Source organism: Aphelocoma coerulescens, chromosome 23 (assembly GCF_041296385.1).
Source record: "Aphelocoma coerulescens isolate FSJ_1873_10779 chromosome 23, UR_Acoe_1.0, whole genome shotgun sequence".
Classification (NCBI taxonomy): Eukaryota; Metazoa; Chordata; class Aves; order Passeriformes; family Corvidae; genus Aphelocoma; species Aphelocoma coerulescens.
Genome location: NC_091036.1, coordinates 5,997,328 through 6,111,164, shown reverse-complemented (window position 1 = coordinate 6,111,164; position 113,837 = coordinate 5,997,328). Strand labels below are relative to the sequence as shown.

General features: G+C 52.2%; 3 protein-coding genes and 1 long non-coding RNA gene across 7 annotated transcripts; 2 read left to right on the top strand and 2 right to left on the bottom strand.

Annotated features, from left to right (window-relative positions):
• Positions 1–4,393: 4,393 nt before the first annotated feature.
• Positions 4,394–18,682, bottom strand: TMEM39B (transmembrane protein 39B). 2 transcript variants are annotated; one of them, XM_069035842.1, is made up of 9 exons: positions 18,635–18,682; positions 11,104–11,291; positions 8,220–8,439; positions 7,859–7,942; positions 7,110–7,264; positions 6,041–6,377; positions 5,470–5,657; positions 5,016–5,136; positions 4,394–4,782 (listed from the first exon to the last, which is right to left on the bottom strand). In XM_069035842.1, exons 2-9 carry the CDS (start codon positions 11,229–11,231, stop codon positions 4,546–4,548), a joined length of 1,470 nt encoding a protein of 489 aa, XP_068891943.1. In that variant the 5' UTR covers positions 11,232–11,291; positions 18,635–18,682; the 3' UTR covers positions 4,394–4,545. The 2 variants fall into 2 exon arrangements, with proteins under 2 accessions (XP_068891943.1, XP_068891944.1); XM_069035843.1 differs by lacking the exon at positions 18,635–18,682 and adding an exon at positions 12,912–12,964.
• Positions 14,744–44,136, bottom strand: KHDRBS1 (KH RNA binding domain containing, signal transduction associated 1). Of its 2 annotated transcripts, none has more exons than XM_069035847.1 (11): positions 43,728–44,136; positions 36,569–36,696; positions 35,262–35,378; positions 34,181–34,327; positions 31,380–31,516; positions 29,979–30,201; positions 27,721–27,788; positions 27,471–27,529; positions 21,848–22,044; positions 18,635–18,698; positions 14,744–15,731 (listed from the first exon to the last, which is right to left on the bottom strand). In XM_069035847.1, the coding sequence occupies exons 1-9, from the start codon at positions 44,029–44,031 to the stop codon at positions 21,947–21,949; spliced, it is 1,281 nt and encodes a 426-aa protein (XP_068891948.1). In that variant the 5' UTR covers positions 44,032–44,136; the 3' UTR covers positions 14,744–15,731; positions 18,635–18,698; positions 21,848–21,946. The 2 variants fall into 2 exon arrangements, with proteins under 2 accessions (XP_068891948.1, XP_068891945.1); XM_069035844.1 differs by having other exon boundaries at positions 14,744–15,181.
• Positions 44,137–48,451: 4,315 nt separating this feature from the next.
• Positions 48,452–68,427, top strand: PTP4A2 (protein tyrosine phosphatase 4A2). 2 transcript variants are annotated; one of them, XM_069035767.1, is made up of 7 exons: positions 48,452–48,594; positions 56,114–56,616; positions 56,721–56,803; positions 58,498–58,590; positions 62,839–62,969; positions 65,842–65,916; positions 67,932–68,427. In XM_069035767.1, the coding sequence occupies exons 2-7, from the start codon at positions 56,589–56,591 to the stop codon at positions 68,038–68,040; spliced, it is 519 nt and encodes a 172-aa protein (XP_068891868.1). In that variant the 5' UTR covers positions 48,452–48,594; positions 56,114–56,588; the 3' UTR covers positions 68,041–68,427. The 2 variants fall into 2 exon arrangements, with proteins under 2 accessions (XP_068891868.1, XP_068891869.1); XM_069035768.1 differs by having other exon boundaries at positions 48,455–48,594; positions 56,114–56,803.
• Positions 68,428–71,168: 2,741 nt separating this feature from the next.
• LOC138122022 (uncharacterized) lies at positions 71,169–87,988 on the top strand. Its single transcript, XR_011156320.1, has 3 exons — positions 71,169–71,464; positions 72,523–72,628; positions 87,671–87,988. It is a non-coding gene; the product is annotated as an uncharacterized lncRNA (long non-coding RNA).
• Positions 87,989–113,837: the final 25,849 nt, after the last annotated feature.

Below are 113,837 nucleotides of genomic sequence, written 5' to 3'. Positions count from 1 at the left end.
GGATGGGACACGGCCGTGCCCCGCCGTGGGACCGAAACTCGCCCGTTCCCGGCAGAGCCTCCGGCTGCAAACGCCCCTCGTGGGGCTGCAGGTCCTGGCGTGTCCCGGATCAGCCACACCTCGGGACTCGCAGCCTCGTGGGAGATCCCAAAAGCGGCGAACGGGACCCCTGGGACACCCCTTTGGTGGCCGAGGAGGAGGCGCTGCCACTCAGGGGGTGCCTGGCTGGGGTCTGACCAAGGATCCAGAACCTCCAGCGGTGTAGGGTGGGTTTGGGGTTTCTTATGTTCCCTTGGGCTTCCATGAGGAGCTCGGCCTTGGATAGGGCCACCACAGACACCCACCTGGGGGGCGGGCGACCTTCCCGACACTGCCCCCCTCTTCTCCACAACTTTTTGGGAAACATCCCAACGCTCTCCAGAGCCTCCATTCGCCACCTTTCAGTCCTCAGGCACCTCCAGCCCAGATCACGGGGAATATTCAGCTGTGGGAGCCGTGTCCGCCATGCCGGGGGTGGCACCTCGATGTCCCCCAGCCCGGAGCGAAGGGACTGGAGCGCCGGGAGCCGCCGTCCCTCCTCCTGCCGGCTGGGGAACGGAGGTTTCAATATTTATAGCGGCTGCCGGGGGAAAATAGCAGCGGAAGCGGAGGGGGGACCACGGGCGGGAGGGTCCATCTGGCCCCCGCGCTCGGTGTCACCATCTGGTCCCCACGGGAGCCGCTGCCGGGGGGGCCCGGGGTGCTGCAGGCACTGTCCCCGCTCCCGTGCACCGGGGCCACGAGTTTGGTGGCCTCAGGTGACGGGAGAGGCTGCGGGGGTGGCTCGGGGGTCTGCCCGATCCTTGCTCCAGCTCCTGGTCCCCATCGTGGACTTGTTTGGACGAGGAAATGAGGACGTGCGTGTAATTGCTAATGAGGATGCGCGTATGCTAATTGAGGGCTCGTAATTACGGCAGGACGGGGCCTCGTGGGCCGTGGCCTGCCCCGGTTTTGGCCGGGTGAGCCCTGGGCAAGGTCAGGGTTGTTGTGGCCAGCACGGCTCAGTTCAGCATCTCCAGAATTTGGGTGTCCCAAGGGGACCCCGCGGCTCTGGGGCTGGGGGAGAGCAGGGCCCGGGTGCTGCTCAGGGGTCCCTCAGCCCGGGGGATGCTGACAGGATCAGCACTGGGATGTTTTTGCCCCTGATCTCACCCCAAACCGGCTGCAGTGTGAGGTGACAGCGAGCAAACGAGTCCTTAATTAACCACTTTGGGGATTTGGCTTCATTAATGTAAAAAAATATTTATTAGGGAGGAATTACAGCTGCCAGGTACAGGGTGGCACAGCCCAGGTGGGATCACCTTTGGTTTTGGGGGATGCTCCTGTCCCTTCCCACCTTCTTGCCCCACATCAGGAGCTGCTGGATGTTGGATTTGGCAGTGAACAAGCCAGGGATGGGCTGGGGGTTTGGGATGGATGAGGAGGAGCTGGGAGGTGTCCGACAGGTCCTCATGAGGGGGTTGAGCTGCAGGATCATCCAGAAATCCGGGATCCAACAGTCCTTCATCTGTGCCAAACTGGGCTGGGAGCAATCAGGAATTGGCTGCTTGGAGGTCCCAGGAACTGGGATAAGGGTGGGAGCCGTGGCCTCCCAGGAATGTTGGGACGGGCTTTTAAGGGAAATCAGCCACTTTCCCATCAGCTGCATCTGCTGGGAAGCGTGAGGGGATTCCCGGCGGGCAGCAGGAGGATGAAGCTTTTCCCAATTTTGGGTGTGCACAAGGAGGGCTCAGCCCGAGCGATGCTGAGCCCATGGAGGGAATTTCTGCCGGGAATTTTGCTCCAGCGTGGCCGCTATTCTGGGGTGCTGTGCTTGGGGACACGCCAGGATGTGTCTTGGCAGATGTGAGCTCCCTGTCCCCCCTGCCCTCCTGCCCGGGGGACCCCAGGCTCGGGTGGGATCGGCCATAATTCCTGCACTTTGATGTCCGTCACCTCCTCCCGAGGGATCCTCGTTACCTGCAGCAAACCTGCCCCTGGCATCTGGCTGCTAATCCCGGGATTAGCGGGCGTGGGGAGCACGGCAGATGGAGCCCAGCCAGCCCGGGACCCCCGGCGTGCAGCTCGTGGCTTTGGGTTGCCCGGGACCCCCGGGGTCACCAACCTGAGTTCCCAGCGGAGCCACCTCCGTGGTGCTCCCAGGGGAATTCCCACCGGGATCTCCCCTGGGACATCATCCCTGCCCGGAGGCCCTGGGAAAGCCCCGGTTCAAGGGAAATGAAACGTGTCACTGCTGCCGGTGACAGCTCTTCCCAGCTGCGGGAACAGCATTTCTGGGAAGCCAAGAATCCCCGGGTCCACCCCGAAATATCCGCGGCGCTCTCGCGGTGGGAAAGAGGGAAGGAGAAGAGGAAATGGCTGCACTTCTCCATCCTGTGCCCCCGCCAAATCCATCTCCCTCATTCCCGGGATCCCGGCCAGGCAGGAGGGGAATAAAGGACATGCCCCCAGGGCTGCGTGCCGCGGGGTCTCTGCCCCCCAATTCCGAGCCAGGCCCCCCGCCCTGTGGCCGAGTGCCCCACAGGGCCCCACAGGGTGCGTGCTAACCCCAGGGTCCCCGCTCAATGGGAGGAAGGAAATCCTCATCCTCGGGAAAGGCTGGACACGGCCGTTTCCTCCCGCCGCGCTGGGGAGGGGGCCGGGGCCCCCAAATCACCCCCCGCCCCATCCCGGCTGGAATCCCCGGCCGGAGGCTGGATTTGGTCCTGGTGGGGTCACACGGGAAACAGGGACAGGCTGGGGGGGCCTCTCTGTGCCCCCCCAAACCCGCAGGACCCTCCGGGGGGGGGGGGGGCTCGGGGGGTTCCCGCAGCCGCTCCAAGCAGCGGAGCCCCTCGGTGATCCCGGGAGTGGAGCGATCCCAGCTCCGTGCCTGTCCCGGTCCCGGTCCGGGTGTGGGGTGGGGGCGCGGGGGGAACACAATCCCGCGGGCTCGGCCGCGTCTGGCTCCCCTCCAGCCCTCGCTATTCCCGCTGCTCCTTCCTCTTCCTCGGTCTTCGCCCCGCTGACGGCAGCGCTGAGGAGCGGCGGCGGCTTCGCTCCCGGTGGCCTTTGGTTCCGCCGTGTCCCCGCCATGTCCCCGCCGTCCCTCGGGGCTCTGCCGGGCACCGACGCCCCTTTTTCCCTCCCCAGTGCCACGGGCGATGCTGCCGCTGGTGCCGGTCTCTGTCCTGGTCCCGATTCCGATCCCACTCCCGGTCCCGGTTCTCCCGGACCCTCTCCGGTGCTTGATCTCCGCTTTCAGTGGCGATAACTGCCCGGTGCGGCCGGGGCTGAATCGGGAGCGGTGTCGGAACCGCGACCGGGACCGGGATCTGCACGGGGACCTGGACCGGGATCAGAAAAGGGATCAGAATCGGGATGGGAATCGGGACCGAGACCGGGATCAGAATCGGGATTGGGATCGAGATTGGGATCGAGACTGGGATCGGGATCGGGATTGGGATCGAGACTGGGATCGAGACTGGGATCGGGACTGGGATCGGGATCGGGATCGGGACCGGGAGCGCGCGCGCCGGGCGCCCCCTGGCGGCCGCGTGGCCCTGCCGGAACAAAGGCCGGACCCGGGACCCCCCCGAACCCCTCGGGACCCCATTTAGGACCCCCGGAACCCCTTTTGGGACCCCCTCGGGACTCTCCCGCGGGTAGGGGGAGCCTGAAGCCCCCGGAGCGGCCGCACGGGCGCTGCTCCCGGCAGCGGGGACGGTCCCGCTGCCCCCGGGCCGGGGCACTCGGGGGATGCGCCGTGTCCCTTCCTCCTCCTCCTCCTTCTCTCCTCCTCCTCCTCCTCCTTCTCCTTCTCCTTCTCCTCCTTCTCCTCCTTCTCTTTCTCCTTCTCCTTCTCCTTCTCCTTCTCCTTCTCCTTCTCCTTCTCCTTCTCCTTCTCCTTCTCCTTCTCCTTCTCCTTCTCCTTCTCCTTCTCCTTCTCCTTCTCCCTTCTCCTTCTCCTTCTCCCTTCTCCTTCTCCTCCTCCTCCTCCTCCTCCTTCTCCTCCTCCCCCCGTGTCCCCCATCCCCAGGGGACCCCTCGAACCAGGGCTCTGCAAGCCGGGGGCTGCAGCAGCTGGAGCTCAGCAATTTAAAAATAAAACATTTTAGAGAAATAACATCACCTTTCCCTCCACAGAGCACGGAGAGGGGGCACAGGACCCCCAGAAGGATGGGAGGAGGGTTCAGCTCCTCCTAAAGGAACCCAGCTGGGAGCTTTAGCTCACCTTTAACTCTCACCTTCCTCCTCCCACTCCATCCCTGCCAAACCTCAGCACCATTAACAAATCCCTCCCCACACCCAAACAGCAGCAAACTTTTTGTGGAGGTGGATTCAAACAACAAACACACGAACAACTTGTTGGGAGTAAAAAAATAGTTTTTTTTTTCCTTTTAATTACATCAGTTATCAAAGAAAACGACAACAAAAAAAAAAGCAGTGGTAACAAAAATACAAAGCTCTGAGGGTTTCTCGTTTTTGTTTGTTCTGTAATAAGCTGAGAGCATCAGTGCAATTGTTTTAATTTAACTTCTGCTCTGAGTCCCTGCTGGCAGCATAGGAGTAGGCTTTGCCCAGCACCAGCCGGTCCCGCAGCAGCTTGAAGAAGGCGTAGTAATTGCTGAAGAGGATCAGAGCCAGGGAGATCGTCTGGTGCCACTTCTCTGAGGAAATCAGCGAGTAGAGCTGGTAGAAGATGACTGCTCCCTCCAGCAGGATCAAGATGTTGAGGATTCGCAGTGGTTTGCTGAAAAAGAACTGTGGGAGAGCACGGTGAGGCACTGGGAAAGGGGTGAAACCTTTGAGTGAGGCAGAGGACTGGGAGGATTCCTCTGGGGATGCATTGACTGGCTCTGGATGCAGTCACCCTTGAGACCCCAGGATTCCCCCAGCCTGGGCACTGATCCCCATCTCCATCAGCCTGAGGTGCTGAGGACACGATCCTGCTGTGTTATTTATCCCTGCTCCCCGGGAAGGAGAGGGGAGCTTACGTGGAATCGGAAGTGGGAGACGTCCGAGGGCACGGCCACGTTGTAGTGCCCCACGGCCTTGTAGACATTCTTGCTGTGCTTCACCAGGACCCCCTGAGGCCACATGCACTCCTCAGTCCACCTGCAGGGAACAAGAGAATCCTTAATCCCACCTGCACGGGGCACTGGGCTCTGCTGCCTCCCCACCAGCAGCGAGGAGGAGCACGGGGATTCTGCTCCCAGTTTGGAATTGTCACCACGGCAGTGACAAACTGCAGGTAGCTGTGGCCAGGAGCAGCTGGCACCTTGCCAAAAACCAGCTCTGCTTGGCAGGGGACAGTGCCAGGAGTGTTTGTGCTGTTGGATGTGTCAGCCAACAACTCCGCTCTCACTTTTCCCTGTTTTATTTTACGGCTGAGCTCCCCACCCAGCCAAGGGAAAACTCCAGCCCTAAGCCCAGCAGAGAATTCCTTACTGATGCTGCAGCACGTTGGAGCAGAGGGCTGGATCCACCTTCTGCCAGCAGCCCAGGTGTGCTGCAGCTTTGTGGAGCAGGTCACAGTAGCGGGCAGGGAGCAGGTACTGCATGAGGATCACCGAGGTGCTGATGGAAACCAGCAGGAAGAGCTCGCAGGACCAGCGTTTGTCGTAGTACTGAGTGTTCTGGGGGGGGGACAGCAAGGGGTGACAGGGTTTGGACACTGTGGGACATGTCTGGACAGCCTCACCTGCCCAAGGCATCACAGCACAAAGCACTGGGGCAGGGAGGTAAAACGAGGGCTCTGCACGGAGCTGTTGATGCTGCTTGGAAAGGGGAGAGCCCGTGTGAGATGGGGGATGGAGAATTCCTGCAAAATATTTGGGCCATCATCACCAAAACCGGGGAGACGGCTCCTGATGCTCCCCATGCTCAGCTGATGGAGCAGGGGACAGGGACAGGCTCACCCCTCACCCCCAGACATTCAGAATTCCATTACCACAAGTAAGAACTGTCCTCCCCCAAGGTGCCCCCACAGGCCCAGCGTCGCCTCCCAGCCAGGCCTCACCTTGACAAACCACACAGGCACGAAGGCCACGTAGTAGGCACTGAGCATGGAGCTCACCAGCACCTCCTTCATGCGCCAGTTGAAGTCCATCTTCAGGAACTCCACCTCGTTGCGGATGAGGTCCGGGGACAGGCAGCAGGCGTGGCTGGGCATGGCCTCCATGCCGTACATCTGCCTCGTGTGCTGCTTCCAGGTCTCCTTGAGCACCGTCAGGTAGTCCCTGCCCCGGGTTGTCACCTCCCCCGTGTCCCTGGGGCCGATGTTGGCCACCTGGGCAAAGAGCCCCGCCTTCCGAAAGTCACAGTTCAGCTGCAGGAAGGGGATGTACATCCCGAACCTGGGAAAGCACAAGGCACGGCTGTTGGACCTTAGGAGCTGCATCCCATCCCAACGGGATCACATTCCCATCCCAAATTTCCCTGGAGCCTTGTGGGGCTCTGAGCTGCAGGAGTTCAAGGCTTGCAGCAACCTTGTCTAATAGAAGGTGTCCCTGTCCCGACTGGATGAGCTTTACGGTCCTCCCCCCACCCAAACCAGTCTGGGATTCCATGATTCCAAAGGGAAACTCCCCAAAAGAGCTCTGAGCTCAAACACAACCAGCAAATCTCTGTGGATGTTTCCTCCTGCATCTACCAGGGAGGAGGGAGCTATTTCCACTCCAAATATTTCCTTTTGATAGTTAACAAAAAGCAGGAGCTGTTTGAATCCCTCTCCACCTGGCAGAGGAGCCCAGGAACAAAGGGAAAACAAAGCCCTGAGTTCTGTGAGCGCCATGGGAAAAGCACACAACCCTTTTCAGAAGAAATGAGCAGCAATAATGAGTAATAATTAATGCTCACATCAAGCTGAAAGAAGGGTCAGTGTTATGGATGTGTGCTGCCACTAAGGAATGTGACAAAGGAGGAGGGAGAGGTGCAGGGAAAACTCTGTCACCACGGGCAGGGACACTTTCCACAAGCCCAGGGTGCTCCAAGACTTGGGGAATTCCAGCTCAGAACCCCACGGGGCTGCAGGGAGCCTCCCCCTGGATTTAGGGTGGATCCCCCAGCCCTGAGCCAGGGATACTCACGGGTAGCACAGGAAGAGGAGGTTGAGGAAGGAGTAGGTTCTGAAGAGGTGGATGATGGAGCGACACAAACTCCAGCCCGTGCCTGTGAGGACGGCGAAGCGAGTGACCACCAGGAAGATGGAGCGTGGCAGGGAGACTTTGCCACTCTGGGAAGCCTGTGGGACACAGGAGAGAGCTGGGCAGAGCTGGGCATTCCCTCTTCTTCAAGGAGAAATCTCAATGTGTACATTCATAAGTAGGAAGGAAGTGCCAGTGACAAGTTGACATGAGGACACGGAGGCTTTCTGTGGAATCTGGGCTCTCCAAAATCTCTGGAATCATTCCTCAAGCTGGAGTGAGGAGAGTTTCTAGTTAAGGTCTGGTAGTCACCAGTGCCCAGCCCACTCTCCTGGCACTGCTCACTATGGGATGCTTCCACAGTGAGCAGACACCCACCTGCCCTGGCTCTTCCCTGGGGAAAGCTGGAGTGATGGAGAGAGCAGGGAAAGAGCCAGATGGGAGGAGAGAAGCCCAATCACTACAGTTTAGCTGAGACAGGAATTCAGGGAGAGTCACAGAGGGACACAGAGCCAGCGGGAGCAGCGGTTTGGGGCGCTCGGTTCTGTTCTCTGCTCCTCCCACTGGAAACCACGCCTGGAATTCTGACTTGGGAGTATCACAGAGGTTTTCAGGGAAGGATGGAGGAGTTTGGAATGGCAGAAGGGACACAGAGCTTTACAAATCTCCTGGAAGGACAGCTCTGACTTTACCTCCTTGACGATAGCACCGATGAGCCGCCGTGCCAGGACGATGGTCGTCACCGTCAGCACGTTGAAGTCAATGAGGTGAAAGTTCTGTGGGGACAAAACCAAAATGATTCCATTTCCCTGAAGCACCAGGAACCCACAATCAACACAGAAACTCCCAAATTATTCTCTTCTCCTCGGACTCTTTTCCAAGAGAATGCCAAGCAGGCAGCCAGAGCCCAAAACATGGAAAACAAGGAGCTGCAGAAGCAGCACTGAAGGGATGTAGAGTCAGCTGTAATTTTTAATCAAACCTATCTCGAAAAGTTTATGATCAGTGATCCAAGAGACAGCCTGGGAGTGCCAGCTGCCCTTTGGTGCTTACCAGGGACGTGTGAGAAGGAGGATGGGAGGGTGGGTACCACCACACCGTCTTGTAGATGTTGATGTAGTGGACGAAGAGGGCGACGAGGTGGCAGAAGAAGAGCTGCAGCTCGAACAGGACGCTCCTCTCCACGGGCAGCTCGGGGATCTTGCAGTGCCGCAGGGGGACGACTGTCTGAGCTGCCAGAGGGGGGCTGGACAGGCCTGTCCCTGAGCCACTCCTGCCAGGGGAAGCCAACAGCCAGGGGTGAACAGGGGAAACGTTCTCCAGCTCCCCCCCACAGGTCTAAGATTGATTAGGGAACTCCAGCCATCAAGAGCTGGCACAAATCACCGATATCAGCACGCCAGGGTGACTCTTCAGGCAGATGTGAGCAGGGATTTGCTCACACACAGCAATATTTGGGCCCAGGCCAGCCACCAGCACCAGGACATTTGATATTAAATCCCCTGCGTTGATCAGGTTCAAACCCAGGGTTGTGTTGTGCTGCTCGAGGGACAAGCAGTGGCTCTCTTAATTAATTGGAAGCTTTCAGACCTCAAGTTGATATTTACATATTTAAGAGTGCTTGAACATGAAAGGCAGAGCAATTACACACAAGCCCTTGTTCATTCTTCACCTTCTGTTCACCTGAGGAGGAAAAACGAGTTTAGCCAGAGGTGCCCATTCCTGTGTGAGCACATCCCAGACTGATCCTCTGAATCAAAGGGAATTAATATCTCCCAGATTTATCTGCAATCTCTAAATAACAACAGGCAAAGGAATCTGGGTGTGGGCCTCAAAGGAACTGCAGAGCATGAACTGCTACTGTAAATCCCCAAATGAGATCCCAGACTTGGCTGCAGAAGTGCTGATCCAGGGGGATGCAGGAGGATGGGGCCGTGGTTTAAAACACGAGGTGGAGAACCTAAAATAAGGCCGTGAGTGAGGGGAAAACCTGAGCTCTCTGAAACTCCCAGATTCCCAAATTCATGGTGATTCAACTCCTCAGGATTGATAAATCATGGGATCACAGAATGGTTTGGGCTGCAAGGGACATTAAGGATCATCCAGGGCATGGGCAGGGACACCTTCCCTTATCCCAGGCTGCTCCAAGCCCTGTCTAACCCAGCCTTGGACACTTCCAGGGATCCAGGGGCAGCCACAGCTTCTCTGGGAATTCCATTCCAGCCCCTCCCCACCCTCCCAGGGAAGGATTTCTCCCTAAAATCCTACCTAACCCTGCCCTCTGGCAGTGGGAAGCCATTCCCTGTGTCCTGTCACTTCATACCCTTGCAAAAAAGCACGGCTCTGGCTCACTCGGAGGTGAGCTGGGGTGTGATCTGTGCATTCCCTGCCTTGGGATAAGGCCCTGGGAGGGTGCTTTCCCAGGAAAGGTGGATTGCTCCACCTTCTGTGCCCTTGCAATGACTTGTCTGGATAACTGTATCCCTACAAATTCCCTGGCTCAGGGCCCTCAGCAGGGAGTGTGCTGAGACAGACCCAACATTTTCTTTGCAGAGTAAATAAAGCACCTCCTGTTTATGCTGCTGCTGCTCCCTCCTCCTCTGCCTCAGTGACAGAATCCAGCTGGATTTGATCCTAAAAAAACCCCACAGAGCCACATCACCTGAGCTAAACTCTGCCTGACACCAAGTTCAGGGCGCAGGAGATGCAACAACCCGAGCTGGGCTTTGGATATAAAATTGTCTCTATTTTTATTTCTCATTCCATGGTCACTGAAGGGTTTGAACTCTCCTGGGAGCCCATCCTGAAGGGTCTCAGGGACACCCATCCTAATTACAAGGGACAAAGAAGGATGTGGGAAAAGGAAGCTGGGAGTTAACAACCTGCTGAGCCACAGGAAAGCGAGCTGGGAATGGTTTTAATCTGCCAGAGGGCTGGGTTAGACGGGATTTGGGGAAGAAACCCCTCCCTGTGAGGAGCTGGAATGGATTTCCCAGAGAAGCTGTGGCTGCTCCATCCTTGGAAGCGTCCCAGGATGGGCTGGAACAACCTGGGATAGGGGAAGGTGGTGGGGAATGGGATGAGCTCTAAGGTCAGGGAATGGGATGAGCTTTAAGGTCAGGGAATGGGATGAGCTGTAAGGTCGGGGAATGGGATGAGCTTTAAGATCAAGGAATGGGATGAGCTTTAAGATCAAGGAACAGGATGAGCTCTAAGGCCAAGGAACGGGATGAGCTCTAAGGTCAAGGAATGGGATGAGCTTTAAGATCAAGGAATGGGATGAGCTCTAAGGTTGGGGAATGGGATGAGCTTTAAGGTTGGGGAATGGGATAAGCTCTAAGATCAAGGAATGGGATGAGCTTTAAGATCAAGGAACAGGATGAGCTCTAAGGCCAAGGAACGGGATGAGCTTTAAGGTCGGGGAATGGGATGAGCTTTAAGGTTGGGGAATGGGATGAGCTTTAAGGCCAAGGAACGGGATGAGCTTTAAGGCCAAGGAATAGGATGAGCTTTAAGGTCGGGGAATGGGATGAGCTTTAAGGCCAAGGAATGGGATGAGCTTTAAGGCTGGGGAATGGGATGAGCTCTAAGATCAAGGAACGGGATGAGCTCTAAGGTCAGGGAATGGGATGAGCTCTAAGGTCAGGGAATGGGATGAGCTCTAAGATCAAGGAATGGGATGAGCTCTAAGATCAAGGAACGGGATGAGCTCTAAGGCCAAGGAATGGGATGAGCTCTAAGCTTGGGGAACGGGATGAGCTCTAAGGCCAAGGAATGGGATGAGCTCTAAGGCCAAGGAACGGGATGAGCTCTAAGGCCAAGGAACGGGATGAGCTCTAAGGCCAAGGAACAGGATGAGCTCTAGGGTCCTCCCCACCCAAGCCATTCCACGCCAGAGGTGTCCCCAGCTGTCCCTGGAGCCGGGATCAGCCCGTACCTGGTCCGGGAGCGCACGCCGGTGACGGAGGAGCCCGAGGAGTGTCCGGAGGCCCCGGCGGCCCCGGGCTCGCACAGGGGGTTCCGGCAGTAGGAGGTTCTGTTGGGACCCCGGCGTCCCCCGGCCATTCCCAGGAGCTTGGGGGGGATTCCTGGCTGCTCACTGCGGGCTGGGCTCAGCCCTCACCACTGCAGGGAGACATTGAGTGTTTATTAATTAGCATTTATTCATGAATTAGCATTTACTCAATCATTTGTTGATCATTCCAGGCCTCTCCATCACCGCCCCGACCCGTTGCTCCAGGATAATCCAATTTTCTCCACCTTTTTTTTTCCCCAGGGAGCTCCAAGCTTGCTGAGGTGCTGGGAATTCATCACTTTATACAAGGAACTCCATCTGCATCCCTGTGGTGTCATCCCTGTTTTCCAGGCAGGGACACTCAAGAGATGCTCAAAAACCGGTCCCAAGGACTCGGGAATTTGGGATGTTTTGGTGCATTTTACCCAGTTTTGCGTTGGAATTGAAGGTTACAGCTCTTTAGAATTAATATTTATTGTTGGCTCTTTAAGATGGGATAAAACACCACGTTTTTAGGGTATTTGTTGTTTTGTGTTTTGATGGCACTGAGGTCAATGGGGTGTCAGCTCAAATTTAGCTTTTCCAGTGCTTGCTTGCCACACATAGAACTCATCCCAAGGTGTTCCCAACTTTCCCTGGGTCCTGTTTAACCACAGGAGAACCCACACAACACGAAATGATAAAAACCCCCCATTTCCAAGTGAAATCTTGAGCTGTGAGGGAAACTCAGGGCAGACCAATGACTGAACATTCCTTTTCCTGGTGGGTCATTTCCAGCTTGCACCGCTTTGGAATTTGCATCTGGAGCAACAAAATATGTGCTGAAGGTTTAGAGACTGATCTTAAAGGAGTTTTAAAGCTGATGCTGAGCTCGGGAGTTCTCCAAAAACCCCATCCTAGAGCTGGATCTTGAGGGACACCTGGGAGCTGCTGGTTTGGGGGATGGTTTTTGGGAACTGCTGGAGCTCTGGGAGCTCCGAGGAAGCTCTGAAGGAGCAGTGGAAGCTGTGAAGGCACAGACCTGGCGGATTTGGGGTCCACAGAGGTGCGGGAAGGAGCCACAAAAGCTCCAGGTGGAAAATGGGAAATGTGGGGGTACAGTAGGGGCTGTAAAGGGAAATCTGGGGGTACAAATGGGGGCCAAAGGGGCTCTGGGGGAGCAGCCGGGGCTGTAAAAGGGAAATGTGGGAGCACAAGTCGGGGCTGCAGGAGAACACTGGGGGCCACAGGGGCTCTGGGGGAGCTGTGAGAGGGCAATTTGGGGGCACAAGTGAGGGCTGAGGGGGCCCCGTGGGCTCTGAGGGTGCCCCGTGGGCTCTGAGGGTCCGGCCAGGGCTGCAGCGAGACCCCCGAGGGCTTTGAAGACCCCACCGAGGTACTCGGGACTCGCAGGGGAGAGCCACGGAGGGCTCCGGGGGGGGGCTCCGTGAGCACTCCCCGAGGCCGCGGCGGGACGCGGGGCTCTGAGGGGCTCAGGGGCTCTGAGGGGCTCTGAGGGGCTCAGGGGCTCTGAGGGGCTCTGAGGGGCTCTGAGGGGCTCAGGGGCTCCGGGCGAGGCCGCGGCGCGGGAGCCGCCCCCCTCACCGCGGCGGGGCGGGGCGAGCCGCGGGGCTCTCCCGCGCTCCGCCCGCCGCCCGGGCCGCTCCCCCCGGCTGCCGGGCGGGCTCCCCCCCGCCCGTTCCGCCCGTTCCCCCCTCCGGCCGCGCTGCCCCCGGCCCGGCCCCCCTCACCCATCGCCGGCCGCCGCTCCGCCTGCGCCGGGCACAATATGGCGGGCGGGGCGCGACGGCGGCCGGCGCGGGACAAAGCTCCTGAGGGGCGCGAACGCGCTCCGGGCCACGCCCCCCTCAGCCGGGCCACGCCCACCCCGGGGGGCACCGCGGGGTCCCGGTGCCACCTCCCGGTGTCACCTCCCGGTGCCACCCCCCCGAGCCCGTGGAAACGGGAGGAAGCACGGCCGCCAGCCAACAGCACTGCTCGGCAGCCCGTTGTCGCAGGGAATGAGTAATTCCTGGCGCCATCTGCGCGGCGCTCCCCGCTGGAGGAGCTGGCCGGGCTGTGATTCACCTGGATGGGTTTGGGGCGTCTCCACGGAGCGCCCTCGGTGGGTTTTTATTGCAGTTGTTTGCTCGAGTTTGTGGGGGTTGATGCTTCAGCACAGATGGAGTGTTACACGAGGCTGAGAGCCAGGCCTGCCTGGGCTGCAGGGAAAGGCGGCTCTCAAGTGAATGGACTTGCACAGAGGCAAACTTTCCTTCTTTTCTGGTCTTTTTTGGCTGCCCAGGGAGGTTTGGAGTCCCTGTCCCTGGAGGTGTGACTGGTGGGGATGGGTCGCAAGTCTTGGAGGGCTTTTCCAACCTGAATTGATTCTGGGACTGTGCAGAGCCATCAAAAAATCAGGAGTGTCCCGACAGCTGATGTTTGAGAGAATCCTCCAGGAACAACTCTGAAGGTACCAGGACATCCCTAAAAACACGGCCAGGCTCAAATAATGTCAGGTTTGCATCTGGAACGTGATGGATGAACCTTTTTTGGTGGCGAAATGAACACCACAATCCGGAAACAGTTTGTATTTCAGTATTCCAACAGGGATCCAAGGGAGCTCCTGGGATCCAAGGGAGCCTCTGGTGTTCTCCAGCACTACCCCAAACCTGGCAGATTCCCATTTTCCAGTCATAGCAAACAGTGTCTTAACTGTGCTCCTCAACCAGCTCTGGAATCGACTCCTGGGAGATTCATCCCTCTTGGCAAAAGGAGCAAAAGGAGCGTGGAAAAACATTCCCAGAAAAACATATGGCACCCATGGAAGGCTCAACTGAGCAGCCACAGCGAAGCTTGCTGTTCTGTGCTCACTCAAGGGAGCTTCCCGAGGAGGAAAATGAGGAATAACATCTCCATCCCAGATGGGAGCCCCCCATGGACACTGCCCAACCTGCAGGAATTCCTCCCCCTCGCAGCCCACGTCTCATGCAGGATGTTCCAGGTTGATCCATGGCAGGAGAAGCTCCCTGAGCCCTGTTTTCCTCCCCAAAAGCTCCATCTGGATGCATTCCCTGTTCTCCTCTGCCTCTCCCAGCAGGCACAGCACAGCTGCTGCCTCCTCCTCCTCCTCCAGGGCCACTCCAGGGTCTCTCCAGGCTGCAGGAATCACCCTGAGCCCAAGTTTCCTTCAGGAGAGCAGCAGGAGGGGTTAAGGAAGGGAAAAATGCACATTCAAGCTGTTTTTCTTGGCTCTGCTCGTGGCAGATGCTCTCATCCAGATTTCAAATTCATTCTGAATAAAAACCAATCATCTGCTGCGAGAGCTGGGCAGGGAATCCAGCTGTGTCCAAGATGGAATTTTGGAGGGATGCATTAAGGGAAAGCCTCAAACCACTGTGCTTTCAGGGAGGCTGAGGGAGACATAAAATATCCCGGAGAAGCTGTGAAATTCCCAGCCCTGGAATGTTCCTGGAGTGTTGGAGCAACCTGGGGTAGTGGAAGGTGGCCCTGCCATGGAACTGGAGGAGCTTTAAGGTCCCTCCCACCCCCCAGCATTCCCTGAATCCATGATTCCATAGAATAAAGCTTGGAGCCACTTGCTTTATTGAAGTAATCCAAACAGCAACTTGAAACCAGGGGTAAGGAAGGGGCAGGGGATGAGTCTCCTTCCAGGAAAAGCTGCTGGGGAAACCTCTGGCAAGTCCAGCTGGAGTGTTTTCCTTGGATTCACTCCCCCATGGCTGTCCCAAGATCTCACTAAGGACAAAATCCAGGTTTGTGCCAGCTCCAAGCAAGGCCAGGCTGAGGTTTTACAACCCTGGAGGCTGGAAAAGCTGTTCCCACTCAGGGAAAAGGCCTGGGAAGATGGGAATGCTGAGGCACAGAGCAGGAGGATGTTCCCAGAGCCAAGTTTCTCCTGACAAGAACAGTTTTGTTGGGAAACACTTCCAGAGAGGAGACGTGCACAGAGCCAAGAACATCGGGGGCCTTTCTCTGGGTTGGGGTCTTTCCCAAAATCCTACAAATAACAAGATGTGGATGAGGCCTTTGGGAAAGCAGGGAGAGGAAAAGATCCCTGGCACTTGTGAGCAGAATTGCACCTCCAGCAGGAAAGGGAAGGTTATCCAGGTTATTGAGGTGACTCAGACTCCAAAGAATCTCGATCCCTCCCAAATCCCTGCATCACCCCCGGAATGTCTGGCTAATTAGAGCATCTCTGAGAGGCACATCCGATGCTGAGGGGTTATTTTGGGATCTCAAATGAGCTCTGGCAGGCTCCAGGGCTAAAATCTGCCTGGAGAGGGAGGGAGGGAGCTATCTGATCCAGGGCATGTTGGCAAAATACACCCAGCACATCCCCGTTATATTTCGATATATTCCCATTTCCATCCTGCCACAACATTGAAGCGTTTCCCATCACCAGCCCACAAAATGCAAGGCACGAGCTGGGTTATTCCAAAGGCAGCATCACAAGATCCACTTGGGGGAAAAAAAAAAAACAACCAACCCAACTGCATGCTAAGAGATGATCTCTATCAAATCTTTTCCACTTGATATAAAAGCTGTACCTATTAGGAGAGAAATGGGAAAGATTGGTGCATTGCCATAGAAATCGATGTTCCAATTACCCCCTAAATGAAGATGGATTTGATAACCAGGCCACAAATCCAGGCCTGTTATCATTTCCCTTCCAGCAGGATCCGATTTTCAAGTGCAGGAATTCAGGGTAATCTCCCTGCTGCAGCATTCCCACACATTCCTAATGGGCCTGAGATAAGAGGGGCTCGTTTGGGAGCTTCACAATTCCCTATAAAATTCGATTTTTGTTCTTTTATGTGCCCACGTTGGCTTTGGGCTTTTTCAGCATTTCAAGGGTGGATTCCTTTGTAATTTTTATTTATGGAGCTCAGACTTCAGGGATCTCAGACTTTCAGGGATCTCAGACTTCAGGGATTGCTGTTCCCAAAGGAATCCCTCAGGGGGGAATTGTGTCCTTGCTGATGTGATCATCCCCCCCTATCACTCCCATCCATTTATCCAAGTGATTTTTTAGGGAAGCATCTCCTTTGTTCCATCCCTGGAAGTGTTCCAGGCCAGATTGGAGCAATCTGGGCTAGGGAAAGGTGTCCTTGCCCATGGGAATGGGATGAGATTTAAGGTTCCCTCCCAAACCGAAATCATCCTGGGATTCTGAAATGCATCCCAAGATCACTGAGGGAATCCCTCAGGCAGGATTCCATAAAAACTGACCCCAGCAGCCCCATCCCATTCCAGAATCCATCAGTGAGGGATGGAAGGGGTGGAACTGGTGAGGCTGCGGGTTTAAGATGCGAAGCCTGGAATTTTCATGGATTTTAATTCCCACTGAGCCATTCCCAGAGCCTGCTCTGCTCCTGCAGCATCAGGTAACAAATCCCAAGGGTTGGGAAGCACAGAACCTTTCAGACCCCTCCCAAACCTGGAATTTTCATGGATTTTAATTCCCACTGAGCCATTCCCAGAGCCTGCTCTGCTCCTGCAGCATCAGGTACCAAATCCCAAGGGTTGGGAAGCACAGAACCTTTCAGACCCCTCCCAAACCTGGAATTTTCATGGATTTTAATTCCCACTGAGCCATTCCCAGAGCCTGCTCTGCTCCTGCAGCATCAGGTACCAAATCCCAAGGGTTGGGAAGCACAGAACCTTTCAGACCCCTCCCAAACCTGGAATTTTCATGGATTTTAATTCCCACTGAGCCATTCCCAGAGCCTGCTCTGCTCCTGCAGCATCAGGTACCAAATCCCAAGGGTTGGGAAGCACAGAACCTTTCAGACCCCTCCCAAACCTGGAATTTTCATGGATTTTAATTCCCACTGAGCCATTCCCAGAGCCTGCTCTGCTCCTGCAGCATCAGGTACCAAATCCCAAGGGTTGGGAAGCACAGAACCTTTCAGACCCCTCCCAAACCTGGAATTTTCATGGATTTTAATTCCCACTGAGCCATTCCCAGAGCCTGCTCTGCTCCTGCAGCATCAGGTACCAAATCCCAAGGGTTGGGAAGCACAGAACCTTTCAGACCCCTCCCAAACCTGGAATTTTCATGGATTTTAATTCCCACTGAGCCATTCCCAGAGCCTGCTCTGCTCCTGCAGCATCAGGTACCAAATCCCAAGGGTTGGGAAGCACAGAACCTTTCAGACCCCTCCCAAACCTGGAATTTTCATGGATTTTAATTCCCACTGAGCCATTCCCAGAGCCTGCTCTGCTCCTGCAGCATCAGGTACCAAATCCCAAGGGTTGGGAAGCACAGAACCTTTCAGACCCCTCCCAAACCTGGAATTTTCATGGATTTTAATTCCCACTGAGCCATTTCCAGAGCCTGCTCTGCTCCTGCAGCATCGGGTAACAAATCCCAAGGGTTGGGAAGCACAGAACCTTTCAGACCCCTCCCAAACCTGGAATTTTCATGGATTTTAATTCCCCCTGAGCCATTCCCAGAGCCTGCTCTGCTCCTGCAGCATCAGGTACCAAATCCCAAGGGTTGGGAAGCACAGAACCTTTCAGACCCCTCCCAAACCTGGAATTTTCATGGATTTTAATTCCCACTGAGCCATTCCCAGAGCCTGCTCTGCTCCTGCAGCATCAGGTACCAAATCCCAAGGGTTGGGAAGCACAGAACCTTTCAGACCCCTCCCAAACCTGGAATTTTCATGGATTTTAATTCCCACTGAGCCATTTCCAGAGCCTGCTCTGCTCCTGCAGCATCGGGTAACAAATCCCAAGGGTTGGGAAGCACAGAACCTTTCAGACCCCTCCCAAACCTGGAATTTTCATGGATTTTAATTCCCACTGAGCCATTCCCAGAGCCTGCTCTGCTCCTGCAGCATCAGGTACCAAATCCCAAGGGTTGGGAAGCACAGAACCTTTCAGACCCCTCCCAAACCTGGAATTTTCATGGATTTTAATTCCCACTGAGCCATTCCCAGAGCCTGCTCTGCTCCTGCAGCATCGGGTAACAAATCCCAAGGGTTGGGAAGCACAGAACCTTTCAGACCCCTCCCAAACCTGGAATTTTCATGGATTTTAATTCCCACTGAGCCATTCCCAGAGCCTGCTCTGCTCCTGCAGCATCAGGTAACAAATCCCAAGGGTTGGGAAGCACAGAACCTTTCAGGCCCCTCCCAAGCCGAGCCGTAATTCCATGAAATCCAACACCCCCCTGCAGCCTGGAGCACTCCCAAATCCCTGCATCCCAGCTCCAAAGGCACGGATCTCATCCCAAATCCCTTCAAATCCCCTAAAACCTCAGCTCAGGAGCCTCCTCCACGCTGTGACCTCTGCCAGAGCAGCAGGCAGAGAAGCAGCTTCCCTTTTTTTTTTTTTTTTAAATTTTGGGCGTGCAGATCCAAGGAAGAGTTGGAATTTAGCAGCTCAGATGGTGCCACCCCCACGTTGGGGAACTCAAGAAGGGTAAAAATGCCCCAAAACTCACCCAGGTGGCGCTGCCCCTGCTCCTCCTCCTCCTCCTCACCCCGCTGAGTCACGGCCCCAAACTCCTGCGAATTAAAAGGAAATTTGTGAGGCTCCTCGACGGAAGCAGAGATGCCAAAAAAGAAAAGAAAAGAAGAAGAAGAAGAAGAAAAAATAAGGAGAAAGAAAGAAAAAGAGAAGATTCCTGCATGCAATTACACATGAAGGAAAAACATGCAACTTCAGCTGAGCTATGGACATTTCACAGGAAACAGCAATACTGGGGGGGCTAAAAAGTTGATTTTTTTAAACAACTGAGCAGAATTTGGGGTTTTTTTTGGGGGGGGGTGGGGCAGTAGCAAGACTAGCTTGGATTCATGTCGGTTTTCCATCCTTTATCCTTTAAAAATACAGGATATTTAAAGGTTCCTTCTGGCCCACATTCCATCACAGTGCATTTGCCAAGGGCACGTTATTAAAAGTTATTGCTAATTTATGCTGGAGCCATGTGGGTTGTTTTTAAATGTTTATATTTTAAACATTTTTTTTGTTGTTGGTTTTTTGGGGAGGGGGGGTGTTTTTGTCAGGTTTGTTTTGTGGGTTTTTTTGTGGTGTTTTTTTTTTGCTGGTTTTTTTTTTCCTTTCCCCTTTTACATTAAATTAACATCTGAAGGGTTGGCTGGGTAAAAGTTTACGTCACGAGTTTATGGAAAAGAGAAATGTGCTATATTAAAATCAGACATTTAGGTTACCTTTTTGGGCTTTGCGATGCCTGTTAGCTTTACACATCCTGATTTCTCCTGCTGATAATTTTCCTTTAAAAGGGGGGCATAGGCTGATCTTTTCATCACATTATGCCCTGAAAGCTGACTCCAAACCAGTGTTGAAAATTCAGTTATTTGCACTTTAATAACAGATCTACAAATACAACTTTTGTGTGGTTTTATTTTTTAAATATTCCCCTCATGCGCTGCCACAAGCAGTTGTTTGGTTTTTTTTTTTTGTTTTTCCCTAAAATTCGATTTTTCACCCCCGAGCAGTTTAATCCTCTCCCCCTAAAAATTCCAAATTCTTCTGCTGGATGGGAAATACAAACCAGGAAGCATTAACTTTTAAATAGAAATCTTAACTAGAAATAGAAATCTTAAATATCTACACATCCACACCCCTCTCAGAAAGGATTTGAGGAGCAGCTGCAGCACCGGCCACCAAGAAAAATCCATTTTTAAAGTGGTTTTTTTCCAAGTAAAAGCTGCCTGGAAGCAGGAAGGGCATCATCTTAGCCAAGGGAAGGGGTTACAGAAAGCAACTTCCTTGGAATTCTCAGCATTCCTACTTCAACCAGCCCTGCCAGCCTCTGGAATATCCTCTGAGGCCACCTGAAATCGGAATCATCAAGCAAAGAACCAGCAAACACTTTCCAAATTCAGATTTCTGCCACAGTCCAGGCTCAAAACTGCTTTCAGCAACTTCCAGGGGGTGAAAAACAATTTGTTCTTTGTCTTTTTCATATAAATATATATTTAAAAATAAATTTAAGCTCAAGGAGCTCGAAAAATTTCCTTTTTTTTTTTTTTTTTTTTGGCATGAGAATGACCAAAAAACCACCATTTTTAGAAATGCCTCCACAGTTTAAAAATAGTAATAATAATAATAATATTAGTAATAATAATAGTGATAATAATAGTGATAATAATAGTGATAATAATAGTGATAATAATAGTGATAATAATAGTGATAATAATAGTGATAATAATAGTGATAATTAATAATAGAGATAATAATAGTGATAATAAGTTATAATAATAGTGATAATTATAATAGTAATAATTATAATAATAATGATAATAATGATAATATTAATAATAATAATAATAATAATAATAATAATAAAGACAAATTAGCTTTAGCCTTAAAGTTATTGGAAAAAAAAAACAAAACCAAAAACCTCCAAAAAACAAATGACAATTCATCACATTTACTTGGATTAAAAAAGGACTAAACTTTATTGACAAATTCCACAGACATTGTGACACGTTTTTAGCTACCTAGTTAGGCAGGCTTTACACATGTAGCATTTTTTCTCTTCCAGAACAGAGTGGGAGGACAGTGCACAAATCCAATTAGGACTTTCTCTTATGTACAAAGTGAAATTTTGGATCATTTTTTAGCTTTTTTTTAAAATTTGTTTTATTCGTTTTACAGCTGCAGTGTCCCTCTTTATGCAAAGCTCGTGCTGAGATACACTTGAACAAGTCGCTGGGACTGCTGAAAATTCAGATTTTGTCTCTTTTTTTGGGTGGGTTTGGAATTTGTCTCGGATTTTCTGCCCCCAAGCACTACAAAAAATGAGAATTTGACAGGCCTACCCATGGAATATTCTTTCTACTATCAAACACTGGGCAATTAGAGCCATGCTTTGTATTTTTTCCCCTTAAAAGTTGTTCATTTAGAACCAAACTAAGAACCCCTTTCCACTGGAAAAATCTTCCCAAGCATATCTCAACACTGCACGGGGGGGGCTAGATTTCAAAATCCACATAAGAAAAGTCAATTTTTTTACCAACCTAATTTTTGTTTTAAGTCAATTCTCTTTAGAAAATGCTATTTAATTTGTTTTGAGGATGCTTTGGGTTAAAATTTAAACTTCAAGATTCACCAGCAATCTCCTTTTAAAGGTTTGGCATCTGAAGTTATATATATATTTTTTTTTTAAAATGGTGGCAGCCACTACTGTTACATTATGATTTTAATTCTTAGAAATAACCCTGAATTTTGAAATGTAGCCTACTTGGGGATTCTGCAACTACAACCTTTATGGGATCCTTTAAAACAAACTTTAAAAGTTTTAACAAAACCTTAATTTCATAACTGCTAAGCAAAGCATTTCACTTTGGAAACTAACATATTTTTAGCTTTTTTTTTTTTGTGTTTTTTTTTTTGTTTTTTTCTTTGTTTTTTTCCTTAAAAAAGGTACAGTTGTGGTTTTTTTTTTTACCTAAAACGACAAAGAAAGAAAAGGCCACCTACACAGTGAAGAAGAAGAAAAAAAAAAAAAAAAAAGAAAAAAACCCCCCCAAAAAATAAGAATAATAAAAATTAAAAACTTCTCCTCTAAATCTATTTAAACTCATCTCCAAAAAGTTCCTACGTACAGAAGCCAAAAATGCAAGGTGAGGATGGAGCGGGGAGGGGAAAAAAAAGGGGCCAGGAAGAAAAACAGGGAGACAATTACTTGTGTGGTGTGGGTAAAGCAACGGGAATCCTGGGAGATACAAGAACCAGTAACAACTGTTTGCTCCTAAATTGGGATTTTTTCCCTCATTTTTGTGTTTTAGTAGCGTCCATAGGGGTGCTCTCTGTAGCCCCCCTTCACTGGCCTGGCCGGAGGGGCCTTCAGGGAGGGCCGGGTTCCATTCCAGTCATCTTGGCCTGTGGGGAAAAGGAGGAGAAAAGTCAGGGGTGGGGGAGGAGTTGTGGGGGGTCAGCCTTAAAAATGGGGTGGGGAAAAGGGGGGTGGGGTGGTCCTGAAAAAAAGCGGCGTCCAAAGAGATTGTGATCCCACAAAAGGAGATTGTGATCCCACAGAAAAGCTTGTGATCCCCCAGAAAGAGCTTGTGATTCCCCAAAGGAGATTGTGATCCCACAAAAGGAGATTGTGATCCCACAAAGGAGATTGTGATCCCACAGAAAAGCTTGTGATCCCACAAAAGGAGATTGTGATCCCACAAAAGGAGATTGTGATCCCACAGAAAAGCTTGTGATCCCACAAAAGGAGATTGTGATCCCACAGAAAAGCTTGTGATTCCCCAAAGGAGATTGAGATCCCACAAAAGGAGATTGTGATCCCACAAAAGGAGATTGTGATCCCCCAAAGGAGATTGTGATCCCCCAAAAGGAGATTGAGATCCCACAAAAGGAGATTGTGATCCCACAAAAGGAGATTGTGATCCCACAAAGGAGATTGTGATCCCCCAAAAGGAGATTGTGATCCCACAGAAAAGCTTGTGATCCCACAAAGGAGATTGTGATCCCACAAAGGAGACTGTGATCCCACAAAAGGAGATTGTGATCCCACAGAAAGAGATTGTGATCCCACAAAAGGAGATTGTGATCCCACAAAGGAGCTTGTGATCCCCCAAAGGAGATTGTGATCCCACAAAAGGAGATTGTGATCCCACAGAAAAGCTTGTGATCCCCCAGAAAGAGCTTGTGATTCCCCAAAGGAGATTGTGATCCCACAAAGGAGATTGTGATCCCCCAAAGGAGATTGTGATCCCACAAAGGAGACTGTGATCCCACAAAAGGAGATTGTGATCCCACAAAGGAGATTGTGATCCCACAAAAGGAGATTGTGATCCCACAAAGGAGACTGTGATCCCCCAAAGGAGATTGTGATCCCACAAAGGAGACTGTGATCCCACAAAAGGAGATTGTGATCCCACAAAAGGAGATTGTGATCCCACAAAAGGAGATTGTGATCCCACAGAAAAGCTTGTGATCCCCCAAAGGAGATTGTGATCCCACAAAAGGAGATTGTGATCCCACAAAGGAGATTGTGATCCCACAAAAGGAGATTGTGATCCCACAAAAGGAGATTGTGATCCCCCAAAAGGAGATTGTGATCCCACAAAGGAGATTGTGATCCCACAAAGGAGATTGTGATCCCACAAAGGAGATTGTGATCCCACAAAAGGAGATTGTGATCCCCCAAAGGAGATTGTGATCCCACAAAGGGAGATTGTGATCCCACAAAAGGAGATTGTGATCCCACAAAAGAGATTGTGATCCCACAAAAGGAGATTGTGATCCCACAAAAGGAGATTGTGATCCCCCAAAAGGAGATTGTGATCCCACAAAGGAGATTGTGATCCCACAAAGGAGATTGTGATCCCACAAAGGAGATTGTGATCCCACAAAAGGAGATTGTGATCCCCCAAAGGAGATTGTGATCCCACAAAGGGAGATTGTGATCCCACAAAAGGAGATTGTGATCCCACAAAGGAGACTGTGATCCCCCAAAGGAGATTGTGATCCCACAAAAGGAGATTGTGATCCCACAGAAAAGTTGTGATCCCACAAAGGAGATTGTGATCCTCCAAAGGAGACTGTGATCCCACAAAAGGAGACTGTGATCCCACAAAGGAGATTGTGATCCCACAAAGGAGATTGTGATCCCACAAAAGGAGATTGTGATCCCACAAAAGGAGATTGTGATCCCACAAAAGAGATTGTGATCCCACAAAAGGAGATTGTGATCCCACAAAAGAGATTGTGATCCCACAAAAGGAGATTGTGATCCCACAAAGGAGACTGTGATCCCACAAAGGAGATTGTGATCCCACAAAGGAGATTGTGATCCCACAAAGGAGATTGTGATCCCACAAAGGAGACTGTGATCCCACAAAGGAGATTGTGATCCCCCAAAGGAGATTGTGATCCCCCAAAAGAGATTGTGATGCCAGAGAAAGAGCTTGTGATCCCCCAAAAGAGCTCGTGATGCTTCAAAGCAGCTCATAATGCCCCAAAATCCAGCTTGTGATCCCCCAAAATCCAGCTCGTGATCTCCTCAAACAGCTCAAGATCCCCCAAAACAGCTCATAATGCCCCAAAATCCAGCTCATGATCCCCCAAAACAGCTCCTGATCTCCTGAAACAGCTTGAGATCCCCCAAAACAGCTCGAGATCCCCCAAAAGAGCTCATGATCCTTCAAAGCAGCTTGTGATCCCTCAAAACCAGCTCATGATCCACCAAAAGTGATCCCCAAAACAGCTCCACCAAAACAGTTCCACCAAACAGCTCATAATGCCCCAAAATCCAGCTCCTGATCCCCCAAAATCCAGCTCCTGATCCCCCAAAACAGCTCATAATCCCCCAAAATCCAGCTCCTGATCCCCCACAACAGCTCCTGATCCCCCAAAACACGTCGTGATCCCCCAAAAGAGCTCGTGATGCTTCAAAACAGCTCATCATCCCCCAAAACAGCTCCCCAAAATAGCTCAAAATCCCCCAAAACAGCTCCACCAAAACAGCTCATAATGCCCCAAAATCCAGCTCGTGATCCCCCAAAACAGCTCCTGATCTCCCAAAACAGCTTGAGATCCCCCAAAACAGCTCATAATGCCCCAAAACAGCTCGAGATCCCTCAAAAGAGCTCATGATCCTTCAAAGCAGCTTGTGATCCCTCAAAACCAGCTCATGATCCACCAAAAGTGATCCCCCAAAGCAGCTCCACCAAAACAGCTCATGATCCCCCAAAATCCAGCTCGTGATCCCCCAAAATCCAGCTCGTGATCCCCCAAAATCCAGCTCAAGATCCCCCAAAATCCACCTCGTGATCTCCCAAAACAGCTTGAGGTCCCCCAAAAGAGCTCGTGATGCTTCAAAGCAGCTCATAATGCCCCAAAAGAGCTTGTGATCCCCCAAAATCCAGCTTGTGATGCACCAAAAGTGATCCCCAAAACAGCTCGAGATCCCCCAAAAGAGCTCATAATCCCCCAAAACAGCTCAAGAACCCCCAAAAGAGCTCATGATCCTTCAAAGCAGCTTGTGATCCCTCAAAACCAGCTCATGATCCACCAAAAGTGATCCCCAAAACAGCTCAAGATCCCCCAAAATCCAGCTCATGATCCCCCAAAATCCAGCTCATGATCCCCCAAAATCCAGCTCAAGATCCCCCAAAATCCAGCTCGTGACCCCCCAAAACCCACCTCGTGATCTCCCAAACACCTTGAGATCCCCCAAAAGAGCTCGTGATGCTTCAAAGCAGCTCATAATGCCCCAAACCAGCTTGTGATCCCCCAAAATCCAGCTTGTGATGCACCAAAAGTGATCCCCAAAACAGCTCCACCAAAACAGCTCGAGATCCCCCAAAAGAGCTCATAATCCCCCAAAATCCAGCTCGTGATCCTCCCAAACAGCTCCAAGAACAACTCCTGATCCCCCACAACAGCTCGTGATCCACCAAAAGAGCTCCCCCAAACCATTTGCTGCTCCATCCCTTTGAAAACACAGGAGAATTCACATTTTTTGGGAGCAGACAAGACACACCTGCCAGTGCTGCACCAGCAACAGGACAGGGCACCCCCCAGCACATCCCAAACCCTCCTGGCCACGCAATCCTGGCACAGTGGAAGGTGTCCCATGGCAGGGGATGATCTTGAAGGTCCCTTTTGCTCCAAACCATTCCAGAATTCCACGAAAAAAGCAAACAGAGTTTCCTTGCAACATCCATCCCTGATTGCTGCGTCCTCAAATCCAACGTCCCAAAACACCAAACCCCTTCCTCCCACCACATTCCTGCTTTCTCCCAACTATCTCTGGCCCAGCTCTGTGATTTTTTTTTTCCCCCTAATTCTGTTTTCAGGGAAGCAGAGAGCCAAGGAAATCGTTGTGGATAAACAGAGGAGCTGGGGCAGCTCCGTCCCAGGAGCGTTGTGGCCTCCCAGTCCCGGCCAGCTCGGAGCAAGCAGGAGGGACAAAGGGCTCTTTGTCCTCTGGGAGTGAACACAGGCAAACCCTGGGAAGAGCCAAGAGTTCTTGGGAGCAGCTGTGCTGGAAAACATCCCTGCTCACGCACCTGGGTTTGGATTTAAACCCAGAGCAGGGAACATCCTGAGGCTCCTGGATTGGAACTCCGGCCTCGGAGCAGGGTGAGCAGGAGACAACAACGCTGCTTCCCTAATTCTGCCATTGCCAGCAGAATAATCCTGAATTCCCAGCTCCCAGGGGTCCCAGGAAGCCCCTCCAGCTGGTTGTGAATGTCACTCCCTGCCCTCACTCAGATGTGACAGGGACTGGTTCCAACCACATGGAATTCCAAGCCTTTAAGCAGCTCGCTGGAGAGCTTTGGGAATTTGGGATGTTATGTGGTCTGGAAAATTCCTTGGGGTCCCCTCCCAATTTCCCTGTGTGAGGAGCAGGAAAGGCCTTGGTTGTGTCTAAGCCCTGCCCAACAAGAAGAAAACTCCTCTGGATCATCAGCACAAATCCAGACTGGATCCCAGAGGAAAACGGGAGGAAAATGAACTCTGGCTCAGCCCAGAGCAGCCCAGGCTTGTGTGGGGACAGAGGACAATGATTCCTTCTCATTGCCACATCCAGATGCCATTCCAAGCCTGGCTTCAAAAATAAATGGGAAGCAGGAGGCAGAGGGGACCTTTGGAGTGATGGTGTTTGTTAATTCCTTGTTTTACTTTGCTTTTCCCACTGAATTTTATCCCAGCCCATTAATTCCCTCTCTTCCACCCTTCCCATTCTCTCCCCATTCCATGAGTGAGGAGTGAATGAGTGAGCAGGGTTTTGGTTGCCCTTTGGGGTTAAATCACTAAATTTTGGTTCAGCCCAGCCTAAGTTGGGAGTTCTACATAATTCAGATTAGCTAAGCTTTGCCTACTGAGTCACACTGAGCCCAAGTGGCTCCACACAGCCAAGGAGAGGCCTCCTGATGATATTTAAATCCCATTTTTGAGCAGATCTACAGCCCAGAGTCAGGATCAGGGCTTTTGAGGATAGAGGAAGCAGATGGAACCACATCAAATCCAGCCCAGGAGAACCAGACTGCAGCACAAGTGCTGTGGGTGGAAATCCAGACCTCCTGAAATATTCTAAAGCTACAAGGAAATGAAGACATTTCCAGAGTTAAAAAATGGGATTTTTTTTTAAAGCCTCACCTTTGAGACAATCAAATTTGATAAGAATCTAAACCCCCAGCAACCTTGTTCAGACCTAGATAAAATCACCACAAAAACCACTCGAGCTTCTCCTCAGATTTTTTTTTGTCCACACATTGGAAAACCTGAAAATTGACCACAAGCAATTCCCAACCTTTTCCCTATCCCAAAATTCCCAGACATACCATAAGCTTCATAGGTTTCCTGTGGCTCCCCATGTCCATAATCATAATATTCTGTGTCCCTGGAAAAGCAACGAGGTGGTTACACCCAGGGAAATCCCATTCCCACCCCTTCCCCAAAAATCGGTGTCATTCCCTGGATTCCAGCAGAACTCCACAGCTCAGGAATGTTTCCATTGGCTTAAAATGGGATTTAAAAAACCAGGGAAAAAGGTCATGCAGCATTCCTTTGGGAAAAGGGAAGCCAACTCACCCTTGGCCCTGGCTGTAGTAGCCCTCGTACCCCTCGTAGCTCTGGTCTGCGTACGTGTCATCGTAGCCCTGGGGAGGGTGGGGACAAAAATGTCACAAAAAAAAGGACAAAAGAGGAGTGGAAGAACCAAATCCAACCTACAGCAGCTTCCAGAGGAGCCTGGAAATCCTGCCCTGCCACAGGGAAAGGGCTCAGGCCCAGCGTGGAGGCAGCAGAGCCCTGCTGTGCTCCGTGGCTCGGCAGGGATAAATCATATTTGTATTTATTTAGAAATCATTCCATCTCCAAGGCTCCATAAATCCGTGTGCCAGGAGAGCTGGAACTGTGTTACCACGGAAAGGTTCTTCCCCCAGAGGGTGCTGGGCACTGGAAAGGCTCCCCAGGGAATGGGCAGAGCTCCAGGATAATGCTCCCAGGGATGCATAGGGTGGGATTTTGGGGTGTCTGTGCAAGGCCAGGAGCTGGGCTGGAGGATCCCTGGGGATCCCTCCCTAATTCCATAATTTTGTGTCATCTAAACCCCACATTTACAACCCCCAAACTTTGAACTTTTCAGTGAAAAAACCCACAACATTTTGCTGAGAAGAAAAACCCAATTTTCAGGTGTCTCAGGATTTGTGATCATTCCCAAAAAATGCTCTTGTGCATCCAAACCAGTTTCCCATTTTCCCTTTGGAACACCAACAGCACAAATGCCAAAATTAGCTTGGCAGAAGGGTGCTGCCGAGTTATAGGGCTTGAAACACCCCCCTGTTCATTCCAATATTGACTTTTTAGGGCATTTTTGATGCTTCCTGAAGAATTCCCTTGCAGAAAGAGAGCGTGAAATGCGAATTCCATCCATTTTTGGATGTCATTTTTTACACCGTGCCCTGACAGCCACAGAAAACTTCTTTTATAAAAACCAACCCTTACTCTGGATTTAGGACACCTGGAGTTCCCTGCTCTGAGGGCTAAAGAGGCCGAGGAGGTCACCCAGCACCATCCCAGGGGTCCTTGGTGATCCCAGAACCATCCCAGTGGTCCCTGGTGATCCCAATACCATCCCAGGGGTCCCTGGTGATCCCAGCACCATCCCAGTGCTCCCTGGTGATCCCAGAACCATTCCAGTGGTCCTTGGTGATCCCAGCACCATCCCAGTGCTCCCTGGTGATCCCAGAACCATCCCAGGGGTCCCTGGTGATCCCAGAACCATCCCAGGGGTCCCTGGTGATCCCAGCACCATCCCAGTGCTCCCTGGTGATCCCAGAACCATTCCAGTGGTCCTTGGTGATCCCAGCACCATCCCAGTGCTCCCTGGTGATCCCAGAACCATCCCAGGGGTCCCTGGTGATCCCAGAACCATTCCAGTGGTCCCTGGTGATCCCAGAACCATCCCAGTGCTTCCTGGTGATCCCAGAACCACCCCAGGGGTCCCTGGTGGTCCCAGAACCATTCCAGGGGTCCCTGATGATCCCAACACCATCCCAGCGATCCCTGGTGATCCCAGCACCATCCCAACATCATCTGAAGGGTCCCTTTTGATCCCACAACCATCCCAGGGGTCCCTGATGATCCCAACTCCATTCCCAACAGTCCCTGGTGATCCCAATGATCCCTGGTGACCCCAACACCATTCCCAAGGGTCCCTGGAGATCCCCATGATCCCTGGTGACCCCAACTCCATTCCCGGTGACCCCTGGTGATCCCCATGATCCCTGGTGACCCCCAACTCCATTCCCAATGACCCCTGGTGATCCCAATGATCCCTGGTGACCCCAACTCCATTCCCAATGATGCCTGGCGATCCCAACACCATTCCCAGCAGCCCCTGGCGATCCCAATGATCCCTGGTGACCCCAACTCCATTCCCAATGATGCCTGGCGATCCCAACACCATTCCCAGCAGCCCCAGGTGATCCAAATGATCCCTGGTGATCCCAACCCCATTCCCAACGATCCCTGGCGATCCCAATGATCCCTGGTGATCCCAACCCCATTCCCAATGATCCCTGGTGATCCCAGTGATCCCTGGTGACCCCAACTCCATTCCCAACAATCCCTGGCGATCCCAACCTCATTCCCAATGATCCCTGGCGATCCCAATGATCCCTGGCGACCCCAACTCCATTCCCAACAATCCCTGGCGATCCCAATGATCCCTGGCGACCCCAACTCCATTCCCAATGATCCCCAGTGATCCCTATCCCACCACAACCTCCCACCACCCACCCTGACCACCCCACACCCCTTCCCCCGGTAAATCCCCCATTCCTTACGTATTCCTCGTAGGTCTCAGGTGCGGGGGGAGGGGGCAGGGGTATCCTCTGGATGCCAGCTGCCCGTGCCCGGGGGGCCGGAGCGCCCCGCACCGCCGGGGGAGGGGGCACCCCCCGGGCCAGCGTGGCCCCCCGGGCGATGCCCCCGCGCACGGGGGCTCCTCGAACCAGAGCCCCCCGTGGGGGAGGAGGAGGAGGAGGGGGAGGACCAACCCCACGGCCCCTGGAAAGGAAAGAAAAAGGGGTTGTGAAGAGCTGCAGCTCACTGAGGATGGGGATTTTCTGGTTTTGTTGTCAGGAGTGAAACAGAGGTGCCAAGAACGGAGCCTGGAATTCTGTAGCAGCACGAAAACGAACGTTGTTGTGCTGGAGGAGGCACAAAACCCTCCTGGGGGTGGGAATTCTGCTGGTACAGGTGTAGGAAGACAAGAAATGCAGCCATAGCTGAGGGGAGGAGCAGGAGGCACGGGGGAACCTCTGGAGTGTGTTCCCAAGGAAGCAGGGAATGAATTCCTTGTTTTACTTTGCTTTTCCCATTGAATTTTATCCCAGCCCATTAATTCCCTCACTTCCACCCTTCCCATTCTCTCCCCATCCCATGAGTGGGGAGTGAATGAGTGAGCGGGCCTTGGTTGCCCTTTGGGGTTAAATCACTAAATTTTGGTTCAGCCCAGCCTAAGTTGGGACTTCTACATAATTCAGATTAGCTAAGCTTTGCCTACTGAGTCACACTGAGCCCAAGTGGCTCCACACAGCCAAGGAGAGGCCTCCTGATGACATTTAAATCCCATTTTTGAGCAGATCTACAGCCCAGAGTCAGGATCAGGACTTTTGGGGATAGAGGAAGCTGTAGACAGACAAAGAAATAAATCTGATACAGAACTTTGGGCAGCGAATTTCACTTTAAAGGAGCCTCTCCCACTTATTTGGGATCACTCCCAGCCCTCCAGATCCCTCAGGATCACTGAGGACATGGGCAGGGACACTGCAGGCAGAAGGAAAAGCACCACCCCACAGATCAGGGAGTGAGGCCAGGACTGAGGGAACAGTTTTATTGCCAATTTACCCCCGAGCATCGACAGCCAGGACAGAACGATGCCACCCCAGAGCTCTGCAAGGATGGGCAGCTCCAATTGAGAATGCTGAGGGCTGCAGCACATCCAGCAACAGCCAGGCCCCTTTCTGAGAGGCTCCTTTAGGAAATTATTGATTCCAGCCATCCCAAACCACCCTGTGTTGGATTACATCCCAAACACTGCGCTCCAAACCAGCTGGAAAACCTTGGCCGGATTCCAAGGTCAGGCCCAGCAGCTGATGTGCAAAAAGAAGCTGCTTAACCTCCCCTGACAGCACAACTGTGAGCAAAATCCAGCATTCCCAGGGCTGGGATTTTGGGAATACCTTGGAACGGGTGGAGGGGGAGGTGGGGCTGCTCCCCGGCCCCGTCCGGGGACGCCTCGGCCGCGGTTGGGCTCCGGGACCCCGTTGAGATAGGAGAGCTCCAGGAACTGCTCCTGGCAGATATCATCCATCATATCCTAAAAAAAAACCAGGAGAGAGTCAGCTCCAGAGAACAGCTCCAGGATATCACAGGATGCTGTGCTGGGATGGATCTCGGTTCAGGTCTGGGTGGTTTTACTGGGATTTGCTGCAGCTTTTCCCAAGAAGGTTCCAGCAGCAGGTCCTGATGTTCCCAGCATCCCAGGGATGTCAGGAGGGTTTATGTGGGGAGAGCCCAGGCAAGTCTCACCCCACAGCCCCCATTTAAAGGGGCAATGAGCCCCCACAAGGTAACTCCACAGCCTTCCCATTCCCAAAGGAAAGGGTTGGGATGCAGAGCAAACCCAAATCCAAATCCAAGCTGGCTTTTCACATCCTGAGGGATGCAGTGTGTTGCTGGCAGATCCCTTCTTTGGGGACTAAAGGGGCAGAGAAGGTCACCCAGAACCATTCCAGTGGTCCCAGCACCATCCCAGTGCTTCCTGGTGATCCCAGCACCATCCCAGTGCTCTCTGGTGACTGCAGAACCATCCCAGGGGTCCCTGGTGATTCCAGGACCATCCTGGTGGCTCCTGGTGATCCAAACACCATTCCAGTAGTCCCTGGTGATCCCAGCACCATCCCAGTAGTCCCTGGTGATCCCAGCACTATCCCAGTGCTCCCTTGGTGATCCCAGCACCATCCCAGTGCTCCCTGGTGATCCCAGCACCATCCCAGTGCTCCCTGGTGATCCCAGCATCATCCCAGTGCTCCCTGGTGATCCCAGCACCATCCCAGTGCTCCCTGGTGATCCCAGCACTATCCCAGTGCTCCCTGGTGATCCCAGCACCATCCCAGTGCTCCCTGGTGATCCCAGCACTATCCCAGTGCTCCCTGGTGATCCCAGCACTATCCCAGTAGTCCCTGGTGATCCCAGCACTATCCCAGTGCTCCCTGGTGATCCCAGCACCATCCCAGTGCTCCCTGGTGATTCCAGCACCATCCCAGTGCTCCCCTGGTGATCCCAGAACCATCCCAGTGTCCCTTGGTGATCCCAGCACTATCCAGTAGTCCCTGGTGATCCCAGCACCATCCCAGTGCTTCCTGGTGATCCCAGCACCATCTCAGTGCTCTCTGGTGATCCCAGAACCATCCCAGTGCCCCCTTGGTGATCCCAGCACCATTCCAGTAGTCCCTGGTGACTGCAGAACCATCCCAGTGCTCCCTGGTGATTCCAGCACCATCCCAGTGCTCCCCTGGTGATCCCAGCACCATCCCAGTGCTCCCTTGGTGATTCCAGCACCATCCCAGTGCCCCCTTGGTGATCCCAGCACCATCCCAGTGCCCACTTGGTGATCCCAGCACCATTCCAGTAGTCCCTGGTGACTGTAGAACCATCCCAGTGCTCCCTGGTGATCCAGCACCATCCCAGTGCTCCCTGGTGATCCCAGAACCATCCCAGTGGTTCCTGGTGATCCAAACACCATTCCAGTGTCCCTTGGTGATCCCAGCACCATCCTGGTGCTCCCTGGTGATCCCAGCACCATCCCAGTGCCCCCTTGGTGATCCCAGCACCATTCCAGTAGTCCCTGGTGACTGCAGAACCATCGCAGTAGTCCTTGGTGATTCCAGCACCATCCTGGTGCTCCCTGGTGATCCCAGCACCATCCCAGTGCTCCCTGGTGACTGCAGAACCATCCCAGGGGTCCCTGGTGATTCCAGGACCATCCTGGTGGCTCCTGGTGATCCAAACACCATTCCAGTGTCCCTTGGTGATCCCAGCACCATCCCAGTGCTCCCTATCCCACTGCAATCTTATTTCAGTCACGCTGAATATCTCACACACGTTCAGCCTGAATTAATAATCCAGAGATATCCATAATTCCTTACATATCCCTCGTGGGTTTCTGGCACAGGAGGGGGAAGATCTGAGAGGATCCAGGACACTCCACCCTGAGCCTCCCAGCCAGGGCCTCCCCAGTGCCACAGCAACACCACAGAGCGAGGAATCTCCCACCAGAGGTGGGAACTTCCCCATTTTTTTCCCCTCATTTAATAACCAATTTGAATTTTAAAAGCATGGGAGAGACTCCTCCAAGTTCTGCCACCCTCGGAGGCAAAATTCCAGCACAATCCTGTCACCCACTGGCACAAAATGACAGGAATTTGGCCATGAAGGCATTAAAAAGGTTCAGCAGGAAAACACATCCCCGAGCCAGTGACAAGAGGCAGGAAAGGTAGGAAAACCTGCTTTGCAAAAAGAGCTTTTTTTCACACTTAAAGCTGTATAAATATCAATTTAACTCAGAAAAAAGCCACAAAACTCAACAACTGAGCTGCCTGGGCAGTCACCCTCTTCATCCTCACCCCCTTCAACACCTCTGTGTTTAATCCCTGACCTGACAATGAAGTTTTCCAGCTGGATTTTTAGTTCCAAGTCAGGGGGAAGCCATCCAAGAAATCTCTCCCACGACAAAACTCATTTTCCCACTCAACCTGGCACCCACAGCTCATCCTGGGAGAGAAATCCCCGCTCCAAGTGTTTCCTCTGGGAATTTTGCCTTTTTAATCACGATTAGGGGAATAAAAACCACCCTCCTGAAGGATTCTACAAAGCTGCCACACTCCAGCTCAAATCAGCTACAAGCAGGAGGAGCAAATCTCATCCATCCTGAGCCAGATCCACCCTTCAGAAAGAAAAAAAAGAGGAGCAGGACACTCACTGGGACGAGGAATTTCTTGACTTCCTCCATGGCATGGGCCATGAGGGCATAGGCCTCACAGGGGGGCCCAAAAACCTCGATGAAGACGTGCAAATCCATGTTGAGATGGGCGTATTTGGGATCTCCCCCTTTGCGGAGCTCCTCCTCCTGGAACAAAGCACAGCACAGGGGCTTAAAAATCTGTTTAAGAGGTAGAAAAACCTCTTTTTTGGATCTCTTTTTACCTCTTTTCTGAGCCTTGATAGGGTGTGTAAGGGTATTTTGGATATAGAGTTTGAGGAGGAAAAAATCTTTCATCTTTTTGTTGCTGCCTCTTCATGGGGGTTTTTTTTTGGGGGGGGGGGTTGGGAAGGTATTTTGGGCACAGAGCATGGATGGGAGGAGTTTTGTAAGAAAAAACCTTCCACCTTTTTATTGCTGGTTTTTTTTTTTTACTAAATCACCCTTTTTAATTGGTGCCAGCCAAGTTTTGACCTCAGAATATTGAAATAGCCTCTTCTACACCACTTTGTAGAGCTCCATGCCTCAAACAGCTCCTCTACCTCTGCTCTAAGATCTCTTTAAGATATCTCTGGTTTTTGGACTGTTTTTCAGTTATTTAAGAAGTTACAAACAACCTGGAAGTGTTAAAAAGCTTTTTGTGCTGCTAAAGTCAAAGCAGAATTAATTTACAGCTCTGCCTATTCTTAAACTCAGTTTTGAAAACAAGCAGGAAGAAATAAAAACCATCTTTTCCCCAGATTTTCATGGGTTTTTTTGCTGTTAAAAAACCCCTCCTGGCACTCTGTGATTCACCAAAGATTATCAGGAATGTGCTGCTCCAACATCTCCAGAAGAATGCAAAGATTTCAGAGGGAGCAGCTAAAAAAGGGGATTTTTTTATCTTTTGATGGAGGGGGGAAAAGATTCCTTTAGTGCATGGCTCTTCAGGGAGGAGCTGGGATTAATTCTTATTTTATCACCTTGGTGGTTCATCTTTTAGAGAAGCTTTTTCTGGGTTAGTTTTTTAAGAAAATGCTGGGAGAGCCACTAATTCTCCCACCATAAAAAAGGAATTTTGTGGGTGGGTGTTTTCCCTTACCTTGGCTTTATCTCTCATGGAACCCTTCCCCAGTACAGAGATTTTAGCACCAGTTTCTTCCTGAAGTCTTTTAATGGTGTTGCCTTGAGGTCCCAAAATCTTCCCAACGAAGTTGAACTGGAAATGAAGGAAAAAAACCAAACAAAAATCAGCTCCAGAGCTCAAAAGCTTCAACAAAATTCTTTTCTGAATGTTCTGTTGGCTGACAAAAAAAAAAAAAAACAAACAACCAAACAAACCACTCTCCATTTTCTCCTCGCCTCACCCAAAAAATGCACAGGAAAATTTGAGTTTCAAAAGGAAAATTTCAGTTTCAAAGGGAAAATTTCAGTTTCAAAGGGAAAATTTCAGTTTCAAAAGGAAAATTTGAGTTTCAAAAGGAAAATTTGAGTTTCAAAAGGAAAATTTGAGCTTCAAAGGGAAAAATTAAGCTTCAAAGGGAAAATTTCAGTTTCAAATGGAAAATTTGAGCTTCAAAAGGAAAATTTAAGCTTCAAAAGGAAAATTTCAGTTTCAAAGGGAAAATTTAAGCTTCAAAGGGAAAATTTAAGCTTCAAAGGGAAAATTTCAGCTTCAAATGGAAAATTTAAGTTTCAAAAGGAAAATTTCAGTTTCAAAAGGAAAATTTCAGTTTCAAAGGGAAAATTTAAGCTTCAAAGGGAAAATTTAAGCTTCAAAAGGAAAATTTAAGCTTCAAAGGGAAAATTTCAGTTTCAAAGGGAAAATTTGTTTCAAAAGGAAAATTTCAGTTTCAAAAGGAAAATTTCAGTTTCAAAAGGAAAATTTAAGCTTCAAAAGGAAAATTTAAGCTTCAAATGGAAAATTTAAGCTTCAAATGGAAAATTTCAGTTTCAAAAGGAAAATTTCAGTTTCAAATGGAAAAATTTCAGTTTCAAATGGAAAATTTCAGTTTCAAACCCTCCTTTTCATGGGAAAAAAAAAAGCTCCAGCAGAACAACCAAGCTAAATCAACACCCCTGGACTGTTTAATTCCAACATCTACTCTGCAGCAGCTTCACAGCAAACCTTCAAGGAGTTAAACGAGTTCTTAAATTTAAACCACAAAGCTCCACACATGGAATGATCTGCTCCAGCAATCACAGATCCCAGCTAGGCACAACCACTTATCCCAAGACAATCTGGAAAAAATTCAAGATATCCGAAATAAAAACCCTGCAGGCCTGCAAAGGAAAAATAAAAAAAAAAAAAACCAATCCCACAGTGGAACACTGGATTAACTCCTGGCACAAAATCCCACAGAAAACAAGCAAATCCCAGAGATTCAGGTGCTCTTTTCTGGCCCTCACCTTGGGGTATTGTTTGACAGGGATCAGAACTCGTTCTTTCAGTTTCATATTCTTGTGGGAAAATAAATCCAGGTAGTTCTCTTCCTCATCCTTCTTTGTTGTTTCACCCTTCTGAATTTTTTCAATTTCTAAACAAGATAAAAATAGGGCTGCTTTATATTCCTCAAACATTCAGAGATGGAATCATGGCAAGGATTGAACCCTCCAAATACCACAAGGAAATTCTTCTGTGCCTTCCTCTGCCAGCCCCCACCCTAAATCTACAAAGAAACCAGCCCAAACGACATGAAAATTATAAATTTTTGCTGTCATGTGACAGAAATCAGCAGGTTTTTAGGATCCAACTTGAATTATTTGAAATCTGTCCCTTAATTAGTGGTGGCAACACCTCCTGGCACGACGAGTTTCAGTTAAATTGAAAATATTCCCAATAAACACCAGTGTGGTCTGGGTGAGGAAATTCTCCCAGCCACATTTCATGAAATAAATTCCGATTTAGCACACAAATAATTCCTAACTGGGTTTTTAAACCCTCAGGTGTGCAGCCATAAAAGTGTCACAAGTTCTCAGCAATGCAACTACGAATTTTTTTGCCCCTCAAAATAAGATTTTTGGGTTTTTAATTGCCTGTGGTGAATTAAAAATGAGTTTTAAAACTGCCTGGCTGCAGGGAAGGAATGCTGCAGCCTGAGGGGAGCTGGGACAGTCCCAATAACCTGCTGGAAGTGGGTCATTAAGGGAAGTTAATTAGGGACTGGTACACAAACACCTCCTCAAAGCTGCCTGGAAATTCAGCTTTCACTGAGAGATGAGCCACATGGAGATTGAAAATCCTCTTGCAGGCATTTCTGAGTTATTAATGCATTTTCCTTGTGCAGGAATAACCCCCAGCATTTTCCAGAAGAAATGGAAGCTGCCTGGAATTCCCTTTCCAGAGGTGTCCGGTCACGCACAATCTTTAATTAAAACCCAACAACTCCATGACAAATTCATCCAAATTTGGAGCCAATCCATTGCTAACGACCCCAAATTCCTGATGAACCTTTGCTCCAACAGAAAAAAACCCCCCAAAACCACTCACATCATTAATATCCACCCCAAATCCTGAGTTCAGGCTCTTTAACAGGAGAGCAGCACGACCCTTGGTGAAAAACCATTTCACCAGCAAACCCAAGGCCTGCAAATGTAATTCCTGAGCCTTTTCCAGGGGAAAGAGACACTTCCCAAGATTATCCACAGCATTGGGATCGAGCTGCAAGAGCAAACTGCAGCCTGCTTAGTCACTGGCAGGATTTACAGCACCGTGCAGCTGCAATATTTTGGATTTCCTGGGATTTCTGGCCATGTCAAACCATCTGCTTGAGCCTGAAACGCTCCTGCTCACAGCTCCACGAGCCTGCCACATGGACTTGATGATCCTGGAGGTCTTTTCCAACCTTAATGGTGGTGGATACTTGGGGTATTATCCATGTGGGAATATTCTGGGATCATCCAAAGGGGAACAAGGGGTCACCGTCACCCCTCGGAACAAGCCCTGGGCTGAGAAGCATCTCTGAGCACAGGCACAAAAAAATAAATCCACTCTTAAGGAAAAATCAGGAAATAATCTCTATTTTAATGAGTTATTTTTTAGTATAGGCCCAGTAATAAAGTGGGTTTCAGCTGGAAGAGCTAAACAGAACTCAGAGGTTTTGGGGTTGCAAACTAGGCTCAAACCATGGCACAGAATTGTGATAAAACCACTGAATTTTCTATTTCTCCTCACTGCAGCCCCTTGGCTCCCTCACAAAAGTGTTACCATGACTCCTTACTTTTCAAAATTGAGTCGTTTTGAAAGAAATCTCTTGAATTTTGCTTTAAAAAGAAGTGATTTTTCTGAAGATACAAAGCAAAAGTAAAAAACCCTCAAGTTCACGCACTGCCAAATCTATGAAATAAGACAAAAGGGCTGCCTTGGTTCGTTTTATGTAATTTTTTTTTTTAATTTAACTCCCAGAACAGAGCAAAGAATCAAGATTTGGAAATTAAAGGCTGCACTGGTGGCCTGGTTCAGGATAACTCAAAACCCCATAAAGCCACTTCTCAAATAATTTGTTTTTCTGAAAATGCATCCTGCAGATAAACAAGTGTTTTCTCCACACACATCCAGAATAAAACACCCTGAAACTTCCTTCATAAAATGAAACTAAACAGGAATCCATTGCTGTTAAAATTAAAAATTAAAATGGAACTAAACACAGGAATTTCCTGCCTCCTGAAAACACCACAGGACTGGGTGAAAGCCCCTGCAAACCACTGAATCCCAGTTCACACCCAGCAAAATCCATCTCTGCCTCCTGCCAAAGCTACAGAAACATCTGGGAATTGCTCTGAGAGGGCCACAAGGAGTTTTAAAAAATCACTCAAAAAAGACAAAAAAAAAAAAGCAGCAGCAGCAGCTCCATGCCTTGAAATGGAACATAAAACACAGGGGAGGAGAAGGAGCAGCAGAGGAATTCCAAGCTCTTCCAAACTTTGGGAATTCAGGGCAGCGTGAGTGACACGTCCAGATCCAAGTGGGGAGTCTGGAAAGAGGTGAGGAAGGATAAACCCAGGGCAGTGGGGAGCTGGATGTGACACCAGGAGCAGCTGTCGGATCAAACCCGGATACCTGGAAGGATCCAGGCCCATTCCAGAGGTTTTCTGGGAGAAGGTTACCTGCTTGCCACGGGGAATGTCAGCAGGCTGGCAGCATGAGTGGCTTTTCCAGGGCTTCCTGTGGGGCAGGGATTGGCTCAGCAGGATTCCTATGGGGCAGGTAAAGGGGGTTGGTAACGCTGCTGCTCCTCGTTTGTGCTCCTGAGCTAAGCCCAAGCTTTGCCTTAATAATAAAAATCAATGGGAAAGGCTGGCCTGCAGCACAGCTGTGCTCTGGGAGCACAGGAATGTTCACTTTATTTGTAAGGCTACAACATTACCTGAACAGCACAATAATACTGACCCTGTGCCCCCCCAAAAATCCCCAAAGAGTTTGGGGATGGCACCTCTGAGGAAAGCAGAGGCTCCTCCATCCCTCCCTGCTTCCCAGCTGGTTTGATTTCTCAGGAAGGGGAAGCAGCAACCTGTTCCTGGATGGATTTCAAGAATTTGGCAAGCCTAATCCCACAGTTTCCCTCCCCAAAATACACCCCCCAGCTTGGGATTCCTGGGCAGGCAGCTCTGCTTTTGGAGCTTTGCTGGGAAGGGAGGGCACTGCCAGGAGAAGGGGCATGGGGAGGGAAAGGTGAGATGTGAGACATGGCACAGGTGGGAGAAGCTGCTGGGAGGGAGTGGGAATGGGAATGGCCAAAGGAATGGGAACGGGAATGGCCAAAGGAGGGAGAAAAGGAATGGCCAAAGGAATGAGGACAGGAATGGCCAAAGGAGGGAGAACGGGAATGGCCAAAGGAGGGAGAACAGGAATGGCCACAGGAGGGAGAACAGGAATGGCCACAGGAGGGAGGACGGGAATGACCAAAGGAGAGAGAACAGGAATGGCCAAAGGAGGGAGAAAAGGAATGGCCAAAGGAGGGGGAACAGGAATGGCCACAGGAGGGAGAAAAGGAATGGCCACAGGAGGGAGAAAAGGAATGGCCACAGGAGGGAGAACAGGAATGGCCACAGGAGGGAGAACAGGAATGGCCAAAGGAGGGAGAAAAGGAATGGCCAAAGGAGGGAGAATGGGAATGGCCAAAGGAGGGAGAATGGGAATGGCCAAAGGAATGAGGACAGGAATGGCCAAAGGAGTGAGAACGGGAATGGCCAAAGGAGGGAGAACGGGAATGGCCACAGGAGGGAGGACGGGAATGGCCACAGGAGGGAGGACGGGAATGGCCACAGGAGGAAGAACGGGAATGGCCAAAGGAGGGAGAACGGGAATGGCCAAAGGAGGGAGAACGGGAATGGCCAAAGGAGGGAGGACGGGAATGGCCAAAGGAGGGAGGACGGGAATGGCCACAGGAGGGAGGACGGGAATGGCCACAGGAGGGAGGACGGGAATGGCCAAAGGAGGGAGAACGGGAATGGCCAAAGGAGGGAGGACGGGAATGGCCACAGGAGGGAGGACGGGAATGGCCACAGGAGGGAGGACGGGAATGGCCACAGGAGGGAGAACGGGAATGGCCACAGGAGGGAGGACGGGAATGGCCACAGCAGCAGGAACAGGAACGGCCACAGCAGCCACAGCAGCTGAGAACATTGCCATGGTTGGACAAAATATAAACTGAAAAGTGCCACAGTGAAATGGTTTTGGAAGAACAACCCAGCCTGAGACAGCTGGGGCCAATTTCAGGTGGCAGTTTGGGGGCAGGATATCCACTTGGAAAGACAGCAATTGAGGGAATCTCCATTGCACGAGAGCCTGGACTCCGTGTGAACGAGCTTCAGGGTGACACTTCTCATCCCCAGAGAGCTCAGCCCTCTCTAATCCCTCTGTTTGGGTCTCTGGAGCCACCACCCACCCATCTGACACTCCCACCCAGCCCTTTCCCACTCCCAAGGATGCACAGCCTGGATCTGGCCTGAGAGGCAGCAGGGAATTCTGTGTGGGAGTCCCCCAGCAGCTCCAGCTGCTCCCAGCTTTTCCACGTGTTGTTCCAACTCCAGCTGCTCCTTCCTGCTTGGAATCCAGCCCTTCCCACCCATTCCCATCCCTCCTGGCCACCCCACATGGAATGACAGCTCACACATCCTTGGGAAGCTCAGAGGTGACCCTTGGAGTCTCTCCATGAAATAAAAACAGCTAAAATTCCCCCCCAAAAACCCCAAAACCCACACCTGGATACCACACAGGTGGGATATCTCCCATCTTCCCAAAGCAGGGAAGCAGAGAGGGCTGTGTCTTTCACACCATCAGCAGCTCCCCTTGCTCTCTCTCTCCACAGCAGAAATCCAAAGGAAAAAAGGATTTGCTCATTCCTACAGAAAAGGAAAATCACACAGACCCCAAATCCCAGGAGGGAAACACGGATTGTATCTGAAAATGCAAGAAATCCCAGTTTTCAGTTTCGCTTCAGGGTAACAGCACCCTAAATGTAGCCACTTTCATCCCAGAGTCCATGGAATCAATAAGAATCCCATCACTGCCCTGCCCTTGCTCCCAAAAAAAGCCAATTCCCTCTAAAAATGCAGCTGCAGCACCACCACAGAATTTCAGACAACTTCAACACGTTGTTTAAAGAGAAACGAATGCAGAATTCCTGCAGGGCTCCCTCCCTGAGGCAGAGCAACTTCCACTCCTGGAGGGAAAAAAAAAGGCTGGAAGAGGAATTCTGCTGACACTCAGGATCATTTCTGTGTCTGGAAGTCATTTTGCTGGAGTTGTGCTGGCTCTGTGCATCACAGCTTTGGCCCAGACTGAAATTCCAAGGCACAGCAGCCTCTCCAACACGACAGCCCCGAAGGGTGCCACGAGCAGTCAGAAATTCCCAGGAATCCAGAGCACTCTGGGGGTCATCCAGGCAAAAAACCTGCCCTAAAGCCACCATCTTACCTCAAATTCTTCCTCATCGTTTTCCTGCTCATCTCACCTAGAACTGGGACTGTGAATGCTCCCAAAAAAGAAAGTGATTTTTCAAATATCCACAGCTGGAGCTGTTCCAATTTTGAACCTCCCGAAGCTGCAATCAGCGATTTTTTAAATGGATAAATCCTCCTAAATCCTCGTTACACCCCTCAAGTGAAGGAGGCTTTGCAGGACGCTGCTCTTTGTGTGGGAATTTGCAAACTCCTTGGATTTCCTTTGGCTGGGAGGCATCACCGCTGAGCTGGCTGAAGAATTTTATTAATCAAAACCATTAAACTGATGGAAAATCGGATTATAAAACTCATTTATTTAGCTCAAGATGCTGACGAGTGATGTCGTGACGATCTCTCCCAGTTGTTTGCACAACGGGAGAGACAGCAATTCCCAAGAATTATTCCCTGCATTAAACGAGCTCATAAAACCTCCAGAGCTGCACCAAAACTCTGCATTTTTAAGCCTCGACAAAATAAATAATTTAAAAGCAGGATGGCTAAGCACCAGCGAGCTCACACAGAGATGAAATCCGAACAGATTCCTGCTCTGGGAGCCTCCCAGCTCCCCACCACGCACGGAAAGCAGAAAGTGGCAGGGAATATTTGAACTCATTCCCGTTTTTAAGCTGACTCCAGCGTCTGGGAGCAGCTGAATCGGCTGGATGGAGGCCCCGAAGGCGGTGCAGCAGCTGCACCGGGGAGATCCAGGGAAATCCGAGCTGCCAGGCGATTGGACAGCGGCGATGGGGAAGGAGAAGGCTCGGCTGGGCACAGAACAAAGACTGCCATTTCCAGTCCCTCCTCAGGCTCGGCAGAAGCACGAGCCCAGCTCTGACACGGATTTCCAGCAGGGAAAAATCCCAGAAATGGCTCAGCGGGACTCAAGCAGCGCTCCGTGGGAATCCCACCCCGGTTTTTAAGGTTCCTTTTTGGTCCCTCTCTCTCCCCAGGGATGAAAGGGCCGCCCTGATTTCGGCTGGGACAGAGCTAATTTTACTCTTAACAGCTGTTTTTGAGGATTTTTACGGGAATGACATTACCAACACCCTGATACTTTGGCTGCTCCCGAGCAGCGTTTACCCCAAGAATTCTCAGTAAAGGAGAGGAGCTGTCCCCAAACCGGGGGGGGAGGGGGGAGCGTGGCCAGGACAGGTCACCTGAACTGTCCGAAGGGACATTCCATCCCCCCGGACTGTCATTCCCATCCTATAAACTGCGGGAGAGACTTGGGAGGAGCTCGGGGATGGGGTGGGCATCGCTCAGTGGGCGGTCAGGAATTGGGCATCGCTTGTTTCTACTCCCTCTCAACGTTACGCTTATTATTACCAGCGTTATTTACTATTATCATCGCATTTTATTTCAATTATTAAACGGTTATCTCAACCCGCCAGTGTTTTCATCCCCTTGATTCTCCTCCTGCCCGGCTGAGGTTACACCGCAAGGGCGAATACAATATAATACAACACAACCACCAACATAACACACACAAAACTTGTGGCTCTGCGGATTAAGCTGAGATCACACAAGGAAATACGCGATTTTAACCCCCTCTCGCACCAGAGCCAGAGCACCCACCAGGACCCGCTGCCCCGCCCGTGCCCGCCCCGCCGGGGGTTCCCGGTACCTGCGGTGAGGAGCTGCATGGCGTGCGTGAAGGACGGGTCCAGGCTGTCCTTCTCAGCCATCAGCTCGGGCAGGTACTTGTTCTCGGGCTCCATCTTGCCGCCAGCCAGCGGGGCCGAAGCACCAGAGCCCCCCTGCCCTGAGGCCCCGCCGGCCGCCGCGGCCCCACCGGGCGGCGGCTGCGCCCCGCTCGCGGCCCCGCGGGCCCCTCCGCCACGGGGCGGCCGGCGCGGCGGCGGCGGCGCGCGGCCGCCGGGTCCCTGCCCCCGCGACAGGCGGCCGGCGGGGTCGTCGCGGCGCTGCATGAGGCGGTGCCGGGCAAGGGGACGCCGGGCCGGGCCGGGCCGGGCCGGGGACAGCGCGGGGACAGCGGCGGGAGCGCAGCGGCCACACCGCCCGCGCAGCGCCGGGGCCGGAAGTGCCGCGCCGGAAGCTCCGCCCCTCTCCGTGTGTGCGTGAGGGGGACCCCCTCCCCCGCCCCGTGCCCCGCCGCGGGACCACCCCGCGCGCCGCCGCGCATGCGCCGGGTTCCGCCGGCCCCCCCCCCCCCCCCCAGGGATGCCTGAGGGGAGCTGTGGAATCGGGGAGTAATTGAGGTTGGAGGTGATGCCGCGAAGATTTTTTTTTTTTGCCTTTTCTTTTATACCTTTTTACAGCTTCTGTATTCTCAGTGCTTTTTGCCTCCATTTTTGGACTTGTCAAGCTGAGAGGCTCAGCGTTTTAGAAGCTTCGTAGCCAGGGATCAGTGTGGCCCAGAGCCCAAGGTCCTCTCCAGAACACATTCTGTAAACTCAGATAGAACCATCCAGGGGAAGGCTCCTTGGGGAGGGGGGCTCACTCGAGCCTCTCCTTGGGGAATCTTTGATAGATCTGCTAATTAGTAACACCTATAATGATATACCCGATGTTGGGGAGAGAGAGAGAGACATAGATAGACTCGGCGGGGTTCATCTCGATGCTTATGACCTGGACGTGTGCACCTAAGGATCCTTAAAATAAATCCCAAGGTAAAATCCCTTTTCCCCTTCTAACCGTGTCTGACTCTTGATTTTAAGACCAGGAAAAGGCATGAGAAGAGACCAACTCATCCGCTCCGTCAGCGCTGCCATTGCAGTGCCTACACCGCATCACGCAGCGCCTCTGAACACGGTGACTCCGCCACTTCCCCAAGCATCCCCTTCCAATGTCTGACCGCGAATGAATTTTAATATCCACTTTGAGTCTCCCCTGTCTCAGCTTGAGGCCATTTCCTCTCGGTCAGCTCACTCTTCTCACAGGAGAAGAGTAGAGACTAGAAGAGACCGGCCCCACCTCACCACAAGCTCCTGTCAGGTGCATGTGGAGGGCGATGAGGTTCCCCTTGAGCCTCCATTTCTTGAAACTAAACCCAGCTCCCCCAGCCGCTCCTCACAAGACATATTCTTTGACCTTTCGCAAGCCTTTGAGCGGCCCAGAACTGAACGCAGCACTGGAGGCGCGGCCTCACCAATGCGGATTAAACAGAACCGTAAAATCAAAGTTGGGAGAGAACCGATGACGGCAGTGGGAGCGCGGGCGGGATTCGAACCCGCGACCGGACGCGAAGCGCCGACTGAAGGATTCGAAACGGCGACCGCAGGATTCGAACCGTCGACTGAAGGATTCGAACCGGCGAGTGCAGGATTCAAACCTGCGGCTGCAGGATTCGAACCGGCGACTGCAAGATTCGAACCGGCGAGTGCAGGATTCGAACCGGAGACTGCAGGATTCGAACCGGCGAGTGCAGGATTCGAACCGCCGGGTGCAGGATTCGAACCGCCGGGTGCAGGATTCGAAACGGCGACTGCAAGATTCGAACCGTCGGCTGAAGGATTCGAACCGGCGACGGCAGGATTCGAACCGTCGGCTGAAGGATTCGAACCGGAGACGGCAGGATTCGAACCGGCGGCTGCAGGATTCGAACCGGCGACTCCGCTTCCCGTGCCAGCACCACATCGGTCCCGGGGGCCGATGGGAAAAATGCGCCTCGGTGGAGCCACTGCGCATGCGCGCGCGGCCTTTCCGCCAGGCGGCGGCGCTGAGGCGCGGGAAGGGGCTGAGGGGGAACCGGGACCGGGATCGGGAATGGGGACCGAGACTTTGGCCTGCCCGGCTCACAGCGCTGCCCTGAGGTACAGGGGTAGTGCTGCTGTGAAGGCTCAGCGCGTCCCTCCTGCCACTGTCACCCTGAGGGAGAGGCCGCGGTAGTGAGGGCTCAGCGTGTCCCCCCCGGCCTTCAGAGACCAGCAGGGCCTTGGCAGTGTCCTTGTGGGAGCTGAGGCTTCCCCTGCCTGCCCCCATGTTCCTGTGGAGCAGAGCCCACTCTGGGGATGAGCCCTTGGTGTCTCTGTCTTGGCTCTGTGCTGGAGGACAGGGCTTTGGAGAGGAGATGTGTGCAGGTGATGTCGTCACACAGTGCTGAAAAAGGAAAGAGCCTTAAGGCCTCTGATTATCAGAGCTTATGTGACTCCAGTTATGGCTTTGCAGAGCCATTAAACCCAGCAAAGTGGCACTGAGCAGCTTCTCTGTGTATTTTGAGGGACAAAGGTTTGCTGATTCGTTTTTTCCTCTCTGTGGATCCGCCCTCAATTTTGCCCCTTCATGGATGATTCAAGTTTCTTTGCTGATGGGTTTGGGCAAGGACTTGGTGGCCCCTACGGGTCCCTTCCAACTTGAGATATTCCGCGATTCTATAAACGCAAAACCCCTTTTGTGCAGGGGTTTCTGTTACTGTGTAGAGGCAGCACTTCACCAGCACAGACACATTCCAGGCGCCGCAGCTGCTTAAATTAGCATAAAACACGGCCTTCTATTAATAATTCGACAGTCAGAGCACGGGAGAGGGGAAGACAACAAAGCTTTTACAACTGGGGAGATTCCACATCTCCTCCAGCCTGTGCAGGAAAGAAGGGATTCTTATTTATCCACCTCTCCCTGAGCTGTGAGACGTCACCCCATGCTTGGGGACTTGTGGGACTTGCTTGGGGGGACATGCTTGGGGACTTGGGGACACGTGGCACTCGGTGGCCCCAGCTGGGACCAGCGGGTCCTTCTCAGCGGGATTGTGACGGGAACAGACCCCGTTTTCCTGGTGGGATCGGGAAGCGGGTGTTTCCCAAGCACCGTCACGCTTGGCCACGCCGCAGTGGGTGTCACCTCGGGGAGCCCGAGGCCACGCTGCTGTGCCCAGCGTGGGGTTTCCTGCCCTCCGGGATCCTGCTCCCAGCACGCTCTTGATGCCTTTTCCTGGGCTTAAAATCAAGAGTCAAACACAGTTAAAAGGGGAAAAGGGATTTTACCTTGGGATTTATCTTAGGGATCCTTGGGTGCACACGTCCAGGTCATAAGCATTGAAATGCATCCCGCAATGCACCCCCAAAAGATCAGGTGTATCATTATAGGTGTTACTAATTAGCAGATCTATCAAAGATTCCCCAAGGAGAGGCTCAAGTGAGCCCCCCTCCCCAAGGAACCTTCCCCTGGATGGTTCTATCTGAGTTTACAGAATGTGTTCTGGAGAGGACCTTGGGCTCTGGGGCACACTGATCCCTGCCTACGAAGCTTCTAAAATGTTGAGTCTCTCAGCTTGACAAACAAGGCCAAGAATGGAGGCAAAAAGCATACAGGAGTTGTAAAAAGGTAGAACGGGTATAAAAGAAAAGGCAAAAAAATCTTCATGGCATCGCTCTCAGTCCCGGAATGCCGTGTTCCAGCCGGGAGCGGGGAAGGGGACGCCGGGCCGGGACAAGCGGGGACAGCTCCTTCATTAACTGCCGTTTCACCGTGTGCTGGCGCTCCCGGGGGACGCGGTGCTTCCGGGGGGGGCCAGGGCGGGACGCACCAGTGTTTCCCACCGTGTTCTTCACCCAGGTCCCGCTTCCCAAACCCCGATCCCGGTTCCGATCCCGGTCCCGCCGCGGGCTCAGGGAAGCGGAACCCGTGGGAACCCCCCCCCGGAGGACCGAACCACTGGCCGCTGTGGGGGGGGGGGGGGAGCGGGCTGTACCACTGCGCTGGCAGGGTGGGATGCTGGCGTGGAAGGCTCCGCATGCACGTGCGGCCAGAGGGCCGGTCCAAGTGCGAGGGGACGGCGGGGGGGGGGGGGACCGGGGCGCACCAAAGGTGACTGGGGACGGTCGGTGCCTGCTCAGGGCGAGCCGCCCTCGGGCCGTACCAATGCCCAAGCGGGGGGGGGGGGGTAGAAAGAGGGCTGTACCATAGGGTATGGGGGGGGTTGTTATAAAAGCAGCGAGATGGAAGGAGCCGTTCTCCGCTGCATGGAGAGGGGGCACCTCCCACTAGAGCAGGTTGCTCAAGGTATTATCTAACCTGGCTTTGAACAATTCCAGGGTCGAGGCATTCCACAACCTGCGCCGGTGCCTCGCCACGCTGACAGGGAGGAATTTCCTCCTAATACCTAACCTATACTGCTCCTTGTGCTACCACTACAGTTCCTGACGAAGGATCCCAAACCGGCTTCCCTAGAGGCCCCTCCAGACACTGGAAGCTGCTGCGACACCCTCACGCAGCCCTCCTTTCCCCGGCCGTGCCCCCCACCTCCCCCCCCGGCGGAGAATGGACGCGCCCACCGCGCTGCCCCGGGGCGGGGGCGCGTGTGGGCGGACCGTACCACTCTGCCGGCCGTGGGTGTGAGGGGCGGGCCGTACCACGGGGCCGCGGGCGGGAGGGGGGGGCGCGGCCTGTGCGCGAGGAGCCGTGTGGCGGCGCGCGGGCTCTCGGTGTCTCCGGCCGGACCGGGCCCAGCGCAGCCCCAGCCCCGTCACGGGCCCCGCCGCCCGCCCGCGACCCCGCCCGACCCCGCCCGGCCCCCGGCCCGCTCAATGCCCAGGGTGAGGGGGGCAACCGGGGCAACCGGCGAGCTTCGGGGGAACGGAGGGGACGTGTGGAGGCTGGAGCCGCCGCCCCGGGAGCCGCGGAAGGGGGGGGGGGGGGGAATCCCGGGTGTTGCTTGGCGTGTTTGGAGGGGATTCCCTGCTCTGGGGGGGGGGGGGGGGGGGGGGCTCTCTGGTCTGGGGAGTCTCCTTAGGCCCTTGTGGGTGGTTTGGAGGGGCTTTTGTGCTCTGAGGGACTGTTTTGGAGGGTCTTGGGGTTGCAGAAGGCTGAGGTGTTGATTTGGGGTGGGCTTGGCGGCCCAGGAGGCTCCCTCGGGGCTGAAGGGCTGGTTTTGGGGTGTGGGGGGGTGGAATTTGGGGGTCTACGAGGCTCTGTCTGGGCTGAAGGGCTGGTTCGTGGAGTCCTTGCTGTTCTGGAGGAAATTCCCGGCCTGTGGGGTTTGTTTGGGGGATCCTTTGGGGCTTTGAGAGCTCCCTGCGTGCGAGGAGGAGGTTTGGGGGTCGCTGCTCACCTTTGGGGTCCCTCCTCTGCTTTGGGGGGGCTGCATTGGGGATCCCTCTGGGGCTGGTTGGGGACAGTGGCCCTGACCTGCAGCCTTGGGGGGGTCCCTTCTACCTGCAGGGCTGGTTTGGGGGGTCCTCCCTCACCTGGGGGGGGGCTGCGAGGAGTGAACCCCAAGGGAGGGAGTCCAACCCCCCCCTTGCACCTGGTTTTGGGGGGGATGTTGAGGAAGGGAGGGCGTTTCCTGTAGGATTGAAACAGTGGGAGGACAAGGAGGCTGCAGGAGGGGTGAATGGGGGGTTGTACCTGATTTGGGGGGGGTTCCACCTGGTTTGGGGGGCGTTTGGAGCGGTGTGTTTGAGGGGAGGGGTGTTACTCATTCCCGTGTGGATGGGGGACAAGTTTGAGAAAAGCTGAGGATTTTTTTTTTTGGAGGGGAAAGGGAAGCCTCGAGGCGGTCTGTAAAGAGTGAAGGGTTTTTCTGTGTTTAGGGCTGGAAAATCGAGGGGGAAAGGCTGGGGAGGGTGACATTTCTCAGGCTGGAGGGGGGCAGATGGAGCAGGAAAGGAAGGGTGTCCAGGATGTGGTGGTTTTCCTGGGGTTGGAGTGGGGGCAGGGCTGCGAACGCCGGGGCCGGTTTGTCTGGATAAAGGGCTGCCCTGTGGGATTTGGGGCTGGAAGAGGGGGGGAGCCGATGAATTCTAGGACAAGCAATGCCTCAGGAAAGTCCTGGCGTGGCCCAGGGTGCTGCGAGTGACCTGCGGGAAGGTCTGAGTCAGGGAGGGACGGATTAATTGGGAATGTCAGCTCGGGGCGTGCTGTGGGTGAGAAGGAGCTGAGCTTGGGGATTTGGGGCTTTGGAGCACAGGTGAGGAAGTGCTGGAAGTGGCCTCCCCTCAGTCGCATGATGGTTCCTGGGTGTGATTAGTCACGATCTGCATTTTTTCCCGGGGCAGTCTGTGCTCGCTGGTTTCGGGGCGAGGAGGAGGAAGGCAGAAATTTGGCTTTGAAAGACTCCTGTATAAATGGAAACTCGCCTCAAAACTCCCCTAACGAACCAGGCAGGGTCTGACTCAGAACTGCAGTTAGGATTTAAAGGAGAGGAAAAAAAAAAATGAAAAAAAAAAAAAAAAAAGAGAAACCCACCAGTAGCAGCAGCCAGAAAACTCTGTCTCCTTATGACTCAACATGTAGAAATACTTGGATTTAATCAGCTCCAACTCAGCTGGAGTTAAGGTAGGAGTGTGGATGCACAGCCAGGAATGTGGATCTTACTCAGGGTCTAGTTGTGATTTTTTTTTTTCTTTAGATACACCTCATAAACTTCAAGTGAATGATTCCAGGCTGAATTCCCTGCAGAGATCCGTCCTTCTCTTGCACCCTGCAGTGCTCCAAGCTTTCCGTGTGTCAGGGCAGAGCTGAGGGTGCTTCCCTGACTCCTGCCTGGACTTTGACCCGCTCTGGAATTCCGGCTCTGTTACCTGTGGAGCGGTCTGGGAGGGAGAGGCGGGTGATTCATGGAAAAGCACGCTCCAGGAGGGTGATCCACAGCTGGAAAAGGTGTAGGGCAAGCAGGGAACATCCTACAAGAGCGTGGAGTGCCAGGACAAGGAGGGAACGGCTTCACACTGACACAGAGGGGGTTTAGAGCTCAGGGAAAGAATTCCTCCCTGTGAGGGTGGGGAGGGGCTGGGGTGGAATTCCCAGAAAAGCTGTGGCTGCCCCTGGATCCCTGGAAGTGTCCAAGGCTGGGTTGGAGCAACCTGGGATGCTGGAAGGTGTCGCTGCCCACCTGAGCCATCCTGGGATTCCAAATGGTGTTTGTAGGTTGTGTGTTTTGGGAGGGCAAATGGCGTTGTCAGGGATGTTCCTGCGCTGGCAGAGAGCAGCTCGGTGCTGCCGGTGCCTCTGGATCAGTTGGACAGCTGGAGATTTGGAGCAGCTCAGTGTAAACATTGGAAATCAGCCCTGCTGGCTTGGAGGTTGCTCTTTTTGGGGCAGGTGAGCTGCGAGCTGGAGCAGCCTGGCAGCTCTTCAGGCTCTTATACAAGAGTATAAAACCCCTTTTAGAGAGGCTTTGCTATCATCCCCTGGCTCGTTTTGCTGATTGTGAAGGGCTAAATGAGTCTGAAATCTCCTTTCCCAGCTCTTAAGACCTCTCCAGGTTGGCTCCATTCAGGTCCCTGTTACTTGCAGCTTTTTGTTGCCCCTTGTTTCTCTCTGTGCTGTGCTAAAAAGTTCAGTTCTTTGCTCTCTGCACTGAAAACCGAGCTGTGCCCCGGAGAATGGGCTGTGGCTGGGAACAATCGGGACTTTGTGACGGGGCAGTGACATTTATCAGTCAGCCCCAGGCTCAGTTGTCAGCCTGGCTTTAACTCCTCAGAGGAGCCAGCTCCACTTTCCCAGCAGAGGTGGATGGCAAACTCAAATTAGCGAGATGAGCGAGGTGCAAGTGACTCAACTCTGCAGCTTCTGTGTTTTCTGTGGGATTTTTGAAGTTGCTTTTAAGTCTTGCTTGACTTGTTAATGGGGTTTTGGTGTTGGGTTTGATATTTCAGCTGGAAGTGTGAGAATATTTAGTCTGAGTTGTTTGGGGGGAAGCTGCTGATCAGGCAGGGCCTTGTTATCAAAGCCCAGCTTAGACAACTCAGCATTCTGATTTTTAACAAGGAGTTATTGATGTCGCAAACAAATTTCTGAAAGTAATTTTTGATTTTACTTGAATATAATTCTGTGGCTTAAACGAGATTGTAGCTTCATTTTTATTTTGTTTTTTTTTTTTTTTCTCAGCAGGGCCTTTTGCTTTTGACTTCAAACACTTTTAGCAACTTCGACTTCAAACACTTTCAGCAACTTTCAACTTTTTGGGCATGGAATGCAAACAACATTCAAATACATCCTCTAAAAGCTTAAGCAATGGGTGGGGAAGGTGTTTTTAAAAAAAAAAAACAGTGTCAGAACAGCACTTTAAGAGAGGGAAGAGCATCAAGCACCTTCCTGGAAGAATGATGGCAGTGTCCAGTTGCTTCCCAGTGCTTCCAGGGGGATTTCTGCATCCATTCCTGTTTAGGGACGGCAGCTCAACTTCCTGAGCTTTGCCGCAGGCCTGTCCTCCCCCTGAGCAGGTGACAATTGTCACCATTTCCTGACTGTGTCACTTTCGAGCCGAGGCTTCTTTCATCCATCCGGAGGTTTTTGTCTTCCTGCTCGGGCAGATCCGTATCTGCTGCGGCTTTTACACGGCTTTGGTGCGAAAGGAAACGAGTGAGTCACTCCCAGAGCTTGTCAGCGAACTGGGAGGGACTGGGAGGCAACTGGGAGGGAGCTGGGAAGGAGCTCCAGCCGCCCCGCGGGGGTGGACAGGGTGGAACAGTGAAATTTTTTTGACCTCACCCCTCTCCGGGCACGTGTCAGTCTGAGCAAGCTTCCTTCAGAGAGGGTTTCCAAGGAGTTCATCCAAAACCATTTCGTTCCAGGGTTTTTCCTCCATGTGCTAGGAGAGGATGTTTTAGAAAAGATCTTTTTTAGGTTCTTGCTGATTTGTGTTGTAAGTTTTAAGGCTTGTTTTGGAGGTCTCTGACTTCTTTCACTTGGGAAATGCTCCAGATGAAACATTTTGGAGTGTAGGGATCCAGTGGGGGTCACTCAGTGGGGAATTTTCAGGAAGGGGAAGTGAAACTTAATGTGGGCAGAGTGGCAGGAAAAAGCCTGGCCTGATGGCAGGATGGCAAATTTGATGGGATCCACTGGTGGTGCTGATTTCACGTGTGGAAATACCAGAGATTTTATGGAAGGGGAAAATCCAGCAGCTCACAAATTTAACGCTGAACGTGGATTCTCCCTCAGAGGAACAAAATGATTTGGGATGGCTCAAGGCCTTCCAAGCACCCAAGTATCCTTTTAATTCCAAGTCACAAATTAGCAGGGAGTGCTGTGCATCCTGTGCCCTGGGGCATTTGGAAAGGGGATCCCGGTGACCTTTCCAGGGGGATCTGTGTTTTGCAATCCCTGGAAGCTGCAGCTGTTCCAAGCTGTTTCTCTCTCTCTCTCTCTCTCTCTCTGGTCAGCTCAGTTTTGGAGGAGCTGGTGGAACTGGGAATTCCTCACAGTGTCATTCCTTGTTTTTCATCTACCCTGGACTGGTGTTGGCTCAATCCAGGGCCACTGGCTCTGCTGGAATCTCTAATTTAGGAATCAGTGCCACAGCAGCCCCTGGAGATGGAGGTCGTGGGTGTGTTGGCTTTTCACTTCCAGCCATCTCCAGAATGCCTCCTGTCAAGCCAGGAATTCATTTCCCTGATCTCTCCTGATCAGTTGTTACCTTGGTTGATTTATGCTGCTCAATGACTGCCCTTTCCATGGGTTTTCAGCTTATTTTTGCCCATTCATGGGATTTTAAAGGAAACTCCTCTCAAATTTCCCTTGGATCAGGCTCTCCCTGGCTGTGAGTGAGGGGAGCCCAATCCTGGGGGCATCTCTGTGTGTGTTCAGTTGCAGCTTCCCTAAATCCCTCCCACCTGCACAGGTCGATGACCTCTCCATGCTGATTGATAACCATTCCCTGATAACACCACCAGGAGCTGCCTCCCAGGCACATCCTTTCATCCCCAGGAATGTTTATTCCCAGCTGTTTGTCCTGCTGGGTCTCTGCTTTTCTTCCTCCTCTTTTCCTCCTCTTTTCCTCCTCTTTTCCTCCTCTTTTCCTCCTCTTTTCCTCCTCTTTTCCTCCTCTTTTCCTCCTCTTTTCCTCCTCTTTTCCTCCTCTTTTCCTCCTCTTTTCCTCCTCTTTTCCTCCTCTTTTCCTCCTCGGATATTCTGCTCCCTTTTCCAGGCCAGCCACGTCAAACATGCTGTCATTTTTTGGTTCCTCTCCATGTCCTAGCTCACTTTCTGCCTATAAAATCAGAAGGTTAATTGGCTGAAAAACGATTCCTTGTTTGCTGCTGTCCACAGACCTGGTTACAATTTATTGCCATCAGTTCTTTCAGGGTTTTGAAGTGTGAATTTATTTGGTAACACGGGGAGGGAGATTTTTAAAAAGTATTTACTTGGGGAAATTGGAAGTTGTAGACAACAAGTTTTCATTTTCTTAATTAGAAGCCTGATTTTTCTTTTTGAACTTGATACTTATCAGTAACCCAAACTTTTAAAATTCGACTTGTGTGCTACATCAACTCCTTATCCTGCTGGGAGTAACTTTTTCAGGCTTAAATACAGTGCTTTACATTTTTAATCACTCCTGAGCTAGGAGCTAATTAAATGCTTCAGGAATATCCCTTTGGGAAGGGGAGCCGGTGTCATTCCCGTTTTTCAGAGGAGCTGAGCCACTCCAAAAGACTTGGCCAAGGTCACCAAGGAGTTGGTGACTCCTTGCCATGCTTAGGACACGTGGAAATGAGATATTCCACTTCTTCATGACCTGCTAAATTGTTTGTACAACCACCTTTTAAAATAATTGGGGTGAAATCCCCTCTTTGATTTGAAGTGTATCCAAAATGACCCTGATTTGATACCACTTCCAGGGCAAAAAATAGCTCTGGATGAGGCTCTTCCAACCCAAATCTTGGAAACCTAGGAATGGAGTTTCTCCTTTCTCCTCATTTTGCCATTAAATTATTTATAAAACCCATTTTTATTCTCCTTAATTAAGTTGTAATTGGGCTTTCACCTCTTAAGTTTTCTATGATCTATGAGAGTGAATTGATAAATGGAAGGACTTGAGTCTGATGTGTTTGGAGGGCACTCTCCCATCTGGGCTGAGACTCCATCCTGTGGATAAAACATCCCAGGATTCATGGTGGAAATTTGTATTTCAGTCACTCCGAGCAGGAGCTGCGTTAAGGTCGGGGGAGGTGATTGAAAACAGCTTTCCTCTTGCCTCTGGCAAGCTAATTAATACCATTTTTGGCGCTGAAAGCTGTACTTTAAGGGAATAATTGCTGTTCTTTGGGTGATTTTTGACTTGATGGCAGTGAAAAAGGTAATTTCGTAGCGCTTAATTTGCCTGCTTGAAAGTGAGGATCTCATTAAACACTGAGCACTGCACAAGTTTGGGGTGGGAACTCCGTGGGGGTGTGTTTTTCCCTAATTATCCTCACTCCACTGTGACCTTTCCACTCCAGTTGCAGAAGTCTGTGACTTCTGGCTGCAGGGTGGGATTTTATCCATCTGCTTTCGACCTTTTTTCCCCCCCTCAAAAAAGGAAGTGTCAGCAGCGACTCCTTGGCTTCATTATTTTTGCAAGCACTGAAAAGCCACGTTGATAATTTTAATATTTCGCTCCTGATTTGAGGTAGTTGGGGATGAGTCCATTTTCATCTCCCTAAATTTCATGGTTTCTTCCATCCTTCACTGCTGAGACATTTGTATTTTGAATTTTGGGTCTTCAAACTGGCTGCCTTTAAAGCCCAGGTCTGTAAATAGAGATAAGGCTGAGAATAACCAAAAGTTATTATGGTTATAACTGAAATAATTGAGAATAACTAAAAGTTATTGCAGCTAAATGACCATTTGGCCATCACTTTGATAGATTTCTGGGGGATATTTCGAGTTGGGTGAAATTTATCTGCTAGCAAGAGCTCCAAGACATGAAAAATTGATTATACTCTTATTATTTTTTTTCCTGCTCTTACTTCTGCTCCTGCTGCTGGTTTTGTTCAGAAAATAGAGCCACAGCAGTGCTATTTTTTATATATTTGGGCTCCAGCCAAGCAGGTGAGGCTGTGCCCATGACATTTCCAAGTGTGTGCTTGGCTTTATGCTGTTCTCTGTTATTCCAGGACACCTGGTTGGGGACACAGCGAGAATTCCTTGTTCTTGGTGGCTCCAGGAGCAGGAATTACAACAAATCCCGAGAGAATAATCACAATATTTGGGATTAGGGCTATCAGAACTTCTATTTATTGGGTTTTTTTTTTTTTTCAGTGTTGGCCTTAATTTTGAGTTTCTCTGAGCGGGTCAATGATGGAAACAGAAACCACCAACGCTTTTCCCATTGTTTTTCCCTGATTCCAGGTGTTCTGTTGGAGGATACTTGGCACATTTATGGCGATTCTGAGCATCAGGGCAGACTTCTGCCAGGCCCAGCACAGCACCCTGGCTGCCAAGTGAGCTGAGGGGGCTCCCCACGTGTGTGCCAGAATTCCCTTTGCCTTGAAGACTCCGGGAACACAGCGGGAAGTGCTCAAATTTATGGGATATCTCCTGCCCATTGGAAGCAGATTCCTGTCACTGACTCTGGCAGAACTCAGCGCCAGGAAAACGAAGTGGAGACAAAACCTGCCCTTACTTCCTTCGCCTCACCAGTGCCTAAATGTAGAACAGGCTGCCTAGTCTTGCATGTAGTCGGAATTTCGGGAGTCTGAAGGATACCACCCGCCAGGAATTGAGGATTCTGGAGCAAACCTGCTTTTCTAGGAGCAAAATCCCTGAGGAACAAACCCGTCAAAGCAAGCTCTGATCAATCCCAAGCATATTAGTGGTCTTTTTGATGTTTTCTGCTGTGAAACGTTTCCAAGGTCATTGATTTTTTTTTTTTCCCCCCTTTTTATTTTTCTTTTTTTGTTTTTCTTTTTTTTTTTTGGCCCCTCACACATTTTCTTTGCCATTATGAACCGTCCAGCCCCCGTGGAAATTACATACGAGAATCTGCGTTTCCTGATCACTCACAACCCAACCAATGCAACCCTCAGCAAGTTCATCGAGGTAAGGAGGCCAAAAACAAATTCCCAAATTCCTCAGAATTCCTGCTCAGGTGCTGACCAGTCCTTCCTCACCTCTGCTGCTCAGTGCTTTGCCTGTTACCTGAAATTTAAGGGTCAAATTTAAGGGGTTTTTGTCTTCATTGTTCACATTCTCCTCACAGTACGAGGAGAGAAGCCACTGATGATTTTTTTCTGAGCCACTGATGATTTTTTTTCTGAATTCTTGCATTTCTTGGCTTGAAAGAGCTTCAGTTTTGAGATGCAAACACACCCCCCTTGCCATCAAGGATTTACTCCTTGGACAAGAGTAATGGGTTCAAACTGGAAAAGGGAAAATTTAGGTTCAATATACAGGAAATTCCTCCCTGTGAGGGTGGGGAGGTGTTGGGATGGAATTCCCACAGAAGCTGTGGCTGCCCCATCCTTGGAAGTGTCCAAGGCCAGGCTGGATGGGGCTTGGAGCAACCTGGGATAGGGGAAGGTGTCCCTGTCCCCTGGAACTGGATGGGCTTTAAGTTCCCTTCCCACCCAAACCATTCCATGATTCTGCTGTCCTTGTCCTGGTTTTTGAGTATTCAGTGACTCCAGATGTTCTTTTTCATTGAACAATGCCCTGTTTTTAATAAACCAACCCATTGCTCAGCTGCTGCTTTTCAAGAAGCAGGTAGGAGTTGGAACTGAGCTTTCTCTTCCCTCAGAGGATTAAATGCAAGGCTCAAGCAGAAGTTTAAGTTTACAGGATGAGTTATCCAGCTCCCCTGTCCATCCCAGAACTGTCAGGGATTTCAGGTGCCAGAGCTGATCCTTGAAAAGTGGCCTCTGCTGGGTCACCCTGCCAGAGGAGCCAAGTGCTGTGGGTCACGCTGTGACTGACACAGTGACATCTTAAATACAGCAAAATGCAATTTTCTGTGCCAGTGGCAGATGGGCTCAGCAGAGGAGCAGCAGCACAGTGGATTTCACATCTCTGTGCCCTTCTGGCTTCTCTCAAGAGGGCTTTTATCTGCTGTGTGCAGGTTTTTGTCATTCCAGAGGGATCCTGTCATCTCCAGCTGCTGCCTGAGTGTCCCTTCACGTGGGTCTGCTCAGATATCACTGCTCCATTTCCCTCACAGCCACGTTTTGTTTTTATTTCACCCCCATTATCGAGAATTTTCTTCCCTTTCCAGGAGTCTCTCTCCAGTAGATACTCCTGTTAATTGTGAGGTGCAATAAGGATTCAGCTCAGACACCAGAGGAAATTCCTGCTTGCTTTATGAACCTTCAGAGTGAACTGGAGCAGCTTTTGTTTGATCCTCTTGATTCTTTATCTGGCACCGAGTGCTACTTATAGTGCATTACCAGGAAGCTGGACTATGGTGGGGTGTGTGTTCTGTTCCTCCCTGCCTCCAAATGTCAACACTGGCTGAAGCAAACAGTCCCAGGCTTCTATTTAAAGAGGAGGAGAAGAAGCTGCTTGGAGGATTTAAGCAGCTATTTTAACTTTGCTCTTATAATTGTAATTTTTTTTTTCCCCCTCAGAGATGTTTCTCTTTTTTCCTCTCTCTTGTAACTCGTCCTCACAAACTTTATCCCTTGCTCCTTCCTTGGGCAGTCACCTCAGTGCCCTGAAACTGTGGAAAATGTTGAGGTTTATAGGTGGTAAAATGAGATTTATAATTCATCAGTGCTCACATGTTTTCCTTTCCCTTCAAGGAGCTGAAGAAGTACGGGGTGACAACCTTGGTGCGAGTTTGTGATGCCACTTATGATCAAGCTCCAATCGAGAAAGAAGGAATCCAAGTTCTAGTGAGTTGCCTTTAAAACTGGCTAAAAATGTGAATTTTCATGTCTAGAACTTGTGGGAATCTCTTCATGCTTTGGGCAAGAGCTTGGGGCTGCTCCAGCTTGGCCAAAAGGAAAGTAAAGTAGCACCAGGTAAAGGTGGGTTTGGGAAACTCACTGGACCTTTGTGTATTTTTGGATTTGTTGAGATATTTTGTTTGCTTTTTTAGTGATTATTTTGGTAAAATCTGGTGTTCCAGATTGTGGCTGAAGCCTGGTTCAGTCCTTGTCTGTGGCCACGACATTTTTTGGCTTTGCTGTTGGTTTTCTCAGGATGTGGATAAAATTCCCATTCCTTGCTCTTACAGAAAGCTCCACTTTTGATCCTGTAGGTGACACATTAATACAGATTTCTGTGGAATGGCTGCAGCAGGAGAGAGTCATGGAATCCTGGAATGTTTTGGGTCAGAAGGGATCTTAAAGCTCATCCATGCCATGGGCAGGGACACCTCCCACTATCCCAGATTGCTCCAACCCAACCTTGGACCCTTCCAGGGATGGGGCAGCCACAGCTTCTCTGGGAATTCCATCCCAACCCCTCCCCACCTTCCCAGGGAAGAATTCCTTCCCCAAAATCCCATCAAACCCTGTCCTCCTGACCTCTGTCTGGCACTTCCCAGTTCAGCAGGTGGAATTCCTTCCCTGCTTAATCACAGCTGCCGTTGTGCAATGGTGTCTGACTGTTCCAGGGGAGGTTTTTTTAAGAGGTGTGTGCTCACCCCGAGCTTGCAGGCAGTGTTTTTCCAGGCAATACTTGGGAATTATTCGAGTGTGCCTGATATAATCAGTTTATTTTGCTGGAGTGAGTAACACTCGGGTGTTGTGAGGGCAGAAATTGCACCTCAACCTTCCTGCAGCTCTCCATTGCCTCTTGCTTTCCGTGGCTCAGCCGGAGGAAAACTCCTGCAGTTTTCCATGAGGAGAAAAAAAAATTGTGTCCTGGCATATCAGTGAAAACTCCACGTCCAGGTCAGTCAGGTTTCTTGGCTTCCAGCCCTGCAATGCTTTTATTCCAGTTCCAGGCAGCCACGTGGGCCTTGGTGTTGTTGGAAAAGTTGCTCCTTGCAGGGCTGCCCTCTGGAATTGCGTTTTTCCTCCTTCCGGAGCTGTCTGGGACTTGGACACGGAGGTGTTTTTGGACACACTGCTGTGAAACCTCTCCCTGGGACACTCCTCAGGCTGCCAGAGGCTGGAAGGATTAAATTGTGCTGCAGAATCCCTCTGAGCCCTAAGTTAAGCTGGGGCTTGGGAGAGAGAGAATTCCTGTGCCAGAGGGGAGATTCTTCCTGAGCTGGGATGGAATTCCCACCTTTTCCAGGCTGTGGGGCAGCTGCAGGAGCTGGGCAGTGCTCTGGAGCCTGTGTTTCTAAAATAATTCAAGGTTTTGGTTCTCAGGAAGCTTTAAAACCTCAATTTTGAACCAAAAGCTGCTCTTTGAGGAAGCTTTGCTAAAAAAAACTGGAAATGGGGTTTCCTGCAGCTTTGCTCTGGTGTGGAGCCTCTCACTTTGAGCAGAATCTCCTGTCTGAAGACATTTCCCTCAGCCTAAAAAGCCTCAGCACACTGCTCCAGGAGGGAGATCAATCCAGCTACTCTTCCCCATGAATTCCTGCTTTTTTTTTTTTTTTTTTTCCCCAGGCAGAGCCCTGTCACTGCTCAGAAATGGGATCGAGTTACCCCCGGCTGAGAAAATAACACCTCGCTATTTAAAGCTAATATTTGCCTGTAAAAAAGAACATTAAAGATTAAAACAGCAGCCTGGGGCTGATCAGTGCCTCTTTTAGCACCATTTAATGTCTTTTTTTTTTACCCTGCTGAGGTCAAAAACTCAGTGAAACCCCCGAAAATGAGAGTGTTTGGGCAAAGCTGGGAGTGGATCATGGGTAGAACGTGGCGGCTCCGGAGCTTTTTTCCAGATGGCAGAGTGAGAAAGTAGGGAATGAGCTGTTCCCTGGGTACAGCAGGAGTACTATTGCCTGCACATGTTTGTCAGCAGGGCTGGGATCCAGGAGCTGGGATCCAGGAGCTGGGCATGGATTTAGTTCCTGTGGGCTGGGTTGTGTTGGTGTGGCAAGGCTCAGAACACAAATGGGCCTGTCAGGAAAACCGGGAGGGATTTTTTATTCCTGGGAGGATTTTTTTTGGCAACCAGAGGGGTTGTGGTGGCTTTGTTCATCTTCAGGATCCAAGGGGATATATCCTTGTTCTCCTTCTTCCACTCCTTGATTTATTGGATTGGATTTTCTTTACCTTCTGTGCCCCCCAAGAGCTGCCACCAGGATGCCACAGGCAGGTGGAAGTGCCCCGTTGGAGGTGGGAATTCCTTGCCTTGCGATTCCAGGCTGGAAGTGGAAGCTGTGGGCTCATCCTGCACAGATTCAGGCCAGCTTTGGGAGCTCCTAATTCCAGTATTTTTGAAGAAAAGGTTGTCACCTCAAAGTTCTGTCACTTCTTCACCACCTGGAGCCAAGACAGACCCGGAGCTGTTGGGCTATTCCAGAAAAAGGGAAAAGAGGATAAATCCCTTTCCTTTCCTGCCTCTCCCCCTTCCCACTGCTGCAGGGAGAGCTGTGTTTTCCCTTTGTGCAATCCTGGTTATTAATCACTGTTTTCATTGTGCAGCTCAGAAATGGCTTTTCTGTCCTGTCCAGCAGGAATCCAGGGGTGGCAGAACTCGGAATAAGGAAAAAATTCCTGCAAAACTCTGCTGCAATTCCTTCCCTGGTGCCAGAATTATTCTTGTTCCTCATTCTGGGCTGTGTTTTATCCAGCTCTGGGATCAGCTGGGGTTGACTCAGGGCAGCCCAGGAGTTGTGTGGATATGAAGGAAAAGATTTCATTTAATTTAATTTAAACACAGAAATCCCGTTTCAAAAGCAGCATCCTGCAGTCTGTACCTCTCTTCCTGGGACAGGGGGTGCCACAGCCCTAAAATAATCCAGGCAGCACTGTGGGATTGAGTGGAAAATCCCATAAAAGCCTTTTATTAGAAAGAACAAGTTTTACTTGCTGATCTTATTCCTGTGGCCTTTTACTTTGCTGTGTTGTCCCAGATATTTTTAATTTTCCAAGTACTTTAACAAAGGAGTTCTCTGCACTCTTCAGGCTTGGAGAATTCATCCCATATAAAGTTATTTCAGTATTTTTGGGGGTTTTGTAGCTCTCAGACTCATTCCCACCTTGCAGCACATTTCTGAGCTGTGTTTGTTCTTCAGGAAGTGCTGAAGTGCATCTCAGAATGAAAACTCTGGTGGTTTTCGGGTTTCAGAGAATATTACTAAATCAGAACCTATTCTTAAAGTGTTCCAGGAAAGGGTTGTTTGTGCCTGATGAGGGGAGAGGGCTCCTTTCAAAGCAATTTCCTTCCATTTCCAGAGCTTGTGGAATAATCCAGGAGTTTTTGTGGTAAAATACGTCACAATCATCTAAAGAAAAGTGCTAAATAACTACAAAATACTATTTTTTTCCCCCCTTTACAGCCTTTCTCCAGCACTCCCCACATCCAAGAGAATTAGAAATTGTGGGATGTTGTGCTTGGGCCTGAAAGGAAAGATGTGGAGCACAAATTCCAGGAGAGTTGTGTGTCCTCAGGAAAATGGGAAGCTGCCTCCATGGCATTTTTGATTATTGATATTAAATGTAGCCTGGATTTACTGCTGGCTGCAAAAATGTGGCTTTTTGCCATTATTTAAACACTTTTCTGCTTGTGAATGTGGGGTTTTTTTTCAAATTAAAACCACCCAGGTGATTGGTAACTCCCTGATTCCTGGCAGCTGGAGGAGCTGCTCCATTGGAACTGGGAATTTTTAGGAACAGCTTCTCCTCCACAGAGCCTGAAGCACAAACAGGATTTCAGCAGGAACTCTGCAGAGTTCTCCTCTCTCCCGTGTTTACTTGAAAACACCTATTGATTTTCACATCTTTTTTAATAAAATGGGATTTCAAGGGCAGCTATTTTTCTAAAAAAATCCTTCATTGCAGAGGAGTTCGTGTGGGGTTTATTGCAGAGTGCAGTTAAATGGTTGTTAAACATTTAATGTTGCATTATAATATCGACCTACAAACTCCTGTGCCACCAGAAAAAAACACCCCCAGAACTGTGTTTATTATGCTTTTTTTCTTTTTTTTTTTTTTTTTCCCCCCACTAAATCCAGGATTCTTCTCCCACTGCTGGAGGTTGTGGATTTCATGGAATTTTTTCCCCCCCCTCAGGATTGGCCGTTTGATGATGGAGCACCACCCCCAAGTCAGATCGTGGAGGACTGGCTGAACCTTTTGAAAACCAAATTTCGGGAGGAGCCTGGATGCTGTGTGGCTGTTCACTGCGTGGCAGGCTTGGGAAGGTCAGTGCTCTGCTCTCTTGGCTCTAAATGGGATTAAGATGTCATTTCTTTTGCAGCTAGGTGCTTAACAAACCCCAATTTCTCTGTTTTCTCCCAAATAAATTAAACCAATGACCTCAAATTTGTGTCATTAAAGCAGCAGGGACTTAGTGCAGCTTAAAAATACTCAGTGATTTCATAACTGATCAAAAACCTTGGAGAGATGGCTCAGAACACTTCTGTCAATCATGAATTCAGTAATGTAAAAATATTATAAAATCTTTAATTTAAAAGTGTTATGAATTCATTAATTTAAAACTATCTGTGCTAAAACAATAAACACTTCTGTGCTACTTCACACAAATAGAATACATTTTTTATAGGTTTTTGTTTTATTTCCTTCTTTTCCACTGATAAACTATCCTTTGGAAATTCAAAAAAAAAAGCCATTTAGGAGCACTAATTTAATTACTTTTCTTCCTCTCAAGTGGCTTCCCTTCAGTTTGGAGAAGTCAGCCTGGTGTTTCTTCCTCACCACTCCAGCTTTGAGGAAGAACCTTTCAAGATTTAAAAAAAAAAAAAAAAAGCAGCAATTCCCAAATGGAATCCCTGGATGTTGTATTTATCCTGGAGGATAAACGGAATTGAAGTGTTGGTGCTGTTCCAGTGGCCGTGGGATTCATTAACATATTTAAGGAGTGGAAAACAAAGATTAAAGAGTGGGGAGTGCATCAAGCTCTTAAATTCCCACCTCTGCAAGAGAAGAGAGGAGGAGATGAGGAGCCAGAGGGAGAAATGGCCAATATTTCATGGCACAGGAGCCTTTAACATTTGTTTTCCCATTTGGGCTCTGGTTTTATCCAAGGAACATCTTCAGGACCTGGCCACGTGTGGCTCGAGTGGTTTTTCCAGAGGTTTCTCCTCTCTTGTGTCACCTCCACACCCCAAATCCATCTGCTCCTTCCATGGGGCCCTTTCCCTGCTGCTCTCAGGCACAGGGAAAAGCAGGAGCTGCACAGAAATCCTGGGTTAATCCAGAAATTGGTTGCCTGCAGTGGGGAATTGAGTTCAGGCCTAGAAAAGAGACAGTGATTTTATTTCGATTTTATTTCGATTTTATTTCGATTTTATTTCGATTTTATTTCGATTTTATTTCGATTTTATTTCGATTTTATTTCGATTTTATTTCAATTTTATTTCAATTTTATTTCAATTTTATTTCAATTTTATTTCAATTTTATTTCAATTTTATTTCAATTTTTCTTTTCTATATTTTTCTATATTTTTTCTTTATTTTTCCTATTTTTCCTATTTTTCCTAATTTTTTCCTATTTTTCCTAATTTTTTTCTATTTTTTCTATTTTTTCTATTTTTTCTATTTTTTCTATTTTTTTCTATTTTTTCCTATTTTTTCCTATTTTTTCCTATTTTTTCCTATTTTTTCCTATTTTTTCCTACTTTTTCCTACTTTTTCCTACTTTTTCCTACTTTTTCCTACTTTTTCCTACTTTTTCCTACTTTTTCCTACTTTTTCCTACTTTTTCCTACTTTTTCCTACTTTTCCTATTTTTCTCCTATTTTTCTCCTATTTTTCTCCTATTTTTCTCCTATTTTTCTCCTATTTTTCTCCTATTTTTCTCCCATTTTTCTCCCATTTTTCTCCCATTTTTCTCCCATTTTTCTCCCATTTTTCTCCCATTTTTCTCCCATTTTTCTCCCATTTTTCTCCCATTTTTCTCCTATTTTTTCCTATTTTTTCCTATTTTTTCCTATTTTTTTCCTATTTTTTTCCTATTTTTTTCCTATTTTTTTCCTATTTTTTTCCTATTTTTTCCCTATTTTTTCCCTATTTTTTCCCTATTTTTTCCCTATTTTTTTCCTTTTTTTTTCCTTTTTTTTCCTATTTTTTTCCTATTTTTTTCCTATTTTTTTCCTATTTTTTTCCTATTTTTTTCCTATTTTTTTCCTATTTTTTTCCTATTTTTTTCCTATTTTTTTTCCTATTTTTTTTCCTATTTTTTTCCTGTTTTTTTCCTGTTTTTTTCCTATTTTTTTCCTATTTTTTTCCTATTTTTTTCCTATTTTTTTCCTATTTTTTTCCTATTTTTTTCCTATTTTTTTCCTATTTTTTTCCTATTCTCTTTCAGTCTCTCCTATTCTCTTTTAGTCTATTGTATTTCATTCAAGTGCCCTTCGAGTTTCAAATTCACACTTGGCAAGTGAATAATTGTATTTATGCAGGTGCAGGCTGATAGTGGGAGTCGTTCCTCCTGAATTTTGTTATTTTAGCCCCATGAATTGTCCAATTCCTGGCACCTCTTTAATCCTTTTTTTACTCCACCCTTAGAGGTGCCTGTTGCCCTGTGGGGTGAACATCAATCCAGAAGAAAATCAGTGTATTCTGGGATTCTTGCTTGTTAAAACCACTTTTTTTTTTCACTTAACTGACTTCCAAAATGAAGATCCCAAAGCAGAAAATTCTCTTTATTCCTGTTTCTTTACAGAATGTACTTTAAAAAATAAATATGTGAATATATATGAAGCTGTGTGTTCATAGCTCTGCCTCTGTACAGCTCAATCCACGCTGTAAAAGGCATTCAAGAAGATGTTAAAAAGCAGAAAATCAGGTTCAAGTGAGATAAAAAAGCATAAAAATCCAGAATTATTATTTCACACCCCAACCACTAAAGAGCTGCTATTGATTTTTATTTCCTTTGGAAGCAGAACTCCCTTCCAAAAAGTCATTTTTACATCAGGCAAACTCCTTCCTGTGGGTAATACTCCAAGAAAAAAAAACCCTTCAGCTGCTTGTTGGGAGAGGAATTTGATGAATTTTGAAGGGTTCAATTTATTGTTTCTGTGGATCTTCCTTAAATATTGATTTTTCCTGCAGGGCTCCTGTTCTGGTTGCACTTGCTCTCATTGAATGTGGAATGAAGTATGAGGATGCAGTTCAGTTTATAAGGCAGTAAGTGAAAATTCCCATTTTTTGCTTTTTTTTCCCCAGGAATCTTTCATTCCAGTGGTTTTGACAGGCCTGTTAAGGAAGAGATTTGGGGTTTTTTAGGAGTTTTAGCCTAAAATAATGGCATGGCTTTGCCATAAATCTGAGCCTCGTGCCTTTCCCTCTCTTCAGAGGGGAGGATTCTCAGGTGATTTTTCTCTTTCTGTTTAAAATCTGGGTTTAAATGTGAAGAAAAGCCTCAAAAATTTTGATTTTTGTGAGGTAAAAGTGCTGAGAATGGGGCTGTAAAAATTAATTCTAGTTAATGAGGGTTAATGGGTCATCTCTTTCCTTAAAATCTGGATTTGTGAAGAAAAACCTCAAGTATTTTGATTTTTGTGAGGTAAAAGTGTCAAGGATGGGGCTGTAAAAGTTAATTCTAATTAATGAGGATTAGCGGGTGATCTCTCTTTAAAATCTGGGTTTAAATGTGAAGTAAAGCCTCAAATATTTTGATTTTTGTGAGGTAAAAGTGCTGAGAATGGGGCTGTAAAAATTAATTCTAATTAATGAGGATTAACAGGTGATCTCTCTTTAAAATCTGGGTTTAAATGTGAAAAAAAACCAAGTATTTTGATTTTTGTGAGGTAAAGGTGTCAAGGATGGGGCTGTAAAAGTTAATTCTAATTAATGAGGATTAGCAGGTGATCTCTGTCTTTAAAATCTGGGTTTAAATGTGAAGTAAAGCCTCAAAAATTTTGATTTTTGTGAGGCAAAAGTGTCAAGGATGGGGCTGTAAAAATTGCTGCTGATTAGTGAGGATTAGCAGGTGATCTTCCCCACTTTCTTCTTAAATTCTGGGTTTAAATGTGAAGAAAATGCTCAAAAATTTTGATTTTTGTGAGGTAAAAATGTCAAAAATGGTACTATAAAATTGCTGCTAATTATTTAGGGTTAACAGGTGATCTCTCTTAAATTCTGGGTTTAAATGTGAGGTAAAGCCTCAAATATTTTGATTTTTGTGAGGCAAAAGTGTCAAAAATGGGACTATAAAAATTGCTGCTAGTTAATGAGAATTAACAGGTGATCTATCTTCAAAATCTGGAGTTATATGTTAAGGGAAAGCTCAAAGATTTGGATTTTTGTGAGGTAAAAAGGTCTAGGTTGGGGGTGTAAAAATTTGTTTTAATTAATGAGGATTAAGAGGTGATTTCTCACCCTCTCTTTAAAATCTGGGTTTAAATGTGAAGGAAAAGCTCAAATATTTTGATTTTTGTGAGTTAAAAAGGTCTAGGCTGGAGCAGTAAAAACTGCTAATTAATGAAGATTATTAGGTGATCTCTCTCCTTAAATTCTGGGTTTGAATGTGAAGAAAAGGCTCAAAAAACTTGATTTTTGTGAGGGAAAAATGTCAAAAATAAGACTGTAAAAATTACTTTTAATTAATAAAAATACAAATTAAATTCTGGGGGAGGTCGAGCCAACAAACAGAGGAGCTCAGCATTCCCAGGGGAATTTTGGGGGCACATTCCCATCTCGGGGAGAAGAACCTGGGGCAGGATAAATTCAGTGACAACATCCCTGGAAATGAAGCTCAGCAGGTGAGATTTGTGTAGAGGGAGCTTTGCCATGAAGCAATTCCAGCTTTTCCTGGCTTCCCAGGGTCTCCAGTTTTCCTTGGATTGCTGGCAACAGATTTTCCTGCCTTTTTGGAAATTCCTTTTTTTTTTCCATGGGCCCCTCTTATCTCTTTTTCTCTTTTAGCAGCACCTGGGGAGGGTGACCTTGATGTTGTTCCTTAACTACTGCAAGGCATGGAAATAAAATCTCCCTTTAAAAAAAAAAAAAAGCTGGAATTAGATCAGGATATTCCCCTGGAATATTGTGCTGGTTTATCCCCCCCCCCCCAAACCACGAATTCCAGCCAAAATTCTGCTTTTTCGAGCTAAAAAAACCTCATTAAAGCAACAAATAATCTGCCTGAAGTGAGCAAAGCGGTGCTTTTTCCATTGATATCCTCCTTCCTTGTGTTTTTTTAGGAAAAGGAGGGGAGCTTTCAATTCCAAACAGCTGCTTTATCTGGAGAAATACCGACCTAAGATGCGATTACGCTTCAAAGATGCCAACGGTCACTGCTGTGTTCAATAAATAAACAAACAAAAAAGATCTCAAAAGGAAGGCAGAAGTGAGCAGGGGGCTCTTCTCTGGACTCTTGGCACCTGGAAATGTGAATCTGGAATCAAAACAAAACGTCATCCAATTAATGGTGGAGTCAGTGCTCCTCAACCTGTGTCCTAAAAAATAAAAAATGGGTGATGATGATTGAGAGGAAAAAAAAAAAAAAACCAACCCCAAAATTTTAAAAAATATAATAATAATAATAATAATAAAACCCAATTAAGAGAAACATTTCAGTGAAGGATTGTTTTCTCCTTACGCTGCAATCTGCGAGGAGAAAAGCAGTTTCTGACCCCTTCTGTATTTTTAACTTTTTAAGAAAAGAAATAAAGTCAACTTTATGTCTGAGGAAAAGCAGCAGAGCATTGGCTTGTGCAGGGAGTATTTTCTTCAGGAAAGCACCCCCCAGTCAGGGTCTGAGCCATGAATTCCTCTTTAAACTCTTGGGAAAGGAGGTTTTTTATGTTTTTAACCTGGCAGAGACATGAGGAGGAGCCTTTGTGGCTGTCTGGGAACAGCCTTAAGCCCCTTTTTGGGCACATCCCAGGGGATTGGGTGATGTCTGTGCTGGGTGTTTCCCATGGAATTCTGACTCCTGGGGGGCTTGAACAGAAACCTCACTGCCTAAACCCTCTGGTGAATCTAACTTTCGAGAGGGTGTGAGATTCTCTGTGTGTGTCAGTCTGATTTTTTTCCAAAGAATTTGGCTGAAATGTTAATTACTCTCTTTCTGTTGCTAGACAGAAAATCCATCCTGGCACAAGACTGATGTTCCAAAGTGTCCTGGGTGAGCGAGGGGCGATTCAGACAAGGACTTAAAATTAATTTCTCTGTCAAAAAGATGGAAAAGGCTTTTTTTTTTTTTTTTTTTGCTGCTGCTATCCACATTCCCTGCCTTGCTGAGCGCAGGAAATCGGGATTTGGGGCCAGGTGTGAGGGAAAGACGAGGGGGGATTTTCTCAGCTGAACCACTGATTGCCTTCTTCTTTTTTATTGGGGTCTTTGGGAGGGAGAATCCCTAATTGCACCCCAAAATCCTGACACCCTTCATCAGCAAACCCTAACAACTTGGATTTTTGGAGATCTTTTTGTGGGGCTGCCAGGGAACCAATTAAGGGATTTTAGGAGCAATTTTGGCCAGGCTCCTTCTACCAAACACATTTTTGTAGTGCCCTGCCCCAGGGGTGACCTTGTGCACCTTCTCCTGGATGTTTTTCCATAATATCCAGCCTTGGAAGGGTTTGGATCCAGGTTTAGGGCTCTGTTCCCTTGGGATATTTTGCTGTTGTTCTGTACCTGCAGCAGGTGTGGCCTCATTCCCATCCTCCCTTCCCAGGATTTCTCCCTCTTCCAGACTCCTGCACGAACCTTTCCAGAGCACAGGGAATGAACTTTTGGAATTCCAATCCTTGGGAGAGCTTTTAGAAATTTAAGCAGAAAATGTCAGTACTTGTCAAGCCCCTCAGGTGAGGTCCCCAGCCCCCAGTGATGTGGTTGTGCTGAATTCCCTCCTCCCTGTGGAATATTCCTGAGTCTTTCCATGGATTGAGGAGAGCTGGGAGTGTTTGTGGTGTGGATGCTGCCCTGGGGAATGGCCCGAGCCCGGGTGGGAGGGAAATGGTGCTGAAATCACCCAGTTCTTGCCTTTACCTTCCCCTCCTGCACTCCCAGCCTGAAGTTCCACCTTTCTGCAAATAAAAAAAATGGATTTTTTTTTTTTTAGCAAAAGGAATCCTGCTTAAAACCGATTTGACAAATGAAGTCAGATTGGAGGGGAAGGTGCTGAGCTGGATGCAAAACCCCAACCCCAACTCCTCCTGAAGAACAATAAAACAGATTTTAAAGGCTCTCTGTATAACTTTGCATTCTTCCCCCTCCTCCCCTAATTCCCCTCTTGATTATAATGTACTAATTATCATCTCCAGCCTTAATTTGAGGGGGAAACAGTGAAGAAATGCAGATTGTCACAGTGTGGGGCTGTCACTGTGCCCCCCCATGTCCCACAGGCACAACTCCTGGCTCAGCACTTGAACGTGGTGCAATAAAGTTCTTGCAGTAAAATCTCTTTTTCCTCTGCCTCTCGATGCTTTTATTGCAGCTCATTAATGGGGAATAATCACCTTTAATTAGGTTTAATTATCTCCACGAGTCGTGGTTTGGAATTGCTGCTGGAAAAAGCTGTTTTTAACAGGGAAATAGGAACAATTCTTTTCCTTTCTTCATTTATCTTTTTAAAAATTAAAAAAAAAAAAAGGTGTAAACTTACCTTGAAACAAACCAAACAACAGCTCTGACCTTTCCCAAGAGCTGTTGCCAAAACTTTTCTGGACACCTGGCAGCACCTGAATGGGGTGATTGTTTTGGGGTGACAATAGGGGAAATTTGGGGTCCTGGATCCCAATATTTTCCTTTTCCTTAGCACTGGAATGCTGTTTGTCTGTTGAATTTATTTCAATAATTTCAGGTGCTTTTTGTTTTTTCTTACAGAAGTCGATCTGGATAATTCCTTTAAATAATTCCTTTAAATAATTCCTTTAAATCATTTCAGGTGCTTTTTTTTCCCCTGGGTTTTCACAGATAATGATCAGCTTTGCTCCGCTGCCATCAGAGAAATCTCCTTGCAAATAGGTGTTGGATTTCTAACATTTATCAGATTTTTCCCACTCCCAGAGCAAATTTTTAGTCCCTGTTGGCTGTGAGAGAACAAAACCTTTGGGAGGGGAGGCTGGAAGTTCCAGCTCCTCCTTTTTAGCTTTTTTTGGGGGTTTTCTAACACCAAACTCTTGTTTGTTTTTCAAAGTTTTTGGTTTTTTTTTATTACCACACCCTGAAGTGAAATGTCCTGCTAATTAAAAGCTAATTTAGGATAAAAATTAGCAGCTCCTTAAGTGGAACTGAGATCTTCCTGTGTTGATAGGAGTCAATTTTTCCTCTGGATGATTTTTTTCCCACCAAAATCCAGGCAGCTGCTGGTGCTGGAATTGGAGATAGAGCTGTGATTAAAATGTTATTTCTATCACTTAAAATGCTGCTTTTGGAGCAGTTAAGGATGATGGGCAGAGTGGAGCTGCAGGAATCACTTCAGAGAATTCCAGGCTGGATTGGGTTGGGAGAGAACCTTAAGGATCATCTCATTCCAGAGGCTCCAACCTGGACCCTTCCAACCTCACCACGGCCCCAGGATGTTTGAAAAGATTAGAAATCCCTGAATTTCACTGGAACTCTTCAGCCCAGCTCTGTGCTAAATGACTCCTGATCCCTGTGGTTTTGGTGTCCTGGATTGGGTGCATTTGGGGGCTCACAAATGATCCCAGAACCTCCTCCCAGTGGAAATGTCAGAGATTCCTGCCTGCAAGTGGATTGATTCCTCCTGAAATCCCAAAGGATGCACCAGGTAACATTTCCACAACCCCTTTCAAGCTCTCCAGGGGTGATTTAGACCGAAATGTTCCTGCAGGACCCAAATTCTTTGGGATGCAGTGGAATCTTAGGCCCTTCCCTTGTTTTAGCTGACCTTAAATCCTAAATCAGCAAAGTGGAAGGGAAATTTTAACTCTTTTCCATGCCACAAATTCCTTCTGGATCCTGCTGCTGCTGACCTGGGAGACATCAGCAGGAAAACTGGGAGCCTCACAAAGTTTGGGAATTTTTGGTTTCCCTTGCCACGCTGTTCCCTTTGGAGCATGGAGCAGATCCCTCGTGCCAGGGTGTGGTTGGTACCAGGTACTTTTTGGGGTCACCAGCCAGGATTTTGTGTCTTGGAGCAGCTCTGGGGGAATGTGGAGGCTGCCAGAGACATCCTCCTTTTTTCCTCATTTTTTCCTCCTTTTTTCCTCCTTTTTTCTCCTTTTTTCCTCCTTTGTTCCTTCTTTGTTCCTTCTTTTTTCCTTCTTTTTTCTTTCTTTTTTCCTTCTTTTTTCCTTCTTTTTTCCTTCTTTTTTCCTTCTTTTTTCCTTCTTTTTATCTTTCTTTTTATCTTTCTTTTTTCCTTTATTTATTCATTTATTTTTTCTTTATGTTTTCTTTTTTCTTTATTTTTTCTTTATTTTTTCTTTATTTTTTCTTTATTTTTCTTTATTCTTCGTTTTTTCTTTAAATTTTCTTTATTTTCTTTGTTTTCTTTATTATTTCTTTATTTTCTTTATTTTTTATTTTTTCTTTATTTTTTCTTCACTATTCTTTATTTTTTCTTTATTTTTCTTTATTCTTCGTTTTTTCTTTATATATCCTTTATTTTCTTTATTTTTTCATTATTTCTCTATTTTCTTTATTTTTTATTATTTTTTCTTCATTTTCTCTTTATTATTTTTTCATTATTTTCTTTATTATTTTTTCTTCTTTTTTCCCTTTTTCCTTTTTATCCCCCCTTTATTTTTTTCTTTCTTTATTCTTTCTTTATTCCTTATTCTGGAGGGGAGCTGGGATTTGAGGTGTCTCTGCCCTCTCCTACAGGGCTGAACTCTGCACATGGAGAAGGAAAACTGGAGCCAGCTCCAAGGAAAATCCCCAATCCGAGCCTGCAGATGGATTAGAAGAGCTGGAGCAGGGAAATCACCAGGTAAGGAATCACTTCTCTGTCCAGAGGGAGGGAATCTGCTCCCAGGATGTGGAAAACCCTCTGGAAGGAGGGAATCTGGGAATTTGGAATGTGCTGCCTCTGTGGAGAGAGGGAATCTGCTCCCAGGATATGGGATGTCTTCTGTGGAAGGAGGGAATCTGGGAATTTGGAATGTGCTGCCTCTGTGGAGAGAGGGAATCTGCTTCCAGGATATGGGATGTCCTCTGTGGAAGGAGGGAATCTGGTCTCAGGATGTGGGACACCCTCTGGAAGGGGGGAATCTGGTCCCAGGACATGGAACACCCTCTGAAAGGAGGGAATCTGCTCCCAGGATATGGGATGTCCTCTGTGGAAGAGGGGAATCTGGTCCCAGGATATGGGATGTCCTCTGGAAGGAGGGAATCTGGGAATTTGGAATGTGCTGCCTCTGTGGAGAGAGGGAATCTGCTCCCAGGATATGGGATGTCCTCTGTGGAGAGAGGGAATCTGCTCCCAGGACATGGGACACCCTCTGGAAGGAGAGAATCTGCTCCCACGATTCCCTCTTCGTTCCCTAAAGCCTCTTTTCCAGGGAGTTGCTGCTGGCTGGAATCCTTCCCTGAGGGGCTTCCCTTGCTGCCAGCGCCCTGAGGGGCCGCACCCCGAGGCCATCCCGAGGATGGGATGCCGGGGGGAGCTCCCAACATCTGCACCATTTGCTGGGAACGTGGAGCCCAGCAGGAATCCCTGGCTGCAAAACCCCCCTGGGCTGTGGGACTCGTGACCTTCTGCTTGGTGGCTGTTTTCCCCTTGTCCCTGTTTTCCAGAGGGATCGTTACCCTGCTGGGTGGCACGGCCCGGTTATTCCAGCTGGCTGGGCTCGGTGCTTTGGGGTCCCTGTGGAGAATTCCACAGGCAGCAGAGGCTTCCTCTCCTCTGCTGGGTGATTTATTGGTGTTCCAACTCCCGACAGTGAAAGGGAAGAGGAGATTCCAGCGTGGAATAGAAATGGCTGGAGCAGGGATCTGAAGTTTTCCTGACCCTGTCAGGGCCTGGGGGGAAATGTTCAAATGTTAAAATACTGAAATAGCAGCAGTGTGTTGACATCTGATCCTGGCTGCTGGAGTTCTGGGAGAGCATCCTGGCTTTCCAAGGGCTCGGATGGGATCGATGTGTTCCCGAGGAACGCTTCAATTCAATCCCATCCTTCCAGCGCCTGGCAGGGAGGGGAGTGAGCAGCTGCTCTGCTGGGAGATCACTGACAGAGAGGCAGGGAGTGAGTCAGAGCCTTTCCTGCCATCGCATCAGGAGCAGGGCAGAGAAAAACAGGGATTTGATGGATCCCAAGGGATAGAGGGGCCGGCTGGGGCTTTGGAGTGTGTTGGGCCCAGGGACTGCAGCAGCTCGGAGCGGGGATGATCCATGGATTTCTCCCCTTTCCTCCTCCCTGGACAGCAAAAACAAGGTCAGAGAATCCCATTAAGGTTGGAAAAGGCCCCAAAGGACAACGAGTCCAACCTTTGATGGATCAGCTGGACCTTGTCAGCCACATCCAGCCGTGTCTGAAACTCCTCCAGGGACGGTGACTCCACCAATTCCTGACAACCCCTCCGCGGAGAGGATGGAGGGGAACAAAATATTGCCGGGGGAAAATCCAGAGGAGTTTTGAGAGCTGCCTCATCCACAGCTTAATGCCAATTCCAACCTTCCCAGCTGTTCCTGCTGCTCCTGCCCGGCTGGATGAGGGACAGGGCCGTGGTATCACAGCCGGGATTTGGGATGCACTGCCGGTTCAGATTCCTGACACCCGGGGTTCAAAGTCGGTGGAGTGGCACGAGGAAAAACAGGGATTCTCTTAAGAAAAACCGGGAATGTTGGCAAGGAAACCGCTCTGCCAGTGTGGCACAGGGAGTTGTGTGTGCACACATGGGATGGGGACTGCAGGGTTTGCTCAGAGCTCCCTTCAAAGCTTTGTGTTCACTGCTGGGGATCCATCCCAACCTGCTGGAGTCGTTTTGTCCCTTCCTTAACGAGTCAGCCGTGCTTCCCTTTCTCCACAGCCAGCCTGGAATGTTAAATGGAAAGGGTCAGGAGGGAGGTGACAGAAATCACAGCTTCGAGAGCGGGGATTCTTTTAAGGAGAGTCCCTTAAATCCAGACAAAAGCTCTGCGCTTCCAGCGAGCTCCTCCCCAGCCCCAAACCCATCCCGGCTCCGACATTCCCGTCTTTGTCCCTTAATGATGGCAGTGAATTCAAACACCCCGGGAGGCCTGGGAAGAGCTGCCAAGTTCCTGGGATGCTCCTGCTTCGACTCCCCACGTGTTCGAGGCTCCCGGAGCGATGAGGGAGCTGAGTTTTCCTTGGGAGCTGAGATTCCCACACATTCCCATTATCCTGGAACCGGGTGTGACGGCTGAGCTGTGGCTGTTTCCTGGTTACCAGGTAATGGCGCTGTCCCAGGTGAATCCCGTGTGCCTGCAGAGCTGATTTATCACCTGCCTCTCCCGTTGGAAAGCTGGATCCAAGATTTCCATTAATTCCGTGGCCTCGGTGAGGAATCAAAGCAGGGCAGCAGAATTGAACTGTTGGAATGAAAGTGGCTTTGAATTAATTCTGGTGCTCGCAGAGCTGGGGCTGCTGCAGAGAGCAGGGCTGGGAGGCTCTTCTGGGCAGCTCTTTGTCACTTGTCACCTTCCCCTGCCCCGCAGCTGGGTGACAACTGAGCCAGAGCCTTCTCCGAGCGTGGATATGTGGGAAATTCCTCTGGGAGCAAAGTCCCAGGCAACTCTGCCGTGCTGCTGGCACTGCCCTGCTGTCCCCTGTCACCCTGCGGTGTCCAGGGAATCGTGTTCCAGCCACTGGGAATTCTGCCCTTGGAAGCTGCAGCGATGACAGCGCTGCTTCCTTGTGAGGCTGAGCTTGTCCCTCCCAAACAAATCAGCTCCGAGGCAGGGCTGGCAGCTGGGAATCCTCTTCCCAGCTCTCCTGTTTATGGATGGATGCTGTGTGCACTGGAATTATTCCACCTGTTTGGTGCCGATGGGTGGTTGGGATCAGAGCAGCCGGTGACATTTTTCTCCAGGCTTATCTTTGGGGGACAGAGCCAGGCCTGCCACAACCTGGAGCAGAGGACAAAGCTGCCGTTGTGCAGGGCCAGGAGAAAGGAAAAGCCCAAGGGATGGGCTGAGTGCTGTGTGTGATATCCCTGCTCCATTCCCTGCTCCATTCCCTGCTCCATTCCTGCTCCATCCCCGCTCCATCCCCGCTCCATCCCTGCTCCATCCCCGCTCCATCCCCTGCTCCATTCCCTGCTCCATCCCCTGCTCCATCCCCGCTCCATCCCCTGCTCCATCCCCTGCTCCATCCCTGCTCCATCCCCTGCTCCATCCCCGCTCCCATTCCTGCTCCATCCCCGCTCCCTCCCCGCTCCCATTCCTGCTCCATCCCTGCTCCATCCCTGCTCCCATCCCCGCTCCCATTCCTGCTCCATCCCCGCTCCATCCCTGCTCCCATCCCCGCTCCCATTCCTGCTCCATCCCCTTCTCCATCCCCTTCTCCATCCCCGCTCCATCCCCTGCTCCGGCATTAATGCAGGAACTCAAGGTCAGAGGCTGCCCAGCTCTGGGAGCTGCAGGCACAAAGAGCCTGGAGGAGAAGGAGGAGGAGGAGGAAAGGTTTCATTCTTTATCTCCTGGAGCCGTGTATCGATTATCCCTGGCGTCTCAAAGCCTGCAGTGGGAATGGATTTTTCTTTTTTCTGCTCTTTTAAGAGAGGTTTTGGCATCTCTCGCTGGTGGCGTGGCCTGGGACAGGGGAGAGCCAAGGGCAGCAGCTTCCCTGGGATCTCAGGTGCTCCTGCTGGCACTGCTGAGGCAAATGGTGCTGCTGATGGGAATTTGGGAAGGCTGCTGTGCTCTGCTCCACAGGGATCGGAGAGGAATTGGAGCCCTGTGTGGCAGGGAGTTGTCGCGGGGTTGAGAAAACGGGGTCAGCTCTGAAACAGAAGGGTTAAAAAAGCTGCTTTTGTCAGGATTTGGGGATGAGGAACTGCTGTCAGCCTGGCTCTGCTGCAGGGTCCTGTTGTGACGCTGTCACAGCCTCATCACCTCCTCCTGGGGGTGTTTGGGATTGGTGTTCCCAATCCTTATCCCCTGGAGGGGATGCTCCTGCACCTCCTTGGGATGGATCGTGGCAAGGCCCCGCTCCAGCCCCATGGAAAAGCCCATCCACAGCTCCAGGAGAGCAGGAATTTCTGCTGAGCAGGGCAAGGGCTGAGCCTCATCCCAGCCCTGGCTCCGAGGGGATCCCATTGTCCCTGTGAATGGATCCTGCGGAGTGCAAATGGATCTGGGCTGCAGCACGGGCATCCCGCAGGACACTTCACACCCAGCCTGGCCTCAGCATTCCCTGGCCACTTTCCCGCTGCTGCCAGCTCCTCCTTGGCCCAGAAACACGGGATGGAGAAAGCAGGAGAGGCTCAGAGGTGATTCCCAGGATCCTGGCCTCTCTGGGATAACGGGAGGCTGTTTCCACTTTGAGATCGTTGAAATCAATTCCTTGTTTTGGAGGAAAACCCTGCCCTGCTGCCTCCTGCTCCTTCCTGCTCTGTGAGCTCTGGGAATGTGTCCTCTGGAGCTGGACCAGGAGCTGGGCACAGAGTTTTTTAAAGGAGCTGAGTTATTGCCTTTAACCCTTCCCAAAGTCTGGGCTTCCTGACCTGCCTCAGGACCCTTCTCTCTGCACTGGCACCATCCTGCTCTTCCTCACATCCTTCCCTTCCCTGGAATCCCTTCCTTTCTTCAGTTTTACTCCCTGCAAAATCATCATTCCAGGCAGGTGGAGGCCTTGGATCATGAATCTCCTGAGTTTCCACTGCCTGAGCCCTACCAGAACCCTACCAAAACTGGGAATGGGATCTTTGGAGCAGGATGGGCTTTGATGGGAGCTGCTCCATCTTTTTCTCTTGCCACCTCTTCAGGCAGCTCCCTGGAGAGGAGCCTCATCCCTCTTATCCCTATGGAAAAACAACGGCTCCGTGCTGCTCCATCCCCTTTTCCTGGGGTTATTCCAGAGATCCCTGCAGTGCCCTCGCTGTCGCTCATCCACTGGCAATTTTTGGTGCTGGGAATAAATGTGACCTCACAGGGATCAATCTATTGGAAATGCAGTAACACAGCCAGGAATTGCTCTTGGAGTCAGGCTGGGAGGGCTCCTCGAGGCTTTAATGAAGCGGGAACCTCTCCCTAATTGATGGGAGCTCCCAAAATCCAATAGGATCGATCCAGGGGCACGGAGGGAGCAGCATTAAATCCGTGCCTCCTCAGAACCTCCCAGGAGAAGGGGGGAAAAATGGATTTGGAGCCTCCTGAAGTGATTTCCTGGCGGGACACAGAGCTCTGCCTGCTCAGTCCCATCCCCGTGTTCCCGGCGTGGCTCCACGCTCCATGAAATCCTCATTATCCCAGTCTCCTTGGTGTTTGCTGTGGAGCTGAGGCAGCACAGGGGCGGCAGTGGCCATCCATAAAGGCTGAGGGAATGTTCCCTGCTCGCCTGGAACCCAGGGAGAAAAGGGTCGTAAAACACCAGGGAATGTGTTATTCCCAGGGAATGGCAGAGGGTGACGAGCTGCGAGCAGCCGGGGCTGCCTCGTGTCCGTCTGTCCGTCTGTCCCGCTGTCCTGCTCCCTGCCAGAGGGAGCCGCACTTGCCAGGGCTCGGAGCAGGGATGGGAGCGAGGGATGTGTCCCTTCCCTGCTTCCAAACTGTTCCCTGTCCCCTCTCTGCTTCCAAACTCTGCTCCCTGTCCCACTTTCCATTTCCCGTCCCCTCCCTGCTTCCCCGCTGTTCCCTCACTGTTTTCCAGGTCCCTGTTCCCTCCCTGCTTCCAGGCTCTGTTCCCCGTCCCTTCCCTGCTTCCCCTCTCCATTCCCTGTCCCCTCCCTGTTTCCCCTCTCCATTCCCCGTCCCTTCCCTGCTTCCCCTCTCCATTCCCTGTCTCCTCCCTGCTTCCCAGCCCTATTCCTTGTCCCCTCCCTGCTTCCCAGCCCTATTCCTTGTCCCTTCCCTGCTCCAGGTCCCCTCCCTGTTTCCCCTCTCCATTCCCCATCCCCTCCCTGCTTCCCCTCTCCATTCCCTGTCCCCTCCCTGCTTCCCAGCCCTATTCCTTGTCCCTTCCCTGCTCCAGGTCCCCTCCCTGCTTCCCCTCTCCATTCCCTGTCTCCTCCCTGCTTCCCAGCCCTATTCCTTGTCCCCTCCCTGCTTCCCAGCCCTATTCCTTGTCCCTTCCCTGCTCCAGGTCCCCTCCCTGTTTCCCCTCTCCATTCCCTGTCCCCTCCCTGCTTCCCCTCTCCATTCCCTGTTCCCTCCCTGCTTCCCAGCCCTATTCCTTGTCCCTTCCCTGCTCCAGGTCCCCTCCCTGCTTCCCCTCTCCATTCCCTGTCCCCTCCCTGCTTCCCAGCCCTATTCCTTGTCCCTTCCCTGCTCCAGGTCCCCTCCCTGCTTCCCCTCTCCATTCCCCGTCCCCTCCCTGCTTCCTCTCTCTGCTCCCTGTCCCCTTGCCGCCGGCACAGTGCCAGTCCCACCTGGAATTCCTGGGATCCCTCTCCAACCCCACCACACACACCCCGCACTTGCCCGGAGCTGGGAACACTGACCCTTCCCAAACCCCATCCCGGCCCCTTTTCCATGTGCTCTGCAAACTCAGCCGGGATGAAACTTGAGGATTTGTTGATGCTTTCCCAGCTTTTCCAGGAAGGGCTGTAGTAGGATGAGATTTCCAGGTGTTCCTAGGAATCTCCTGCCCTGGGAGAGAGGGATCAGCTCTCAGTGATGCTCCAGCTCTCCCATTTTCCTGGCTCCCACTTCCTGAGTGACTTTTAAAAAGCTGTGGAGCGTTCCTGGAGTCACATCCTGCAGGGAACAGAGCGGGCTGGGAGCAGATCCTGAAAAGCCCTGGATGTGAGGGGAAAGAGGGGGATTGGCCCGCGTGGGAAGGAGCCTTGGCAGTGCCACAAAGAGCTGGGGGGGGGGAAAAAAAAGGGAATCTGTGATTTGTTTGGCGTTTCATTCCCGGTTTTCTCACATTCCTCCGCCTGACTCACAAACCTGCTGCTCTGCATTTCTGGGATTCATCCTGGATGTCCTGGAGCTCTGCAGCCTCCCTGGAATCCTGCTCCTCCCAGGATGGATCCCAGGGTATCCCTTTTTCCCTTGGAAACAGCTGATTGCTGTTTAATTAACAACACTTCCCACGTTCCCTGAGGCTTGGGAATTGTGCAGAGGAGCTTTTCTCCAGGATGCTGCTCTCTGTGCTTATTCCCTAAGCTGGGATGAGTTGATCCAAGGGGTTCCTGTAATTTTGGAAGTCGCCCTGGGTAATCCACAAACACAGAAGGATCAGGAACAAATCCGTGACAGCGGGGAGAAAACAAAATTTCATCCAAGGTTGTTTTTTTGGTTTTTTTTTTTTGGTTTTTTTTTTTGGTTTTTTTTTTTTTTTTTTTTTTTTTTTTTTGATTCCATGGAGAAACTGATAATGAACCTCCCTTCTTCCCGAAGCGTTGCCATGGCAACCGGCAGGATGTGCCGGGATCTGGGGATGGATGCGAAGTGTCACCCGTGAGGGGAGTGGGGACAGCTGCTGCCTTCGGGGCACCTGGGGTAGAGGGGCTCCGGCTGGAATAAAGGATTCCAGCTGGAATAGAGGGGTTACAGGTGGAAAAAAGGAAATTCCAGCTGGAATAAAGGGGTTCTAGCTGGAATAGAAGGGTTCCAGCTGGAATAATGGGGTTACAGGTGGAATAGAGGGGTTCCAGCTGGAATAATGGGGTTACAGGTGGAATAGAGGGGTTCTAGCTGGAATTAAGGGGTTCCAGCTGGAATAAGGGGCTCCAGCAAAAGGATTCCAGCTGGGATAAAGGGGTTCCAGCTGGAATAATGGAGTTACAGGTGGAATCAAGGGGTTACAGGTGGAATAGAGGGGTTCTAGCTGGAATAGAGGGGTTCCAGCTGGAATAGTGGGGTTACAGGTGGAATAAAATGGTTCTGGCAGGAAATAAAAGAATTCCAGCTGGAATAAAGGGGTTCCAGCTGGAATAAAGGGGTTCCAGATGGAATTAATGGGCTCCAGCTGGAGTGAAGGGTTCCAGCTGAAATAAAGGGGTTCCAGCTGGAATTGTGGGTTCCAGCAAGAATTCCAGCTGGAATAAAGGGGTTCTAGCTGGAATAAAGGGGTTCCAGCTGGAATAAGGGGCTCCAGCAAGGATTCTGGCTGGAATAATGGGTTCCAGCTGGAATAAAGGGGTTCCAGCTGGAGTGAAGGGTTCCAGCTGGAATAAGGGGTTCCAGCAAGGGTTCCAGCTGGAATAAAGGGGTTCCAGCTGGAGTGAAGGGTTCCAGCTGGAATAAGGGGTTCCAGCAAGGGTTCCAGCTGGAATAAAGGGGTTCCAGCTGGAATAATGAGCTCCAGCTGAAGGACACGCTGGAGCAGAGCAGTGCTAATCCCAGTCCCTCTCCATCCAGGCAGGAAGAGGCTCCCTGTGCTCCCTCCACCCCACAACAACCCCTGTGCGGCGCTGCTATTTGGGATTTTTGTTTGTTACCTTTTTCCCCACTCCCGGGAGGAGCTTTGGGCTCAAACTCAGCACTCTAAAACCTTATCCCAGAGCCAGCTCCAGGTATGCAGGAGGGAATGGGAGGATGTGGATGGGATCCACTGGGATAGGGATCCAAGTCCCTGCTGGGAACGGGACCGTGGCGCTCTCGGCTGTCAGGGCAGTGCCACCGATGGGAACAGGGAAGGAGCCACTCAGGGAGGGCCAGACCTGCCTGGTACAGCTGGCAAAGCATCCAGGAACAGCTTTTTTCCTGGGAATGGCTGTCAGGAAGCAGCAGGAGATGGAAAGGAGCCAGCCTTGGAGCTGCCTGGGCACGGCAGGGCCGGAGCTAGGCCCGGGAGGCTCCCTGAGAGGGGAGGCAGCTTTTCCCTGGCTCTCGTTTTTCCAGCCTTTTCCTGCTGTTAAAACCTCCTGGATTCTGCTCCAGAGGCTGGAATTGCAGAGCTTGGAAGGGCTGGGGGGGGGGGGGTCTGCTCTGTGCCTGCTCCGTGTTCCTTTGGCTGCGGGCTTGAAGATGGAAAATAAAAGCTGGGAAGTGACTCCTCCAGGAGTGAGAAATTGGGAATCTCCCGAGGGATGTGAATATTCCTGGTTATTCCACAGCCTGCCATCCTCCTTGCCCTCGTGTCCTTGTTGGTCAGCAGGGTTTGGAGTGGGAATCTGGGAAAAGCTCTTGGATCTCCTGCAGAGGCAGGAGCTGTCGCTGAGCCAGGGGCAGAGCAGATGGTGACCTGGTTTTGCCAGGGAAGGGATGAGGTTGGGAATGCACCATTGGAAGCAGGATATGGGGAAGAGACAGGGCCTGGGATGCAGAGGGATTCATTGCAGCCAGCTCAGCTCTGGTCTTTTGGAGAAATAAATCCCCGTGGTCCTTAACTTTTAACCCTCGGATTGGGTTTTGTGTCTTTCGTGTGGAAGGATTGATCCATCAGGTGTTTAAGCTCCAACTGTTCCCACCAAAAATTCCAGGAGAAGTGGCCCTTCCCCAGCCAGACCCCGATTTAACATTCCAGCCCCATCCCTGAGAAAGATTTCCCTGGAACAGGGAAAATTGAGGATATTTCCCCCTTGTTTTCCCATGGACTGTTTCAAGCTGATACCCTGTTCTGCCTGGGAACATCTGTTTCTCCTTGGATTCTTGGATTTCTTGGCTCCGGGAGCTTCTCCCAGGAATTTGGCCACGTTTTGCTTCGTGTTCAAGCTTTGTGAGGGGTTCAGCTCCAGGGAAATCGGGCTTGGAGCTGCATTCCTGCTCCTCATCCCACTCCTGCCTTGGAAAGAACTCAATTCCTGGTAGTTTTTGCTGGAGCAGGAGGTGCCTGAGGCAGGAGGATCCCAAATCACCTGGAGATGTGGAGCTGGGAGGTGCTGGATGAGTTTCCCTGGGAGGGATTTTGCTCATTTGGAAGCATTTTGGGCACTTTGCTCCTTGCAGGGATAAGATCCACACTGGGGTACTCGGCTCTCATTCCAAGCAGGAATGCAAAACTAACAGGAAAAGGATTTCCAGGACTTTTTAAGGCTCTCCCATCCCTGGAAGTGTCCAAGGCCAGGTTGGAGCAGCCTGGGGATAGTGGGAGGTGTCCAGGATGGAATTGAATGGGATTTAATGTCCCAACCCAAACCATTCCATGATTCCCTGCTGGGAATTCTGCCCTGATCCCACAAAAACAGTGGGGCAGAGGGGCTGCCCCCCACACCCAGTGGCGCAGCTCCCAGGAATTCCCAGACCTGGCCACAGGATGGATATCCCAGTTTATCCCGAGGGTGCTGTGCCATGGACAGGTTTCTGGGAGTCAGGGAGCGTTCCCAGGTCTGGGGAAGCAGGAAAATTCAGGAATGTTCTGCTGGCAAATGGGGATTTTTTGGGAAGTAATAATGGGAGGCTGGAGGTGTTCCCAGCTCTAGAGAAGCAGGAAAACTCTGGAATATTCTGCTGGAAAATGGGGATTTTGGGGAGGCAATAATGGGAGAAAGGGAGGATTCCCAGGTCTGGGGAAGCAGGAAAATGGCTGGAATGTTCTGCTGGAAAATGGGGATTTTTGGGAGGTTTCTGGAGGGTAATAATGGGAGGGAGGGAATATTTCTATGTCTGGGGAAGCAGGAAAACTCCTGAATATTCTGCTGGAAAAGGGGGGATTTTTGGGGATGTAGTAATGGGAGGAAGGGAGGATTCCCAGGTCTGGGCAAGCAGGAAAATAGCTGGAATGTTCTGCTGGAAAATGGGGATTTTTTTGGGGGGTGTGATAATGAGAGGCAGGGAGCATTCCTAGGTCTGGAGAAGCAGGAACACTCTGGAATAATCTGCTGGAAAAGGGGGATTTCTGGGAGGTTTTTTTGCAGATAAATAAGGAGAGAGAAGGAGCATTCCCAAATCTGGAGAAGCAGGAAAACTCGGGAATGTTCTGCTGGAAAACAGGAACCGTGCAGGGAGAGAGGCTGAGGAAGGTTCTGGAAATCAGGGCAGGGGGTGCAGGGAGGCAGACGAGTCACTGGGAGATCAGGGGAAAACCAGCGGGATTATTCCGAGGGAAAATCCAGCAGGTGCTGGATCTCAGGAGTCACCAGGAACTTTGCAGGGCACAAAAGCCCCTTGGTTTGATGGGATTTGGCTGCCAACCCATGGGCACGGATCCATCCCTGTGGAAAGGCGGGGCAGGTGGCACCGGGCGCGGGCCGGTGGTGGCCACAGGGTTGGGGACAGGGCTCTGCCTGTCCTGTGCCACCCCCTGGCTGGCACACCAGGGCTTTTCCTGCCGCTCCTGCAGGAGATTTTGGGAATCCCCACGTGGGGTTTCACTGCTGGCTGACGAATCCCGCTCCCTTTGTCACCCACGGTGACGCTGCTGCCAGCGGAGTGGCCCCGGTGCCACCCCCGTGTCCGTGCCCAGGGCCAGCAGCTGGCAGGTGGCAATTGTTTCATTCCCGGTGATCCCTGCTTATTCCATGTGATCCCTGTTTTATTCCAGTTGTTTTATTCCAGGTGATCCCTGTTTTATTCCAGTTATTTTATTCCAAGTGATCCCTGGTTTATTCCAGGTGATCCCTGTTTCATTCCAGGTGATCCCTGTTTTATTCCAGTTATTTTATTCCAGGTGATCCCTGGTTTATTCCATGTGATCCCTCTTTCATTCCAGGTGATCCCTGTTTTATTCCAAGTGATCCCTGGTTTATTCCATGTGATCCCTGTTTCATTCCATGTGATCCCTGTTTTATTCCAGTTGTTTTATTCCAGGTGATCCCTGTTTTATTCCAGTTGTTTTATCCCAGGTGATCCCTGGTTTATTCCCTGTGATCCCTGTTTTATTCCAGGTGATCGCTGTTTTATTCCAGTTTTATTTCAGGTGATCCCTGCTTTATTTCAATTATTTTATTCCATGTGATCCCTGTTTTATTCCAGTTGTTTCATTCCAAGTGATCCCTGGTTTATTCCATGTGATCCCTGTTTTATTCCAGGTGATCCCTATTTTATTCCAGTTGTTTCATTCCATGTGATCCCTGTTTTATTCCACTTATTTTCTTCCAGGGGATCCCTGTTTATTCCATGTGATCCCTATTTTATTCCAGTTGTTTCATTCCAGGTGCCCCCTGTTTATTCCCAGTCCCATTCCCGGAATGAGCAGCAGCCCCACCCTGGTGCTGGCTGTTATCAGATTATCCTTAATCCCAAAAAGATCCCGCAGTGCCACCACTCAGGCAGATTAAGGGACTTTTGGGGGAATTTCCAAATTCTTTTTCATTTCTTTCTGATTTCTTTCGATTTCTTACTGATTTCCTTCTGATTTTTTTTTCTGATTTCTTTTTTTATTTAATTTTAATTCCATTTTGAGTTCTTCCTGATTTCTTTCAATTTCTTTCTGATTTCTTTCTGCTTTTTTTCCAAATCCTTTTTCATTTCTTCCTGATTTCTTTCGATTTTTTTTTCCTGATTTCTTTTTTCATTTAATTTTAATTCCATTTTGAGTTCTTTCTGATTTCTTTCGATTTCTTTCTGATTTCTTTCTGCTTTTTTCTTCCAAATTCTTTTTCATTTCTTTCTGATTTCTTGCGATTTCTTTCGGATTTCTTTCGGATTTGGATGGATCCAGGGCTCCCTGTCCTTGGGAGAGGAATTCTCATCCCGAGGGAAGCTCTGGATCAGTCCCCAGGGTCCCCAGCCCTGGGACAACATCACCTTCGGTGTCACCCAACCCAGCCAAGGTGCTCCTCCTCCCCTTGAGCTGCCACCAAGTCCTGAGGGTCCCCAAGGGGGACGTGGCCACCAGCACGGGGCCGCAGGTGGTCCCATGCCACCAGCCCTGGGAACCGGCAGCATTTTGCTGCCCTCTAGTGAGGTCTGGCAGCCGCCACCCTTTGGGGTCCCCCACACGTCCCTTGGGGGGTCCCCACGGCACCCCCAGCTCCCTTTGGGGACCCTGCGGGGTGGTGGCGCTTGGTGATGCTCCCTCCGTGTCCCCCCTGCAGGACGAGTCGCCAGCTTGGACCCCAAAGCAGCTGTGCCCCCCCCTTTCCCACGCCCCCCTTGTGGCCCTGCCTTGTCCTGGTGTCACCAAGGTGCCACCTCCTGCCACCCCCTTCCCTCGGGATGTGCCCTTCGCCGAGCGGGCATTGCCCGGGCAGCTGCCGCGTGTAAATAACACTAATTAGTTAAAAGGGAAATCAAATCTAGGCTCGTTTGTAATTAGATCATCCACAGGCCCCTGGCTTAATTAATTATGTTAATAAGGCCTGGGAAGGCGTGCAAGGGGATGGGCACAGCAGGGGCTGGAGAGGGATTGGGAGCAGAGGGAATTTGGGGGGGTGCTGAGCTCTGGTGCCCCACAGCAGGGACGTGACCCCGACCCCTGTCCCTGGCGTGGGGATCAGTGGGGCCCAGTGTCCTTTTCCAATCTTGGAATGATGGGAAATCCTCATCCCCATCCCAAGGGGGCTCAGCTGATGGGGTTTGAGCTCTTTTCTCCTGGTCCCCCCAGCCCAGCTCGCCCTGGACCCCTCGCTGTGGTCCCTGAGCCCCACTCCGGTTCTCCAGCCTGGGACTGGGAGAGCCCCAGGACCTTCAGCCCTCCTGCCCATCTCCACAGCTCCTGGGGCTCCTGCAGAGCATCCCTGTCCTGGGGTGTGAAACACCCCTGTCCTGGGGTGTGAAATACCCCAGTCCTGGGGTGTGAAATATCCCTGTCCTGGGATGTGAAATACCCCAGTCCTGGGGTGTGAAATATCCCTGCCTTGTGGCACAGAGCATCCTTGTCCTGGGATCCCAGAGCATCCCGGATCCTGGAGTGCAGAGCATCCTTGTTCTGGGGTCAAGAACATCCTGACCCTGGAGTGCAGAGCATCCTTGTCCTGGGATCCAAAACATCCTTGTCTTTGGGTCTAGACCATCCCTGACCCCGGAGTGCAGGGCATCCTTGTCCAGGGGTCAAGAACATCCTGACCCTGGGTCCCAGAATGTCCCTGTCCTGGGGTGCAGAGCCTCCTTATCCTGGGGTGCAGAGCCTCCTTTTCCTGGGATCCAGAGCCTCCCCATCCTGGGATGCAGAGCCTCCCCATCCTGGGATCCAGAGCCTCCCCATCCTGGGATCCAGAGCCTCCCCACCCTGGGATGCAGAGTCTCCTCATCCTGGGGTGCAGAGCCTCCTTATCCTGGGATCCAGAGCCTCCCCACCCTGGGATCCAGAGCCTCCTTATCCTGGGATCCAGAGCCTCCCCATCCTGGGATCCAGAGCCTCCTTATTCTGGGATCCAGAGCCTCCTTATCCTGGGATGCAGAACCTCCCCATGCTGGGATGCAGTCTCCTCATCCTGGGGTGCAGAGCCTCCTCATCCTGGGGTGCAGAGCCTCCTCATCCTGGGATCCAGAGCCTCCCCACCCTGGGATCCAGAGCCTCCCCATCCCGGGATGCAGAGCCCGCCCAGCGCTCCCACAGCAGCCGTGCCGTGCCGTGCCGTGCCGTGCCGGGCAGGCCGAGGCCGAAGGGTGCCGGCAGAGCTGCCCGCCCTGAGCAGCTCCGTCCCGGCAGGAGCATTTCCCAGGGGAGAGGCTTTTCCCGGGAGGAGGAATTCCCTGGCAGCGGCTTCCCCGCGGCAGAGGGCAGCAGCAGGCTGGGCACGGCGCGGCCGGAGCCTGCCCGGGCACCCGGCACTGCCGCGGGCTCGGCGGGGCTGTGGGGCACGGGATGGGCACCCCTGGATGTGGATTTGGATTCCCAAAGTGCTTCCCGGGGGGTTTGTGGCAGGGGGATAATTCAGCGCCTGCAGTAGAACAGGGCTGGAGTTTCCCTTTCCCTTCCCTTTTTCCCCCCGGTTTTTCCTCTTTCCCATCCCTGCATCCCAACAGGATGGGTTTGAGCTCTTCCCAAGCCCATCCCATGCTCCCGGCTCTCCATGATTCCCAGGAAAGGCGCTGGCGCGGCGTTTTCCTGCTGTTTGATGGTGTTTTATCCCCCAGGGACACGCGGGGAAGCGCAAGGACAAGGACACGGACATGGGATACGGGCGGATTCCGGATTGGAAGGATTGCTCCCTGGAGTTTTCCCGGGAAAACAAACCTGCAATTAACAGGTAATTGTTCCATATTTCCACCTGCCTTTAACTAAAATAATCCCAAATTACCGCCTCCCAGCCCAGCCTTTGCTCCAACTTCCAGAAGACTCCGGAACAGCGACTTTATAGCCCAAAACTCCATAAAACCAGAGCTGGAATTACCTCGTTCTCCTGGGGAAACAATTCCAGGTTTTATCTGTGGATATTAAAAGGGGATGATTGTTCCGTGTAGTTAAATATTTTCCTTTTTTTTTGTTTTTTTAATATATGTAATTTAATCTTTATGGATCTGGACAACCCTGGCAGCCTCCCGGGGATGGGAGAAGGGATTGGGAGAAGGATTTTGGGGGAATTTGGGACTGTGATAAGGAGCTGGAGACCTTCCTGGCTTTCCTCATCCTGGCAGGAGAAAAGGGATGGGGAGAATGATTTGGGGGGGGAATTTGGGATAAGGACCTGGGGATCTTCCCAGCTCAGCAGGAAAAAGGGGGTGAGGAGAAGGATTTTGGGGGAATTTGGGACTGTCATAAGGAGCTGGAGACCATTCCCAGCTCGGCAGGAAAAAGGGGATCAGGAGAAGGATTTTGGGAGGAATTTGGGGCTGCGATAAGGACCTGGAGACCTTCCCAGCTCTTCGCATCATGGCAGGGAAAAAGGGATGGGGAGAAGGATTTGGGGCTCTGATAAGATGCTGGAGACCCTTCCCATCATGGCAGGAAAAAGGGGATTGGGAGAAGGATTTTGTGGGAATTTGTGATAAGGACCTGGAGACCTTCCCAGCTCTCCCCATCAGAAAAGAGCCGGGATAGAGTTTCAGGAATAGGAAGGACCCTGGCGTGGCCGCATCCCACTCCCGGTGCCGTGGCACGGCTCCAATCCCAGGTAATTGGATTTACAGGGAGCGCTGTATCCAATTACAGCGCCCTAATTAACGGCCCGCAGTTACAAGTGCGCCGTGCCTCGCTGGCAGCAATTAGGATTAATTTTTCCAGGATCCACAGGCAGCCGCTGATTGCAGGATCCGCGGGAGCGGAATGCGAGTAATGGAGCTGGCAGGAGGAGCAGGAGGCACCTCCAGGGCTGATGGATGGGCACAACCCTGGGATTTGAGGGTCCTTCTGGCTCCTCCCTGGGATAAGGAGGATGTGGAATTGCTGGAGCAAATCCAGAGAAAGCCCTGGAGATGCTCTGGGAGATGGAGCTGCTCTGGAGCCAGGCTGGGAGAGGTGGGAATGTTTGCCTGGAGAAGGGAAGGATCCAGGGAGAGCTCAGAGCGTAAAGGGGCTCCAGGAGAGCTGGAGAGGGATTTGGGATAAGGGATGGAGGGACAGGGATGGATGGGATATTGGGAAGGAATTCCTCCCTGGGAGGGTGGGGAGGGGCTGGGATGGAATTCCCAGAGAAGCTGGGGCTGCCCCTGGATCCCTGGAAGTGTCCCAGGCCAGCTTGGAGCAGCCTGGGATAGTGGAAGGTGTCCCTGCCCGTGGAATGAGACGCTCTTTAAGTTCCCTTCCAACCCAAACCATTCCATGGCTCCATGGCTCTATGACGAAGCTCTGGAATTCCTAGAGATTCCCTGGGATATTCCCATGCATGGACACACCAGATTTGGGGATAAGGAGCAACATCCCTGTGTGGCACATCCCGTTTTCCACATGGCTCCAGCCCTTCTCCAGCATTTCCCATCTCTGGGGGTGTTGATTCCTCAATCCCTCCCTGCTGGATTGAGCCGCTGCCGAGCCATTCCCAGGAAAGCCTGAGGGAGCACCAGCTGGGAATTGCTTTATTCCATGGCAATCCTTGGCTGGGAAAGCTGTGGAGCTGCTGCAGCTCCAGGTGTCTGCCCTGCAGCAGCGCTGGGATTCATCCCCTTTTCCCTCCTCTGGAAAAAAAATCAAGTCCCAAAGTGAAAAGAGCCTAAGGAATCTCCATCACTCCATTAATCCCTGGGATTTTCCTGCATCCCAGAGCTTGTGGCAGCACCCAAGGGGCAGCCAGACCTCCAGGCTTCCTTGCCAGGTTTCATCCCGGGATTTCTGGCCCTGGGAAAGCAGTGGGATCATTTCTCCTCATTGCTCTGTTTGCCGTTCCTCATTATGATGTTCCCAAGCATCCGCCAGTTCCCGGCTTGGGACATTAATCCAGCACAAGCCAGAGGCTTATCCAAACAGGGAATCTTCCTCGGTGATTTCAAACTAAACTTGATAAATCCTTCATCAAAGAAAAAGGGTTTTCATCTCCGAAGGGTCCACGGAGGAGCTGAGCAGGGATAACGGCTCCGGAGCCGCACATCTTCATTTGCTCCCGGATTTTCCCCGGGAGCTCCATGTTTGCTCTTGTTCCCGCTGGATTTTTTCCTGCTGGTGGAGAAATCCCGGCTTGGGGACCATTCCCAAGGCCGTGCTCTTGGCTTTGGTGTCCCACATGAGCCGGGATATGGTGCTGGATCTTAGGGATTTGTGGGATGCGCCAAGAGGGAAGCGCTGATGGGCAGGGGGGACCTTCCCTCCACCTGTGTCCAGGAAAACCCTTTGGTTGTCCCTTCCCGGGATCATCCCAGCGGCTTTTTGTGGGATAAGTGGGGACATCTGCCCATGTCCCTGTCAGTCCCTTCCTGCCCACCCTGACCCCTCTCTTCCCGGATTTGGGAGCGGCAGGATGCAGCAGTGGGACCCAGTTTGGTGACAGGGACATTCCTTGGGGTGCTCTCAGCTGCATCCCCCCCCCCCCCCCCCCGATGCTCAGCTCCTTCCCAGGAATCGGGAAGCTCCAAACGGATCCCTGGGAGCCGCATCTCCGGCCTCTCCATCTTTTTATTCCGAGCCCTCTCTCCTTTCCTCCCCTCCTTCCTCTCCCTCTCCAAGCCCCCTCAGCTCCTCCGATGCTCGCGCAGGGCTTTGATCTCCGGAAAGCCCCTTCCCTTCTCCAAACCCTCTGGAATGCTCGGAGGAGCCTCATTAAAATAGATGAGGCTCCTTTTGATCGCCGCGGTGCTCCCAGGACCTTTCGCGGGGCCGGGCTTCAAGCGCAGCCGCTTCCCTTTCATCCCTGCTCCCAGCTCGCCAGCCTGGAAACCCAGAGCTGCTCCTCACCTTCCCGGGAAAAGCGGGGGGATCCCAGTCCTTGGGGAGCCCACGGGGATGGGGTGGGAGCGCGGTGAATCCCTGGAAGCTCAGCAGGGATTCAGGGAGGTGGAAAAGCTGGAGGGATTCGGGGAGCTTGGCAAGGACACACAGAGACGGTGCTGGAACTCTGGGGAAAACGGGGAAGGGAAAAAGGTGGAGATAAAAACGATCCTGGAGAGAAAAAGGGAAAGGGTTGGGAAGCGAAGAGGAGGCAGCCAAGGGCAGCTGCACCCCTGGGCAAAGCTCGTCGGGTCTTTGGAGCGACGTGTCTGGGTTGGATAAACCGGGAATAATTAATGAATCCCGTCCCTTCCCATCCCTGGATCAGGCTCTGGGCGCTCCCTGCTCCGAACGGGGCTGTGGGACTGGGCTGGGAATTGGGATGGGAACTGGGGAGATGGGGCGTGAGGGTGCAGGGAATGGGATGGGGAATGCAGGACACAGGGAATGGGGATGTGGGATGCAGGACACAGGGTTGGGGGATTACAGGGATATGGGAAGGCAGGACTGCGGGACAGGGGTGCAGGCTGCAAGGATGTGGGGACACAGGGATTTGGGGACACAGGGATGCAGAGAGTGGAGATGTGGGATACAGGACTCAGGGGTGGCAGGCTGCCAGGATATGGGGTTACAGAGATTCAGGGAATGGGAATATGGGATGCAGGCTGCAAGGATGTGGAGGCACAGGGGTGCAGGACACAGGGATTTGGGGATACAGGGAATAGGGATGTGGGATGCAGGGTATGGAGGCATTCCGGGAGAATCCCCCAAGGGAAGTGTCTCCACTTCGGACCTGCCCCTCCTGCTCAGAGGGGACACAAAGGTGGCACCCGGGGCGGCCAGCGGGGCCACAGGGGACCTTGGGGACACTGAGGGCCCCGCGTGGCTCCCGGCCCTTCCCGCTCCGGCTCCTCCAGCTCCATCCCCCCGGGAGCCAGCCCGGCCCGCGGAGGCAGCAGCGCTCCCTGAGCAAATATTGGCCCAGGCTGTTAAAATGAGGCGAATCCTGCTAATTAGGGCTAATTAACGGCCGGGTGGGCAGCACCTCTCGCGTCCCACCGGCAGGGCACACCCAGATCCGGCACCATGGGCAGGTCCCCGAACTCCAGTGGCATCTGCCCCCTTGGGTGAACGGCAGTGGCAAGGGTGGCACTGTGACACCGAGGATCACAGAGCGTCACCGAGGATGGCACGGCATCCCCGAGGATGATCCTGTGCCATCGGGAATCCCGGCGCGGCACCAGGGATTGCTCTGTGCCCCCAAGGAGGGCACCGTGGCACCGAGGATGGCGCTGGGCACCACACCATGCTGAGGATGGCACCGTGCCACTGAGGGTCACACCGTGCCACCAAGGCTGGCACTGGGTCACCGAGGATCATGCCGTGCCACCAGGGATGTCACACGGCCATCATGGCCCTTGTCCCCACCAGGGTCCTGTGGTCCCTTGTCCCACCAGGGTCTCTTGTCCCACCATGGTCCCCTCATCCCACCTGGTCCCTTGTCCCATCTTTGTCCCTCTATCCCACCAGGGTCCCTCTGTCCCACCAGGGTCCCCTCATCCCACCTGGTCCCTTGTCCCACCATTGCTCCTGCATCCCACCACGGTCCCTCTGTCCCACCAGGCTCCTTTGTCCCATCATTTTCCCTCCATCCCACCGTGGTCCCCTGTGTCCCACCACGGTCCCCTCATCCCGTCATCGTCCTTCTGTCCCACCAGATTCCCTTGTCCCATCTTTGTCCCTCCATCCCACCACAGCCCCTTGTCCCACCATTGCTCCTGCATCCCACCACGGTCCCTCTGTCCCACCAGAGTCCTTTGTCCCACCACATCCCCTTGTCCTATCATGGTCCCTTGTCCCACCACGGTCCCTCTGTCCCACCACACTCCCTCAGTCCCATCATTTTCCCTCCATCCCACCATGGTCCCCTGTGTCCCACCATGGTCCCTCTGTCCCACCACATCCCCTTGTCCTCTCACGGTCCCTTGTCCCCTCTGTCCCACCAGGGTCCCTCTGTCCCATCATTTTCCCTCCATCCCACCATGGTCCCCTGTGTCCCACCACGGCCCCCTCATCCCATCATTGTCCTTCTGTCCCACCACGGTCCCTCCATCCCACCACGGTCCTGCCTGGCAGGGCCCGCGCTGAGCCCTTAATAAGCCGTGATTCACACCCTGCGCTTAATTAGCGATTCCGTTAACGGTTTGTAATTCAGGCACGACCCTGATTGCATCCGAGCGCTGCTTTATTTCTTCTCCGCCGCTCGCATTCTGAGCACTAATTACGCCTCTTTGGATGCTAATTGCTTCCCAGCCCTCTGCCGCTGTCTTTCCTGAGCAACATTTATTTTTCATGCGTCCGTGTGTTTAAACTGAGAAAAGCCGGGAGGGAGGTGGGAGGAGGGAGCGGCGTCGGTCCAAGGCTCCTCCGGGATCAAACGTGCCGGGAAAGGTGAGCTGGGAAGTGCGAGCGGGGAGGAGTGGGCGTGGGAAAGAGCCGGGATGCCTCCTCCTCTTCCTCTTCTTCCTCTTCCTCCACCCTCTGCTCCAAACCCCTCTGTGCCCCCTCAGGATGGGGGTCCCGAGGCCGGCAGGGATTCACCGAGGTCCAGCTCCTTTGGGACATTCCAGACCGGGTGGAAACCGGGTTCAGGCCGGGATAGGGCTGGAGCCCTGGGGGAATCAGGATGGGGCGCTGGAATACGAATGAAGCCTGGGGGGGTTCAAATTGTGGTGTGGATTAGGGATGAAGCCCTGGGGGATCAAGACGGGGCCCTGGATGAAGGGATGGAAGCTGGGGAGCTCAGTCTGGGGAGCTGGATTTGGGATGAAGCCCTGGGGGGGAATCAGGTTGTGATGCAGGAACAGGAATGAAGCCTTGGAGAGCTCAGCCTGGGGTGCTGGATTAGGAATGAAAGCTGGGGGACTCAAATTATGGTGCAGGATTAGGGATGAAGCCTGGGGGGGTTCCAGTTGTGGTGCAGGATTAGGGATGAAGCCTGGGGGGGGATCAGGATGGGGCCCTGGATTCCGGGTGAAGCCCTGGGGGGGGAATAATGTGATGCAGGAATAGGAATGAAGCCTTGGAGAGCTCACTCTGGGGCCCTGGATTCGGGATGAAGCCCTGGAGACTCAGGCTGTGCTGTTGGAATAGGGATGAAGCCCTGGGGGGTTCAAATTTGGGGTCTGGATTCGGGACGAAGCCCTGGGAGCTCAGGCAGGAGATGCCCACGGCATCCCCGGGGCCGCGGGGACAGCGCGGGGCAGTGCCACCCCCTCAGGTGACCTCCCGGGACCCCCTTTGGGATCGCCCCTCCTGTCCCTGCTCACGGGATGTCCAGGACCTTCCCGGGACCCCCTTTGGGATCGCCCCTCCTGTCCCGGCTCATGGGATGTCCAGGACCTTCCCGGGACCCCCTTTGGGATCGCCCCTCCTGTCCCGGCTCACGGGATGTCCAGGACCTTCCCGGGACCCCTTTTGGGATCGCCCCTCCTGTCCCGGCTCACGGGGTGTCCAGGACCTTCCCGGGACCCCCTTTGGGATCGCCCCTCCTGTCCCTGCTCACGGGGTGTCCAGGACCTTCCCGGGACCCCCTTTGGGATCGCCCCTCCTGTCCCTGCTCACGGGATGTCCAGGACCTTCCCGGGACCCCCTTTGGGATCGCCCCTCCTGTCCCGGCTCATGGGATGTCCAGGACCTTCCCGGGACCCCCTTTGGGATCGCCCCTCCTGTCCCGGCTCATGGGATGTCCAGGACCTTCCCGGGACCCCCTTTGGGATCGCCCCTCCTGTCCCGGCTCACGGGATGTCCAGGACCTTCCCGGGACCCCCTTTGGGATCGCCCCTCCTGTCCCGGCTCACGGGGTGTCCAGGACCTTCCCGGGACCCCCTTTGGGATCGCCCCTCCTGTCCCTGCTCACGGGGTGTCCAGGACCTTCCCGGGACCCCCTTTGGGATCGCCCCTCCTGTCCCTGCTCACGGGATGTCCAGGAGCCACCCGAGCGCGTGGAAGAGCCTCTCCTGCTTTGTTCCAGCTGGGAAAAATCCCGGCCCCGCAGCCCCGCGGGTGTCCCGGGCAGAGCCAGGGTTGCCTTTGATGGCTCTCGCTAATGAGTGGCTCATTAACAGCGGTTTAATTAGCTCAGTGACGGGGCCGTGGTGGTGAAGAGGCGTCAGCGCCGAGCGCCACCGACAGCCAGAGCCGGCAGTGTCACCTCCCTGTCCCCTGCTGTCCCACTGTGCCAGGCTGGCCCTGTCCCGCTCCGTGCCTCAGTTTCCCCAGCCCGAGCAGAACACGGGGACACATCCCGGTGCCAGGGCCAGCTCTGGGGTGTTCCAGGGATATTCCAGGGGGGATGAGGGTTACGGACATGCGGGATGGTGGCGGTGACCACCCAAGGTCACACCGCGGGTGTTCTGGTGTCCCTGGCTGCCCCCAGCGGCCCAGGAAGGCGGGAAGAGGAAGGGAGATATCCATGTTTTCCTGCCTTTTCCAGCACTTTCTGCAGCTGGCACGGCACGGGAGGATCGGGGTCTCCGGTGCCAGGCCTGGAGGAGCTGATTCCCGGGCCAAGCCCATTGGAATTTGCATTTTGCCTGGTGTTCCATGAATAGTTAATGGCGAAAACCCACAGAAGGGTCCTGCAGCAGCATGGAAAGCATCCCATGAATATTCATCTGCCGGGAAGCCGCGGCCAGAGACAGCTTTGAGTGACAGCTGTCAATCACCCAGCCCCGGGCATCCTTGCGGGGAGGACGCGCCTGGCACGGGAGGCTTGGGGGGGGGGCCCATTGAGGGGTGCGGGAGGTGGCACCAACATTCCAACCCCGGGATTTGGGAGCTCCGATGGGTGGGGGAGACCCCATCCATCCAGGAGAGGCTGGAGCCAGCCTGCGGAGGGTTAAACCTCGGGGTGGGAGGTGGGAGGTGGGAGCCGCATCCTCCTGATTAGCGCCTGCATTGCGGCCCATTAATGCACAGCCTTATCGAGCCGCCCTTTCCCGGCGATGCTCCCGACAAATCCACTCCCTTTCCCAGCTTTTCCCGGACCGAGCTTGGGCTCATCCCGCCGTGTTTGGGCTGTGGTGGAGGCTGCGAGTGCACCTGCGAGCCTCACGCTGCTCTCCATTGACGCAATCGTGTTTATTCCTTTCAAATATTTGGCAGCGGCCGAGCGGGAGCCGAGGAATGCGAAATCCCATTTGCATCGGATTCCTGCGGAATGGCCCCGCCACCCTGGCAGGCGCCGGCCAATTAAAGATCCATCAGGAGCAAGGAAAACAAACTCATGGATCCCTCACGCTCCGTATTAAAAGTTAATGACAGAGCCGGCACCTGCGGCGGGAGAGGGGAGTCGAGAGCGGCGCTCGGAGGAACGCAGGGAACGGGGGAGGGAGCAATTAACAACTGGGAAAAGATGAAAGGAAACGATTAGGAGGGGGCTGAGTGCGGGCACGTGTGAGGGAGGCGCGCCAGAGGTGCCACGGCCTGGAATTGTGGAATGCTTTGGGTTGGGAGACGCATAAAGCTCATCCCATTCCATCCCTTTCCCAATCCCAGGCTGCTCCAGCCCGGCCTTGGGCACTTCCAGGGATGGGGCAGCCCCAGCTTCTCTGGGAAATCCATCCCAGCCCCTCCCCGCCCTCACAGGGAAGGATTGCATCCCAATATCCCATTTATCCCGCCCTAAAAGGCAGTGGGAAGCCATTCCCACTTGTCCTGGCACTCCAGGCCCTTCTCCAAGTCTGTATCCATTTCTTGGAGCTCCTTCAGGTCCTGGAAGGTCACAATTAGGTCATTCTGAAGCTTTCCCTCTCCAGCTGAACATTCCCAACTCTCCCAGCCTTTCCCACAACTGCCCCATCCCTCTGGACTCCCCTTGGTGCCCACCTCGCTCCAGCAGCTCCGTGTCCTTCCCAAACCGGGATCCAGGGAGGCTTTTCCTGCCTTTCTGGAAGTTTCAGGGATGCTTTTCCCGCCTTTCTGGGAGTTCCTGGGGTGCTTTTCCCACCTTTCTGGAAGTTCCTGGGATGCTTTTCCCACCTCTCTGGGAGTTTCAGGGATGCTTTTCCCACCTTTCTGGGAGTTCCTGGGGTGCTTTTCCCACCTCTCTGGGAGTTTCTGGGATGCTTTTCCCGCCTTTCTGGGAGTTCCTGGGATGCTTTTCCCACCTTTCTGGAAGTTCCTGGGGTGCTTTTCCCACCTTTCTGGGAGTTCCTGGGATACTTTTCCCACCTTTCTGGGAGTTCCTGGCTCCCCAACCAAGACCTTGCAGGGTTTGGGGCCAATCCTGACCCTTCCCCTTGGCTCCAGGATGTCCGGCCGCGCTCTGTTCCCATTCCCAGCTGGAATAACCCCCCCAGCCCCACTCGGGGGTGACTCCAGCAGCTCCAGCTCCTCAGCACCGCTCCCTCCCCCCCTTCCATCGATCGGATTTATTAAGCCATTAAATGATTTTGCTGTTTCAGAGCTCGCTCGATAAACGCCGGAGCCGCGACAGGAACGACCTTTCCCGTGGGCGGCTCCCAGGGAACAAAACCCGCAGCGCCTGGATCACCCTGGAGCTGCTCCCTCGCCTTCCTTTGGGATGTTTTCCATGGAAAAACGGGCGGCCAGGGCTGGTTTGGCAGCGCCGGGTTGGCTCCTGGCTGCTGAGCGAGTGCTGGGATCAGGGGGATGCTCCCAGCCCTGGGATCTTCCCACCCTGGGGGGGTGATGGGGTGACAATTCCTGGGTTTTCCAGGCCTGGAAAATGACATAAAACTGGGAGAAAAGGAGCTGATTTTTCTCTATTAACCTTAAAACAGGGGCAAGAGGAGGAGGAGGAAGAAGAAGAGGAGGGAGAGCCTCGTGTTTGCACCACACCCCATTGCAGAGTCTGGATCCCAATTTCCCAGCGTTTTGCCCCATTCCGGAGTCTGGATCCCAATTTTTACAGAATTTTGCCCCATTGCAGAGTCTGGATCCCAATTTCCCGGCGGTTTGCCCCATTGCAGAGTCTGGATCCCAATTTTTACAGAATTTTGCCCCATTCTGGAGTCTGGATCCCAATTTCCCATCACTTTTCCCCATTCTGGAGTCTGGATCCCAATTTTTACAGAATTTTGCCCCATTCCGGAGTCTGGATCCTAATTTTTACAGAATTTTGCCCCATTCCGGAGTCTGGATCCCAATTTTTACAGAATTTTGCCCCATTCTGGAGTCTGGATCCCTCCACATCCCAGCCTGGCTGCACCACCAGGGACACTGAGGGACGGCACCTCCTTCATTTTGGGGACAACACTGAGGTTTTATGGGATCTGCTGCGGATTTTGGTATCAAACCCACCCTGGAGCCCCATCAAAAAGGGGATTTTTTTTTTTTTGAGGGGGATTTGTAAATCCACGAGTTAAATCCATGCTGGGAGAGGAGATGGGAGAGATCCCAAAAGTCGGATTTTCCAGCGGCTCTTTTGAACCGCGGGCTTTTTTTTTTTTTGGTCGTTACTCTCTTTTTCATCATTATTATTATTATTTTGAAATTGGGTCTATCACAACCCAAAAGGGGAGAGCTGATATCTCGGAATATGCAGCAGAAACGTTTCCTCGCCGGCTTTAAACGGGGAAAAAAAAAGTGAAATGTTTTAAGTGTCACAATGGAATATTATTAGAAGGGCACCGGCAGGACGGGAACTCGCTGCTGGCACAGCAATGAAAGGAGAATAAAATCCAGCCCTGAAAGCTCAAAGCCAAACGGTCGCTTCCAATCCCTGACTTTTATTTTATTATATTATATATTTTTTTTTCCATTAGATATATTTTTGGAAAGGCGAAAAAAAAAAAAAATCAAAAATATTCATTTCAGAGCACGGGTTTTTGATCCCGGCAGATTCCTAAAAGCTCCCCTGATTTGCCAGCAGAAAATTGAATATTGGTTAAAAGAAACCCGGGATGCTCCAGCTCCACCCCCCCCCCCCCCCCGTGCCAGGCTGGGGAGGGAGGGGGGGGATCAAATAATTAATAAAATTAATGAGCAGAGCAACAGCGCTGCTAAAGCGGGAAAATCTCCCACCCTTCACGGCTGGGATCGGAATTCCTGGGTCTCGCCAGCACTTCCAGCCCCTGGAAAGCTTTTTTATCTCCCCGAGGCCATCGCGTCATTAGCAGCTAATTGATTTTTCTCCCAACATCTTGGCGAGGGAGCGGGGCCGGATCCTGGTTTTGCAGCCGGACAAACGGACTGACCCCAGAGCTGAGCCTTGTTCCCGCTTTTCCCGATTTTCCCGATTTCCCCAGACCCCTCCCAGACTGGAATATTTTCAATATTTCCCCCCTTTTTTTTTAATTTCACCATCTCTGCCTGCAGGGGATGATCCGCGAGGGGTTGGAGCGGGCTTGGCTTTTGGTCTGGAAAAGGGAATTAGGGCTCGGCAGGGAAAACCTGGATCTCCAGAGCCTGGATCCTAAATTCTGGAGCCACTCGGGGATGCCCCAAGCCCGGGCACCCCGGCACGAGTCCAGCGGCGGATCCCGGGATCTCCAGGAAACCGGGATTCCTGCCAGGAAAGCCGGCGGGAGGGGAGATATAAATTAGAATTAGTTTTAATAAAACGGGGCTCGTTTTTAATCAAGGCCGGAGCGATTTTTCTCCGGCCTCTTCGCGCGGAGCGGATTTTCCCTGAAAAATGGGCGAATTTTCATCTCTCGCCGCCTGGAAATTAATTCCTGCCTGACAGCCGTGGTGCTTAATGGAGATAATAACAATTATTCCTGCCCCAGACAGCTCCTCCGTCCTGCGGGGCCGCGCCTTTCATTTTTCTCCCTGGATTATCCTAAATCCTTCCCCAGGCGGTGAAACCCTCGGGAGGGGGGGGACACGCGTGGTTTGAAGCCCTGTGGGTTCTCCCGTGCTCCATCCATCCCTCGGGTCGTTTTGGTGGGAAAAAAGGTGGGATTTGGGGTTGGATCCGCCGATTGCAGCGGCTCTGTGGGGTCGGGGCGGTGCCACATTCCCAGGAATTATCCAGCAGCAGCACCCCGGAGAGACAGGGCCCAAATCCTCGAGAGGTGAAGGGAACGGCGCTGGAAAACCGGGATTTGCAGCGGGAATGGGGTCAGGACAGGGCTGGGAGGGAGCCCTGGCTGAGGGGTTTGAGGTGTTGGGGCTGTGCCCTCCAAAAGCCTCGGGGACACCGGAGAAAAGCGGGAATAGAAAATATCCTCGAGGAAAAGAGGCTGGAGAGGGACCTGGGTTTTTTTTCATGGCATCGCGGGAGTGTGGAAAATCCCTTTTATCCCAAGATCTGCTCTCCCTGGACATGCCCAGGGGACGCTGGGGGCGGCAGCTCCAACCTCGCCTCTTCCAGCACCTCATTCCTCCATCCCCGGCGCTCAGGCCTTTCCCGGGAGCCTGGAGCCACGTTTTTCCCGGCCTGGAATCCTTAATCCCCTCCCACGGCTCGGGATAATCTCCCTCCATCCGCCGAGGCCCGCGGGCTGCAGCAGGAGCTGATAAAAGCAGCACTAAAGAAGGCGGCCGTAATTTCGGAGCCAAATTGGGTTTTCCGCCGCTTTCCCCGCGCGGGGCCGTCCTTCCCTCACATCCCTGAATCTTCCCAGCCCCGAATTCCCGCATTCCCGCATTTTCCCTGCGCCTCTCCTCGCCCCCGGGGATGTTTTGGCAAAGCTGGATTTCAAACGTGTGCTCCCCACGCAGGGCTGGGAGAGGCTCTGTCCTCCTTCCCAGAGCCTGGAGAGCTCCTCTGGAAGTGGTTTTATTCCCATTAATCCCACAAATATCTTCCTGGTGTCCCTGCTGAGGGCAGGGACACGGCGCAGGGATGATGGTGCTGGGATAAGGAGTAAAGATCCAAGATTTCGGGATGCCCGAGCACTTCTCAGCCTCTTCTTGCTCCAAGGGGTCTGGAATTAGCTGTGCCAGGACCCAGGATCCCCCACAGCTGCCCCAAAAATGCCCCTGTTCCCTCCTGGATGCAGTTTGCCTTCCCTGCAGTTGGAAAGAGGGGGAAAACATCCCAAAACAAGCAACATTTGGGATAAAATTTGCTTTCCCCTGCTCAGGTGTGGCCACTCCGCCTGACCCAGGGTCGCCCATCTGGCGCTCCGGGTGGGTTTTGGGGAGCTGAGACCGCACTGTGACCCCCCCGTCCACGCTCTGCATCCCAAAATTCCCCCTCTGGAAGCGCCGGGCCGGCTCTCCTGGCACTGCCAGCCCCCGCCCCGAGCTCGTGGCAGCGATTACCGCCCGCTCCTCGCTGCCATCCAGATCACAGCGCCTTTGATCCGCCGCGTTTTCCTTTTTGCTGCCATCTCCCATTCATCACCCCACCATTTACTGGCTTCAAACTCTGAAAAACACACCAAAAGCTCCTTTTTTTTTTAAAAAAAAAAAAAAAAAAGGGATGGCTTCCCTAAAGGGACGGGTGGTGACACCCTCCTGTCCCCTCCGAGGCGGGGGCAGAGGGGACGAAAACACCTCCGAGCTCCATCCCCGCTGTCCCCGTGCTTTGGGATGCTCTCGCTGATCCCTTAATTAAGGCTCGCCAGGAAGAGGGGAGGATTCGGAGTGGAGAAATCGATCCCTAAATAACCCCGGGCCCCAAAAGAGCCTCTGCCCCCCCCCTCCGTGGGTGCCCGGGGCGGGGGCTCCTCACCCCGCTCCTCACCCGCGTGATCCCCCCCGCGCCCGCCACCGCCACCGCCGCTGGAAAAGGTTCTTTTAATCAAGGGTAATTTTATGCATCATTAATAGCAGGCGTTGATTAGAAGGAAGGAAAAGTTCAGCCGAGGGGAGGATGAAAGGAGGAGGCGGTTGGGGAAGGGGGCAAAGGAAGGGGGTTTTGGGGGGTTTTGGGGGACAAAGGGGTTGTCTCGCTGCTGAAGTTGGAGACAGGGCAAGGGGGTTTTTGGGGGGTCCCTGGGTGGTTGAGGCGCTTCGTGCTCAGCACCTGGGTGTCCCTGCTGTCCCCTACCGAGGCGATGGGATGCCAGAGGCCCCATCCTTTGGGATCCCTTTGGATCAGGAGATTGGGGATAAAGGGGCTCTCCCGATGCTGGAGCTGCGGGTGATGAGGGGAGGATTTTGGGGAGCCCCGCACAGCCCCGAGCAGCGCACACAGAGGAGATTTTTCGCTTCCTTCCTTAACTCCATTTTCTGCATTAAAGCGCTTTGGAGCGTCTCCTGCATCAAAGGAATCTCAGCCACAGGCGAGGGATCAAACCCGCCCTGAAATTCCCGTTCCCTGGGGGCAGGAAATGGAGCCATCGATGCCCCACAACTTCCCCTGACCCCACTGGCTTCTCCCTGGCTGATCCCAGCAGGATTTGGGGCTGGACGCTGATCCCGGGGGTCTGAATGAGGCCTGGTGCAGTGTCCAGCCCCAAATCCTGCTGGGATCAGCCAGGGATTCCCATCAACCCCACAACTTCCTCCATCCCTCGCTGGCTTCTCCCTGGCTGCTCCCGGCAGGATTTGGGGCTGGAAGGTCATCCCAGCAGGATTTGGGGCTGGAAGCTGCTCCCGGCAGGATTTGGGGCTGGAAGGTGCTCCCGGCAAGGATTTGGGGCTGGAAGGTGCTCCCGGCAGGATTTGGGGCTGGGAGCTGATCCCGGCAAGGATTTGGGGCTGGAAGGTTCTCCCAGCAGGATTTGGGGCTGGAAGGTGCTCCCGGCAGGATTTGGGGCTGGAAGGTGCTCCCGGCAAGGATTTGGGGCTGGAAGGTGCTCCCGGCAGGATTTGGGGCTGGAAGCTGCTCCCGGCAGGATTTGGGGCTGGAAGGTGCTCCCGGCAAGGATTTGGGGCTGGAAGGTGCTCCCGGCAGGATTTGGGGCTGGGAGCTGATCCCGGCAAGGATTTGGGGCTGGAAGGTTCTCCCAGCAGGATTTGGGGCTGGAAGGTGCTCCCGGCAAGGATTTGGGGCTGGAAAGTGCTCCCAGCAGGATTTGGGGCTGGAAGGTGCTCCCGGCAGGATTTGGGGCTGGAAGGTGCTCCCGCCAAGGATTTGGGGCTGGAAGGTGCTCCCGGCAGGATTTGGGGCTGGAAGGTGCTCCCGGCCTGTCAGACCCCCGGGCTCAGCCCAACCCTGGGGTTTCACCCCAATTTCCCATGGCTGCTGCGCTCCCTGGGAATGAGTTCCGATGATTCCTTGGGGACCGCCCCGTCTCTCCCTCCTCTTCCTCTTCCCGACCTTCTCCCGCTTGTTTTTCCCTCCGAGCGAGGGCACGCCCGTAAATTTAAAGCCTCCACGAGGAAAACAACATCTGTTTACCCTCCTCGGATGCGCGGCACGAGGGCAGAAGGAGGGAACAGGCACCCGAATGTCGCCTCCGTGGATTAATTTTTTATTCACCCCCGGGAAAAATCCATCCCCAGCTCCTCCAGGCGACGTTTCCCCTCTCCACCTCCATGGAGAAGGGACGGAAAAATCCCCGCCGGGGTTTTATTCCCCAGGATATAAAACCCAAACGCCCCGAGCGCCTTTGCTGATGGAGTGTGAACTTACGAGGGTTCACCCCATAAAAGCTGCCGGGAGAAGCTGCCGGGGGATTCCCGCACCCCTCGGGGATGGATGGTGATGGAGAGCTGGGGGCTGGGAAGGGGAAAGGTTCCTGCTGGGATCTCCCAGCGGAGCTCGCACATTCCCGACGAAACTGCGAATCCCCCCGGCGGGGAAGCGTTGATGAGCATGAAATAAATTACGCTTAATTGGATCAAAACATCGCCGCCGCTTTGTTTCCTCGCCGCCGCCAGCTGCCAGGTGTGGCGACAGCGGTGGCACCAGCGGGGACGTGATCGGTGCCCGTTGTCCCCGCCCGATGCTGCTCTGAAATGTCACACGAGTTAAGAGGTGGATGTTTAATTAAATCCCATTTCCCCCCTTCCCTCATCCTTTCCCGAGCATCCATGGACGGCCAGCTGCAAACTTGGAGTAAAATATATTAAAAAAAAAAAAAAAAAAAAAAAAAGCCCCGAAGTTCCTCTGGAATATTAACCGTAATGAGATCAACTTAATTGAACGGTTTTACGATGTCATCCTCATTTCCCTTTTTAATTAGGTCCTTCTTCCATCACCGCACGAATCCGTGGGATTGTGAACTTCCAGGAGCGCTTCGTTAGCGACAGCAGCGAGAGCTGGAGTCAGCAGGAGATGCTGGAGCAGCTCCTTTCGGGAGCTTTGAGGGAGGCAGCGATGCCGCGGGGGGCAGAATTCCCCTGGTTTTGGTGTTCGGGAGGTGGCAGGAGGAGGTGACACTGAGCCCTTTGTCCCTTCTGATGGGAGCTGTCCCTTCCTCACCTCCGCTGTGGCCCGACCAGGAATTAATCGCACTTAGGAGCAGAAACAACCCGCTAAAATCGGGATAAAATGAAAATAAAGAGGATAAAATGAAAATAAAGTGGATAAAATGAAAATAAAGAGGATAAAAGGTGAGCTACGGCTTTGAGAGGCACTGGGGACTCACGGCACGCTGGGAACGGGCTGTGACAGCCCGGGGCAGGACCCGAGGTGACAGCCGGGCTGTCGCCAACCCCTCCCTGGCACCGTAAGGATCGGGATATCCGGAGCATCCCTTCCCTGTGCCCCCCTGGTCCCTGCTCGGGCACGGCCACGCTCTTGGTGACAACCCCAAACACCACTTCGGGCAGGCCCTGGCTCATCCCTGCCGCAAAAATCCGGGAATTCGGCTCCTTTTTCCCAATCCGGCCTTCCCAGGGATCGACTCCAAGCGGAGGGAGAGGAAGATGCGGTGATCAAAGCATCGCGTGCCTGCGGCCGATTCCCCCTAGGAGAATCAGCACCCAGGCGCTTCCCGTGGGATCTGGGCGGGCTGGGACCTCCCTGAACTCACAAAAACTTGGAATTAGGGCAGGGCCGGGTCCGTGTGAGGTGTTTTCCCCGCGTTTTCCCCTCTCCCCGAGGGATCCGAGCAGGTATTTCGAGGGGAGAGCACTCAGTGCATTAGCGGCGTCTTCTGCTCCTCGCACGCAGCCGGGCTGTAATTAATCATTTATACAGCCCTGGGACCCCCGGCAGCGATTCCAGGGAGTAATTAAAGCTCTCCAGCTCCTCTCCCGCTCCTCTCCCACCTCTCCAGCTCCTCTTCCTCGCCGCTCCAGCCCGGCGAAGTTCTGACAAGGTGATCAATGATCGGGCGGCGGCTGCGGCGGGGGGGGGGCGAAGCTCCGAGGGCGGAGGGAATTAGAGCAGAAAAAGGGGCCTGGAGGAGGCAGCCCGGCCTAATGGAGCAGCCGGGGGAAAAAGAAAGGGAATAAAAAAAGGGATGAAAGCCGCTGACCCCCGGCTGAGTGCACGTGGTGCCGCCGAGAGGGAAACTGGGACCAGTTTCACCAGTGCCGGCCCCAGAGATGCTCCAGGGCTGCCCTGTTCCCTCCTGGATGCGGTTTGCAGCTGGAAAGAGGGGGGAAACAGCCCAAAAAAGCAGCATTGGGGATGAAATTTGCTTCCCCAGCTGCCTGAGGACTCCTGGGATGGGCTGGAGGGGCAGCACAAGCTGGAGTAGTTTTGGGGTCCGAGGGAGAAGAGCCAAAACCCACGCGGGAAAGGTTTGAAATCGGCCCCAACCCAACAACTCGTTGGCTAAAATCCCGTGGAGAGGGAGGAAAAAAATAAAAATCCTCGGTCCTTAAAAATGCAAATAACATGGGCCGCTGAATGTCCTTGTTTGTCTGTAATTGCAAAATTCCTCGACTCAATCAGCCAAAGATAAACTGCGTTATTTAGGAGCAATTTGAAGGCAGACGGATGGAAAACAATGGGCCGGATTCGGCTCTCGGCGGCTCAGGAATGACGCCAGGATCCCGCCGGGATCAGCTGGGCCCTGCAGGGCTTCTCCCCCTTGGATGGAGACCGGGAATTGCATCCAAAGGCAGCGCCGAGGGGATGCCCCTGCCTGCAGGTGCCTGTCTCCTTCCAGGGAGGTTTTTTCCTCTTGGATATTCCCAGTTGGATGGGATCCACAAGGATCATCGAGTCCAACTGGCCCTGCAAACCAACCCTAAAAAATCCCACCCTGACCTCCAGCAGGTTTGGGACCACGACCATTCCCTGGGGGTCCTGCTGCAGTGGATGTTTCTCTGCAGAATTCCCAAATTTCTTCCAGCTGCAGCATCCTCCTGGTGGAGGCACAGCCTGGATGGGCCCATCCCGCTGCTGCATCCCTGGGATTTCTTTAATTTTTAGGGAAGAGGAGGCAGAGGGACTCAGCTGGCACATTCTGCTCCCACATCCCTGGAGTTTATTTAATTTTCAGGGAAGAGGATGCAAGGAGCAGGAGCAGCATCCAGGGATTTTTAAAGGACAACTTTCCTGGTTTCCACGCTGGAAATAAATCACTTTGGGACCATCCCTGCCTGTCTCTGCTCTGCTGAGCTCTGCCCCAGCTGCCAAATCCACGTCCCTGGGAGGGAAGAGCCGTGGCTGTGGCTGCCACCACGTCCTGGAGCTGTCAGCCAGGTGCCAGCTCGGGCTCGCCGCGCTCCCTCCTGCCCGGGAATGCTCGGATCCTCTGCTCCGTTCCCTGGGAAATGGGAGTTCGGATGGGTTCGTCCCTGTCTGCATTGCAATGGCTCAGAGGAGCTTCCCAGGGTGCTGGAATGCAGCTGGAGTTGGTGCTGGCTTTTCCATGTGAAGGAAATCCACTGCTGCCAAATGGGGCTGGGTGCTCATCCTTTCCCTGGGTGCTCTCCCTTCCCTGGGTGCTCGGCTTCCCTGGGTGCTCATCCTTCCCTGGGTGCTCATCCTTTCCCTGGGTGCTCATCCTTCCCTGGGTGCTCATCCTTCCCTGGGTGCTCATCCTTTCCCTGGGTGCTCATCCTTCCCTGGGTGCTCATCCTTCCCTGGGTGCTCATCCTTTCCCTGGGTGCTCATCCTTCCCTGGGTGCTCATCCTTTCCCTGGGTGCTCATCCTTCCCTGGGTGCTCAGCTTTCCTGGATTCTCATCTTTCCCTGGATGCTCATCCTTCCCTGGATTCTCATCTTTCCCTGGATTCTCATCCTTCCCTGGGTGCTCGGCTTCCCTGGGTGCTCATCCTTCCCTGGGTGCTCATCCTTCCCTGGGTGCTCTCCCTTCCCTGGGTGCTCTCCCTTCTCTGGATTCTCATCCTTCTCTGGGTGCTCATCCTTCCCTGGGTGCTCATCCTTCCCTGGATTCTCATCTTTCCTTGGATTCTCATCCTTCCCTGGGTGCTCTCCCTTCCCTGGGTGCTCTCCCTTCTATGGATTCTCATCCTTCCCTGGGTACTCTCCCTTCTCTGGGTGCTCATCCTTCCTTGGATTCTCATCCTTCCCTGGGTGCTCTCCCTTCCCTGGGTGCTCATCTCCCTTGGGTGCTCTCCCTTCTCTGGATGCTGTCCCTTCTTTGGGTGCTCTCTCTTTCCTGCGAGTTCACCTTTCCCTGGATGCTCTCCCTTCCCTGGGTATCTTCCCTTTCCCAGGCCCTCACTTTTCCCTGGCCACTTCCCTTCTCCTGGGTGTTCACCTTCCCTGGATGCTCTCCCTTCCCTGGATGCTCCCTCTTCCATGAGTGCTTCTCCTTCCCTGCCTGCTCACCTTTTCCAGGCTACTTTCCCTCCCCTGGCAGCTCTTCCTTCCAAGGGTGTCCTCTCTTCCCTGGGTTCTCAGCTTTCCCTGGCTCATCTCCTTTCCTGGATTCTCTCCCTTCCCTGGATTCTCTCTCCTCCCTGGATGCTCTTTCTCCCCTGGGTTCTCACCTCCCCTGGATGCTCTTCCCTGGATTCTCTCTCCCATGGATGCTCTCCCTTCCCTGGATGCTCTCTTTTCCCCAGGTTCTCACCTTCCCTGGGTGCTCAGCTTTCCCTGGCTGCTCTTTCCCTGGATTCTCTCCCTTCCCTGGATTCCCTCTCTTCCCTGGATATTCTCCCTTCCCTCGCTCCTCTCATTTTTCTGGATTCTCTCCCTTCCCTGGCACCTCTCCCTTTTCTGGATTCTTTCCTTTTTCTGGATCCTCTCCCTTCCCTGGTTGCTCTCCCTTCTCCACCCTAAAAAAACCCTACAAACCCCAGCAATTCCACCCCCAATCGTTTCCCCAGCTCTTCCAGGAGCTCTCCCGGGAGCAGCGGGGCCGGGAGGCAGCAGGAGCAGGCAGGAAGGATACCACAGTAACTCCCAACACACCGGTAATTATTTCCCAACCATCCCATTCCCTTTTCTGCGCAGACCTACGAGGATGTAAACACGATTCCCTTTAAACACATGATCCCGGCCATCCATCACCTCATCCCGACTTTATTATGCTCCACTCTCGGCGTTATAAATTACATTTTAATGATAAATTACGCACTCCCAATGCCAACCGGGGCCTCCCGGAGCCGGCAAAAACAATAAGAGATTTGTAGGAAGTGAAAATGGGAAAATGCATATTTATGAGTTGGAACGGGTTTGGGGGGGGGGGGGAAGGCAATTGTGAGCTGAAATATTTGGATTTATGGATTATTTCCGATTTTTAAAAGGCCTCTGTGTCTTGTCGAGCTGAAAATGCCAAGTCATTCCGGGGAAGAAGGGTGGGAATCGCTCCTGGTGGTTCCTTTGGGACCTAAACTGGGCCTTGATGGGCTTTAATGGGCTGAGAAAATTTCAGGGGGATCTTCCGGCATTCCGGGATGATGGTGGCCTCGGTGCTGGGGTGGAACCCCCAGATTCTGTGGGGTGCAGCCGGGGTGTGGGTTGGGAAAACGTCCGGAATTCGGGGAATGATGGGGTTGGGATGGGGGGATAAAAAAGGGGGATTAAAAGGGGGAATGGGATGGGATGGGATGGGATGGGATGGGATGGGATGGGATGGGATGGGATGGGATGGGATGGGATGGGATGGGATGGGATGGGGATGGGGATGGGATGGGGATGGGATGGGATGGGGATGGGATGGGATGGGGATGGGATGGGATGGGATGGGATGGGATGGGATGGGATGGGATGGGATGGGATGGGATGGGATGGGATGGGATGGGATGGGATGGGATGTGGGGATCCAAAGGGGGAATGTGATGGGGGATGAGGTGGGGGATGTCATGGGGGGGATGAAATGGGGTGGGATGTGATGGAGATGTGATGAGGGGAGAGGTGTGGGGATGTTATGGGATGTGATGGGAATGGGATGGGGAATGTGATGGGGGAATGTGAGGGGATATGATGGGGGGATAAAAAAGGGGGATAAAAAGGGGGAATGTGATGGGATGTGATGGGATGTGATGGGATGGGATGGGATGGGATGGGATGGGATGGGGGCATCCAAAGGGGGGATGTGATGGGAGGATAAAAAAGGGGGATAAAAAGGGGGAATGGAATGGGATGGGATGTGGGGATCCAAAGGGGGAATGTGATGGGGGATGAAGTGGGGGATATGAGGGGGGTATGGGGAGGAGATGGGGGATGAGGTGGGGTGGGATGAGGTGGGGGGGGATGAGGTGGGGATGTGATGAGGGACGAGGTGTGGGGATAAAAAGGGGGAATGGGATGGGATGGGATGGGATGGGATGGGATGGGATGGGATGGGATGGGATGGGATGGGGAATGTGATGGGATTCATGGGGGAATGAGATGAGGGAGTGGAAAAGGGGAATGAAACAGGAATGTGATGGGGGGATGAGATGGGAGAATGAGGAAGACGGGGATGCAATGGGGGGGGGGGGGATGTTATGGGATGTGATGGGGACATGATGTGGGGACAGCAAATGATATCCCGTGAGGTAGAGGAGGATGGCCAGGAGGTCACATCCATGGGGGTACCTGGCTGGGGAGGGGCTACCTGGTTGGGCAGGGGGCACCTGCTGCCAACTGGGTGCTCTGGCAGTGCCTCAGGGATGGGGGGAGGACTCGGGGCCCTCTCCAGCCCTGGGCTGCCAAGCCGGCGCTTTTGTCTGCACATCCATTACTGGAGCAGCTTTTGACTCGAGCGGGGATGGCGTCTCTGGCCTTCAGCAAATGGCTTTCTCAAGGTGAACATCAGCTTTCTGCCAGAGCTTTTGGGAGCTTTTAAAAGAGCGGCCTTTATTGGGCTGCGGCGGCAGCTGCGGGCCCTCAGCGGGATCAGAGCCCCGGGGGCAAAACCCCGGCAAGAGGAGGGGGGAAAAGGGGGAAAACAACGCGGGGAGGGGAACGAGAGGAGAGGGGCAGGAGCAGGGAAGGTGCTGAGGGTGAATCCATGGGGATGAGCCACTCTGGAGGGAGGAGGGAGGTCGTGCATGACCGTGGTTCCAGAGAGGAGGGTTTTGGGGAGTGGGAGGGAGGGAATCGCTCCTGGGTAGGGTTTGGGGACAGCCAGGGGACAACGAGGGCGAGGGCAGCACGAATTGGTGGCCCAGAGGCTGCTCCATTCCCGGCACTCGGGGTGAGGGAGAGGTGAGAACGAGGAGATCAAAAGGGCAGCGAGCGCAGGGGGGGGAGGAAAAGCTGACAGCGAGGAAAAGCTGCCAGGGACGGCGAGGAAAAGCTGCCAGGGCCGGCGAGGAAGGGCTGACGTCGGCCGTGACGGCGACATCGGCGCCGCTTCCTCGGTCCCCTCCGGGCAGCGGCCTCATCCCGTTCCCGGTCTCCGTGGGGAACTGAGCCGGCCGCCCCCGGGCCGGGCGCAGGAGGGGCCGTGCCGGAGCACCCCAATCCTTTATGCATGAGCGGCCCCTCGGCTCACGCACAAGTGCCCAATTATCTCCCGCATGGCCACACAAGCGAGCTGAGCCGAGCGCGGCCCCGGCCGCTCCCGCGTGGGTGCCCCACACCCACCCCGAGCCCCCTCGCTGTGCCTGACGTGGGTGGTGGTACCCGGAGGGGCCCGGGTGGGGCTCGGATCCTGCCCTGGGAGCCCTGTTAGAGGCTCCACCTGAGGATTCCAGGCCGGAATTCCAGAATTTCTGGCTGTTCCGTGATCCTGGGGAGGGATAAAGGCGGTGCTGGGGAAGGGGAGAGCTGGTGGGGGGGCTGGGATTTCTGCAGGTGGTGCAAAAGTGGGATGAGGGAGTCGAGTCCCTGAGAGGGAGCATCAGGGACTGCCTGGGGATGGGGTCTGTGAGCCCCTCGGGGCCTGGGGTGGCCCAGAGCCGAGCACCGAGCGGGCACAGGCTGTCCTCTGTGGGATTTAGGGACAAAGGGAGAGGATGAGCTGAAATCCGGGATGGGAGCTGGGATCCAGCACCTGTACATCCGCTGTGGGACAAGGGGGTTTTTATTGGAATCATTGGAGCTGGAGGGGCAGAGTCCTGAACAAAGCAGGCAAGGAGAAAATAGGCACCACATTGGGCACCAGGCCTGGCTCTGCCAACAGCAAATGACGTCCTGCAGGTGGGAAAAATCCCAAAATCCAGCCAGGAATCCTCTGCACCACTGCAGCGCCCAGCCACGCTCCCGTCCTCTTGTCCCCTCGCCTCTTTGGGACAGGAGGCCCCTGGGGACGCGCCGAGCCAGGGATGACCCTTCTCCCATGGCACAGCCTCTGTATTCCCTGGGATTTTGGGAAGCAGGAGGTGAGAGCTTCCTTCCCTCCTCCTCCTCCTCCTCCCGTGCAGCCCAGCCAGCGCCAGGGCGCAGGAAGCAGTTCCCAGCTATTTTTGGGATGGCTCCCCGTGTTGGGGAGGGAAAAACCGAGAGGAGCGGGTCCATCTGGATGCCTGGTTTCGTCCCCAGGGTGCCACCAGCCCCTCGTCCCTGCTCAGCCACCGCGGTGTCACAGGCGAGGTGGGAGAGGTGACACAGGGATGGGGATGGCGGTGCTGGGAGCATCCCAGCATCATCCCAGCATCATCCCGGCATCATCCCAGCATCCCAGGGTGGGACCACCCGGCCTCTCCCGAGCTGGGGGAAGTGGCAGCACCTGGCTGCTATATTTAGGAGGAATGTAGGGCAGGCTGGAGCATCCCAGGCCATCGCCTTCCCGCACGGAGCGCGGCATGTGAGGGCTGGGGCAGGCGCAGGGGGGCCCGAGGGGGCTGCTGCCCATCCGTGTGTGCCGGCACGCTCCGGCTCCGGCTCCGGCCAGCTGGCCAAGGGCTCGGGAGGTTTCTTCCCAAGGATTTTTCCCGTGGATGAGGGGTAACAGCGCTGCGGTGCACCCACGAGGAGCCCCAGCTCTCGAGGGGTGCGCGGTGCCCCCCACCCCGCTGTTCCTCATTCCTGCTGCTGCTCCAGGGGTTTTTATCCGGCTGCCGCGGGGCTGGAAGCGCCTCCAGCTCGGTCACGCCGATCTCGTCTCAACAGAGGCCTTTGTTCTGCAGCTCGGGAGAGGTTTAATCCCCATTGTTGTCATTAGCATAGGAGTACAAAGGAAGGTGAAGGGAGAAAAATCGCTCTCGCCCCTTAATTCCCTGGATCTCTGCAGTGTGGAGAGCGGAGCTGGCGGCAGCAGGGAGGTGCCAGCCCGGGGTCGGGAAGGATTTGGCACCCGGGAGGGTGCTGAGAAAGGAGGAATGCCAGCTCAGCCAGGAGGTGCCACCCTGCCCCACATGGACACACTGCTCCTGGCTGGGCCGGGTCCTTGGCTGCATTCCAGCAGCTCCCAGATCTCTGGGAAGCTGATAAGGCCTCGTCTGCACCCCTGTGTTCATCTCCATCCCTTTCCTCATCCCATTCCCTGTTCCCATCCCATTCCCTGTTCCCATCCCCATTCCCTGTCCCCATCCCATTCCCTGTGCCCATCCCCATTCATGTCCTCATCCCATTCCCTTTCCTCATCCCATTCCCTTTGCTCATCCCATTCCCTTTCCTCATCCCATTCCCTGTGCCCATCCCATTCCCTGTGCCCATCCCCATTCCCTGTTCCCATCCCGTTCCCTGTGCCCATCCCCATTCCCTTTCCTCGTCCCATTCCCTGTGCCCATCCCATTCCCTTTCCCCATCCCATTCCCTGTGCCTATCCCCATTCCTGTCCTCACCCCATTCCATTTCCTCATCCCATTCCCTGTCCTCATTCATTCCCTGTGCCCATCCCCATTCCTGTCCTCATCCCATTCCTGTCCTCATCCCATTCCCTATGCCCACCCCATTCCCTGTGCCCATCCCATTCCTTGTGCTCACCCCCATCCCCGTGCTCACCCCCCCTCACATCGTTTGCCATGTTTTTTGGGTGGAATACAGCCCATCATCCCCATCTTCCCACAGCTCTCGGCTTCGGCTGTCACGGGGTGCCTGGATGTCACCGATCCCTGCTGTGGCCATTCCCGATGTTCCTCCCCCCTGATCCCAGCCAATCTCCCTGCCCTGCCCATCAAGCCTCACCCCTGGCTGCTGTCACCTCCCTGTCACCTCCACGGTGGCTGTGATCCGGTGTCACCACAGGATTCAGCCCCCTACAGAGTCCCTGTGCCACCGGGGTCACTCTGGGGATCCAAGGGCTTGGAATGTGGGGCTGTGTCCCGGACTTTGCGGGGCGGATGCCACCAGGCCCCGGGGCCACCACGCCCTGCTGATTCCTGGGCTGTTCCCAAGGGAAGGAGAGAAAACGGGAAGAGCTGGGAGCCGAGCTGGGATTTTTTTTTTTTTTTGGGAGCTTCTGGCTGCTGCAAACAGCTCCATCCTTGAAATTCCAGCAGGGATTTCCTCCCTCCTGCCGCCCCCCACCCGGCCGATGCCGCCGATTGGGGCATTAAATTTAAAGAGCTGATTAAGTGCCATGAAAACCGTGTCAGCTCCTTGTCAACGAGGAGAATGCGCCAGGGCTGCGGATTAGAGGCTGAGTGACTGCCGGGGATTGCAGGCAGACAGACGATCCATCAGCCGGGGGGATCAGAGGGAAGCATTCCCAGTCCTGCCATTCCTGGCCGTGTCTGTCCCTCCACCTTGTCACAGGCGCGGTGGCAGCGGCCTGAGCTGGGAGATGGAAAGAGGGAAGAGCCAGAGGTCTTGTAAAGGCTCATCCCTGCGCCTTGCTGACCTCCTGAGCCCAAAAATTCCCCAAAAATCCCTTTATGGGGTGAGCCTGTCCATGT

Coding starts and splice junctions, on each gene's coding strand:
- TMEM39B (XM_069035842.1), bottom strand. CDS start 11,231: ATGGCCGGGGGACGCCGGGGTCCCAACAGAACCTCCTACTGCCGGAAC. Junction 8,440..11,103: donor GGCGTGCGCTCCCGGACCAG/GTACGGGCTGAT, acceptor TTCCCCTGGCAG/GAGTGGCTCAGGGACAGGCC. Junction 5,137..5,469: donor TCCAACGTGCTGCAGCATCA/GTAAGGAATTCT, acceptor TGTTCCCTGCAG/GTGGACTGAGGAGTGCATGT.
- KHDRBS1 (XM_069035847.1), bottom strand. CDS start 44,031: ATGCAGCGCCGCGACGACCCCGCCGGCCGCCTGTCGCGGGGGCAGGGA. Junction 31,517..34,180: donor TCAAGAAATTCCTCGTCCCA/GTGAGTGTCCTG, acceptor GTTTTTTTTTAG/GATATGATGGATGATATCTG. Junction 27,530..27,720: donor TACTACAGCCAGGGCCAAGG/GTGAGTTGGCTT, acceptor TTGCTTTTCCAG/GGACACAGAATATTATGATT.
- PTP4A2 (XM_069035767.1), top strand. CDS start 56,589: ATGTTTTCTGCTGTGAAACGTTTCCAAG. Junction 56,617..56,720: donor TGCTGTGAAACGTTTCCAAG/GTCATTGATTTT, acceptor TGAACCGTCCAG/CCCCCGTGGAAATTACATAC. Junction 58,591..62,838: donor AAGAAGGAATCCAAGTTCTA/GTGAGTTGCCTT, acceptor CCCCCCCCTCAG/GATTGGCCGTTTGATGATGG.